Genomic DNA, 144,179 nt, shown 5'->3' on the forward strand with positions numbered 1-144,179 from the left:
GTTCATTAGCTAGTCGGTCAGGTCTCTCACTGCTGTCTGTCTGTCTGTCTGTCTGTCTGTTTCTCAAAGGTCTAGCAAGATGTTTCTTAAAAAATATATATATATATTTTTTAAATGTAGGGGGTAGATCAGCTTTAATATTGCTAATAGATTGTAGCTTCCATCAATGTAATTGTCTGCATCACAATGCCAAGAGTGTGCAAAGGTTGGCTACTTTGAACAATCTCAAATATAAAATACATGTTGATTTGTTTAACACTTTTTTGGTTACTACATGATTCCATGTGTTATTTCATAGTTTTGATGTCTTCACTATTATTCTACCATGTGGCTCAGTTGGTAGAGCATGGTGTTTGCAACACCAGGGTTGTGGGTTAGATTCCCATGGTGGACCAGTATGAAAATGTATGCATTCACTACTGTAAGTCGCTCTCGAAAGAGCGTCTGCTAAATGACTAAAATGTAAATTCTACAATATAGAAAATAGTAAAAAAAGAAAGAAAGAAAAGCCATGGAATGAGTAGGTGTGTCTAGACTTTGACTGGTACTGTACATACATATACATATAAATAGATATATATACATATATTTAAAAAATATATTTTTTCCTTTATTACTTTCTAACCCTACCACCCCTCCTCTAATTGGAATAAACTAGTGAACAACAACGCTTAGGCCTCTACTTCCAGCTTAAACATACTATATACATTATATGGACAGTCTATTTAGTTTTATTTTAACTCTTGTCCTTCCTCTAACCTCAACCTCTCCCATATATTTCTGATGTCCATCCGGTTTCATTTCTATTTGCCATATCTTTCAAACTGTCTTCTTCCACAAAGAATCTTAACCCATTTACCTTTTTTACAGACACAGTATGTTTTACATTAGTTATCTTTTATTACCATTTTATATTAGTCCCAACCTTCCGCTCCATTCAACCCTCCCATCTATCTCTTAACACCATCCATATGGGATTTCTATTTACCATATATTTTTCAACTGTGTGATGTTTCACAAACATTCTGAACCTTTCTATTCTCATTGTTTCTACAGATTGTAAATTGAAAATAATCATTTTTGCTGAAGCATTATTATATTATTGATCAATTGACTATGACTTTTCAGATCACCCAGTAGTGCTATCTGCAGAGTTAGCTCCAGGTAAATGTTGCAATTCTTCAGCCATTCCTGGACCTGTGACCAAGAACATATGGACAGTACCAAAACAAATAATCTAATGATTCTGTCTCTTCGCAGCAAAATCTGCAGAGCTGGGAAGGTTGTATCCTCCATACAAATAACATTCTATTGGTTGCAAGAATTTTGTATAATCATTTACATTGACAAATTCAAAGTTTTGAATCCGGTGTCGTTTTGCATATTAGTTCATAAACCATGTGCCATGGAATCGGTACGTCTAAAATCTCTTCCCAACTATTTTGCAACTATCTATATGGCACGGCTGTCCATTTTTTGGACCTTAAATGAAACTAGTGTACTTTTTAATTATTACAATTTTCTTTATCCAATTACGGTCTTTAATGCAGGGCCAACAGACAAGTTCCTTACTTTTTCCCCCTTCCACTTTCCTCTTCCATTTTTGCGGTAATGCTGCAATTAGTTGGTTGTAATTTTGGGTAAATTTCCATATGTTTTTGTTAGCTGCATGTGTGACATAACTCCACCAGTCCTATTTATGATATAATTTATGAAGAGTATACCTTTTTTTATTTAATGTTTAATAATGTTTTTTATCATAGTATATTTGAGTTTAACCACAATATTTGTTGTATTATTTGTTCTGAAATTTCTGGTGGATTAAATTGAAATTGCAACCAACTTTCTATGGCTTGTTTTAAAAATAGCGATATTTGGGAGATGATTTCCTTCTCAAATAACTGAAAGTGAGACGTTGTAATTCTTGAACATAGGGTCAGACATTCTTACTAATTTGCTTGAGAACCAGTTTGGATTTAAGTATAACTTTTGTATGACTGAAGCCTTTAGTGAGAGGTCAAGTGCTTTAATATTTAATCATTTCAGCCCTATAAATAGGACCATTTGATTTGAATATATTTTCTCAAATAATAAAAAAAAAACTGTTCTCTAGGTGTAGGCAAGACCATAAGCAAATAGGTAAACTGGGATATGACTAAAGAGTTAATCAGGGTGATTTTTCCACAAATAGATAGGTATTTACCTTTCCATGGTAGCAAGATCTTATCTATTTTTGCTAACTTTCTATTAAAATGTATAGGAGTGAGATCATTTATTTAATTTGGGATATGTAAACCGAGTATATCCACGTCACCATCAGACCATTTTATTGGTAAACTACATGGTAATGTAAAAGTTGTATTTTTTGTGATCCAATACGTAATATGGTACATTTATCATAATTTGGTTGTAATCCAGAGAGGTTAGAAAATGTATCTAGATCCTCTATGAGGCTGTGGAGGGATCCAAGTTGTGGATTTAAAAGAAAACATGAATCTTCAGCGAACAATGGCACATTTGTTTTTAGCCCTAGATTTGTAATCCCTTGATATTATTGTTCGATCTGATTTTAATAGCTCACATTTCGATGGCCAAAAGAAATAGATATGCCAATAATGGACAACCTTGTTTTACTCCTCTTGACAGTTTAAAACTTTCTGAGAAGGAGCCATTATTTACTATTTTACACCTAGGGTTATTATACATGATTTTAACCTATTTTATAAGAGATTCTCCAAAATTGAAATGTTCGGGGCATTTATATATAAACTCCAGTCGTACTTTATCAAAAGACTTTTCAAAGTCAGCTATGAATAGCAGGCCTGGTTTCCCAGATTTTTCATAGTGTTCTATTGTTTCCAGTACTTGCCTTATATTATCTCAAATTTACTGTCCATGTAAAAAACCTGTCTGATTAGAATTAATCATGTCTGACAATTGATGGTGTTCTTCTCATTTGTTCTCTTTTCAGCTTTTTAGGTGAGTTATTATTATATGGATTGAAATATTTTAATTTAATCTTACAGTGAATTAACAGCACAAAAACATGTTAATTGCACATTAATCATTTGTAAATATCAGTTACAACTGCACAGTTTTACAGTTACAGAAGTTATTTGACCAAATATTTTTGCAGGAAACAGTTTTGGGGATTCAATAAACCCTGCTACTACAGAAGAGCTTGTTCAGGAGGGAAGGAATGTCCATCTCTCCTTCTAATATGATGGCACTATCTACACTCTACAGTGGTACTGCCAATATCCCGGATCCAAACCAGAATTCCTCTTGTACATCACATCCTCATCTGACAGTTTCCATTGATAAAGTGGACAAACTTGTGGAAGGACTGCCCGTTCCATGATCTCACCATCACGGTTGACAACTCCCTTGTGTCCTCCTCCCAGAGTGCTAAGAACCTTGGCGTGACCCTGGACAACACCCTGTCGTTCTCCACTAACATCAAGGCGGTGACCCGATCCTGTAGGTTCATGCTCTACAACATTCGCAGAGTACGACCCTGCCTCACACAGGAAGCGGTGCAGGTCCTAGTCCAGGCACTTGTCATCTCCCGTCTGGATTACTGCAACTCGCTGTTGGCTGGGCTCCCTGCCTGTGCCATTAAACCCCTACAACTCATCCAGAACGCCGCAGCCCATCTGGTGTTCAACCTTCCCAAGTTCTCTCACGTCACCCCGCTCCTCCGCTCTCTCCACTGGCTTCCAGTTGAAGCTCGCATCCGCTACAAGTCCATGGTGCTTGCCTACGGAGCTGTGAGGGGAACGGCACCTCCGTACCTTCAGGCTCTGATCAGGCCCTACACCCAAACAAGGGCACTGCGTTCATCCACCTCTGGCCTGCTCGCCTCCCTACCTCTGAGGAAGCACAGTTCCCGCTCAGCCCAGTCAAAACTGTTCGCTGCTCTGGCACCCCAATGGTGGAACAAGCTCCCTCACGACGCCAGGACAGCGGAGTCAATCACCACCTTCCGGAGACACCTGAAACCCCACCTCTTTAAGGAATACCTGGGATAGGATAAAGTAATCCTTCTAACCCCCCCCCCAAAAGATTTAGATGCACTATTGTAAAGTGGTTGTTCCACTGGATATCATAAGGTGAATGCACCGATTTGTAAGTCGCTCTGGATAAGAGCGTCTGCTAAATGACTTAAATGTAAATGTAAATGTAAATGGATCTGAAGATCTCTTCTTCTGATGTGACAGACTGCTGTTTACTACTGTGCCATGAAGACCACAGTGACAGGAAACTTTGACACTGTACGAAAACTGTCAAGAACCATGGGAGGAAACAGACATATTGTATGACATACATAACATACCTACTGTATGTTAAGGGGAGGGACTTATGGTAGAAGATGAGTTGAACAGCAATTGAACAGCAGCATAGAAAATGTAAAACAGGAGGTTGCTTAGATCTTTCTTTCAGTTTGTTTCTCTTCATCTAAGATGCAGTTGCTGTATTCAGCATTGTTCCTGACCATAGTTATGGGTTTGTTATACAATACAATACAGTACATTTCCATACAATGTATTGCCATACTTGCCCATTTTAATTCAATTCAATTTCAATACATTTTCATGAACAATTAAGTGTCTGTGTATTAAAAACCATTCTCTATGCAGGTGTCAGTTGTGAAGACCTCACTCCAATCAAGAAAGAAGAGTACTGTTTAGAGGGAACCCCTGTTACCCTGTCTTACAAATACTCCAGAACAGCTAGTGCTGGAGACGAATTCTATTGGTATCGACAGGACACAGAACAAAGGCCAGAGTTCCTCCTGTACATCTTGGGTTCAGGGTTTATAAAGAAAGCAGATCCTCTGAATGCTCGATTATCCTCAAAACTGAATGAAGGGAAAAACCGTTTGGATCTGGAGATCTCCTCTGCTGACATGACAGACTCTGCTCTGTACTACTGCGCTGTGAGGCCCACAGTGACAGGAAACCTACACACACTGTACAAAAACCTCAGCAGGGACCACATTAGCAGTTTTTGTTTGAACTTATGTCTAACCCTTACTTTGTAGACATCAAAACATTAAAGAATGATGTTAATGTCTCCTGTAAATAAAGTTCATGACTCCAATGTTTCACTTGTCCTTAATTTGATTTGAGCATTGACAGATTCTGTCAATTTGATGCATATTCCTATTCTGATACAGTCAGGCCTCTTAATCACATCATCTACATACAATATACATACATTATGTGACATCATTACTCTCAACATGTACAGTCATGTTGCTGATCTGTATCAAGGGTGCAAATATTTATGGACATGACTGCTCAGTGGTTTAGTCCTCTGCTGGTAAATCCATGTACTCTTTAGAAGAGCATAACTGAAATCAACTGACTGGGGTATCTCAATCCCAGCGTGCAATAGCCTTAGGATGAGGTTAAGTGACTGGTAATGGACCAGACAAACATAAAAGGCTCTTACACTGTTTTGGTCTGGTCAAGTCCATAACTATTGGCACCCTTGATAAAGATAAGCAAAAAATACTGTATAAAACAAAAAAGACAAATACAGAGCTACACTGAGTATACAAAACATTAAGAACAGCTCTTTCAATGACATAGACTGACCAGGTGAATCCAGGTGAAAGCTATGATCCCTTATTGACTTCACTTGTTAAATCCACTTCAATCATTCAAGGTAGAAGAAGGGGAGGAGACAGGTTAAAGAAGGATTTTTAAACCTTGAGACAATTGAGACATGGATTGTGTATGTGCGCCATTCAGAGGGTGAATAGGCAAGACAAAATATTTAAGTCCCTTTGAACGGGGTAAGGTATTAGCTGCCAGGCGCACCGGTTTGTGTCAAGAACGGCAATGCTGCTGGGTTTTTCACGCTCAACAGTTTCCTGTGCGTTTCAAGAATGGTCAGACACCCAAAGGTGGCACTTAACCTTAATTGTGAGCAAGGCACTTAACCTTAATTGCTCCTGTAAGTCGTTCTAAAAGATTTTATGAGATTGGAGAACACATGGGGGGATCTTACACCATTCCTCCATACAGAACCTTTCCAGATACTTGATATCCTTCATCTGCTATTATGGGATGCCCTCTTCAATTCAAACTACAGGTGACTGAGATGGCCATTAAAAAATGTTGATTTTGTGGCCACATCTGTTCCCTCTGAGAGGGTCTTCTCGAAAACGGGACAAATAATTACTGAGAGAAGAAACCTCATCAGCCCCTCGAAAGTGAGGCAGCTTGCATTTCTGAATGCAAATCTCTCATAAAAGTAAAATACGGTCAGCATTGCTGTGTGCTGCTGGTTATAACATGGCAATAAAGAAGAGAGAGAAAATAGGGACCAGTTTAATGTTTTAAGTGGGATGCTGCAGTTTTGCACATTGTTATTTATTTTTCTTTGATATGGTGCAATATTCTATTATTATGTTGTTCAGATTGTATTCGTTTTGAATTGTTACATTTAAATGCACTTTGTTTATGTACATTAAAAAAGTTATACTTTAAATGCACATGTGTAATAGCATCCTTCTTTTTTACATTTATTTCAATTTGTGGGATGCTGCAGTTTGGCAAATTGTTATATATTTTTTGGTTGATATGGTGCAATATTCTATTATGCTGTTCAGATTGTATTCATTTTGAATGGTTAGATTTATATGCACTTTGTTTATATAGATTAAAAAGTTTGACTTTAAATGCAAATGTTTAATAGCATTCTTTTTCATAACAAACCAATGCATTTTTAAATACAGCCAGAACGCTCTTAAGTAAAATACACAAGGATCCTAGTACATGGACAATCCCATATGAGGCTCCCACTGGTCGACCAATCGCTTTGTATTGCGGCAGCGAGTCATGTGGCAGAGTATATTGACTCCTTTCTAAATCCTTTTATATCAATTATGTCAAACACACCTATGAGCTTGTAAAAAAAACATTGAGATTTAGAGTTGCCCCCTGGAGCAATGCTTTTCTCTATTGATGTATACTGAACAAAAATATAAATGCAACTTGAAACAATGCCTAATATTTTACTGAGGAAATTAGTCAATTGAAATAAATCCATTAGGTCCTAATCAATGAATTTCACATGACTGGGAATCACAGAAACCTTAAAAAAAATGGGCCTCACAATGGGCCTCAGGATCTCATCACAGTATTTGTGTGCATTCAAAACGCCATAGATAAAATTTAATTGTGTTTGTTGTCTGTAGCGTATGCCTGACCATACCATAACTCCACTGCCACCATGGGGCACTCTGTTCCCAATGTTGACATAAGCAAACCGCTCACCCACACAACGCCATATATGTGGTCTGTTGTTGTGAGGCCGGTTGGACATACTGCCAAATTCTCTAAAACGATGTTGGAGGAGGCTCATGGTAGAGAAATTAAAATCAAATTATTTGGCAACAGCTCTGGTGGACCAGCTCTGGTGGATTCCTAGAGTCAGCATGCCAAATGCACACGTCAAAACTGCACATTTTAGAGTGGCCTTTTCTTGTCCCCAGCACTAGGTGCACCTGTGTAATGATCATGCTGTTTAATCCGCTTCTTGATATGCCACATCTGTCAGGTAGATGTATTATCTTGGCAAAGGAGAAATGCTCACTAACAGGGGTGTAAACAAATTTGTACACACAAAAAAGCTTTTTGTGTGTATGGAACATTTCTGTGATCTTTTTTTTCAGCTCATGAAAAATGGGACCAAAACTTTAAACTTTGCGTTTATATTTTTGTTCAGTGTAGATTCGTTATATATAAACATTGACACTCAGTTAGGCCTGAAAGCAGTCACAGAAATCTTTCAAAAATACCCAGACCCAAATTTGCCAGATGAGGCTATCCTCTCTCTCCTTGAGCCGGGGTTGATTTTGAGTTTGATTCAAAACGTTATATGCAGGTTTCGGGTACTGCGGTGCGTAAAAAGTTTGCTCCCGCATATGCCAATATACATGGCTGATTGGGAGCATACTGTCCTTTCCAAGTGCAGGAAGCTACCCTCCCTATACATCCGATACATAGATGATATCTTTGGGATTTGGTGCCAGCCAGAGTTGGATTTTGAGAGTTTTATAGACACTGAATGGGAATCCCCCATCACAGTTAAATATAACCTACAACCCCAAAACACAAAGTCTGTGGACACTTAGGTATTTCTGATGCCAGGGAACAATGGGAGAAATATTTTGGGGACGAAGGTATATTTTAAGCCTACTGACACACACCTTGATACGTAAGACTAGTTATTACCCTAAACACACATACAGGGGTCTTATAAAGTCTCCACAGATAAGATTCAACAGAATACGTACAAGAGCAGAGGATGTTGAAGTAGCAACACAGATACTCTTCAAAGCACTCAGACCAAGAGGTTACACCAAGAGATTTCTCCGCTCAGTAAAGGCGGCGGTGCGCAGAGACCTCCATCATGGGAAACTTCCTACCCAGGCCGATACTGTTGAGTGTCGTATCGTTTGTCACTACCTTCTCCACACCTTCGATGCAGCTTAATTATATAGTGAAGGCACACTTCTAGGAGACACATAACATTTTTTTTACTGTTGCATATTTTAAACTTATCTCAGAGTTAGGAAAGAATACAATCTTAAAGATGACTTAGTGAATACCTCTCTGGATGGTGGGAAACGGCAGATCAATTCCCACTTCAGGTCTATCAAGTACATTATAAATAAACAAACAGGATTGGGGCGCCAGTCTGCCAAATCTTTCAGCTGGAGTCATCCAATCTGGTTTATGTGATACAATGTCAAAAGTGTAACAAACTGTACATCAGGGAAACTAAAAACAAACTTCTCAAAAGGTTACAGCAACACATCTATTACACAGGGAGATCTGACAAGATGACAGAATTATATGTGCACTTCTGTACACATGGAAAAGCGTGCCTATCAACTGCAGGCCTCGAGTCTGGGGTGGGGTGGTCCAAGGCCTAGAGATTGGCCTCAGAAGGGCAGTGGATAAAAAGCTTGGGAACTCTTGCTTCCACTGGCCTTAATGAGATTGAATGAAGTCCCTCTTTGGACTTTATTCCAACCGGAACCCTTAACTTTTAACGTTTATCACCCAGTACAGTATCCTTGGAAGGTGTCACGTCCTGACCAGTTAAGGGGTTATTTGTTCTTATAGTTTGATCAGGACGTGGCGGGGGTATTTGTTTTATGTGGTTCAGGGTGTGTTTGTGTATGTGTTCATGTAGAGGGGGTATTTGGTTTATATGGTTTGGGGTGGTTGTTTATGTAGAGGGGTATTTGATTTATTAGTCCAGGGTTTTGGTTATTGTTCTATGTTCATTCTAGTCGCTTGTATTACTATGTTTAGTTAATTGGTGTTGGGGCCTTCAGTTGGAGGCAGCTGTCTATCGTTGCCTCTGATTGAAGGTCCTATAAATAGGTATGTGTTTTGTCATGGGATTTTGTGGGAGATTGTTGCTGTGTATAGCTTTGTGCCTTACCGACCTGTTCTTTGTCGTCGTGTTTTTTGTATACGTTTTTGTTTTCCTTCTTTATCCTTTAATAAAAGAAGATGAGTATACATTTTCCCGCTGCATCTTGGTCTAAACCCTACGACCCCCGTAACAGAAGGAGAGGACCCTAACCCTAACAGACCCACTACCGAAGCTTTTTTCTTTCTTTCTTTCTTTATTTATAAATACTTCGCTTGGATCTTTAATGTGTGTTCTGTTTATTTGTATGATACTTTAAGATGTCGGAAGGTGGTTTCTTTTGAAATATAAGGGAGGCCTCTATTGCACTTACTCTCCTCCCCTTAATGCACTTGATTTGCCTATTTTACCACTTATCCTTTTCATCTACCTTTAGTTTGTACTCGCTTTATTTGGATGATACTTTAATTTATTTGTACGTTTTTTCAAATATAAGGGAGGTGTTGTTAGTATTTACTACCCTTTCCTTAATGCACTTGATTCATTCATATTAGCAGTTATGACTTTTGAATTACAATACTTATTTACTATCATTTATTATATATTAATTTAAGGGTCTAGATATTTTGAGGTTTTGATTCTGTGGTGGTCTCTTCTCCCAAAAAAAAGGTCTTATATTGGGCTTATTTCCACAACTCCTGAACAAGTACAATATGAGCATTATTCATTTGGATACACTTGTGGCCATATGTTGCCATCTAGTGGCCTTTTATAAACACCACAGAGCACTCTTTATTGATTCTGGTAGGAGTTTGGAGCTTTCTGTGGGAGCCCCGCACAGCTTGTAGAAGTGTCCTCTTTTAACTAGAGGTTTATAAAATGAGTTGGTCAAGTCACTATGTGCTGTGCACCCTGTCCCCCTAGTGGGTAACATACGGCAGTACCCTTACCTAACCCTAACTAAAGGCCACTCAAGTTTTGCAGGAGTGTGCAATTGGCATGCTGACTGCAGACACTAGAGCTGTTGCCAGATAATTGAATGTTCATTTCTGTACCATAAGCTGCCTCAAATGTCGTTTTCTCTAATTTGTCAGTACGTCCAGTTGATTGGCTGGGCCTGGCTCCCCATTATGTAGGCCTGGTTCCCAACTGGGTGGGTCTATGCCCTCCCATACCCACCCATGGCTGCCCAGTCATGTGAAATCCATAGATTAGGGCCTAATGGATTTATTTCAATTGACAAATTTCCTTACATGAACTGTAACAGTAAAATCGTTTAAATTGTTGCATGTTGCATTTATAAATTTTGTTCAGTAATAGATAAGTATAGGTCAGAAAATGAGGAGTTACTGCTTCCTACAAGAGCACAAAAGGTGTAGGCTACGTTTCAAGCTGTTTTTGAAAAGCGAGTCAGGTAAAAAGCTTATGTCTTGATTAAAGGGGCAGTGTTGTATTTTGAGACAGGCTTGAATATGCAAATAAGACAATAGGCAGAGGGGAAGCCTATATTGTCTGATTATCTGTATGGTAAGAATAATTGTTATTTTGTAAAGTGGTTTCTTAAATTTTACAACACAATGCCATGTACAGTCACCTATTTGACCCATGGTGTTACAGACCAAGTAAAAAATTATTAATGTCAAGCCCCACATATTGGCTACTATAGGCTACGTCATAGAAATCCAAAGCTATTTCCATGTGAAAATGTTCCATTGGTTTTGTTGGCAGGTCTACATTATGCTCAAATAGCCACAATAACCTATTGGCTACTGTATTAAACTGTAAGGGTACTGTAAGTGTGTTCACTGTGAACGTGAACCGGAGGTTGCACAAAATTCAAACAACGTTCAAGTTTCTGTTCACAAGACCTAAAATTTGCCTCGTTCCCCCAGAAATTAGAGGGAACATTGCCCAGGGTGTCATTTGGGTTCTTGCATTGGAATTAGAATTCTGTTTATATCATGCTATACCACAATAAACATAAAGGTTTAAAATATTATTTTGACCAAGAAGTGACAGGTTCAATGGCACGAAATCTCGCTGGGCTCTATCAGCACCATGGACAGCGCCCTACACACTAAGCAAGATTTTGATACAAACCAACCAGTTAGATTGTTTCAATCTTACCTTTTCATAAGAGTTGCAGCTTCCTTGATGCTCTGTGTAACTTTCTGAGTCATTGGCATGCTTCTTGTGTGCCGACTGAACACATTTGTCAATGTGGGAAATGAGTTCTCGCATGTAACTGTGGACGCCCCAAAATTCAGTCCATGTTTCAGTGCAGTAAACATTTCAGTCTGCAAAAACTGGCGAGCGACACTAAACTCAGCTTTCACAAAATCCGCATTGCTTAAATCCAGCAGTGGTTTCAACTTTTTCACATGTATAAAGTCATGGCTCTCTGGGTCAAGGGCACATAGGGCCTCCACCAGTTGGCTGTTGCGTTCGCTGAATCGTTCTGACATTTCACCAATGGCAGCATCCAACGTGCTGAAGAATAGTATTTTACACTCAGTCGCTTCTCCTCCGTCCTGCTGGTCCACTGTACTGTCCACCAGGCACTGCACTGTGCTCAAATGGCTTCCATATTCGCTGACACACCTCAGCTTCTTGACGCACTCCGACGCACCACTTTGAGGACCACTTTGACTCCAGTGTAAAGACCCATTGCTTTTGCCTGGAGTACATTTTTTTAGGTTTGAGGAGACTGGGGATTCTGTGCACCATGGGGGCTATAAACTTAAAGCCGGGGTCCGTCACAGCCTTCAGCAGCCCTGTAGCCTCGAGTGTTACTTCTGTTTTGTAGGAACGCGTGAGGTTTTTCCCACTAGTTTCTGGAAACCCAAAGTAGTCATACATAACCACCACCCAGTGACTTTCCATAGCCCCCCTACACACAACGCGGTGCACCCTGTCCATTGTGTGGACACAGCGCAGCGGATATAGTTTTGTTTTGCGCCAACCTGTCACTCAATGATTTGAACTTTTTTGCTATTTTATATATGGACATAAAACTAAAACTGAGGGGGCTAAAATTTGAACTGAGGGAGCTAAGTCACCTTGGTCCCCTTGTGGAGCCGGGCCCATCAGGAGCTGTGGAAATAAAGGTCAACATAAGGCCTTTTTGTTGTGAGAGACCACCACTGAATTGAAACCTCTAAATATCTAGACCCTTAAAGAAATATAATAATAATAATACATAAATAAGCTATAAGTTCTAATATGAACAAATCAAGTGAATTAAGGAAAGGGTAGTACATGCTAACAAAACCTCCCTTATATTTGAAAAGAAACCACCTTAAAGTATCATACAAATAAAAGGAACAACACACTAAAGATCAAAGCAAAGCATTTATAAATAAATAAATATTAAGAAAGAAAAGCTTTGGTAATGGGTCAGTTAGGGGTAGTCTCCTCCCAAGGATACTGTACTGGGTGATAAATGTTAACCTATTTAAATAGGTTAACCTATTTAATCCCAGTTGGAGTAAAGTCCAAAGAGGGACTTCATTCTATCTCATTAAGGCCGGTGGGAGCAAGAGTTCCAAACCTTTTTATCAACCACCTTTCTGAGGCCAATGTACCACCCCACCCCAGACTCAAGGCCTGCAATTGATAGCCACTCTTGTCCATGTGTACGGAAGTGGTATTTTGTATTTTATTAGGATCGCCATTAGCTGTTGCAAAAGCAGCCGCTACTCTTCCTGGGGTCCACACAAAACATGAAACATTACATAATACAGAACATTAATAGACAAGAACATCTCAAGGACAGAACTATATCAATTAAAAATAAATGTTAAAAAAGGCACACGTAGCCTACATATCAATACATACACATAAACTTTCTAGGTGAAATAGGGGAGAGTCGTTGTGTCGTGAGGTGTTGTTTATCAGTTTTTTTTAAACCAGGTTTGCTGTTAATTTGAGCAATATCAAATGGAACGGAGTTCCATGCAATATTGGCTCTATATAATACTGTACACTTTCTTGAATTTGTTCTGGATTTGGGGACTGTGAAAAGACCCCTGGTGGCATGTCTGGTAGAAAAAGTGTGGGATTTTCAGCACATGTTTCTTTTGTTCAACAGCCACAACATTCAATACCAGATTCAGCTGAGGTCGAGAACTTAGGGAATGATTTGTACCAAATACAATGCTCTTAGTTTTAGAGATGTTCAGGACAAGTTTGTTACTGGCCACCCATTCCAAAAAAGACTGCAACACTTTGTTAAGGGTTTCAGTGACATCATTAGCTGTGGTTGCTGATGCGTACAGTTGAAGTCGGAAGTTTACATACACTTAGGTTGGAGTCATTAAAACTCGTTTTTCAACGACTCCACAAATTCCTTGTTAATAACAAACTATAGTTTTGGCAAGTCGGTTAGGACATCTACTTTGTGCATGACACAAGTCATTTTTCCAACAATTGTTTACAGACAGATTATTTCACTGTATCACAATTCCAGTGGGTCAGACATTTACATGCACTAAGTTGACTGTGCCTTTAAACAGCTTGGTAAATTCCAGAAAATGAAGTCATGGCTTTAGAAGCTTCTGATAGGCTAATAGACATAATTTGAGTCAATTGGGGGTGTACCTGAGGATGTATTTCAAGGCCTACCTTCAAACTCAGTGCCTCTTTGCTTGACATCATGGCAAAATCTAAAGAAATCAGCCAAGACCTCAGAATATAATTTGTAGACCTCCATAAGTCTGGTTCATCCTTGGGAGCAATTTCCAAACGCCTGAAGGTACCACGTTCATCTGTATAAACAATAGTATGCAAGTATAAAAACCATGGGACCACGCAGCCGTCATACCGCTCAGGAAGGAGATGCGTTCTGTCTCCTAGAGATGAATGTACTTTGGTTCGAAAAGTGCAAATCAATCCCAGAACAGCAGCAAATGACCTTGTGAAGATGCTGGAGGAAACAGGTACAAAAGTATCTATAGTCACAGTAAAACGAGTCCTGTATCGACATAACCTGAAAGGCCACTCAGCAAGGAAGAAGCCACTGCTCCAAAACCGCCATAAAAAAAGCCAGACTACGGTTTGCAACTGCACATGGGGACAAATATCATACTTTTTGGAGAAATGTCCTCTGGTCTGATGAAACAAAAATCAAACTGTTTGACCATAATGACCATCGTTAAGTTTGGAGGAAAAAGGGGGAGGCCTGCAATCCGAAGAACACCATCCCAACCGTGAAACACGGGGGTGGCAGCATCATGTTGCGGGGGTGCTTTGCTGCAGGAGGGACTGGTGCACTTCACAAAATAGATGGAATCATGAGGGAGGAAAATTATGTGGATATATTGAAGCAACATCTCAAGATATCAGTCAGGAAGTTAAAGCTTGGTTGCAAATGGGTCTTCCAAATGGACAATGACCCCATACATACTTCCAAAGTTGTGGCAAAATGGCTTAAGGACATCAAAGTCAACGTATTGGAGTGGCCATCACAAAGCCCTGACCTCAATCCTATAGAAAATTTGTGGGCAGAACTGAAAAAGCGTGTGTGAGCAAGGAGGCCTACAAACCTGACTCAGTTACACCAGCTCTGTCAGGAGGAACGGGCCAAAATTCACCCAAGTTAATGTGGGAAGCTTGTGGAAGGCTACCCGAAATGTTTGACCCAAGTTAAACAATTTAACGGCAATGCTACCAAATACTAATTCAGTGTATGTAAACTTCTGACCCACTGGGAATGTGATGAAAGAAATAAAAGCTGAAATAAATCATTCTCTCTACTATTATTCTGACATTTCACATTCTTAAAATGAAGTGGTGATCCTAACTAACCTAAGAGAGGGGTTTTTTACTAGGATTATGTATTAGCTAAGGTGTATGTAAACTATTTGAAATTGTGTTTTTTACATTGGATAAAATTAGAGACTCAAAGCTAGAAAATGATATATCATACACTACAGATGAGGAACAATGGGAACGTAAATAAGGTTTGAATGTTGATAAACAAGTAACCTCACCTATGAGAAAATGGCCCTTGAATATTTTTGGTAAACCTACTGTAGAGCTCTTCTTTGTCTACACCAATTCAGCATTGTTTACACCCTCTTAAGCATAGAGTGAACACTCTAGTGGTTAGAGTGTTCACACTGTTCACAGTGTTCACACTCTAACCACTAGACTACCTCCCGCCCCAATGAGAGAACACCCCACTCTGACCATTTTACTCGCCCTAGCAGAGCTGGTTAGGCTTTTTCATGTTATCCAGAGTGTTGGTGACTGTAACTGTGCTGCTGGAAACAATTGATTTACGCTTTGTTGCCGATTGCGGGCCAAAATTCCATATTTTGCTGCGACAATGATTACAAGGGAAAAAGTGTGTATGCAGTCAAAGTGCGGTGATTGGTTAAAATTGCAAGCTCTCTTTTCATAGTGCAGTGACTGGACAATTATATGCGGTAATATTTGGATGATTTGACTATTTTATGTGGTAATATCATGGTGATTGGTCAAATTTGTCCTTACATAATATGCAGAAAATTGTTGATTTTGCACAAAAACAATGTATCGCAGAATCCCAAAATCCCAAAATCCTGGAGGGAGTATAGTATAACAAGGATAGAAGAAGATTAGGCATAACTAGGATCAGTTACGCATCCCAAATTCTAACCCTAACCATCAGCTATGGAAACACAGAGCTGACCTCGGATCAGTGGTTAGAGGCAACGTACTCTGTTAGAACAGGAATATATTTCATTTGAAATGGGAGGTAGCACTGCACTGCATAGAGAGAAGAACCAGGTCTGTTATATAGATTAAATTATATCTACAAGGTTGTACAATGTTACCCTTTAGTGTTGCCTAACTACAGTAAGCAGACCTCAGTTGACAATGTTATGAAATGTTCAAGAGTGGGACTCAGGCTGCTATCATAATGTAACCATCATGAGAGCTCAGAAATCAGAAATCAAAAGTACCCTCAGGAAAAGCTATACAGACACTCCTGACATGAAAAACAATATTTCATTTCAAAATTGGTTCAAATTAGTTTAGGGTTAAGGTTAGGGTTAAGGGTTTGGTTAAGGTTAGGGTTAGATTTTAGGTTAGGGTTAGGTTAAGGTTAGGGTTAAGGGTAGGGTTAAGGGTAGGGTTAAAGTTAGGTTTAAGGTTAGGGTTAAGAGTTTGGTTAGGGTTAAGGTTAGGACCAAGACTTGGTCTATTTACCTCTGTCTAAATGCAAAAATAAACTACCAGTCCACCTGTCTTCTCAAAAATGTCCAGCAGATGGAGACAGATGCTAATATGTGGCCATTGCCTTTCTCAAATACTTCTCATTCAGACCTGTGGGATCAATAGTACTTAATTTTTTCATCCCAAAACACTCCTTAGTCTGTCTCTGTGTTAATGACCTCCCTTGGTTGGATTCCAACCCTGCTATTCTTAGCTGTGCTACTGTATGAGATCTATAATGTGTGTATAGTGTGGTTGTGCTAGACTTTCCATATATGATATAGGTGTTGTTTGAGTCTGGCTTCCAAGGAGTTCCTGTTTTCCACATTGTAGGTATTAATTACAATATACAATGTTGGTAGTCTTCAGTTGAAAAACCTCCCATACTGTAACCCCTGAACCTGACACTTTGTTCTGAGTACACTTTACTTGTTTAAAATGTGATCCACTCTGTACCAGCTTATCCTTGAATCCAGAGTGTACCAGCATCTTTCAAATGTTTGTTTCGCCGATATGCTGATATTACTCTGAATTGTTGGAGAACTTCATCATCCTTTGTCTGCTGGAAGTGACCATTCACTACAGAGTTAAACTTCAGAGAAGACTGAGAGTATGTGGTGACAAATGGGATAACATTTACATAATTACTGGTCACCTCATGCACAGGTTCAGTTCCAAACATAGTGTCCATCTCATGCTCTGACGAGGGATAAAGTTTGTATGCTGTAAAAGTGTGGTGATTGGTTAAAATTGCAAGCTCTCTTTTTGTAGTGCGGTGATCGGACAGATATATGCGGTAATATTGGGATGATTTGACTATTTTATGCGGTAATTGCAATAAATACTTTGCTTGGATCGTTAGTGTGTGTTGTTCCTTTTATTTGTATGATACTTTAAGATGTGGGAAGGTGGTTTCTTTTTAAATATAAGGGGAGGCCTCCATAGCACTTACTCCCCTCCCCTTAATGCACTTGGTTTGCCTATACTGGCACTCATCATTTTCTTCTACCTTTACTTTGTACTTGTTTTATTTTTAAGTTCTTTGAATGTGTTTTCAAAAATAAGGGAGGTTTTCTTAGTATTTACTACCCTTATTCATTAGTATTTACTACTACTACTTGATGTGTTCATATTAGCACTTATAACTTATTTATGTATTATTATTTACTATATTTCTTTAAGGATCTAGATATTTTGAGGTTTTGATTCTGTGGTGGTCTCTTCTCCCACAGAAAGCTCCAAACTCTGCCAGAATGAAAAAAATGTGCTCTGTAGTGTTTATAAAAGGCCACTAGGTGGCATCCTATGGCCACAGGTGGGTCCAAATGCATTAAGCTCATATTGTACAGACCTGGCCCCAGCATAAAGTGACAACGGGGGCAGTTGAAATCACTGTGGGGCCACAAAAAACAGGGTTCTTGCATTGGAGTTATATTGAATTTTGTTTATATAATCATGCTATTCCACAATAAAAAATAAAGTTCAAATCATTGAGTGCTTTTGAAATCTGTAGCCTATCTCTGCTGCGCTGTATCAGCAATTGGGCAGCGACTGAATAAGCTTCAAGATGGGTATGGCAATTCACCTATTACATTCAGCTATGTGAATGCAGCCGTACATACATCTTATCAAAATAATGCAAACGAAATGTTGAAATTAGTAGCCTAATTATGCATGCATGCAAATAAAAATACTGAATAGCAGTTTGGCTTAGAATACCGACATAACTGCGAATGCGAACAAATGGAACAGAGCAACAAAACAGCGGTACCAAGTAGTAGGACAATAAAAAAAAATCAGATTGAGAAAGGCATGACACAATCTATATTTAGGCTAGTTACATTAACAGTAAACAAATGCAGTAAACAAAAGGTGAATGGAGATCCAAATAACCAAAACATAGCCTACAGCCTACTACAGTGAGATGCATTCATGCACAGCTGTCTTGCCAAATAAATAGACCTATACAGGCCCGCTTAAAAAATTGAAAATCATGCCGCTCGCTCATGAGTTCAACAACACGTTGTGATATGGTACAATACCCATCTGTGAATCAAATTCGACCCAAGTAATAAATTAAGCAATGTCAGCCTACAAAAACACGTTTCCAATGCAAGCAGTTCCATTTACAGCAATGTAAACCAATAGGTTACCAAGGAAACCATAATAGAATGTAGCCTATCTATTTCTATGATGAAACATACCGATATGTAGCCATACCCAGGGGAGTCATTTGGGTTCTTGCATCGGAATTATATTATAACTATTATAACTATGCATATATCACGCTACACCACAATAAACATAAAAGTGACAGGTTCAATGGCAAGAAATCTCGCTGCGCTCCAACAGCACCATGGACAGCACCCTACACACTAAAGCAAGATTTTGCTAAAAACCAACCAGCTAAATTGTTTCAATCGTACCTTTTCAACAGAGTTGCAGCTTCCTTGATGCTCTGTCGAACTTCCTGAGTAATCGATAACGCCATTCTCCCCAAAATCATCTTGTAGGATCCCCCTCAAATACCTGTTGGATTAGTTGAGCTTTCCCTCTGGTGTAGCATGCTTCTTCTGTGCTGACTGAACATGTTTGTCAAAGTGGAAAATTAGTTCTCTCATGTCTTACTTCTGTGTTGTTTTTTCCCACTTTATATGGAAACCCAAAGGAGTCAGACATAACCGCACAGTGGCTTTCCACAGCCCCCCTACACACATCACGGCACTGCCTGTCTAAGTTTAACCAATCCTTTTTGGAGGATGTGAATTGTATTAATAACACCAAACATTTTATAATTAAATTATTTAACCACAATACAGACACAGCTGATCAGCAGGGTAGCCTAGTGGTTAGAGTGTTGGACTTGCCAGGAAAAATATATATGGTGGAAATTACAAGATGATGTTATAATACTTTTATTGCATCAAATGGTTGTTTTACGCAACAGAATAAGGGGTTGTTAGAACGCTCATCTGTGTGTGTTCTACTGAGGATGGGCCTCTGGGAGATAACACTGACAGGAGATTTACCATGTCTTTTGGGTGATAAAAGCATGAGTTAATGTTTTTATTTATTTATTTATTTATTTTCACCTTCATTTAACCAGGTAGGCAAGTTGAGAACAAGTTCTCATTTACAATTGCAACCTGGCCAAGATAAAGCAAAGCAGTTCGACAACATACAACAACAGAGTTACACATGGAGTAAAACAAATATACAGTCAATAATACAGTAGAACAATAAGTCTATGTACAATGTGAGCAAAGTCCATGGTGGCAAAGTAAATACAATATAGCAAGTAAAACACTGGAATGGTAGATTTGTAGAAGAAGAAAGTGCAAAGTAGAAATAGAGATAATGGGGTGCAAAGGAGCAAAATAAAATAAATAAATACAGTAGGGGAAGAGGTAGTTGTTTGGGCTAAATTATAGATGGGCTATGTACAGGTGCAGTGATCTGTGAGCTGCTATGACAGCTGGTGCTTAAAACTAGTGAGGGAGATAAGTGTTTCCAGTTTCAGAGATTTTTGTAGTTCGTTCCAGTCATTGGCAGCAGAGAACTGGAAAAAGAGGCGGTTTCTGTTCTATATGGTACCAGGAAGAGATGACCCCAGGGCCAGACCCTGGTCTCTACACAAAGATAACTGTTTTTACAGCAGATACTGTCTGCAGTGAATTATAAGTATCTTTCATACAAATCTTAAGCTGTTGGGGCTAGGGGGCAGTATTTACACGGCCGGATAAAAAACGTACCCGATTTAATCTGGTTACTAATCCTACTCAGTAACTAGAATATGCATATACTTATTATATATGGATAGAAAACACCCTAAAGTTTCTAAAACTGTTTGAATGGTGTCTGTGAGTATAACAGAACTCATTTGGCAGGCAAAAACCTGAGAGATTCCTTTACAGGAAGTGGCCTGTTTGACCATTTATTTGCTTTCTTTGACATCTCTTCCAAAAACTCAGGATCTCTGCTGTTACGTGACACTTCCCACGTCTCCAATGGGCTCTCAGAGCCCGGGAAAAACAGGAATGACGTAATTCAAAGCCCTGGCTGAAACACACGAGAGCTTTTGCTAAGTGGTCTATCAGAGGAAAAAGGCTTAGGCGCGTGACCTGCCCCGCCCCCGCCTTTCGGTTTTTCCCTCAGTTTACAGACACGCAGATTCCCGGTCGGAATATTATCGCTTTTCTACGAGATAAATTGCATAAAAATTGATTTTAAACAGCGGTTGACATGCTTCGAAGTACGGTAATGGAATATTTCGAATTTTTTTGTCACGTTATGTGCCATGCGCACGACCGTGATTTACCATTCTGATAGTGTCTAGAACGCACGAACAAAACGTTGCTGATGGAACATAACGATGGATTATTTGGGACCAAACCTACATTTGTTATTGAAGTAGAAGTCCTGGGAGTGCATTCTGACAAAGAACAGGAAAGGTAAGACCATTTTTCTTATAGGAAATATGATTTTGGTGAAGGCTAAACTGGGTGGGTGTCTAAATAGCTAGCCGTGATGGCTGGGCTATGTACTTAGAATATTGCAAAATGTGCTTCATCCGAAAAGCTATTTTAAAATCGGACATATCGAGTGCATAGAGGAGTTCTGTATCTATAATTCTTAAAATAATTGTTATGCTTTTTGTGAACGTTTATCGTGAGTAATTTAGTAAATTGTTAGTAAATTCCCCGGAAGTTTGCGGGGGGTATGCTTTTTCTGAACGTCACATGCTAATGTAAAAAGCTGTTTTTTGATATAAATATGAACTTGATTGAACAGACATGCATGTATTGTATAACATAATGTCCTAGGTGTGTCATCTGATGAAGATCATCAAAGGTTAGTGCTGCATTTAGCTGTGATTTGGGTTTTTGTGACATTATATGCTAGCTTGAAAAATGGGTGTCTGATTATTTCTGGCTGGGTACTCTGCTGACATAATCTAATGTTTTGCTTTCGTTGTAAAGCCTTTTTGAAATCGGACAGTGTGGTTAGATTAACGAGAGTCTTGTCTTTAAATAGCTGTAAAATAGTCATATGTTTGAGAAATTGAAGTAATAGCATTTCAAACGTTTTGAAAATCGCGCCACAGGATTCAACTGGCTGTTACGTAGGTGGAACAATTTGGTGCCACCTAGCCCATAGAGGTTAACCTTGTGACCCATTCTATACATCTGTTGTTCATCATGTAGGTTGAAAGGGGTGTATCTTGGCTATAAAAGACCTTTGTACTTTTGTCTCAGGGCTCTTAAGGAATCATCTGAGGGTGATTTGTTGACCAGCCATCATTATCGTAGAGCACTCAATCGATTCACTTTATATGTGTGCGTTGTATTGACCTGCTCCCTTATTAATAAGTGAATAAAGATTTAATTTAAGTATAACTCTGACTTGTGTGATAAGTTTGTCTCTCCTCATTTGATAGAATAGAATAGAGTATATACATGTGAAATGAGTAAAGCAGTATGTAAACATTTAAGTGAAGAGTTCCATTATTTAAGTGGCCAGTGATTCCAAGTCTATTTATATAGGGGAGCAACCTCTAAGGTGCAGGGTTGCGTCACCGGGTGGAAGCCGGCTAGTGATGGCTATTTAACAGTCTGATTGCCTTGAGATAGAAGCTGTTTTTCAGTCTCTCGGTCCCAGCTTTGACACACCTGTACTGACCTCACCTTCTGGATGATAGCGGGGTGAACAGGTCGTGGCTCGGGTGGTTGATGTCCTTGGTGTCCTGGAGGGCAGGCAGTGTGCCCCCGGTGATGCGTTGGGCAGACCTTACCACCCTCTGGAGAGCCCTGAGGTTGCGGGCGGTGCAGTTGCCGTACCAGGCAGTGATACAGCTTGACAGGATGCTCTTAATTGTGCATCTGTAAAAGTTTGTGAGTGTTTTAGGGGCCACCACCTGGGGACAGCCGGTTACCTCCACCACCTGGGGACAGCCGGTCAGGAAGTCCATGACCCAGTTGCACAGGGCGGAGTTCAGACCCAGGGCCCCGAGTTTAATGATGAGCTTGTAGGGTACTATGGTGTTGAAGGCTGAGCGGTAGTCAATGAACAGCATTCTTACATAGGTATTCCTCTTGTCCAGATGGGATAGGGCAGTGTTCAGTGCGATGGCGATTGCATCGTCTGTGGATCTATTGGAGCGGTAAGCAAATTGATGTGGGTCTAGGGTGTCAGGTAAGGTAGAGGTGATATGATCCTTAACTAGCCTCTCAATGCACATCGTGATGACAGAAGTGAGTGCTACGGGGCGATAGTCATTTGCTTTCTTGTGTACAGAAACAATGGCGGACATCTTGAAGCAAGTGGGGCAGCAGACTGGGATAGGTAGAGATTAAACATGCTCTGAGGACTCGGCAAGGGATATCGTCTGGGCTGGCAGCCTTGCAAGTGTTAACACGCTTAAATGTCTTATAAAAGTCGGCCACGGAGAAGGAGAGCCCACAGTCTTTGGTAACGTGCGGCGTCGGTGTCCGCGATGTGGCTGGTTTTCCCTTTGTAGTCCATGATTGTCTGTAGACCCTGGCACATATGTCTTGTGTTTGAGCCGTTGAATTGCGACCCCACTTTGTCTCTGTACTGTTTGATTGACCTACTGAGGAAGAACTAAACTGTTTGCATTCGGCGATATTCCTAGTCACCTTGCCATGGTAATATGCGGTGGTTCTGGCTTTCAGTTTTGCGCGAATGTTGCCATCTATCCACGGTTTTTGGTTTGGGTAGGTTTTAATAGTCACAGTGGGTACAACATCTCCTGTACACTTCCTGGCGGACTCAGTCACTGTATTCGTGTATTCGTCGATGTTATTCTCAGAGGCTACCCGGAACATATCCCAGTCCGCGTGATCAAAACAATCTCAAAGCATGGATTCCGATTGGTCAGACAAGCGTTGAATAGACCTTAGCACGGGTACTTGCTGATTGAGTTTCTGCCTATAGGAAGGGAGGAGCAAAATTGAGTCGTCATCAGATTTGCTGAAGGGAGGGCAGGGGAGGGCCTTGTTGGCATTTCGAGAAGTTGAGTAGCAGTTGTCCAATGTTTTTTCAGCGCGAGTACTACAGTCAGTGTGTTGGTGGAACTTCGGTAGCATTTTCCTCAAATTTGATTTGTTGAAATCCCCAGCTACAATAAATGCGGCTTCAGGATATGTGGTTTCCAGTTTGCATTAAGTCCAGTGTACTTCTTTGAGGGCTATTGTGGTATCGGCTTGAGGGGGAATATACACGGCTGTGACTATAACTGAAGAGAATTCTCTTGGGAGGTAATACCGTCGGCATTTGATTGTGAGTTATTCTAGGTCGGGTGAACAAAAGGACTTGAGTTTCTGTATGTTATCACAATCACATCATGAGTAGTTAATCATGAAATATATATACACCCCACCTTTTTTCTTCCCGGAGAGTTCTTTATTCCTGTCTGCGTGATATACTGATGTACTATCCCGAGAGAGCCATATTTCCGTGAAACAGAGTATGTTACAATCCATAATGTCTCTCTGGAAGGAGATCCTCGCCCTGAGCTCGTCTACTTTATTATCCAGACACTGAACCTTAGCGAGTAATATACTCGGATGTGGTGGATGGTATGCAGGCCTCCTGAGTTGGACTAGAAGTCCACTCTGAATACCTCTTCTCCGCCGGCGGTGTTTTGGAGCAGCCTCTGGAATAAGTTCAATTGCCTGTAAGAAATAACACACAAAAAGTAAATACTGCTTAGGAGCTAGAAGCAGAGCTGCCATATCTGTCGATGCCATCTTACTGAAAGTATTCATTATTATGATAAAGCAAATAAACTTGGCCTTATATTTATTGTAGACTTTGAAAAGGCATTTGATTAGATCAGATTGTCACGCTGGTGTAAAGGATTTGGAGACAGGCGCAGGAATACATCATCTGGGTTTTAAATACACCCAAAACAAACATGTACACAAAACACTGGGATGTACCCAAACAAAAGAGCGAGGGTAAACCTCGTAGAACAACACGGGACGAGACCCGTAATACACAATGCACAAAACACGCAGCACAGGCTGAGACAACACATAGGTACTCACACGACCAACGAACATGGGAACAATAATCAACAGCCCAATGGGGAAACAAAGGGCACATTTATACAAACACAATCAGTGAGGAATTGGAACCAGGTGTGCGTAATGACACAGTTCAGTGCCACCTAGAAGGCCGGTGACGTCAACCTCCGGAACTGGTGAACAGAATGAGCAGCAGTACCGGGGGGATCCGTGACACAGATGGGACTTCTTAATTGCATGTCTGAAATACTTTAACTTTGGCAAGTCCCTCATAAAATGGGTAAAGGTCTTATACCAGAACATAAATAATGGATACTATCAAGAGCAGTGAGACAGGGTTGCTCACTCTCGTGAGTACCTATTTTTAATTGGAAATGAAATACTGGCTACAAAGGTGAGAAATAACATAGAGATCAAAGGATTACACATGTATGGTTTCATGACCAAGATTTATACCTATTGTCACGCCCTGATCTGTTTCACCTATCCTTGTGCTTGTCTCCACCCTCTCCAAGTGTCGCCCATCTTCCCCATTATCCCCTGGGTACTTTTACCTGTGTTCTCTGCGGAGGGTGCCTGGAACCCGGAAGCACTGTTCGACACGTTCCTGCACAGATTAGCGGAGGAAGTAAAGGACGAGCTTGCAGGAACTACCGACGGATCTCGACTCACTCATCGCTTTAACCATCCGGATTGATGGTCGGCTACGAGAACGTAGGAGGGAGAAAAGGTCTGATTGCAGTCCCAATCGCTCACTCAAGGATCCCACGTTGAATTTGATGAACTCCAGAAGTCCCCGGCGTCTTCGTCCCCGAGAGGATCCGAGCTTACCCGAGTTCCTCCAAAAGCCTCCGAAGACTGTCGATTTGCCTCTTCCCGAGTCAATGCAGCTCGGCAGGGCTAGGCTGTCTCCAGGCGAACGCGTACGCAGACTTAACACCCAGAGTTGTCTGTATTGCGGTACTGCCAGTCATTATGTGTCTACCTGTCCCTTCAAGAGACCTAGCTCATTGGTAGGAATGAGTACTCTGGTGGGTCTTAAGGATAATTTTGCTTCTCCCTCTACTCGCCCCCCTCTCCATGCCACCCTGCTGTGGGGTGACCAGTCCAAGTCATCGACTCGGGGGCTGATATGAGTCTTATGGACGTTACTCTGGCGTCCGAGCTGGGCATCCCCACTCAACCCCTCTCCATTCCCACGGATGTTAGAGCGCTGGACGGGCGCTCTATAGGCCGGGTCACCCACCATACCACCCCCGACGAGTGTCGGGGAACCACAGCGAGATGATCCAATTTCTGCTAATTGAGTCTCCGCAGGTTCCCATGGTATTTGGATTCTCTTGGCTCAAGTGAAACAATCCCTCGATTGACTGGGCTACTGGGGCCATCGTGGGCTGGTGCCTGTTCTGCCACGCTCATTGCCTGAAATCAGCTCTGCCTGCCCCGGGACGTCTTCCTGGGGGCTTGGTAATTGCCCTGAACCTCTCCGCCATTCCTGCGGAGTACCAGGACCTCCGGGAGGGGTTCATTAAGGCCTGGGCTACTTCGCTTCTGCAACACTGACCGGTACACAAAGATGTTAAGCCGGATGCGCTGGCATGCCACTATAGCCCCGTGGCTACACCCCCGGAAGGCGAGACCTTTCCCTCCTGCTCCAAAATCATTAGCCCCTCTGCTGTTCATCCTCTGTTGCCCCGTACCCTCCGTATACTTCCTACTTCTCATGTGTCTACATGTAAACCCATGTCTCACAGCCCTTCGTCTCCTGTGTTGGGATAGGTTCCTTGTTCCTTGTAAATCATTGGCTTGTTGGTGAAATCAGCAATCAGACTATATCTTCTTTAAGTAAATCAATCAAACTTTTATTCATGCAATTGCAGACAGAAGTTGACAATGGAAACACAGCACATATGTTTCAGAGTAAGTTCTGCAAAATAAAAAAGGTCAAAGTTGCTTTAATATACTTGCAGTCAACCCCTAGTGATGTAACTGCCTACGTCAACACCTTCTACTCATGAGACCAAGCCCATGCATATACAGTTACAAACTTGCAGGAGAAAACAATAGTCCAGTGTTTTCTAAGGGCTCAGCAGTAATTTTCCATTCCCGTGTGGCTCACAGTGGTGTGTCTGACTTGTCTCTTATCTATTTACTCCCCTGCAGGGGTCTGTGTCTGTGTATCTCTTTTAGCATTGAGGCGCTTTCTCACAGACACCCTGTTTTGACTGCAATGTATAAGAAGCAGAGACTAGAAAAGAACTGTGGAACAGTATTAAACCTTATAATGCATATATTGCTAATATGTGGTCCAGAACCCTATAAATGTAGTGGGGGAGGGTCTTATTGCCCTTCCCCTTCTATTAATACAACATAAGCATAATCAATTATTATAATACATCAATCATTTGGTGGAGACCCTATAATGACCCCACCTGTTTCCAGGGTGGGTTATGGCCCGGAGCAGAGGTGCTGGGTCTCCGCTAGGGACATCCTGGACCCAGGCCTCATCTCTGAAATTCAATGCCAACACCCCGCTCAACCAGGTATGCGTCCAGGTAGGATGCCAAGTGGCGTCTCTAGGGGGGAGGGTACTGTCACGCCCTGATCTGTTTCACCTGTCCTTGTGCTTGTCTCCACCCCCTCCAGGTGTCGCCCATCTTCCCCATTATCCCCTGGGTACGTATACCTGTGTTCTTTGTTTGTCTGTTGCGAGTTTGTCTTGTTTGTCAAGTCAACTAGCGTTTTGTTTCTCAGCTGAAAGGGCAGTGTGGAGCTCAATAGAGAGTGTCATCTGTGGAATTGTTGGGGTGGTATGCGAATTGGAGTGGGTCCAGGGTTTCTGGGATGATGGTGTTAATGTGAGCCATGACTGGCCTTTCAAATCATTTTATGACTACAAATGTGAGTGCAACGGGGCAGTAGTCATTTAGGCGGGTAACCTTGGCGTTCTTGGGCACAAGGGACTATGGTGGTCCGCTTGAAACATGTAGGTATTACTTACTGGGTCAGGGAGAGGTTGAAAATGTCAGTGAATAACTTACCAGCTGGTCAGCACATGCTCTGAGTACATGTCCTGGTAATCTGTCTGGCCCTGCGGCCTTGTGAATGTTAACCTGTTTGCTGAAGTTCTTACTCACATCGGCTATGGAGAGCATGATCACACAGTCGCCTGGAATGGCTGGTGGACTCATGCATGGTTCAGTGTTGCTTGCCTCGAAGTGAGCATAGAAGGCATCTTAGCTCATCTGGTAGGCTCGCATCACTTTGCAGCTCGCAGCTGGGTTTCAGTTTGTAATCCGTGATAGTTTGCAAGCCCTTCCATATCCAACGAGCTTCAGATCCGGTGTAGTAGGATTTGATCTTAGTCCTGTATTGATGCTATGCCTGTTTGATGTTTAGTCAGAGGGTGTAGCGATATTTCTTATAAGAGTCCAGGTTAGTGTCCCGCTCCTTGAAAGCGGAAACTCTGGCCTTTAGCTCAGAGAGGATGTTGCCTGTAATTCATGGCTTCTGGTTGGGATATGTACGTACGGTCACTGTGGGGATGACATCGTCGATGCACTTATTAATGGAGCTGGTGACTGATATGGTATACTCCTCAATGCCATCGGATGAATCCCAAAACATATTCCAGTATGTGCTAGCGAAACAGTCCTATAGCTTAGCTTTTGCTTCATCGCTTTGTGCACGGAGGCATTGTCATACTGAAACAGGAAAGGACATTCCCCAAACTGTTGCCACAAAGTTGGAAGCACAGAATTATCTAGAATGTAAATGTATGCTGTAGCGTTAAGATTTCCCTTCACTGGAACTTAGGGGCCTAGCGGGCAGGAAGCGTTCTCCTGACATCCGCCAAACCCAGATTTGTCCATCGGAGTGCCAGATGGTGAAGCATGATTCATCCCTCCAGAGAACGCGTTTCCACTGCTCTAGAATCCAATGGCTGCAAGCTTTACACCACTCCTGCCGACGCTTGGCATTGTGCATGGTGATCTTAGGCTTGTGTGCGACTGCTCTACCATGGAAACCCATTTCATAAAGCTCCTGAAGAACAGTTATTGTACTGACGTTGCTTCCAGAGACAGGTTTGGAACTCAGTAGTGAGTGTTGCAACCGAGGAGTGAGTGTTCAGCACTCGGCGGTCCTGTTCCTGTGAGTTTGTGTGGCCTACCACTTCGCGGCTGAGCCATTGTTGCTATAGAAGGAGGAGTGGAGGGAGATAGAATGTTTATTTCGCCTCTAGATGAAACATGGCTTAAGCCTGATGAAGTTACTGCGTTAAATAAGCCCTCTCCTCCTGGTTGCACTAGTGACCATATCCACCACGCATCCCACAAAGGTGGAGGTGTTGCTAAGATTTATGACAGCAAATGCTTAAAATAAAAATGACTGTGTTTTCGTGTTTTGAGGTTCTAGTCATGAAATATATGCAGCCTACTCAATCCCTCTTTTTAGCTGCGGTTTACAGGCCTCCTGGGCCATATACAGCATTCCTCACTGAGTTCCCAGAATTCCTATCGGACCTCATAGTCATGGCCGATAATATTCACATTTTTGGTGACTTCAATATTCACATGGAGAAGTCCACAGAACCACTCCAAAAGGCTTTTCGAACCCATCATCGACTCAGTGGGTTTTGTCCAATATGTGTCCTACGCATTGACACAATCATACCCTGGATCTAGATTTGTCCCATGGAATAAATATTGTCGATCTAAATGTTTTTCCTCATAATCCTTGACTTCGGATCACCATCTTATTACATTTGCAATTGCAACAAATCATTTGTTTAGACCCCAACCAAGGATTATCAAAAGCTGCGCTAGAAATTCTCGGACAACCCGAAGATTCCAAGAAGCCCTTCCAGACTCTTTCCACCTACCCAAGGACCTCAGAGTACAAAAACCAGTTAACCACCTAACCGAGGATCTAAACTTAACCTTGCGTAACACCCAAGATGCAGTTGCACCGCAAAAAAAGAAAAGAAAAAGAAACTAGATCCCTCGTATACAGCTTCCAGAAAATGTTAACGGAAATGGCGCGCCACCAAATTGGAAGCCTTCCAATTAGCTTGGAAAAACAGTACCATGCCCTCACTTGAAAAGCCCTCACTGCTGCCTATCAGCCTATTTTTCTAACCTGATTGAGAATAAAAATAATCCAACATACATTTTTGATACTGTCGCAAAGCTAACTAAAAAGCAGCATTCCCCAAGTGAGGATGGCCTTCACTTCAGCAGTGATGAATTCATAAACTTCTTTGACGAAAAGATCTTGGTCAGTAGAAAATGAATTACGGTCTTCTCCTTGAATATCCGTATTTCTCCAAAACTCACTTGTCCTGAGTTTGCCTTCCTGAATAATGTATATGAAACGATCAGTCTGATTCTACATTTTAGTCATTTAGCAGACGCTCTTATCCAGAGCGACTTACAGTAGTGAATGCATACATTTCATACATTTTTTTCTCCGTACTGGTCCCCCGTGGTAATCGAACACACAACCCTGGCATTGCAAACACCATGCTCTACCAACTGAGCCACACGGGACCATTTTATACCCCATCATAGTACTAAGACCATACTCGTAAGGGTGGTCAATTACCTCTTAGGGGCGTCAGACTCTGCATCACTCCTCGTGCTCCTAGACCTTAGTGCTGCTTTGGTCGTGATGCTGATCCAGTTTTCTTTTGGTCTACGAAAAAAAAATCCAGTATCGCCACCCCCAACTACTTACTGCGGCTATGGAACTCTGACCTGTTCACTGGACATGCTACCACGTCGTGCTGCTGATCCAGTTTCTGCTATTCTGAATGCGGCTATGGAATCCTGACCTTTTCATGGGATGTGCTACCTTGTCCCAGACCTGCTGTTTCAATCCCCTCTCTCCCTCTTTCTCCCTCTCTATATCTCTCTCTCGCTCTCTCTCTCTCTCTACCACACCTGCTGTCTCAACCCCTGAATGCTCGGGTATTAAAGGCAACTGACATTTAGTCATGAGGTGCTGATCTATTGCGCCCTCAATGACCACTGTGATTATGATTTGACCCTGCTGTTCATCTATGAATGTTTGAACATCTTGAAGAACGATCTGGCCTTAATAAAGGCCATGTATTCTTATAATAATAATCATACAATAGTTCCATCTAGTGTTCAACATTCTGCCCAACAAGGTGAAACCGAGAAATTGCTTGGGCAAGTTTTCAAGGGCAAGTTCCTAGTTAGAGTCAATAGGTGTCAGTAGAGACTCATCAATTTGCTCCTATTCCTTTAAATTATGCATGCAGAATGTCAACACTACAGGTGTCTATGTTGTATAATTTCCCCACCAAACAGAATATACATTCATTATGTTTTAACCCTTTCTTGCCACAATTGCATATTTTGTTTGTACTTCATGCATTAACAATTTGAATTTATTTGATATGAACAGACTGTGGCTTTCCTAAGTGCATGCAGGCAGAGTCAACTGTATTTATGACAAAATTGTGTACAACAATATACTGTATTGTTGTACAGTATATTGTAGCTCAGTTGGTAGAGCATGGTGTTTGCAATGCCAGGGTTGTGGGTTTGATTCCCACGGGGGGCCAGCACAGAAAAAAAAATGTATGAAATGAAATGTATGCATTCACTACTGTAAGTTGCTCTGGATAAGAGTGTCTGCTAAAATGACTAAAATGTAAAAAAATCTAAAATGTAAAATGTAGGCCAGGGCTAACCCAAGCTTCATGTCCACACCCCGGCTCAACCCTAGCCATAACCTTAGCTTTATGTTCCCACCCCGGCTCAACCCTAACTCAAACCCAAACTCCAAGCCCTAAGCCTAGCTTCACGTCCACATCCCAGATCAACCTAGCCATAACCCTTTGTGATTTCCATTCTGCTTTCAATATTACCGGACCCTGATATCAATCTTAAACACAGGCAAGAATATTCTACACATGTAAAGGCAAGATCTAACTTACTGTTTTAAAAAGTCTTATCGTATGTTCATCTTCCTGTGTCTTTGTCTACATTTTTCTATGGTGTCTTCATATCTCAATGTTTATAACATGATTTATGATATATTGACAATAAAATACATCAAAGCAAGCATGCATTTGTATAATTGAGAGTGTGATCTCTTTTCTCAAAACGTACAAAACATTAGGAACACCTGCTCTTTCCATGACATAGACTGACCAGGTGAATCCAGGTGAAAGCTATGATCCCTTATTAATGTCACCTGATAGATCCACTTCAATCAGTGTAGATGAAGAGGAGAAGACAGATTAATGAAGGATTTTTAAGGCTTGAGACAATTGAGACATGGATTGTGTATGTATGCCATTCTGTAACGCCCTGGCCATAGAGAGGGGTTTTTTGTTCTTTATTTGGTTAGGCCAGGGTGTTACATTGGGTGGGCGTTCTATGTTCGTTTTCTAGGTTTTTTGTATTTCTTTGTTTTGGGCCGTGTGTGGCTCCCAATCAGGCACAGCTGAAGTTCGTTGTTGCTGATTGGGAGTCACACATAAGGAGCATGTTTTTCCTTTGGGTTTTGTGGGTAATTGTTTCTGTTGAGTGTTTTGCACCTGACAGGACTGTTTGGCTGTCAGTTTTCTCGTTTTGTTTTGTGTAGTGTTCTTTATTAAATTAAAATCATGATGAACACTAACTCCGCTGCGCCTTGGTCTACTCTCTCTCCCAACAGCCGTTACACATTCAGAGGATGAATGGGCAAGACAAAATATTTAAGTGCCTTTGAACAGGGTATGGTAGTAGGTGCCAGGCGTACTGGTTTGAGTGTGTCAAGAACTGCAACGCTGCTGGGTTTTTCATGTTCAACAGTTTCCCGTGTGTATCAAGAATGGTCCCCCACCCAAAGGACATCCAGCCAACTTGACACAACTGTGGGAAGCATTGGAGACCTTGTTGAGTCCATGGCCCGATGAACTGAGGCTGTTCTGAAGGCAGAATGGGGGGGAGGGTGCAACTCAATATTAGAAAGGTGTTCCTATGTTTTGTACACTCAGTGTATATATGTTCAGGATCAACATAAAAGTGAGATGTTGCATACAAACATCTAACCTACTGTTTTGAAAAGTATTTTTGTGTCTTTGTCTACGTTTTTCTGTGGTATCTTCATGTTTCAATGTTAATAATATGACTTATGACATATTGACAATGAAATACATCAAAGCAAGCATGTGTTTGTATAATTGAGGGTGTGATCTCTTTTCTCATGAAGATACCTCCTTGACCACGTTTGCAGACCCCTCATGCACACTCTTCTCGATGCGTTGCAAAGCATGCTTGCCCTCGTTTTCTGTCAACGCCCACACACACATCCTGTCACAGGCACTGCTTGAGGTGAAACAACCACATACGCCTCTGACGCAGTCAGCCAGCATCAGCCCATTTCACACAGCTCTATACTGAGACCACATCCCGTGGAAATAATAATGCAAAATCCAACCCCAATGTTATTCCACCCCACCTACCCACTTTGGGCTGTAAATCAGCACAGAGACTAAACAACTTAGTGGTTTCAGAAAATGAAATCTGCCTTCACAATTTTACCTGTGTTTAAAGTTATAACGATGATGATTGTTCACCAGGCTTGACTGAAGGCTTTTGGCTCACCAATACGTTTTATCAATACAATTGTAATTTGAAAGAGTGATACAGTTATATTATAGTATTGTTGGTGCAAAACAAAGTTGATGCGTTCTTGTGTGTAGGTCAATTAAGGTTAGGGCTAGTGTTAGGTTTAAGAGGGTTTCTGTTTATTCTGGTATCAAACCATGGGTTGCACGGGTCAATAGCAACTTTCTGTCCTGTTTCTATTTTGTACATAATACCGGTCTGGAGAGGGTGAGAGAACATGAAAGGCAGAGAGCTCAGAGGGGTCACCCATGACAGTTCAACAACAGGAGGAAGACAATTGTTGATAAAGTTTAATTTTAAAACAAATGTTATATAATACAATCATAAAAAAGACAAAAATAGAATGAGCAAATAAATACATAATGTTTTATTGAGCTTCTTTAGGTTAGGATAAGGGTTAAGGTTAAGGTTAAGGCTAGGGCTAGGGTTAGGATAAGGTTAGGGCTAGGGTTAGGAATGGTTTAAGGTTAGGGCTAGGGTTAAGTTTAGGGCTAGGGTTAGGATAAGGGTTAAGGTTAGGGCTAGGGCTAGAGTACGGTTTAAGGTTAGGATTAGGATAAGGGTTACGGTTAGGGCTAGGGTTAAGGTTAAGGTTAGGACTAGGGTTAGGGTAAGGTTTAAGGTTAGGGCTAGCGTTAGGGTGACGGTTAAGTTTAGAGTTAGGATAAGGGTTAGCGTAAGGGTTAGGGCTTGGGTTAGTAGATAATTAGTTGAAATGTTACTGTAGAACATCTACAGATGGACTATTCTGATAAGGTGTTAACGTTATTGGTGCTTTATTTGGCAATGTGTACTCTATACAATATAATTGTGCTAATACCTTAACCCATTCCCTAACCCTTTTAATATTTTATTTTTCCTTTTGTTTGATACAGTGAATCTATTGCAAATCATTTTGAGATGTTTTAATAATATAGTCACATTTTAATCCAGTTATTGGGAAGAAACAAGATACAACTAACAAACCAACAACCTAAGACAATAACCTAAGAAGACAATCCAGAAATCAAGAAGACAAAGGACAACACAAAAAGGACAAAATGAGTCTATAAACTAAAAAAAAAACACTTCCACAGTACAACAGTCAAGTTGGTTTTAACATCCACCTGTGCTAATACCCCTTTCTACAGCTTTTATCCTACACAGAAGGCTGTAAACATAATCCAGCAACTCTTATTTGTATGTGATTACACAATAGCTGGATGGATTAAATATGCTTATTAATAGATTCACTGTTTTAGACACCCTTCCCAGGAGGGGGAGACAAACACACACAAAAGAAAAACACACAACACAGCACTTTCTACCCGACACACAACCAAGACCTACCTCAAACTGATACAAGCCATACACCACAAACAAATCATTGAACATGCGCTCAAAACTCAGACGTTTCCAGTGGGGATGATGAAACGGGTCACTCAATTTACAGACTTCAAACTTCATCCCCCAACACAGACACTAAGCAGTAAGTAACTGACAACACAAAAAACTGGATGTCAGCCAATATGCACATCTTGCGTGAACATTACTACATAATATTAAACGTTCTATTCCCTACAGGCTTCCCATTCAACAGTAGCGCCTTTCAGACAGCAGCACATTGGTCCCGACACAGGTACAGACACAAATTACGTGATAGTGCAGTCACTGTTAGAGGACTCACCATCCACCAGTGCTCTAGTTCCAGTTCTATCCACCAAGCACCACTCCTCTACACCTATGCCAGCCCCCGAGACTGCACCTAACCAAGCTTTAGTGCAGGCCAGACCATCCCCTCCAGTTTCGGGGTCCCCTGAATTATGCTAATATCACATTTTAGGGAAGACCCAGATGCAGACAGTGTCAAAGTAACAAAAGTGTATTACTAGAACAGGGGGCAGGCAAAATGACAGGTCAAGGGCAGGCAGAGGTCAGTAATCCAGTGTGGTGTGACAAGGTACAGAACGTCTGGCAGGCTCAGGGTCCCTAGGCAGAATGGCCAAAACCGGGAAAACTAGAAAACAGGAACTAGAAACAGACAGGAGCAAGGGGGAAAACGCTGGTAGGCTTGACGAACAAAACAAACTGGCAACAGACAAACAGAGAACACAGGTATAAATACACTGGGGATAATGGGGAAGATGGGTGACAGGGGGGTGGAGACAAGCACAAAGACAGGTGTAACAGATCCCCCCCCCCCCTCTAGGGGTGCCACCTGGCATCCTACCTGGGCGCATACCTGGTTGACCGGGGTGCCAGCGTTGGAAATCAGTGATGAGACCTGGGTCCAGGATGTCCCTAGCGGGGACCCAGCACCTCTTCTCCGAGCCATAACCCTCCCAGTCAACCAGGTACTGGAATCCCCTGCCCCGAGGTCAAACCTTCATGAGACGTCTCAACATGTACACAGGTTGGCTGTCGATGAGACAGAGGAGAGGGGTGGGCCTGGAAACAGGAGACAAAGGGCTGTAAGACATGGGTTTGATTCTGGACACATGAAAAGTGGGATGTATACGGAGGGTACGGGCCAACAGAAGACAAACAGCAGAGGGGCTAATGACCTTGAAGATGGGGAAAGGGCCGATAAACTGGGCAGAAACTTTGCGGACTCCACCCGGAGGGGCAGATCCCGGGTGGACAGCCATACCTTCTGCCAGAGATCGATACCTGGAGGTGGTCTTGAGAAGGGCCAACCGGGCTCTCTTCCAGGTACGACGACAGCAGCGGACAAACATCTGCTCAGGGAAACTTGGGCTGATAACCCAAGGAACACCTACGGGGGCTGATAACCCAAGGGCGAGAGACCTGTGGCAGAGCAAGGAAGGGTGTTGCGGGCGTATTCAACCCACACTAGTAGCTGGCTCCAGTTGGTGGGGTTGGCGGAGACCGGGCAGCGAAGAGTCGTGAGACCATGTCCAGTGGGAGTTCATGGATCCGGAAGATGTGCTGCACCATGAGCTGGGCCGTTTCTTTGGCAGGGGGTAGCTTGGGGAGAGGAATGAAGTCGGCTGCTTTGGAAAACCGGTCCACTACAGCCAGGATGGCGGTGTTACCATTAGACAGGGGAGAGACCCGTGACAAAGTCTAGGAATATGTGAGACCAGGGACAGTGAGGAACAGGCAGAGATTGAAGGAGACCAGCCGGAGCTTGCCGAGGAGTCTTGTTCTGCACACAGATTGTGCATGCGATGAGGAACGCGGAGACGTCAGGAACCATGGTAGGCCACCAAATCATTGTCGCACAAAGGCCAGGGTCAGACGGGAGCCCGGGTGGCAAGCCTGGAGGAATGGACCCACTCCAGGACTGAGGAGCGGACTGCGTCAGGAACAAACATCCAGTTATCTGGGCCCCCCCGGCGTTTGGCTGGTAACGCTGCGCTTCACGAACCTGTTTCCCTATTCCCCAGCTGAGTGTCGTCGCCAGGCACGAGGTGGGAAGGATGGTCTCGGGTTCTTGTGGTCGGTCCACACAATGATCGGATGTTCCGCCCCCTCGAACCAGTGCCTCCACTCCTCCAACGCCATCTTCACTACGAGAAGCTCATGATTTCCCACATCGTAGTTCCTCTCCATGGCGTTGAGGCGATGGGAGAAGAAGGCGCAGGGATGTTACTTGAGTTCCAGGGCAGAACGCTGGGACAGGACAGCCCCCACTCCGACATCTGAAGCATCGGCCTCCACCACGAACTGGCGGGTTGGGTCAGGATGAACCAAGATGAGAGCTGTGGTGAAACGGTGTAAGATATCCCGGAATGCCCGGTCAGCAGCTGGGGACCACGTGAACGGAACCTTGGGAGAGGTAAGTGCAGACAGGGGGCAAACCAGGGTGCTGTAACCCCGGATAAAGTGGTGATAAATGTTGGCGAAACCCAGGAAATGTTGCAGATGCACCCTGGACGTAGGCTGGGGCCAATCCACCACCACTCTCACCTTCCCGGCATCCATCTGTACACTCCCTGCAGCGATGATGTAACCTAGGAAGGGGGATGGTGGAGCGATGGAATTTGCACTTCTCTGCTTTTTCAAATCACTGGTTCTCCAGGAGACATTGGATGTGGAGCATGTGTTCTTGGGCGGAGCGGGAGAAGACAAGGATGTCGTTGAGGTAGAGGAAGATGAACCAGTTCAACATGTCATGGAGAACATCATTGACCAGAGCCGGGAACACAGCGGGGGGTGTTGGTAAGGCCAAATGGCATTACCAGATACTCATAGTGACCATGGCCATGTTGAAGGCAGTCTTCCACTCATCCCCCTCCCGTATCCACACCAGGTGGTAGGCATTCCGTAGTTCCAGCTTGGAGAACACGGTGGCCCCCTGGAGCGGCTTGAAGGCCGAGGAGATGAGTGGTAGTGGATAGCGGTGCTTCACCATGATGTCGATGAGGCCCCAGTAGTCGTTGCATGGGCATAGGGTTTTTGTCCTTCTCCACAAGAAGAACCCTGTGCTGGCAGGGGAGGCAGAAGGACGGATGAACCCTGCAGCTAGGGAGTCCTCAATGTAGGTTTCCATAGCCTTGGTCTCCAGACCCGACAGAGTACAGTCGTCCCCGGGGCGGAGTGGTGCCTGGGAGAAGGTCAATCCCGCAGTCATAGGGTCGGTGCGGCAGAAGTGAAGTGGTACGGGCCTTACTTGACACCTCCCAGACGTCCTGATACTCCGCGGGAATTGCAGAGAGATCTGGGGCAACTTCTGAGCCCCCAGGTAGGCTGCGCTGACTTCAGGCAATGAGCGTGGCAGAATGGCCAGTTCGTACTGTCACGTTTTAGGGAAGACCCAGATGCAGACAGTGTCGAAGTAACAAAAGTGTATTACTAGAACAGGGGGCAGGCAAAGCGACAGGTCAAGGGCATGCAGAGGTCAGTAATCCAGATCAGAGTCCAAAAAGCTACAGAACGGCAGGCAGTCTCAGGGTCAGGGCAAGCAGAGGTTAATAATCTAGTGTGGTGTGACAAGGGACAGAACGGCAGGCATGCTCAGGGTCAGGGCAGGCAGAATGGTCAAAACCGGGAAAACTAGAAAACAAGAACTAGAAACAGACAGGAGCAAGGGGAAAACCGCTGGTAGGCTTAATGAACAAAACAAACTGGCAACAGACAAACAGAGAACACAGGTATAAATACACTGGGGATAATGGGGAAGATGGGTGACACCTGGAGGGGGGTGGAGACAAGCACAAAGACAGGTGAAACAGATCAGGGTGTGACAGCTAAAGATAATGCTGGAAGCAAAGTTGCAAAATTCAAGAAATGCTAGCATTTTACAGAGGGCTATGATTTATGAATAAGGAATTCTTAATAGTCAAGAGACAGGTAAACATTTTCCCATATAAGTTACATTCACAGAATGTTACATCATAATGCAGTAGCTAGATAATCAATTAAAACAATATAGCAGGGTTCCCCAGCTGGCGGCCTGCAAGCCAAATTCGGCCCGCATGTGGTTTTACTTTGCCCCCCAAGTTTTCAGATTTTTTCATTTATTTTATCCTTTTTAAAAGTTGGACATAAAAGAAAAAGAAAAAAAAGGAAATCAGCTACAAGTGATATTAATTGATGAAATCTGTTCCCAAGTATTCCCACGCATAATAGAGAGACATGATTCTATACTAATGTAAGCAAGGATTGAAATTATTATGTTTTATTCAAACATTATATCTGTTTGGGATTCTTGCGGTCAATTTGCAGTCTACAAATTATTAGTAAGTCTGTTCCAGGCCCTCGACCATCCGCTCAAGAAAAAATTGGCCTGCGGCTGAATCTAGTTGATGATCCCTGCAATACAGGATGACACAGTAAAACAAAACAAAGAAAAGGAAAATCAAGTGGTTTTATTTCAATGGAAAACAGGTGGTGTGGATGTGGGTTGTGGGTTTATTTATGGCGCTCACAGGCTTAACAGAGGCAGCTGCCAGCCATGTGTTTAACTTTCCATTCATACAGCCTTATTGGTATTCCCTGGAAAGCCTGACACATACAGTGCCTTCAAAAGTATTCATACACCTTGACTTATTCCACATTGTGTTGTGTTACAGCCTTATGGCTCTCTAAGAGCTTTGCACACCAGGATTGTACAATATTAGCCCATTATTATTTTTTAAATTCTTCAAGCTCTGTCAAATTGGTTGTTGATCATTGCTAGACAACTATTTTCAAGTCTTGCCATAGATTTTCAAGCAGATTTAAGTGACAACTGTAACACGGCCACTCAGGAACATTCACTGACTTTTTGTGTTGTAGGTTATTGTCCTGCTGAAATGTAAATGAATCTCCCAGTGTCTGGTAGAAAGCAGACTGAATCAGGTTTTCCTCTAGGATTTTGCCTGTGCTTAGCTCCATTCCGTTTCTTTCTAATCCTGAAAAACTCCCCAGTCCTTAATGATTACAAGCATACACATAACACGATTGTCACGTCCTGACCAGTATAAGGGTTATTTGTTATTGTAGTTTGGTCAGGACGTGGCAGAGGGTATTTTGTTTATGTGGTTCGGGGTGTGTGTATTATGTAGAGGGTAGTTGATTTATGTATTCCGGGGTTTTTTGGTCACTGCTCTATGTTAGTCTATTTCTATGTTCTTTCTAGTTAGTCTGTTTCTATGTTTAGTTAATTGGGGTGTGGACTCTCAATTGAAGGCAGGTGTTGTCTAGTTGCCTTTGATTGAGAGTCCTATATATTAGGGTGTGTTTGTAATTTGTGGGAGGTTGTTTCTTGTTTAGCTGTCTATGCATGACAAGACTGTCTTTTCGTCATTCATCATTGTTGTTATTTTTGTATACGTGTTTGTACTGTTTTCCTTCTTTCGCCTATTAAAAGAAGATGAGTATATAACCCGCTGCGTTTTGGTCCTTTCCAGACGACAACCGTGACAACGATGCAGCCACAACTATGCTTGAAAATATGGAGAGTTGTACTCAGTAATATGTTGTATTGGATTTGCCCCAAACATAACACTTTATATTCAGGACAAGGTGAGTTGCTTTTCCATTTTTTTTGCAGTATTACTTTAGTACCTGGTTGCAAACAGCATGCATGTATTCTGTACAGGCTTTCTTCTTTTCACTCTGTTGGTATTGTTGAGTAACTACAATGTTCTTGATCCATCCTCAGTTTTCTCCTATCACAGCAATTAAACACAGTGACTGTTTTTAAAGTCACCATTGGCCTCATGGTAAAATCCCTGAGCGGTTTCCTTCCTCTCCGGCAACTGGATTAGGAAGGACGCCTGTACCTTTGTAGTGACTCGGGTTATTGATACACCATCCAAAGTGTCATTAATGACTTCACCATGCTCAAAGGGATATTCAATGTCTGCTTTAATTTTTCATCTACCAATAGGTGCCCTTCTTTACAAGGCATTGGAAAACCTCCCTGGTTTTTGTGGTTGAATCTGCTCAACTGAGGGACCTTACAGATCAGCGATGAGGTAGTCATTCAAAAATCATGTTAACCACTCTTATTGCACACAGAGTGAGTCCATGCAACTTATTATGTGACTTGTTAAGGAAATTCCTACTCCTGAACTTATTCAGGCTTGTCACAACAAAGGTGTTTAATGCTTATTGACTCAAGACATTTCAGCTTTTAATTTGTTATTAATTAGATTTGTATTTTATTTCATTTTTTTAACGTCATTCCACTTTGACATTATGAGGTATTGTTGGTAGGCCAGTGACAAAACAACAAAACGTAATCCATTTTAAATTCAGGCTGTAACACAACAAAATGGGGAAAACGTTGAGGGGTATGAATACTTTCTGAAGGCTCTGTATCATGATTAAATCAACTTAGGGGTTAGTTGTTAGTGTTGTGCAGTCTACAAACTCAACATTGAAAAAAATGTATTTATAAAAATATCTAACATTTTCTTTTAACTCTACACTGAGTGTACAAGAACATTAAGAACACCTTCCTAATATTGAGTTGCACCCCCTTTTGCCCTTAGAACAGCCTCAATTCATCGGGGCATGGACTCTACAAGGTGTCGAAAGTGTTCGACAGGGATGCTGGTCCATGTTGATTCCAATGCTTTCCACAGTTTGGTCAAGTTGTCCTTTGGGTGGTGGGCCATTCTTGATACACACAGGAAACTGTTGCACGTGAAAAACCCAGCAGCGTTTCAGTTCTTGCCTGGCACCTACTACCATACCCAATTCAAAGTCACATAAATATTTTGTCTTGCCCATTCACCCTCATACACAATCCATGTCTCACTTGTCTCAAGGCTTAAAAATCATTCTTTAACCTGGCTTCTCCCCTTCATCTACACTGATTGAAATGGATTTAGCAGGTGGCATGAATAAGGGATCATAGCTTTCACCTGGATTCACCTGGTCAGGCTAAGTCATGGAAAGAGCAGGTGTTCCTAATGTTTGGAACGCTCAGTGTATAGTTGTTTTATAGCCTATATGTTTATAATATAACATGAATCAAGTGTAAATAACTAGTGAAGATTCTGTGAATAAATTGGCATTCATAAAATGTAAAGCATTACAAATTATAAGCATTATTAAGCTTATTTATAAAGGCTTAGTAATGAAAGTTAGATTAGTACATAAGGTGCGCCTAAAATTCAGACATTTGTTGCCTGATTGTTGGGAACAATGAGGTATACTCATTGTGAAGGAATGAAGACATGAAAGAAATGAAAACGGATAGAGCAGCTATATGAACCAAAAAAAGTAGCACATTTTAATATACCTTGAGGATTTGAGGTAAAACAAATGACTCCATATAAAGAATTTATTGGATATATATTTTATGAAGACTTTTATTTTGAAAACATATTTAAAAAAATATATAGTAATATGAGAGTTTGTAAAACATATTTTAGATTTTAATCATTAACATATGCTCTTATCCAGAGCGCCTTCAAGGAAGTCTTAAGATGGCTAGGTGAGACACCACATATCACAGTCAAATATACAGGATATGAAAATTCCATTCCAGCTCAACAATGGATATATAGCACTTGGCAAAACATCACATTTTCATGCACATCTAAAATCTATAAATAAAATATCTGAGAACATATTTTTCACACACGTAAAGGTACCCATAAGCAATCATTTCTGATGAAAACAGAAATCTGAAACATTTGGAGATATAGCATTTTGGAAATAAACTGTTCAAATTATTATACATTTTCTTCATGATTTGAAAAATACAGTGATAAACATGTTTACAAATCCTTCAACAGATATATCTTCAGCAAATCAATGTTGTATTCTGAAATTGTACCAATGTCTGTCTGTTAACTCCTCTACATGAATATGCCTGTCTGGCAGGACAGTGATGTATTTAGAGAATAGTCAAATTCATAGTTATTCTGGAAAGGACAACTGTTGTCTTTGAAGGGCTGATGTACACCTGAAAATGTATAAATAAAGCAAATATATTCCTGAAATCTGCCTCCATAGTTTAGCAGTGTTTAACGTTAGAACGGTTATGATGTTCACCAGGTTATGAATGCTCTTGGCTCATTAAGGTGTTTTCATCAATACAATTTGCATTTGCAAAGAATGATACAGTTGCATATTTATAATAGCTTTGGTGGTGTAAAGCAAAGTTGATGGGTCCGTATTTGTAGATTAACATGTTAGCACAGCAAGTACTGGCTAATTACAATGTTACAGACTACACATATAAAGCCAAATAAAGCACCAATACAGGCAACTGTTTAAATAATCATAATAATAAATAGTCATAACTTTTATAGTTCTACAGTCCCTTTTTGAGGCTTGCACAATTGCAAAGACAATTTCACAATGGAGACTATAGTGTAACCTAATGGAAGAGGGGTGGTTAAAGCCCAATGAGTTTAAATTTGTTTGCAAGTCTAATACATGTTTGAATGAATTACACATACTACAAACAGCTATCATACAATAGTTGCAAGTAGCCTATGTGCAACAAAACTACTATAGGAGTGCTAAATGGATGACAAGAGTGATTTTAGACAGAGACTGCTACATTTTGGTCCAGGTCACAAGATATGAAAACTAATTACATTTCACACATTGTCATGTTGTAATATTTCATAATTTGTGTGAGGATTTAGTGTTCCATAAAATGAAATGTGCACAGCATACAATAGTGTGTAATTGACAATTAGTTATTTGTGCAAAAAATAGACAATAGAATGATAATTCACCTTTGTCATTCTCATAACTTCCTCAACATTTAAATAAGGCAAGCAAGTGTAAGTAGCTAGGTATTTCCTAAATATTTACCCACAAAGAGCCATTTCTGCAGCTCCTGGCTGATCTTCAGGTGAGGTACTACTTATCCTACATGTGCTGCCCACTACCCCTTCTGAAGGATGGGTTGATCAAGCCCAAGTGTGGCAGGTGGCTCGTCCACTGCTTCTCACTTTTCAGCCACAACCACTGAGATGTTCTCTCTGCCTCCTGATCAGTTATATGACAGATCTTCTTTGTCTGTCCTCCTCCAATAGATTGTCCTCCACAGTTATGAAGTCCAGTGACAAGGTTTTTCTATGTATAATAATGATACAATAGTTCCATCTAGTGTTCAACATTCTGCCTCAAGGTTTCTAGCAAAACCTTGACATTGCTAGTATTTTCAAGGGTAAGTTCCTAGTGAGAGTCAATAGGTGTCAGTAGAGACTCATCAATTTGCTCCCATTCCTTTATATGACGCATGCGCCATGCCAGCATTTTACAGGTGTCTGTGTAGTATAATTTCACCACCAAACAGAATATACATTCATTATGTTTTAACCCTTTTAGGTCACAATTGCATATTTTGTTTCTGCTTCTTGTAATAACAATTTGCATTTATTTTATATGAACAGACTGTGGTTTTCCAAAGTGCATGCAGGCAGAGTCAACTGTATTTATTACTAAATTGTGTACAACAATATATAATATAGGCCAGGGCTAACCCAAGCTTCATGTCCACACCCCGGCTCAACCCTAACCCTAGCCATAACCCTAACCCAATGTCCACACCCCGGATCAACACTAAACCTAACCCTCAACCTAACCCTATTCCTAACCTTAACCCTAACCCTATCTTCGTGTCCACACCCCGGATCAACACTAAACCTAACCCTCAACCTAACCCTAATCCTAACCTTAACCCTAACCCTATCTTCGTGTCCACACCCCGGATCAACACTAACCGGAACCATAACCCTTTGTGATTTCCATTCTGCTTCCATTATTGCTGGACACTGAAATCAAGCAAGAATGTTGTGCATATAATATATGTACAGGAGATGTATGCAACATCTAACTTAGTGTTTTGAAAGGTCTTATCATATGTTCATCTTTTTGTGTCTTTGTCTACGTTTTTCTGTGGTGTCTTCATGTCTCAATGTTAATAACATGACTTATTATATATTGACAATGAAATACATCAAAGCAAGCATGTGTTTGTATAATTGAGGGTGTGATCTCTTTTCTCATGCTGACACTTCCTTGACCACTGTTGCAGACCTTATGCACACACTCTTCTCGATGCGTTGCAAAGCATGCTTGCCCTCGTTTTCTGTCAACGCCCACACACACACATCCTGTCACAGGCACTGCTTGAGGTGAAACAACCACATACGCCTCTGACGCAGTCAGCCAGCATCAGCCCATTTCACACAGCTCTATACTGAGACCACATCCCGTGGAAATAATAATGCAAAATCCAACCCCAATGTTATTCCACCCCACCTACCCACTTTGAGCTGTAAATCAGCACAGAGACTAAACAACTTAGTGGTTTCAGAAAATGAAATCTGCCTCCATAGTTTAGCAGTGTTTAACGTTAGAACAGTTATGATTGTTCACCAGGTTATGAATGCTCTTGGCTCATTAAGGTGTTTTCATCAACACAATTTGAATTTGCAAAGAACGATACAGTTGCATAATAGCTTTGTTGGTGCAAAACTAAGTTGATGGGTCAGTGTGTGTAGGTTAATTCATAGGTTAGCACAGCATTTACAGTGTAATTGCAGTTCTACAGAGTACACATGGCCAAACAAAGCACCAATACAGGAAAGTGTTATAATAATAATGAATAGTAATAACTTTTATTGTTCTACAGTTCCTGTTGAGGCTTGCACAATTTCAACGACAAGTTCACAATAGAGACTATTTTGTAATCTTAACAGAAGAGGCGTGGTTTAAGAAGTCAAATCTGCAGGCAGACTATGAAATATATGTTTACAGTATAAATCAAGCTAGCCATAAGATTCAGAATGTAAAGTCCCAGTATTATGTGGCTGCTCTCAATGTAAATGTACATCACCCCAAAAAACTGTGGAAAGTTCTTCAAGATCTGGACTCATCAGGAAGATGTAAAACAAAATCCTGTTTTAATGGTCTAGATACAGACAATGGAATCTGCTTTGAACAACTGAAAACAGTTGGGCATTTTAATAAAAATATGTACAACCATTGCTGCCTCACTGGTTTCTTAACTAACTACTGTACAACATTTGTAAATTATCAGAGGAGAAGGTAACAAAATCATGTTCTCATTGTGTGCAAACAAGTCAACTGGCCTGGATCAGATCCCAGCCAGATTCTTGAAGGATAGTTCAGGTGTGACCTACAAAACCATTACCCACATTGTAAACCTATCTATAAACCAAGAAGAATGGTAGGTCTGAGGTAGGGAACGACAGGCCTGTCTCAATTCTGACCACAATATCCAATGTCTTTGAAAGGTTCTTTATGATCAGGTTAAGGAGTATCTCATTCAGCATAACCTACTGTATGAATACCAGTCAGGGTTCAGCGCAGCCAATTCTACAGACACATGCCTTACTCATCTCTTTTATCACATCAGATTGGAAAATGAGAAAGGACATTATACTTGCATGGTAATGCTTGACCTTCACAAAGCATTTGACACCGTAGACCATGCCTTACTGATGTTTAAACTGTGTATAGGACTAAACAAAACCGCTGTGAAGAGGTTTAGGTCGTACCTTACAAGGAGATCCCAGGTCTGGGATGTTGATGGGACCCTATTAGAGGCTAAGGAGATTACTTGGGCCTCTTTTGTTTCTTATTTATGTTAATGACATGCCAGCAGCAGTAAAACGCAAACTACTACTACATGCTGATGACTCTGTGTTGCTGGTGTCCGGGAAGGATACCAACCAGATTGAAGAGATACTTGGTAGGGAGTTGGAGTCAGTGAAGGAGTGGCTTACAGACAACAAGCTGTCATTACCTTTAGGCAAAACTGAATCCATACTGTTCGGCATTAAACAGAGACTGCAGAAGGTAGATAAGATAATGGTGACCTGTGATAGAAATTCAATTGTTTCCAAAGCGTCTGTCACATATCTAGGCATACATTAGATCTGTCACTCACGGGTGAGTCCATTGCTGCTGGAGTTATATCCAAGAGTGCCAGTAAACTCACATTTCTCTACCGCAGAACAAATCAGTTTTACATCAAAATACAAAAAACTGACAACAAAAATACAGTGTCATTTTGACTATGCCTGATCTGCGTGGTACAGGGGGCAACGACAAAATGAAAGAATAAGATGCAGGTTGTGGAAAACAACGTCATTAGGTATCTGCTAAATGTACCCTCCAGAACACACGTTGGAGGAAATGAATTCTTAGCAGTGGGTCTGTTGCCATACAGCTCAGGGTGGAACAGCTGAAGCGTAACCATATAAACTGGGTGGTTCAAGCCCTGAATGCTGACTGTCTGACAGATGTCGTATATCACAACAGTATACCATGGGTATGACAAAACATGTATTTTTACTGTTCTAATTACGTTGGTAACCAGTTTACAATAACATTAAGGCACCTCAGGGGTTTCTGATATAAGGCCAATATACCACGGCTAAGGGCTGTTCTTAGGCACGACGTAATAAGACCCCCTTGGGCCTTATTGCTTAAGTATAATAATCTTAGTGGTACTGCTCCTGACTACTTAGGCTCACAGATGGCTATGGTTCATACTCTTGTCCATAACACAAGAGCCAGCAAGCACAGCTGTAAGGTGCCAAGGGTAAATAGTGCGGCAAAGAACTTGTTCTTCTACACTAGTGTTCTGTTGTGGAGTAGGTGGCAGGTAGCTTAGCAGTTAAGAGCTTAGGGGCAGTAACCGAAAGGTCACTGGTTTGAATCCCTGAGCCGACTAGGTGAGAAATCTGTTAATGTGCCCTTGATCAAGGCACTTAAACCTAATTGCTCCTGTAAGTCGCTCTGGATAAGAGTGCCTGTTAAACGTAAATGAATAGCCTCCCACTGCCTATTAAATTGTCCCAGGACAGGTCAGAGCTCTTTGGAGAAAGTTGAGTATCACTTAGTGTCAATGACAGGCATTTATGCCTCTGGTACAAGAGAAAGGTACAGGCAGAGGTCTGGCCCTGAGGCCATCTAAGTATCATAGTTTTATTGATAAAGACATAGATTTATTGATGTGTAATGCTTTTAGAGTCCAGGAGGACAAATAATGAGATTAGGATAGGTTGACTGAATCTTTTCTTTTTTAGTTATTTAGTTATTCTATGGTGCATGATGCTTTTTTGTACTATAGGGATTACTGTTGTTTTCTTGTTTTTTTGTCTGTTTTGTGCGTAATCCATCGGGACCAAGTTGGAGAAAAGTGAGTTTTGTGTTATCCCTGTGTTGTACTCAGAGCATTATTCCCAAATCAATCAATCAATCAATCAATCAATCAAGTAGTAGTTACAGTGTGCAGTGGAACATTAAATAGATTATTAAATGGATTAAAGTAATGTCAGGAATTAAACATACTTTGAATCAAGAGCAAAAGCTTATGTCTTAAGATACGTAAAAGTAAACTATTGCCACTGGATACACATCCCAGTCGGTAAAGTGGAGGCCATGGGATGAGGGAATTCATCTGAACTGCTTCTACTCAAAACTATTCAATATGCTTTCATTTAGAAGATTTATGGCACATATATTGAACTACAGTAGGAATTATCCTGAAGATAATGCTGGAAGCAAAATTGTAAAACTCAGATAATTCATTGTGCAAGCATGTTACATAGGGCTTTAATTATGAAATCTTAATAGTCTATAGACGGTAAATATCCTCATATAAGTTAAATACACAGACTCAAATGTTACAGTGTACTAGCTGAGTAACCAATTAAAACAATACAGGATGACAATGTAAAACAAAACAAAGGAAATGTAAGTGGTTTTATTTGGATGGAAAACAGGTGGTGTGGATGTGGGTTGTGGATATATTTATGGAGCTCACAGGTTTAGCAGAGGCAGCTGCCAGCCATGTGTTTAACTTTCCATTCATACAGCCTTCTTGGTATACCCTGGAAAACATGACACATATAATGATTAAATCAACTTGGAGTTTAGTTCTTAGTGCTGTGCAGAAATTGGGTGTCTACAAACTTAACATTAAAACAACTTGACTGATGGAACTGTATAACGTAACTGTCCTTAATAAACGTTGAGTACAATGTATGACTACTATTATTCATAAAGTATGTACACTATATATGCTATTATGAAATGGGATTTCTTGAATTCATAAACATCTACTGTATAAACATGACAACATTTGAGCATTTTAAGCATGTATTTTTATTTATAAAGCATTTATACATTAGTATTTTAGTACAAAAGCATGTCTCAGACAGTTTAATTGCCCTCGGCACATATTTTGCTTTAGACTTATGACTGAGTGATGAATGATTGAGATTAATATATTTACTGTAGATCGCATGTACTTGATTCTAGGCAGCCACCCACACAAAGTTCCACAAACAGGTATAACAGTTTGAATTTAAAATGAAGGCTTTTTCCACTTTCTTCTTTGTGTGTGGGAGCAGATAGACTTGAGTAAGATCTGAAGACTTCAAGAGAAAAAATATTCCATTTAATTAATTTATTTCATGAATATTTTTTAAATTATTCGAATTCTTTGTTTCCACCAATCTGTGTCTGTGAGGACAGTGATTTAGTTGGCAGTCCAAAGATTTAACAAATTCTTATGAATAAAACTTAAAGTGCTTCAGACCTCTAGAATGTAATTACAATGCAACTGGCTACAGTATTTACAATCCACGAATATAGTTTTTTACTCTGGCAAAGCATGATGAGAAGTGGTCAAATGTCAAATCAGTAGTTCTTCTGGAAATAATTTATTGTGTTGTCTTTGAAGGACTGATGGGCATTTTCTGAAAATATATAAATAAAACTAACATATAAATGCATGATATACAAATACACATCTACAGAGGTAAGTGTCATGTTAAATATCTGTCTTGGAAAACAAGGCATTGTCTTGTTCACAATATACCTTGCAATGACAATATTCTGAACAGTCACAAACCATGTTCTGCCTTGCAGATTCAGTTGTAAAGGGAATCTATACAACTATGAACTCACTCTAACTTATCCACAGATAAAGTCATCAGCACGTTGAAAACGATGGTCTTGAGGTTCTCTGAACCACCTCCTGGCAAATAGAGAAAATAAATAGTTAAGTGTGTTGTATGGTTAGCTGCGACACTCATAATATTCATATTAGTAAACACAGTGCACATACTGAAATGTACTGTGATTTGGCATTGCGGTAGTGAAATGCACATCAGATTCTTACGTTCAATGCATTCACGTCCATTTCCCATAAGGGCTACTTGGCTGTTTTGTACTGTAGGGATAACTGTTGTTTTCTTGTGTTTTGTCTGTATTGTGTGCATTCCATCGGTGACCACGTTGGAGACAAGTGAAATTTGTCTTATCCCCTGGGTTGTACTCAGAGCATTATTGCCAAATCAATCAATCAATCAGTACTTACAGTGCGCTGTGGAATATTAAATAGATGCTTAAACGGATTAAAGAAATTGCAGAAATAAAATATATTTTGAATCAAGAGCAAAAGCTTTTGTCTAAAGATACGTAAAAGTAAACTATTGCCACTGGATACACATCCCAGTCGGTAAAGTGGAGGCCATGGGATGAGGGAATTCATCTGAACTGCTTCTACTCAAGTCTATTCAATATGCTTTCATTTAGAAGATTTATGGCACATATATTGAACTACAGTAGGAATTATCCTGAAGATAATGCTGGAAGCAAAATTGTAAAACTCAGATAATTCATTGTGCAAGCATGTTACATAAGGTTTTAATTATGAAATCTTAATAGTCTATAGACGGTAAATATCCTCATATAAGTTAAATACACAGACTCAAATGTTACAGTGTACTAGCTGAGTAACCAATTAAAACAATACAGGATGACAATGTAAAACAAAACAAAGGAAATGTAAGTGGTTTTATTTGGATGGAAAACAGGTGGTGTGGATGTGGGTTGTGGATATATTTATGGAGCTCACAGGTTTAGCAGAGGCAGCTGCCAGCCATGTGTTTAACTTTCCATTCATACAGCCTTCGTGGTATACCCTGGAAAACATGACACATATAATGATTAAATCATCTTGGGGTTTAGTTCTTAGTGCTGTGCAGAAATTGGGTGTCTACAAACTTAACATTAAAACAACTTGACTGATGGAACTGTATAACGTAACTGTCCTTAATAAACGTTGAGTACAATGTATTACTACTATTATTCATAAAGTATGTACACTATATATGCTATTATGAAATGGGATTTCTTGAATTCATAAACATCTACTGTATAAACATGACAACATTTGAGCATTATAAGCATGTATTTTTATTTATAAAGCATTTATACATTAGTATTTTAGTACAAAAGCATGTCTCAGACAGTTTAATTGCCCTCAGCACATATTTTGCTTTAGACTTATGACTGAGTGATGAATTATTGAGATTAATATATTTACTGTAGATCGCATGTACTTGATTCTAGGCAGCCACCCACACAAAGTTCCACAAACAGGTAAAATGAAGGCTTTTTCCACTTTCTTCTTTGTGTGTGGGAGCAGATAGACTTGAGTAAGATTTGAAGACTTCAAGAGAAAAAATATTCCATTTAATTAATTTATTTCATGAATATTTTTTAAATTATTCGAATTCTTTGTTTCCACCAATCTGTGTCTGTGAGGACAGTGATTTAGTTGGCAGTCCAAAGATTTAACAAATTCTTATGAATAAAACTTAAAGTGCTTCAGACCTCTAGAATGTAATTACAATGCAACTGGCTACAGTATTTACAATCCACGAATATATAGTTTTTTACTCTGGCAAAGCATGATGAGAAGTGGTCAATTGTCAAATCAGTAGTTCTTCTGGAAATAATTTATTGTGTTGTCTTTGAAGGACTGATGGGCATTTTCTGAAAATATATAAATAAAACTAACATATAAAATGCATGATATACAAATACACATCTACAGAGGTAAGTGTCATGTTAAATATCTGTCTTGGAAAACAAGGCATTGTCTTGTTCACAATATACCTTGCAATGACAATATTCTGAACAGTCACAAACCATGTTCTGCCTTGCAGATTCAGTTGTAAAGGGAATCTATACAACTATGAATTCACTCTAACTTATCCACAGATAAAGTCATCAGCACGTTGAAAACGATGGTCTTGAGGTTCTCTGAACCTCCTCCTGGCAAATAGAGAAAATAAATAGTTAAGTGTGTTGTATGGTTAGCTGCGACACTCATAATATTCATATTAGTAAACACAGTGCACATACTGAAATGTACTGTGATTTGGCATTGCGGTAGTGAAATGCACATCAGATTCTTACGTTCAATGCATTCACGTCCATTTCCCATAAGGGCTACTTGGCTGTTTTGTACTGTAGGGATTACTGTTGTTTTCTTGTGTTTTGTCTGTATTGTGTGCATTCCATCGGGGACCACGTTGGAGACAAGTGAAATTTGTCTTATCCCCTGGGTTGTACTCAGAGCATTATTGCCAAATCAATCAATCAATCAGTACTTACAGTGCGCTGTGGAATGTTAAATAGATGCTTAAACGGATTAAAGAAATTGCAGAAATAAAATATATTTTGAATCAAGAGCAAAAGCTTATGTCTTAAGACACGTAAAAGTAAACTATTGCCACTGGATACACATCCCAGTCGGTAAAGTGGAGGCCATGGGATGAGGGAATTCATCTGAACTGCTTCTACTCAAAACTATTCAATATGCTTTCATTTAGAAGATTTATGGCACATATATTGAACTACAGTAGGAATTATCCTGAAGATAATGCTGGAAGCAAAATTGTAAAACTCAGATAATTCATTGTGCAAGCATGTTACATAAGGCTTTAATTATGAAATCTTAATAGTCTATAGACGGTAAATATCCTCATATAAGTTAAATACACAGACTCAAATGTTACAGTGTACTAGCTGAGTAACCAATTAAAACAATACAGGATGACAATGTAAAACAAAACAAAGGAAATGTAAGTGGTTTTATTTGGATGGAAAACAGGTGGTGTGGATGTGGGTTGTGGATATATTTATGGAGCTCACAGGTTTAGCAGAGGCAGCTGCCAGCCATGTGTTTAACTTTCCATTCATACAGCCTTCTTGGTATACCCTGGAAAACCTGACACATATAATGATTAAATCAACTTGGGGTTTAGTTCTTAGTGCTGTGCAGAAATTGGGTGTCTACAAACTTAACATTAAAACAACTTGACTAATGGAACTGTATAACGTAACTGTCCTTAATAAACGTTGAGTACAATGTATTACTACTATTATTCATAAAGTATGTACACTATATATGCTATTATGAAATGGGATTTCTTGAATTCATAAACATCTACTGTATAAACATGACAACATTTGAGCATTATAAGCATGTATTTTTATTTATAAAGCATTTATACATTAGTATTTTAGTACAAAAGCATGTCTCAGACAGTTTAATTGCCCTCAGCACATATTTTGCTTTAGACTTATGACTGAGTGATGAATGATTGAGATTAATATATTTACTGTAGATCGCATGTTCTTGATTCTAGGCAGCCACCCACACAAAGTTCCACAAACAGGTAAAATGAAGGCTTTTTCCACTTTCTTCTTTGTGTGTGGGAGCAGATAGACTTGAGTAAGATTTGAAGACTTCAAGAGAAAAAATATTCCATTTAATTAATTTATTTCATGAATATTTTTTAAATTATTCGAATTCTTTGTTTCCACCAATCTGTGTCTGTGAGGACAGTGATTTAGTTGGCAGTCCAAAGATTTAACAAATTCTTATGAATAAAACTTAAAGTGCTTCAGACCTCTAGAATGTAATTACAATGCAACTGGCTACAGTATTTACAATCCACAAATATAGTTTTTTACTCTGGCAAAGCATGATGAGAAGTGGTCAAATGTCAAATCAGTAGTTCTTCTGGAAATAATTTATTGTGTTGTCTTTGAAGGACTGATGGGCATTTTCTGAAAATATATAAATAAAACTAACATATAAATGCATGATATACAAATACACATCTACAGAGGTAAGTGTCATGTTAAATATCTGTCTTGGAAAACAAGGCATTGTCTTGTTCACAATATACCTTGCAATGACAATATTCTGAACAGTCACAAACCATGTTCTGCCTTGCAGATTCAGTTGTAAAGGGAATCTATACAACTATGAACTCACTCTAACTTATCCACAGATAAAGTCATCAGCACGTTGAAAATTATGGTCTTGAGGTTCTCTGAACCACCTCCTGGCAAATAGAGAAAATAAATAGTTACGTGTGTTGTATGGTTAGCTGCGACACTCATAATATTCATATTAGTAAACACAGTGCACATACTGAAATGTACTGTGATTTGGTCCCGTGTGGCTCAGTTGGTAGAGCATGGTGTTTGCAACGCCAGGGTTGTGGGTTCGATTCCCACGGGGGACCAATACGGGGGAAAAAATGTATGCATTCACTACTGTAAGTCGCTCTGGGTAAGAGTGTCTGCTAAATCACTAAAATGTAATGTAAATTTGGCATTGCGGTAGTGATACGCACATCAGATTCTTACCTTTAATGCATTCGCGTCCATTTCCCATAAGGGCTACTTGGCTGTTTTGTACTGTAGGGATTACTGTTGTTTTCTTGTGTTTTGTCTGTATTGTGTGTATTCCATCGGGGACCACGTTGGAGACAAGTGAAATTTGTCTTATCCCCTGGGTTGTACTCAGAGGATTATTGCCAAATCAATCAATCAATCAGTACTTACAGTGCGCTGTGGAATATTAAATAGATGCTTAAACGGATTAAAGAAATTGCAGAAATAAAATATATTTTGAATCAAGAGCAAAAGCTTATGTCTAAAGATACGTAAAAGTAAACTTGGCTGTTTTGTACTGTAGGGATTACTGTTGTTTTCTTGTGTTTTGTCTTTATTGTGTGTAATCCATTGGGGACCTCCTCGGAGACAAGGGAAATTTGTCTTATCCCCTGGGTTGTACTCAGTGCATTATTCCCAAATTAATCAATCAATCAGTACTTACAGTGTGCTGTGGAATATTAAATAGATGATTAAATCGATTAAAGAAATGGCAGAAAACATATAAACTTTGAATCAAAAGAATGAGAAAAAGCTTGTCTTAAGATACAATTAAAAAAAACTTTTGCTACTTGATACACAGCCCAGTCGGTAAACTGGAGGCCATAGGATGAGGGAAATCATCTGACTTGCTTCTACTAGAAACTATTCAATATACATTAATTTAGCAGACTATCGGCACATATAGCGCCTTGCAAAAGTATTCAGGAATTATTCAAATGTTATTGCGTTACTGTCACGCCTGCTTCCGCTCCCCCTCCCTGGCGCTGTTCCGTTTCATGTCCGTCAGCTAATAAACCTTCACTCCCTGTACCTGCTTCTCATCTCCTGCGTCGCTCCCTTACAGAATGCGGACACCACTACAAGAGGCATCGGGGAGTTCTTTTTGTTTTGTGGGTGACGTCGAACCCGGGGGCCGCAGCCGATGGAACAGGGGTGCCTAAGCCAGCTCATCGGGCTTCCACGACCTAGCTAGCTCGAGAGGTGTCCTTTCCCCGGTTGGCTCGGCAGGTTCCCATCCCACGTCATGCTTCAGCCGGCCCATGGGGTTTCTACGCCGCAGCGGGATCTTCAGGCTCCCACGCGTCAGCAGGTTCGCCAGGCTCCCACGCCTTTGCTGGTTTGTCGGTCTTCTACGCCCAAACTGGCTTGTCCAGCACCCATGCCTCGGCCGGCCCGTCAGGCTCGCCCAGTTGGGACGCCGGGTGGCGCCCCTGGGGGGGTACTGTCATGCCTGCTCCCGCTCCCGCTCCCCCTCCCTGGCGCTCGAGGGCATCATCATACACACCTGTTACCAATATTATGTGCAGCTGTGCTCATTGGACTCACCTGGACTCCTTCACTTTGTTGATTACCCCCTGTATATCTGTCTGTTCCTTGGTTGTGTTCCCTCTGTCCGCATTATTCTGTATTGTGTTTCTTATGTGTTCCTGTCCAGACGCTGTTCCTGTTCCTGTCCAGACGCTGTTCCTGTTCCGTTTCATGTCCGTCAGCTAATAAACCTTCACTCCTTGTACCTACTTCTCGTCTCCTGCGTTGCTCCCTTACAGTTACAAATTGGGATTAAAATGGATTTGATTGAAAAAAAAGTCAATAATCTACACAAAATACAATGTAATGTCAAAGTCAAAGAAAATGTGTATTTTTTTTAAGATAGATAAAAAATGAATAACCAAAATATGTAAGTAACTGTAAGTATCCAGCCCCGTTGTTTAGGCAAGCCTAAATTAGTTCAGGATAAACATATATAATGGCTTATTAATAAAGTTACCTTAGTATTTTAGTATATGCAGTGGAATATCAGACAGTTTAATTGCCCTCAGCACAAATTTGCTTTAGACTTATGACTGAGTGATGAATGATTGAGATTAATATATTTACTGTAGATCACATGTACTTGATTCTAGGCAGCCACCCACACAAAGTTCCACAAACAGGTATAACAGTTTGAATTTAAAACGAAGGCTTTTTCCACTTTCTTCTTTGTGTGTGGGACAAACAAAACACATAAAACTGTAAGTTACATGGACTCACTTTGTGTGAAATAATAGGGGTTGACATGATTGTTGAATGACTAACCCTTCCTCTGTACTCCATACACACAACATCTGTAAGGTCCCTTAGTCAATTACTGAATTTCAAGCACAGATTCAACTACACAAACCAGGGAGCTTTTTGAAAGCCTCCTGAAGAAGGGCAGTGATTGGTAGATGGGTAACAATAACAAATCGGACATTGAATATATCTTTAAGCATGGTCAAGATAATAATTATGCTGTGGATTACGTATTAAACCACATCAAAGATACAGTCGTCATGCTGAACTGAACTGCAGGACAGGAAAGAAACTGCTCAGGACTGTTACCATGAGGCTAATGGTGATTTCAAACGGCTACAGAGTTCAATGGCTGTGATGGTAGAAAACAACGTTGTAGTGACTCCAAAATAATGACTTAAGTGTCAGAGTGAAAGAAGAATACAATATACAGAATATAAATATTCTAAAGTAATACTGCAACAAAAAATACAAAAAATACAGCAAAGGAATAACATTTTGGGCCTAAATGCAAAGCCGTATGTTTGGGGCAAATCCAACACATGAATAACAGCCTCCTCATTTCCAAGCATGGTGGTAGCTGAATCATGGTAGGGGTATGCTTGACAGGGCAAATCCTAGAGGAAAATCTGCTTCAGTCTGCTTTAGACCAGAGACTGGGAAAGGAATTCACCTTTCAGCAGGACAATAAGGTGAATTCACCTAACACCAGGCCAAATCTACAATGGAGTTGCGTACCAAGAAGACAGTGAACGTTTCTGAGTGCCCAAGTTACAGTATTGTCTTAAATATGTTTAAAAATCTATGGAAAGACTTGAAAATAGCTGTTTTCCCATGATCCCCAACATCTTGACAGAGCATGACATTTTTTTAAAGAACAATGGGCAAATATTGCACAGTCTAGGAGTGCAAAACTCTTAAAGACTCAAAACTGTAATCGATGCCAAAGGTGTTTCTAACATGTATTGACTCAGGGAGCTGAATACTTATGCAAAGACTATACTAGAATGTGTCTTGTACATTGACATTACAGAGTATTTTGTGTATATTGTTGGCAAAAAAATTACAATACAATCAATTTTAATCACACATTTGTAACACAATAAAACGGGAAGAAATCTAAGGGCTGAATACTTATGCAAGGCAATGTATAGTGAACTACAGTATGAATAATGCTGAAGATAATTCTGGAAGCAAAATTGCAAAACACTGGTAATTCTGTATGCAAGTATGTTACAGAGGGCTTTGATTTATGAATTATGAAATCACAAAGGGTGTTCTTTAATGGAAGCCTCTCCAACATAATCCAGGTAGAGTCAGGCATTCCCCAGGGCAGCAATCTAGGCACCTTTATTTTTTTTTTATCTTTACTAATGGCCTGCCACTGGCTCTGAGTAAAGCTTGTGTCTATATATGCTTATGACTCAACACTATACATGTCAGCTAACACAGCAAGTGGTAGCTATCAACTGCAACATTTAACAAAGAGCTGCAGTCAGTTTCAGAATGGGTGGCAAGAAATAAGTTTGTCCTAAATATTTCAAAAACTAAAAGCATTATATTTGGGACACATCATTCACTAAACCTTAACTAAATCTTGCAGTATATAATGTGGAAATGTAACAAGTTGAGGAGACTAAACTGCTTGGTGTAACCCTCGATTGTAAACTGTCATGGTCAAAATATATTGATGCAACGGTAGCTAAAATCGGGAGAGGTCTGTCCATAATAAAGTGCTGCTCTGCTTTCCGAACACTGCTATCAACAAGGCAGGAACAAGGCAGGTCCGACAGGCCGTAGTTTTGTCGCACCTGGACTACTGTCCAGTCGTGTGGTCAGGTGCCACAAAGAGGAACTTAGGAAAATTATAATTGGCCCAGAACAGGGCAGCACGGCTGGCCCTTAAATGTACACAGAGAGCTAACATGAATAATATGCATATCAATCTCCCCTCTACTTTGAGCCAGGAGAGATTGACATGCATATTAGTACAACATGTATTTGTGAGAAGTATTGTCATGTTGAACCAACCGAGCTGTCTGTTTAAACTACTAGTACACAGCTCAGGCACCCATGCATACCCAACAAAACATTCCACCAGAGGTCTCTTCACAGTCTCCAAGTCCAGAACATACTATGGGAGGTGCACAGTACTGTACTATATAAAGCCATGACTACATGGAATTATAGACCACATCAAGTAACTCATGCAAGCAGTAAAATCTGATTAAAAAACAGATACAAATACACCTTATGGAACATTGGGACTGTGAAGAGAGACACACACAGGCACACACATACACAAAAACATGATAACATACGCACTATGAAGACACGTAATGCAAGACAATGCTAGACCTCATGTGGCTGGAGTGTGTCAGCAGTTCCTGCAAGAGGAAGGCATTGATGCTATGGACTGACCTGAATCCAATTGAGCACATCTGGGACATCATGTCTCGCTCCATCCACCAACGCCACGTTGCACCACAGACTGTCCAGGAGTTGGCGGATGCTTTAGTCCAGGTCTGGGAGGAGATCCCTCAGGAGACCATCCGCCACCTCATCAGGAGCATGCCCAGGCGTTGTAGGGAGGTCATACAGGCACGTGGAGGCCACACACACTACTGAGCCTCATTTTGACTTGTTTTAAGGACATTACATCAAAGTTGGATCAGCCTGTAGTGTGGTTTTCCACTTTAATTTTGAGTGTGACTCCAAATCCAGACCTCCATGGGTTGATAAATTGGATTTCCATTGATTATTTTTGTGTGATTTTGTTGTCAGCACATTCAAATATGTAAAGAAAAAAGTATTTAATAAGATTATTTCATTCATTCAGATCTAGGATGTGTTATTTTAGTGTTCCCTTTATTTTTTTGAGCAGTGTATATACAAATACAAACAGGCTAGAGAGTAGTACATGTCCTCATATTAGTTACATACACAGACTCAAATGTTGCAGTGTACTATCTGGTTAATCAACAAAAACTATCTCTATTGCACTCCACACTGCCCTTTCCCACCTGGACAAAAGGAACACCTACAGTTGAAGTCAGAAGTTTACATACACTTATGTTGGAGTCATTAAAACTCGCTTTTTCAACCACTCCACAAATTTCTTGTTAACAAACTATAGTTTTGGCAAGTCAGTTAGGACATGTACTTTGTGCATGACACAATTCATTTTTCCACCACTTATTTACAGACATATTGCTTGACATCATGGCAAAATCAAAAGAAATCAGCCAAGACCTCAGAAAAAACATTGTGGACCTCCACAAGTCTGGTTCATCCTTGGGAGCAATTTCAAAATGCCTGAAGGTACCACGTTCATCTGTACAAACAATAGTGTGCAAGTATAAACACCATGGGACCACACAGCCGTCATACCGCTCAGGAGGGAGACGCATTCTGTCTTCTAGAGATGAACGTACTTTGGTGCGAAAAGTGCAAATCAATCCCAGAACAACAGCAAAGGACCTTGTGAAGATGCTGGAGGAAACAGGTAGAAAAGTATCTATATCCACAGTAAAACGAGTCCGATATCGACATAACCTGAAAGGCTTCTCAACAAGGAAGAAGCCACTGCTCCAAAACCACCATAAAAAAGCCAGACTACGGTTTGCAACTGCACATGGGGACAATGATCGTACTTTTGGGGGAAATGTCCTCTGGTCTGATGAAACAAAGATAGAACTGTTTGGCCATAATGACCATCGTTATGTTTGGAGGAAAAAGGGGGAGGCTTGCAAGTCGAAGAACACCATCCCAACCATGAAGCACGGGGGTGGCGGCATCATGTTGTACGGGTGCTTTGCTGCAGGAGGGACTGGTGCACTTCACAAAATAGATGGCAGCATGAGAAAGGAAAATTATGTGGATATATTGAGGCAACATCTCAAGACATCAGTCAGGAAGTTAAAGCTTGGTCACAAATGGGTCTTCCAAATGGACAATGGCCCCAAGCAGACTTCCAAAGTTGTGGCAAAATGGCTTAAGGACAACAAAGTCAAGGTATTGGAGTGGCCATCACAAAGCCCTGACCTCAAACCTATAGAAAATTTGTGGGCAGAACTGAAAAAGCGTGTGTGAGCAAGGAGGCCTACAAACCTGACTCAGTTACACCAGCTCTGTCAGGAGGATTGGGCCAAAATGTACCCAACTTACTGCGGGTAGCTTGTGGAAGGCTACCCGAAATGTTTGACCCAAGTTAAACAATTTAAAGGAAATGCTACCAAATACTAATTGAGTGTATGTAAACTTCTGACCCAATGGGAATGTGATGAAAGAAACAAAAGCTGAAATAAATCATTCTCTCTACTATTAGTCAGACATTACACATTCTTAAAAGAAAGTGATGATCCTAACTGACCTAAGACAGGGAATTTTTACTTGGATTAAATGTCAGGAATTGTGAAAAACTGAGTTTAAATGTATTTGGCTAAGGTGTATGTAAACTTGCGACTTCAACTGTATGTGAGAATGCTATTCATTGACTACAGCTCAGCGTTCAACACCATAGTGCCCTCAAAGCTCATCAATAAGCTAAGGACCCTGGGACTAAACACCTCCCTCTGCAACTGGATCCTTGACTTCCTGACGGACCACCCCCAGGTGGTAAGGGTAGGTAACAACACATCCGCCACGCTGATCCTCAACACAGGGGCCACTCAGGGGTGTGTGCTCAGTCCCCTCCTGTACTCCCTGTTCACTCATGACTGCACGGCCAGGCACGACTCCAACACGATCATTAAGTTTGCCGTTGACACAACAGTGGTAGGCCTGATCACCGACAACTACTAGACAGCCTATAGAGGGGAGGTCAGAGACCTGGCCATGTGGTGCCAGGACAACAACCTCTCCCTCAACGTGAGATGATTATGGACTACAGGAAAAGGAGGACCGAGCACGCCTCCATTCTCATCGACGGGGCTGCAGTGGAGCAGGTTGAGAGCTTCAAGTTGTCCACATCACCAACATGGTCCAAGCACACCAAGACAGTCGTAAAGAGGGCACGACAAAACCTATTCCCCATCAGGATACTGAAAATATTTGGCATGGGTCCTCAGATCCTCAAAAGGTTCTACAGCTGTACTATCGAGAGCATCCTGACTGGTTGCATCACTGCCTGGTATTGCAACTGCTCGGCCTCCGACCGCAAGGCACTACAGAGGGTAGTGCGAATGACCCAGTACATCACTGGGGCCAAGCTTCCTGCCATCCAGGACCTCTATACCAGGCGATATAGAGGAAGGCCCTAAAATTTGTCAAAGACTCCAACCACCCTAGTCATAGACTGTTCTCTCTGCTACCGCACGGCAAGTGGTACTGGAGTGCCAGGTCTAGGTCCAAGAGGCTCTTAAACAGCTTCTACCCCCAAGCCATAAGACTCCTGAACATCTAATCAAATGGCCACCCAGACTATTTGCATTGACCCCCCTTTTTTACACCGCTGCTACTCTTTGTTGTTATCATCTATGCATAGTCACTTTAATAACTCTACCTACATGTACATATTACCTCAACTAACCGGTGCCCCCGCACATTGACTCTGTACCGGTACCCCCCTGTATATAGTCTTGCTATTTTTATTTTACTGCTGTTCTTTAATAACTTGTTACTTTTATTTCTTATTCTTATCCGTATTTTTTATTTAACTGCATTGTTAGTTAGGGGCTAGTAAGTAAGCATTTCACTGTAAGGTCTACAACTGTTGCATTCAGCGCATGTGACTAATAAAATGAAATGTGCTTTGACAATGTAAAACAAAACAAAGGAAATGCTCGTGTTTTATTTAAATGAAAATCAGGTGGTGGGGATTTGGGTTGTGGATATATTTATGAAGCTTACAGGTTTAGCAGAGGCAGCTGCCAGCAATGTGTTTAACTTTCCATTCATACCGCCTTTGTTGGTATACCCTGGAAACCCTGCACGTACTGTATAATGATCAAATCAACTCGGGTTTAGTTCTTCGTCTACAAATTCAACAATAAAACCACTTGATTCATAAAAATCTCAAAATGTTATTATGAAACTATAATTGTAATATAACTTGTTTATTATATACAAATTTGTCGCTATCAATACGTAGTGTACGTGCTGTTAATAAATGGGTATTCTTGCATTTATAAACATCTAGACTAGAGTAACAAGTTATATCCAGTAAAAGCTTATTTATAAAGCATTTATATTAGATTAGTACATTAGGTGTGTCTCTAAAACATTCAGACATGTGTTGCCTGATTAATAGGAATTATGAGGTATACTCATCATGAAGGAATGAAGGCATGAAGGAAATGACTTGGAGGATTTTTGTGAAAACTAATACAGTACCTATAAGAACTAAAAATGTAATCAACTTTGAATATACATTACAAACTTTAGACAAAACAAATAACTCCATAAAATGTATTTATTGAATTAATATTTTCATCAAAACAAAACACTTTACAGACTGTTTTTTATATCGATAAGGAACAATTTGTTATATATTTCTGTTACATGTAGCTATATATTTTTACTCTAAAGAATAATACAAATTGAGGTTCATGATATTTCAAGCAAAGAGAGAGCAGAATCAAAAACATTTTAACATTTTAGTCACAAGAGTTGGAGAAAAAAATATATATATACAGATAAGCAAATTATAATACATCTTATTTATGACTTGAAGAACATGTTTACAAATCCTTTAACAGACATATTTTCTGCAAATCAATGTTGGATTCTTAATTTGAACCAAAGTCTGTCTGGGAGGATAGTGATCTATTTGGCATTCCAGACAATCAAGAGATTCCAATGATTACAGTTAGAATGTAATTACAGTTAGAATGTAATTACAATTCAATTCAAAGGTTCTTCTGGGAAGGATTTCTTGTGTTGTCTTTGAGGGACTGATAGACATCTTCTGAAAATATGTAAATAAAATAAAATTAGTGCATGATATACACATACACATGTTCAGAGGTAAGTGTCATGTTAAATATCAGTCTTGGAAAACAAGGCATTGTCTTGTTCACAATATACCTTTCCATGAAAATATTCAGTCACAAAACCATGTTCTGCCTTGCAGATTCAGTTGTAAAGAGACACTCACTCTAACTCATCCACAGTCGAAGAGTCATCAGCACGTTGAAAACGATGGTCTTCAGGAACAGAATTCTCAGGCCCAGAATGGTCAGGGATAGGAAGTTGATCTTTGCATCTAGACATGGAAATACCATAGTGATCAATATCTTGTAAGTAACAAGTGCCAAATAGGGTGATATTTTTTGGAGACGTTTGATCATATCACAAATGAAGAGAGTAAATGCTCTGATATGTACCTGTGTCAAAATACCAGTTTGCTTCACATTTCTCTGAACCACTTTCTGGCAAATAGAGAAAATAAATAGTTAAGTATATCATACAGTATAGTTAGTGGCAACATTTATAATCGTCATATTAATCTACACAAGTGATGTTCACAATGAGTGCACATACATACGGTAATATGCTGTGATTTGGTATCATCTGAAACTTACCTTCAGTGCAATTTTCTCCGAGGGCAACCTGGCTGTAGTAGCTGTCCCCATTCACTCTGGTGGCCTCTGTATTGTTGTATTCTTCCAAGTTCGAATTAGCCTTGTATGAGCTGAAATCTGTAGCCAGGCAAGCTGTGGTATTGCTTGAGTTCAACGTGTAGTAGGATGGGTCATGTTTCTCTCCTGTAAAACATAAAAATAAACATTTATTAAGGGCCTCCATTTCTAATACCTTGGTTGGATTCAAAATAGTGGCATCATGACAATGCAAAGCATGTCGAATAAAGAATGATGTTACATCGGTTAACTATGTCTGAGCATTTAAAACATGAACTGATATAACAATTTTTCTAAAAATACAACATGGACACTGATATTGGCAAATTGGTGGTAGTTGGCTAGTCAACCAAGTTCTGATTCTACAACTCAAAACCATTATCTCTCAATTGCAAGAATGTTTAGAATAACTACATTAGCTTTATGCTGTGAACATGCTGATTCCGCATTTAATGGAAGTACCTGTAGTTCCACTCCAAAATGAGACCGTTATCAAGCTAGCTGTCACACTGGCTGTTCTAATGTACGCTACATTATCATTTTCATTCGTTTTTTTAAGAAAAAGTGTAATCCCTTACCCAAAGATTGTCACAGACATGGACCTACTCACAAAAACCTGTTTTCGTTTCTGTAACAGATTTCTTACGGGAAAATAACCAAAACATGTTGGAGAATTATATACCCCGAACATCAATTATATCAAACATATACTGTACACCCTTAACAAGGTCAGTGTCAGGTTTATGTCTTTAACTCCTGGCCTAGTTTTCAGGTTTCTTTATGAAGTGGCATTCAAGGTAGCTATCTCCAGTTTTTACACTTTATCTGTTCCTATATGACCACTAGGGGCTGCATCTTAACTTATAGATGCACGCACAAAAGTTAGGATATTGAATTAATGGGAAATTTCACTGAAAATTCGAGTCATGCCCCATGATTTCAAATTCGGATTCAGACAGACATTACAAACCTTTGGTGATCTAAGCAGAAATACTTTGTTTGTAATAATACTGAATCATTTAAATCACGTAAGATTTTACATAGGATGTTTCAAATATAGTACTTACTGGCCTCAATAGTGATCTTTACCGCAGTTCCAAAAACAAGTTTATTGATTCCTGTTCCACTCACTCACAGTGCATTAGCTGTGAGCAATACCATTTATCGTTAGCTAGCTACATCAAATTAAATCTGTAGCATAATTTAAATAAAGATGAATATATACATTCAATTTTGGATCAATTCTAAATTATATGTAAATATGTTCAATTCACTGAATGTACATATGAAGTAGTTTAGTATTTCAAGTAATGGCTATTTTTTGTGGAAAGATTGCAATTGACAATATTTATTTTTCATTTTAGCCAGTGTGCAATATGTTTATAATGTTTCTCTGAAGTACTGTACTGTGATCTACTGTTACACCATTTTCAGATGATGTTGAGATTTTGACATTTTCTTAGAAATACTTTTTACTCAAAACTAATAGCTTACAAATTGGATAAGATCTGACATTTTAAACTTACTTGTCATAATGAAAAGTTTGGTTCCTGAACCAAATGTGATCTTCTGATACTCATTCACACAATAACTTATTCTCATACAAAAATAAAACAGAGTATGGAAGGTGAAACCAATTTGTTAAAATGGTGTGTTTTGTAATTATATGTATTGTAATTTTTATAATAACGATGAGGTGTAAATGTCTACCAATAATCATTATAGGTACTACAGCCCTACTTCACAGATATAGTAGCAAGTTAAATGTAAAATGTTACCAAGTTACCAATACATTATTTTTAAGATATATTTTCTATAATATTTATTGCTGCTACTTCTACAGCTACAGCTGCTACTACTATCGTAGACACGTTATAAACTTACTTGAATGCACAATTATTTGGATGCCATTTCCAAATGATATTTTGAATCCACTTGTCACACAGACATTGGCCTCATTACAAAAACAAACTAGATTGTATGTACAGTTTCCTCTTAGAATTTAGAATTTGCAAAGTTCAGAGATTTAGCATTTCAAGACTGAGGTTCTCACATTACTGATTTAGTATCGGTCAAAATAAGTTTAGATCTGCTCAGACTTAATGTTTAGTTTCACACATCCTTAATTGGCTATGAATAACATGATCAAATTCATTTGAGTCGGATGCATGTTGGTTAATGATAAGAGGCCTAAATTAATAGCTGAATTGTTAATGGAGTTATAGAAATGTGTTCCTTTCAATGTTGTATAGTCTCTGATAAAATATCAAATATGAATTGTTTAAACAATGTAGTACAAATGTAAATAGTATTACATAATACTATGTAGATATTGAACTTACTCGACAGAACACCACATTTTGTTCCACGTCCAAAAATGATTTTGTTGAAGTTGTTATTCACACAATGATATGTCCGATTGCAGAAACAACCCAACAATATTTTGTTTACCCCACAACAAGGAATTGCCTTTATTGAAATAGCAAATCTTGAAATACCGAATAATAGTAAAGTATTACTAGCAAATGGACTTACTTGAATCAATTATTAATTTTGTTCCGCTCCCAAAGGTTACTTTGTCAAATCCAGAATTCACACAACACTTTTCCCCATTACATAAACCCCCCTCTAACATGTGAATGAAATGGCTTCTCCCATGAAAGAACTCCTGGGCTCTGACATTCACATAAATTCAGATGAAGTTGTTGACTAATTGATTCATTAATCGTTCAAGGTTTGAATATTTCTGTTCACAATCAAAGACTTAAAGGCTTTGTTCTCGCCCACAATTACATTTTTGAACTCATGAACTGTACGCAATAGTTCTTAACTTCAAATAATGTCATTATACTCTAATAGTCTCATTTGGTCATTTTAACAAGTTTTGATCTTTATTTTATTTTCTATATTACTTTTAATTTAACCTATAATGAATCAATTAAATGCAGAGCATTTCAAATAAAGAATTATGTTACATCAATAAAGGTCCAACGCAGCCGTTTTTATCTCGAAATCAAATAACTTCTGGGTAACAATTAAGATGTTAAAGTGGTCAAAAAGAAACAAAAATTGTTTCTTAGCTAAGAGCAGTTCCTCAAGGAAGAATCTAGCTAGGACTATCTGGGAGTGTTCTGAGTCAGGAGGGGAAAACTGAAAACTGTCTGTTATTGGTGGAGAGGTTTGGAACTCTCTTTCTTATTGGTCTTTTAACTAATTTATCACCTGGTGTTGTCACCAGTCAGGCCAAAACTCCATCCCACCAAAACAGGCTGGAATTTCAGGCGGTCTTTTCAAACTGCTCTTACACTAAAATGGCATTATCATAATTTCACAATTTCACAGTATTATTCCAACCTCAGTGTGGAAAGATATATAAAACCTAGAAAAATCTAGATTTTGACTGCACATGCCCTTTACCTATCTATAAGTGCTTTCAAACATTAACTGATATAATCTTTTTTTTATATAAATACAACATGGACAGCCTGATATTGGCAAAATGGTGGTAGCTGGCTAGTCAACCAAGTTCCTACTCTACAACTCAAAACCATTATTTGTAGTTTGCAAGAATGTGTAGGTCCAGACAAATAGCTAGAAGAACAACGTTAGCTTTATGCTGTGAACATGCTGATGTGGCATTTCATTGAACCACCTGTAGTTCCACTCCATAATGTGACAGTTATCAAGCTAGCTGTCACATTTGGCAATTCCAATGTACGCTATAATGATGAAAGTTTGTCATTTGTTTGTTTGAAGAAAAAGTGTTATAGTACTAGTCACACAGACATAGACCTTCCCACGAAAAACTGTTTTTGTTTCTGTAACAAATTTCTTATGGAAAAATAACAAAATTATTTTGGTGAATTATATACCCCGAACAACAATTTACACACACCTCATACATCATTAACAAGTTCAGTGTCAGGTGTATTGCTTTAACACCTGACTTCTTTGGCAGGTTTCTTTATGAAGACATTCGTGTAGCAATCTCCAGTTTTTACATTTCACCATCTATTCCTATATGACCATTAGGGACTGCATCATTAACTTATAGATACAAGCACATGCATAGGATATTGTGTTAATCATGCATTGGTTTAATGGGAGATTTGAATGAACATTCAAGTCATGCACCATGATCTCATTATACAATTCGGCCTTCAGTGAACTACAACTTGTTCCTCTGATATTGGAAATACAAAACTTTGGAATTCTAAGCAAGGAGTACTTTGATTGCCATTTGTAATACTACTGGTCCAGTAAAATCCCCTAAAATTAAGGCTTCACATAGGATGTTTCAAATATAGTACAAACTGGCATCAATAGTATCTTTATTCCTGCTCCAAAAATAAAGTTTATTGATTCCTGTTCCACTAACACAGTGCATTAACTGTGAGCAATAAGCGTTTCTTTAGCTAACTACATCAAATGAAAACTGTAGTAGAAAAATAATAGAGATTTTCACAGATTTTACATATAAAATAGTTCTGTATTTAAAAATAATAATATTTTTAAGTGGTGCGATTGAGATCGAGACTATCTATTTGCAAGATTAAATCTTTTGACAATGACACTGTCATAACAAAACATCTAAAGTTATATTATTTAAAATGTAATACTTATTTTAATTAACACTTACGTGACAGGACAACAACTTTTGTTCCAGATCCAAATATGGTTTTGAAGTTGTTGTTATTCACACAATGATAGGTCAGGTTATAAAAACCTGACCCCAAAAAGCCCGGCAAAGAATTTATTAGATATCTAATGTTAAGATCTACTTATTAGATATGCTCTAGAGAAGAACATTCCATAATTAAAAGTATATTAATATATCATTATGTCATAATTAGAATTAGCAATTTTAAAGAGATTTCACATTTCATTATCAGCAACATGATAACATTGATTTGGGTCTGATATGCATTGGTGAATGGTAGGTGGCCAACATGAATAGTTGAATTGCAATAGATTCAGTTATAGAAATATGTTGGTAACAATGATGTGTGTAGTGTACTGATATCTAGTGATATAGTATCAAATATGAATCTGTTAAAACAATACAGCACAAACGTATCTAGTATTACTAACTACTATGTAGATATACTTGAAAGGACAACAAGTTTTGTTTCCGGACAGCAAGTTTTGTTCTATTATCAATTTTGTGACACTGACAAAGGTTATTATGCCATATCCAACATTATGCCCCCTTGCAAAACCTTCCTTAACAACATCAATGGGATAACTTTCCCCATGAAAACACTCCAGGGCTCTCACATTCTCAAAATGTACGAGGTAGTTCACAAATGTACGAGGTGGTTGTACGAGGTAGTTCACAAAATTGTTAAGCAATATTTAACACTTTGAAGTAGTATTGAAGATTTGTGTTCATACTAAAGGATGTAAAGGCTTGGTCCTAACATAAAATTAAAGTTTTAAACCTGTCAAGTGTAACTAACAGTTCTTATTTTGTAAAAATATTCCATATTATATGTTTTAAGTCATAATTTCAACATGTATTTTATTAAAATTTGGAAATCTCTATTTTCACTATCATTTTAACCTAATGTATCAATTAAGAGTCAAAGCGCTAACGTGAAAATCCTAATCCACAATCTATTGAACCTTTGAACAAAGTAATTTTTTTAATTTTTCATCAACTTACTTGCTTGTATAATTAGTTGGGTTCCAACTCCAAATATGATCTTATATCCAGTATTCACACAGCCAATGGCCTCATTACAAGAACCCAACCTGTTAACATGATTTGACTGACCATTTGATTATAGGCCTACAATAAGATTTATTTTCAATATCAATTTTGGCAAGATTGTCAAAACTCTCACCGCTTCACTTATTTCTGATAAAGGTAATTACCTTTTAACCTGGCTGAAAAATAAATTGTGTGTCCTGCCGAAAGTAGATTTTGTTCCATCCATCATTCATCCATAATTTGAAAATGTGAATACCAAATGCATCGTAACAAGTAAACCCAATAAAGGTTTGTTGCTGCTGTCAAATCAATATATATTAAATACTCACTTATTTCAATTATCAATTTAGTTCCTGCTCCAAATATGACTTTCCGGTTGTTAGTAATCACACATTGTATTAGTACTCAACAATAACGTACTCCACAACCTATTCCAGGTTAAAATTGTGTAATAGCTTATAGAACATCCGTAAATGCATCTACAGAATAATGTCCATATAAATGGTTACTAAATGTATTATAAAAATGTGTTTGGACAGTAGGGTAAATATATTTGATCACTATCCTGTTTTGTTTGTCAATTTGTTTAGAAATATTTAATTCAAGAAATAATTTCTTAACAGACATCATCCACTGTTTTACATTAGAAAACAAGGAATTAAGTGTTGATTGTTTTGATTTTAAAGACTGCCAGTTTTTTAGAGTGTTTACGAGGACATCTACAGTAACCATATCTAAATACTGTTGAATGTTTGTGTAACAAACAAGCCTTTTTGAATGCATTGTTTCATGTACTTGGAATATAATTGTAATACTTACTGGAATAAATTGTCATCTTTGTGCCAAGTCCAATTCTAAGTTTGTTGGCTCCATAAGTCATTCTTTGTTGCATCTCTTCGCAATTACTGCCGCAAGTTAGTGTATTTTCTAATTTAAACAAAATGTATTAGTGATTTACAACTTATAGTACAAAATAATAGTAGTTTGGTTGGATTATTTTCAATTATTGATTTATTTTTGAGTGGATGCAAATGCTATCAACATGTGTTATACTAGTGAGATAGAATAATTTGTTATTTTTGACAAGACAAGGTAAATATAACCATCTCCCCCAATTTAGTGTAATCAGTTTAAAATGCAGGACTTTCCACAGAATCAAAATCTTTGACTTGGACATTGATTTGGAAACAATGGTTGTATTTGATTCCAATTTTGAGTGAAATTTAGTTCCTTACTAGATTGTATTGACAGAGTGGTTCCCCTTCCAAAGATCAGTCTTCGTGTCCCATCATTCACACAGTAACATATGACATAACAGAAACACTGATTCACTATAGGGGTTGGGAACACTCAACAATGTCTAACTTTAAAAAACGTTTGTCATGTGGGCTACTGCTTTTAATCAAGCTAATTTGGATCATTGATATTTTCCCTTCAAACACAATGAGTCCACTTAACATTGCCCTGAAGTATTACGTCATCTGTGATTAACAGAATCTACCAAGGTCAGGAATTACTCACTGGTTTCAATGATCAATTCAATTCCTGCTCCAAAAATGACCTTCCCCAGTCCAGAGTCAGTCACACAATGATTGGGCCTTAACCAAAAATGTACTGTTTGCAGCCTGTATACTGTAATAAAGCTTCAATTGTTTCAGTAAAGTTAGGTATATAAAAATCAAGTCTCTGGGTTAAACCAATTAGATATTGAATCACTTCAGTCTATGTCCAATATTTGTTTAGAAGGTTGACAATTAAAATATTGTTGATTGATTGAGCAACAGTACAATTATTTTTCAAAACTTGACGAGATCAACCTAGTAAATCAACAAATCTGAACCCCACATTGTTTCTTACTTGTCTGTACAGATAGTGATGTTCCACTCCCAAAGATGAGCTTTCCCACTCCACCATTCACACACTAAAAACTGTCTCAACAAAAACGATCACAGAGAGACCAGAGTCACCATGGAGTGACCACTCTTAATGGTGTAATTGATACTGACAACCATTCTTAAAACGCAATACATTTATGATGATCTACACCACTATCTTGTTTATGCACTTACTTGAATTGACCGTCAACTTTATTCCACGCCCAAACACAACTCTGTTGACTCCGACAGTCACACAGTGTTTGATATCTAAGCAAATACATGATTAGGATTTTAGACTGTCAGGATTGGCGAATTTAGTATATATATATACATTAAACTTGTCAGAATAGAAAAAATAGTATCAACTGGTTTCTCAGATATAATTTTAACATCGACCCTTTGCAATTGCCTATTTAATGCAAGGCATACAATGTTGCTTTAGTTGTCTTCTGCAACCCTACTGTATGGTCTTTCAAACCAAAGCCACATCAACTAATTAAATACATTTCCACGTGATTTCCTACTTGTTTCTACAAACAGCGATGTTCCACTGCCAAATATTTTTCTCCTCCTAGAGGAGGCTGAGCAAACAGCTGGGGCAAAACTGACTTATTTTTATGTATATTTCAACTTAAAAATATGAATTATAGTTTTTCCAACTCAACTTTATTCTCTGAGTTGCCATGACTTAAACACATATAACTTCTGTATAACTTCTATTTTGAACCAATTAAGTTTTTACAGTGCAGATTACTATATACTACATAGTCTGTGGTGTTATGGCTATTTGATGCAGCAATGTTTGCAAATAACATACATTGGCAGCTATCTTAAAATAATTGCCTAAAGTATGTGCATGTGTAGTTTGTGCATTTTTATGTGTAGTTTGAGCATTTACTTGAGTTGACATTCAACTTTGTTCCATTTCCCCAACATTATCACCTCAGAGTAAGGTTTTACATAGGATGTTTGAAATGTAGTACTGGCCTCAATAGGGATCTTTACTCCAGTTCCAAAAAGATGTTTATTGATTCCTGTTCCAGTCACACAGTGCATTAACTGTGAGCAATACGCGTTTCTTTATCTAGCTTCATCAAAGAAAACTGGAGTAAAATGTAATAAAGAGATTTTCAACGATTTAACATATAAAATCGTTTTGTATCTAAAAAAGTATAATATTTTGAAGTGGTGCGATTGCAAAACGACGATATTTATTTAAATGTTTAAATCTATTGACAACGACACTGTAGTCTGATGAAATGTCATATAAAACTGAACATGAAGGTTTATTACTTAAAATGTTATACTTATTTGAATATACACTTACTTGACAGCACAACAAGTTTTGTACCAAATCCAAATATGATTTTGATATTGTTGGTATTCACACAATGATATGTCAAGGTGCAAAAACTGCAACTTGATATTTTAAAGATCTACTTATAAGATATGCTCTACAGAAGAAAATTAGCGAATTACACTAATATTAATATAATAATTGCATTATAGTATTTGCAAAGTTCAGAGAGATTTAGCATTAGTATTTGTCAAAATAACTTTAGATCTATTCTGTCAGACTTCATGTATACTTTTCATGTATACTTTGTGACTTCAAGGTATAACTATCAGGAACATGATAATATTGATTTGGGTCTGATGCATATTGGTTAATGGTTGGAGGTCCACATGAATAGTTCAATTGCTCATTGATATATACATTTGTTGCTTACAATGCTGTACAGTGTGTAGTCTACTGATATAATATCAAATATGAATGGGTTTAGACAGTACAAATATACAGTAGCTAGTATTACTTATTGCTATGTTGATATTGCACTTACTCGACAAGACGACAACTTTTGTTCCAGATCCGAATGTTATTTTGTTTAAGTTGTTATTCACACAATGATATCTCTGGTTGCAAAAACAACCCAACAATGATAGCTGTTTAATGGAAATTCCAAACTGAAAATGTATGATTTAACGATCTAGTAGTTTAGAGATGTGAACTAGAAATAATCACCTCATTCGATCAATAGTTATGATTAATTATCTAATCGTTTTTTCAACTGGATTTGGTAACACTTCTGTAGTAACAATGTAATTGCACTAGTAACAGCATATCACATCATTAACATGTTGTTAAATAGTCATTTAGTGATTACTTTATAATTGCATAGTAAGAGTAACACAGGTATCCCACAATAAGGGACTGCCTTTATTGAAATATCTTGAAATATAAAAAAATAGTATTTCTAGTCAATTAAATTAACTTACTTGAATCTATTATCAATTTTGTGCCGCTCCCAAATGTTATTTTGCCATATCCAGAATTCACACAACACTTTGCCCCATTGCATAAACCTTCCTTAACAACACCAATGGGATAATGTTTCCCATAAAAACACATTCTCAAGCATGTGGAAATGCTGTATGAGGTGGTTCACTAACTTAGTAAGCAATGTTTTACACTTAAAAGTAGTATTGAATATTTGTGTTCATACTCAGACAAAAAGGCTAATTCCATTGTATGTTTTACTTTGTCTTTTAAACATGTTTTTTTTCTTATAATTTGGAGATCTCTATTTTCCCTATCCTTTTAACCTAATGCATTAATTAAGAGAAACAGTTAATGTGAACATCCTAAATCACAATTTATTGAACCTTATAAAATGTTTGAAACAAGTAATTTTGCATACTTTTCATCAACTTACTTGCTTGTATAATTAGTTTGGTTCCGACTCCAAATATGATCTTATTTCCAGTATACACACAGCCAATGGCCTCATGACAAAAACACTACCTGTTGACATGATTTGACTGACCATCTGATCATAGGCCTAAAGTAAGATTTATTTTCCATATATATTTTATCAAGATTGTCAATACTCTCAGTGCTTCATTTATTTCTGATAAATGTCATACAATTTTAACCTGGCTGAACAAGTTCCCAGCCCAAAGTAGACTTTGTTCCATATATCATTCACATAATTTGAAAATGTGAAAACCAAATGCATCATAACAAATAAACCAACAAATTGTTTGTTGCTGCTGTCAAATTATACTTATTTGAAAAATACTCACTTGATTCAATTATCAATTTAGTTCCTGCTCCAAATATGACTTTCCAGTTATTAACATTCACACATTGAATTAGTATTCAACAATAACTTACTCCACAGTTTACTCCAGGTTATAATTGTATGATAGTTTATCGAACATCAATAAATGCATCTATAGAATAATTTCCAGATAAATGGTTACTAAAAGTATTATACTAAATTTGCTAGGACAGTGGGTAAACATATCAGATCACTATCTTATTTTGTTTGTCAATTACAACCTGGCTGAATAATAACTTTTATGCCCGCACCAAAGTAGATTTTGTTCTGTCCATTGTTCACATAATTTGAAAGTTTTACATGTCAGCTGCATCACAACAAATGAACCAACAAAAGGTTTGTTGCTGCTGACAAATTCATATTATTAGAAAAAATACTCACTTGTTTCAATTATCAATTTTGTTCCTGCTCCAAATATTACTTTACGGTTGTTACCATTCACACATTGTATTAGTACTCAACAATAACCTACTCCACAATCTATTCCAGGTTATAATTGTGTGATAGTTCAGATCACTATTCTATTTTGTTTGACTATTTTTTTTAACATATTTAATGAAAAGTTTTATTTCTTAACAGATATCATTCTTTGTATCGCTTTAGAGAGCAACGAATTGAGTGTTGATTGTTTTGATTCTTACTTTTCCCTGTTCATATATCTCCTTTAGAAGATTTTGAGATTGCATGCTTTCTAGAGTGTCTATGAAGACATTTACATCAACCATGTGTAAATACTATTATCCTAAATGTTTACATAACAAACATGGCTTTTAAGAATCAACAGTCTCTTTGCGAAAGAGGTGAAAGATAGTCTTACTAGATTCTACATTTAGTTGTGTTCCACCTCCAAAGATCAGCTTCCATGTTCCATCATTCACACAGTAAGTATGGCCAAACATTCCATTTTTGTATATCTTTTTGATGTTCAGTTGATTCTATTTGGAATACTTACTGGAATAAACCGTAATCTTTGTGCCAAGTCCAAATATAAATTTGTCGGCTTCATAAGTCACACAATGTTGCATCTCTTAGCAATTACTGGTTCAAGTTATTATGTCATTTAAACAAAATGTATCACAAAGGATTGACTTACTAATTATAGTAGTTTGGTTGGAATATTGTCCAATTAAGAGTACATTGATTCATCTTTGGGTGTCTAGACTTTAAACATATAAAACATACATATTAGTAGTGGGATACTATAATTGGTGATATTTTTGACAAGACAAAGCATATCAAATATATTATGTGTATAATCAGCTAGAAGCACTCCCTTGTCTTAATGACCAGTTTAGTTCCAGATCCAAATAGGACTTTCTGGATTCCAAAAGCAGTCATCCAATACATCAAGCCTGATCAATAACCATCTTCCCCAATTTAGTAATCAGTTAAAAACACATGGCTTGTCACAGAATCAACATTTTTGATTTGGACATGGATTTGGGAAGCACGGTTGTATTCGATTCCTATTGTCAAATTCCACTAAATATAGATGTACATGGACTTCGAGCCAGTGTTTCTTCTAAATAAACATTTCCATAAATGTGAAATACATGACATTTGTCTCCTTACTAGATTGTATTGACAGTGTTGTTCCAGATCCAAAGTTCAACCCTCGAGTTCCATCATTCACACAGTAACATGTGGCATAACAGAAACACTACTTCACAATGTTTGGGGTTGGTACACTCATCAATGTTTTAATTGTAAGATAATGCAGTCATTTTTTTATGGATTTTTTAAACAAACTAATTTGATGACTTTGCTCACTCTTGATTAAAGTACAATTGGTGTCTCAGCAATTGTTGGCACCAGACATGTATTATGACAGTCAACAGAATGTTGACTTCCACAATCTACACTTGCGTCACGGTCAATGCGATCAAGCTAGTAAATCAATTAATCCTAATACCTAAGCCTAGATTTGATGTCTTACTTGTCTCTACAAATAGTCATGTTCCACTCCCAAAGATGAGCTTTCCCACTCCAACATTCCCACTCTAAAAATAGTTCAACAAAAATAATCACAGAGACCAGAGTCACCATGGAGCGACTACTCTTAATGGAGTTATTGATAATTGATAGCTTATTTTTTTGTGCAAATACTGACAGTCATTCATAAAATGCAATACGTTTATGATAATCCACGTCACTATCTTGTTTATGCACTTACTTGGATTGACCGTCAACTTTGTTCCACGCCCAAAAACAACTCTGACCCCAACAGACACACAGTGTTTGTTATCTAAGCAAATACATGAGTAGGAATTTGGATTGCCACGATGTGAGAATTAAGTCTATATTTCAAATTGACACTCAACTTGTAATTGCCTATTTAATGCTTCAGTTGTCTTACGCAATCCTACTGTAAGTCTTTCAAATCAAAGCCACATCAACTAAATTACATTTCAACATGGTTTCTACAAACAGCGATGTTCCACTGCCAAAGATGAACTTTCCTCCTCCAACATACACACACTAAAAACAGGCTGAGCAAAAACTATCACTGTAAATGTTTTAGCTAGTTGAACTTGACTTAATGTTAAGTTGGATGAACTTGTATATTATAATGTCACTTGTAATTTATGACATAGTTTTGTCAACTTAACTTGGTTCTCCGAATTGACAACTTGAACATTTAGACAGCCAGGTAACGTCTGTTTTTACGTTGAAGCAATGCAGTTTTTATAGTGCAGATTACCAGATGCTACATATGAGTAGTTAGTGGGGTTATGGACATATGAGATACAGTATTACTTTATGTTTTTGGCACATATTATACATTGGCAGCTAAAATATGTGACAATGTGTAGTTTGTGCATTTGTATGTGAATTGTCAGTCAACTTTGTTCCATTTCTCCAACACTACATTAATATTGAAATAATTGAACTAACTTGAGTCAACAATTCATTTTGTGCCTGATCCAAAGAGGATTTTTCGGCCATCAGTAGTCACACAACTAGAACCCACATTACATAAGCCTTTTGACAAAAGACTAGTTCATCTTGTTTTATATACTGTTGTTCCGTTCATTCCAATATTCATATATGTTTTCATAATGTTATGTTGCAGAACCATGATTAATCCAATATTTTAAATTGCATTTGCACTTACGTGAGTCAATAGTCAACTTTATTCCTTGACCGAATATGACTTTGTTCGCACCTATCACACAGTGCTAGATCCCTTGGCAGTTACTCATAGAGAACTACTTATATATAAATATATCAGTTTCCATACATTGACTTGGTCTACGTTAGTGCACAACACTATAGTGCACAACAATTGAATTACCTGGATCATTCAATAGCCATGTATTTATCTTAACTTAACATCTTGTGATCTGTTGAATCTAGTACAATATTTAGACACTGATTATTGGCACAAGGAACTTTTTTTTACTTACTGGATTTAATTATTAATCTTGTGCCTGTCCCAAAGACAATCTTGTAACCACCTCCAGTAGTCACACAGTATGAATTCACATTACACAAACTGCACAGGCTCTATGTTGACAAGTTAGAGTCAATTTGACCAATTCAGGAGATGTAAGTTACAATCCAATCATTTAGAAGGGACATTAGTTTTCAATAATGATTTTTCAACTCTTGATCTGGAATTTCATTTTAGTACCTCAATTGCCCGAAATGAAATGGGCCCCACATCTGATTCTGGCTACTCATAGTTTAAATAAAAACTGATAGCACAGTATCAATTGGCTCAAAAAAATAACAGGTGTAACAGCTGAAGTACCATGCAACAACATGTTACTAAACTGTAATTGAAGTCTGCATGTGTAAATACTATGTGAACAGGCCACCTTTAAAAATAAATATATATATATATAGATATATTTTAATGAACTTACTTGAGTAAACTATTAATTTTGTGCCTGTCCCAAAGATGATTTTGTTGAATCCATCAGCAGTCACACAACATGAACCCACATTACATAAACCTTTTAGCAAAATACTAGTTCATGTTCTAAGGCTAAGAGCATTTCACTGAAACTCTTTAGACAGTTTAGATAATTGTTTTATGAACTTACTCAAATCAGCGGTAAATTTTGTGCCTGTCCCAAATAGGATTTTGTTGAATCACTGTGAAACAGACTAAATGGTAACTGTGTGGATCAGTTTGACATGATTTTATACACATTGGGTCACTTTGAAATGGCTCTTTAAGATATGGATTTCACATCAATTGTATATTCATCCATATTGCCTCATATTTGTCCTATTTGCCTCCTTTTTGCCTTGAACAATAACTATGAATGACCTTTTTCTGACACAGATATTTTCTGTCAGCTTCAACAACATGTAATTTTAAGTATAAATCTAGAACTACAAGTAACTGTCATCTCATCTAAGTCATGTTAAACATTCAATCAATAGGCTATGTTGATGCGATACCATAGAGTAGGCTACTTAACGGTACTTCACCTCAGTTCAGACTAACCTCCTAAATGGATTTGAATTGAAAATGAACTTACTTGAGTTCACTATTAATTGTGTGCCTGTCCCAAAGATGATTTTGAATCCATTCGTATTCACACAACAAGAACCCACATTACATAAACCTCTTAGCAAAATAACGTTCTCATCTGATATTGAATTCTTCACTGAAACAATACCTTGTATATAGTCAGTTACAACTATGTGGATCACTCAACAGAAAGTTTTATTTTGGTACCATTTTTAAAGACTGATTTTACACTTTTGGATCACTTTTCAAATCTGAATGTCTTTTGCATTTCAATTAATTACCTAATGACGTGATTTGTCCAAACGATCTTTAACACAATATTGAAAATGAACTTACTTGAGTTAACTATTACTTTTGTGCCTGTTCCAAAGATGATTTTGTTGGCTCCAAGAGTCACACATCAAGAACCCACATAGCATAAACCTAGAATGTCTTCTAATAAGTGGACGATTCACTGAAATAATACCTTGAAAATAGTCCAAAGTATGATTATTTTGTCTATCTGAATTGCAGATCTGTAATCTACTTGCAATGATGTAAAATATCTATTAAACCATATTCTGCAGCATTTCATCAGGATAATGACACATTATTTACATATTTATTCCTTCCATTATTTAATTTTTTTGTGTGTATTGTTGTGAATTGTTAGATATTAAGTCACTGTTGGAGCTAGGAACACAAGCATTTCACTACACCCACAATAACATCTGCTAAATATGTGTATGCGACCAATAACATTTGATTTGATTTGGAGTAATGTTCACAGAAAAATAATCAATGCCACTTCCAGAGGTCCTCTTTGGAGAACATTTAGGAAGCTGTAAGACATTGCATTTAGAACTCCTTGGGCTTAATAATACCAGTTTACAACACATATATGTACTGTAAGTAGTTAGACTGAGACTTAACCGGTAATTTAGCCTACATGTTGGGGATTGTTCCCAATAAATGGACGTATGTGAAAGATAAATTAGCCCCATTCCCATTTTAAATTGAAGGATTGGTATAAGTATGAGCTACAATATTAATATCTGTTTTAAATCTTACTTGATTCCACAAAAACTCTTGTTCCACTTCCAAAGATCAGCTTTTGTGTTGCAGCATTCACACACTAACTAAAGGCTTAACAAAAACAGCAGACCCCCAACAGCAGAGCTTCTAACTCATCATAATCAATATTCACATACAGTGAATACACGGTTGTATCGTTTGTTGTTGTATTCTTGTTATTGTATTCTTAAATGACTCAACTATGATTAATCTTACCTTTTAGAATGTGTTTTTACTTACTTGAGTTAATGATCAGCTTTATTCCTTGACTATATTAAACCAATTAGATATTGAATCAATCTTTAGTCTGCATCCAATATTTGTTTAGAAGATTATTTTAATTGTCAATGTTGATATTTTGAAATACTAAGTACTATAAAAGTATTACTAGTAAAATAAACTAACTTACTTGAATCAATTATAAATGTTGTGCCGCTCCCAAAGGTTATTTTGTCATTTCCAGAATTCACACAATACTTTTCTCCAGTACATAAACTCTTTTGTAGAATGTGAATGGAACAGCTTTTCCCATTAAAGCACTCCTGTGCTCTGCCATTCTCAAAAATGCATATATTTGGATGAGGTTCTTCACTAATTGATTCATTAATCGGTCAAGGACTGAATATTTCAGTTCACACTCAAAGGCTTCAAGGCTTTGTTCTCGCCTACAATTAAAGTTTCAAAGTTATTAATCGTACACAATAGCTCATATACTTGATAATAGTTTCATTTGGTCATTTTAACAAGTTTTGATCTTTATGTTATTTTATTTTTTCACTATTCTTTTAACTTATCATGAATCAATTAAAAGTAAAAAATGCTCATGTGAAAACCCTTTTCGACAAATTAAATTAGTGAAGGTACTAGCATCAATTCATTTTTCCTTCAACTTACTTGCTTGTACAATTAGTTGGGTTCCAACTCCAAATATGATCTTATATCCAGCATTCACACAGACAATGGCCTCATTACAAAAACCTCATCTGTTATCATGACTTGATTGAACATTTGATCATTAAGGTGAATTTTCAATATCTGTTTTGTCAAGTTAACATGCTCATTGCATTACTAATTTTTGATAAAAGTAATACAATTGTCTATTACAATCAGCCCATCCCAAAGTAGATTTTGACCCATCTATCATTCACACATTGAAAAAGTTGTAATACTTGTTTTTTTATAAGTAATAAACAAACAAAAGGTTTGTTGCTGCTGTCAAATGAATGTTTAATTTAAAAAAGACTCACTTCTTTCAATGATCAATTTAGTTCCTGCTCCAAATATGACTTTCCAGTTATTATCATTCACACATTGAATTAGTACTCAACAAGAACCTACTCCAGGTTGTAATTGTTTGATGGTTCAAAGAGCATCCATAAATGCATCTGCAGCATCATTTCCATATAAAAATGGTTACTAAATGTATTATTATAAGTGTTTAGACAGTGGGTAAATATATCAGATCAGAGGCCTATTTAGTTTGAACATTTCTTGAAACTTTTAATGAAAACACTGAATTGCTTTAGAAAGCAAGGAATTGAGTCTACGAGGACATTTACATCAACCATATCTAAATACTGTTGAATGATTGTGTATCAAACAAGCATTTTAAAGTATTGACTTTCTCTTGTTGGAAGAAGTGAAAGATAGTTTTTGCATTCCTTTTTTGTACATATCATCTTTGTGCCAAGTCCAAATATATGTGTTTGTCTCCACAAGTCACAGTGTTGCATCTCTTAGCAATGACTGGTAGAAGTTATAAAGGAGATAATATAACTGATCTACAGTTTATAACACAAAATCATGGCAGTTTGCTTGGATTACATTGATTATTTGGATGTCTGCACTGTAAATATACAGTATAAACACATTATAGTAGTGGGATAGTATAATTTGTGTTATTTTTTACAATAGAAAGTGTATACAGTATTTCCTGTGTATAATCAGCTAGAAGCATTCACTTGTCTCAATGAATAGTTTAGTTCCAGATCCAAATAGGACTTTCTGGGTTGCACACTATACAACAAGCCTGACAAATAACAATTTTCACCAATTTAGTAATCAGATTAAAATGAAGAGTTTTTCACAGAATCTAGAAACTATGGTTCTATTTGATTCCTATTAGGCTACCTGGGGAAGCCTGGGGCGGCAGGTAGCCTAGTGGTTAGAGCGTTGGACTAGTAACCAAAAGGTTGCAAGGTCGAATCCCTGAGCTGACAAGGTAAAAATCTGTCGTTCTGCTCCTGAACAAGGCAGTTAACCCACTGTTCCCCGGTAGGCTGTCATTGTAAATAAGAATCTAAACTTCTAAACTGATTTGCCTAGTTAAATAAAGGTTAAAAAAAATGTAAGTATCAGATTCAACAATATGCTTCTTCTAAGTAAAGATTTCAGAAATTTGAAATAGTGAGTTAAATTAAGTTCCTTACTAGATTGTATTGACAGTGTGGTTCCCCTTCCAAAGATGAGTTTTCCCGTTCCCGTCCCATCATTCACACAGTAGCATATAGCATAACAGAAACACTGTTTCACTAAAGGGCTTGGGACCACTCATAAATATTTAACTTAAAAATGTTTGTGAAGTTCGATACTGTTTTTAAATCAAACTAATGTGGGTTATTGATATTTTCCCTTCCAACACATTGAGTTCCATTATCATTGCCATAAATCATCACCCTAAAGTATTGTGAATCAACCAAGGTCAGGAATTACTCACTGGTTTCAATGACCAATTCAATTCCTGTTCCAAAAATGACCTTCCTTATTCCAGAGTCAGTCACACATTGCTTGGGCCTTAACCAAAAATGTAATGTTTGCAGCCTGTACACTGTAATAATGTTAGGTATATCAAAATGAAATCTCTGAATCAAACCAATTGCATATTGAATCACTCTTCAGCCTATGTCCAATGTGTAAAATAATCTACTCATTGGTATCACATCAACATAGCCTATTGATTGAAAGTTCAACATGACTTAGATGAGATGAAAGTTACTTATAGTTCTTGCTTTGTATATAAAATGACATGTTGTTGAAGCTGACTAAGATCTGGGCTGTTGCTGTGTCAGAAAAGGTCCTTCATAATTATTTATCAAGGCAAAAAGGAGGCAAATATGACAAAAAAAAACTTGATTGATTTAACATTTTTTGTGTCTTACTTGTCTCTATAGATAGGGATGTTCCACTCCCAAAGATGAGCTTTCCCACTCCATCATTCACACACTAAAAACTGTCTCAACAAAAACAATCACAGAGAGACCAGAGTTACCAAATAGCAACTACTCTTAATTGTGTTATTGCTATTTCATAATGTATTTTTTGTGTGAATACTGAAAGCCATTCTTAAAACGCAATACACCACTATCTTGTTTATGCACTTGCATGAATTGACCATCAACATTGTCCCATGCCCAAACAACTCTGTTGACTCCAACAGTCACACAATGTTTGATATTTACCAGTAAGCAAATACATCATTAGGAATATGGATTGTCAGGATTGGTGAATTAAGAATATATTTCAAATGACACTGAACTTGTCGGAATAGAACAACTACTATCAAACTAGTATTTTTCATCAGACATAATTTTAACGTCCACTCTTTGCAATTGCGTTTTTAATGCTAAGAACAAATTGCTGATTTAGTTGTCTTCTGCAACCCTACTGTAGGTATTTTCAATCAAAGCCTAAATAAAGACATTTCAACATGGTTTCTTACTTGTTTCTACAAACAGTGATGTTCCACTGCCAAAGATGAACTTTCCTCCTCCAGCATACACACACTAACAACAGGCTGAGCAAAAACTATCACTGTCAGGTTTTATATATTTAAAACTTGAAAGTATAAATTGCTTCGTTTTTTCAACTCAAATTGATTCCGAGTTACCATAACTTAGAAATGTAAGTGAACAGGGTAGCTTCTGTTTCTATATTAAACCTATGCAGTTTTTCTCATGTAGATTACTAGCTACTACATAGTCTGTGGTCTTATGGATAATTGATGCAGTAATGTTTGCAAATACTATCAATTGGTAGCTATCCTAAAAGGATTGACAATGTATGTGTAGCTTGTGCATTTGTATGTGCAGTTTGTGCATTTACTTGAGTTGACATTCAACTTGGTTCCATTTCCTCAACATTACGTATGTTTTTTTATTAAATGAACTTACTTGAGTCGACTATTAATGTTGTGCCTGATCCAAAGATCATTTTTAGGCCCTCAGAAATCACACGACTAGAACTCACATTAGATAAACCTTCTGGCAATAGACTTGTTCATCCTCTAATAATGCTAAACTGTAATGGAAAAACACACTGAAACTTGTACACAGGAATTGTTTTCGACAATATTAGAGCAATATCAAAAATTAACTTACTTGAGTCAACTATCAGTTGTGTGCCTCTCCCAAAGATGATTTTAACATTGCTACCAGTAGTCACACAACATGAACCCACAGTACATTAACTATAAAGCAAAGTAACTTTGATCTATGGATCCTTGAACTCAACATTTGATTTGGAATCACATTATTTCCCAGTAAGTACTTCTTGTTGTGAGCCTTTATGTTACCATATCAATAAGATGAAAAAATGACTTGGTGTGTTGGACCGAAGGGACATGGCAATGTCACAAACTACTATTTTTCTGCATGTTTGGGGCGCTAAAGACAAATTATTGATGTAATACTTACTGGTTTCAATAATTAGTTTGGTCCCTGTTCCAAAGATTACTATCCTACTTGTTTGAGTCACACAACGCATCTGCCTTGAACAATATCTATGAAGGACCTTTTCTTACACAGTAACAAGACAGATCTTAGTGAGCTGCAACAATATACAACTAAACAAAGCTGGAACTACAGTGCTTCTGTTACATTCAAATAATATTTGGGTGATTATTTTGTCTTTATTTTAAGTTGAGGAACTGGTTATACGTAAATACTGTTGTTCCAATTCCAGTATGATCAACATTAGTAGGCCTGTTGATGTTTTTATAATGTTATGTTGCACACTTACGTGAGTCAATAGTCACCTTTATTCCTTGACTGAATATAAGTTTGTTCGCACTTGTCACACAATGTTAGATCACTTATTAATTACTCATGAAGAACTAGCTGGTATTTTGGTTGACTAATTCCATCAGGTTGTATATATTCACTTGTTTTACATTAGTGCAGAACACTATGGACTCAACATTTTTTTAATTAACCTTGATCATTCAGAACCTATGTATTTATCTTAAATCTGTTGAATCTAGTACAACATTTAGACGGTGATTACTGGCACAATGCACACAAAAAAAAGGAACTTACTGGATTCAATTATTAATCTCGTGCCTTTCCCAAAGATTATCTTGGTACCACTTCCAGCAGTCACACAGTATGAATTCACATTACATAAACTGTGCAGGGTCTATGTTGACATGTTAGGGTCAACTTGGTCAATTTAGGAGATGAAAGTAAATTACAATTCAATAAATGAAAAAAGAAATTTGTTTCAAATATGACTTTCTTTTTTTACCGGAATTGATTATAATGAAATGTAATCGGACCCCAACTCTGATTTTGATTAATCATTGTTGGAATAAAAATGTATATCTCAGAGTTAATTGGCACAAAAAAAACAGGTATTACAGTTTAGTACTGTAATGCCAACCTTCTGTATCACAAAATCCTGTATCACAGCCACTCTTTCTAAAGATCTATTTTAACTGCACTGTATAAAAAAATCTGAATATGTATATACTGTATGAATAGTGTGTACGTAGTGCGTTTGTTGTCTCTTGTTGTCTTTCCTATATATAAGTCTTATTTTAATTTTATTTTGAAATGAATGTAATATATTATGTCGTTCGTCTATTACTGTTCTGTACTTTGTCATGTATTGGTATTCTTTATGTGGATCCCAGGAAGAGCAGCTGCTGCATGTTCAGTAGATAATGGGGATCCTAATCAACTAAACTAAACCATATTCCTACACTTAGTGTCTGCCTGTGTAAATACTATAGAAATAAGCCACCTTAAGGTTTTAGTCACAAATATGAATCATTCAATGAACTAACTTCAATCAACTATTCGGCTAATTTTTTTCAATTATTATTTTTTCATGTTTGATCTGGAATTTTATATGAGAACCTGAATTGACTGAAATGAAATGGAATTGTCCCCAACTCTGATTATGGCTACTCGTGGAATAAAAAACAAATAGCACATTAGCAATTAGCAAAAAAATGTAACAGGTATAAAAGCTGTTGTACTTTGTAACACTATGTCAATACACTGTACTTAGTGTCTGCCTGTGTAAATATATATATATAAATAGGCCACATTAATGTTTTAGTCACTCATTTGATTAATTAAATAAACTTACTTGAGTCAACTTTTAATTTTGTGCCTGTCCCAAAGACGATTTTGTTGAATCCATTAGTAGTCACACAACATTAACCCACATTACATAAACATTTTTGCAAAAGACTAGTTCTCAATCTAAGGCCAAAAGCATTTCACTGAAAAATACACAAACTTTTGAATTTTTAAAACATTATTGAAAAATGAACTTACTCGAAGCAACAGTAAGTTTGATCCCTTTCCCAAAGACGATTTTGTTAAGTCCACCACTAGTCACACAACATTACCTCACATTACATAAACTTCTTAGCAAAAGACAAATTCTTCTAATTAGAGAACAATTAATGTTGCTGTGAAACCTACTGTAAATAGCGAGGATCAGTTTATCATGAGAACGATGGACTTGGATTTGTTAGATTTTATATACATTTGGGTTGCTTTGAAAATGGTTTTTTTAAGATATGGATCTGACATCAATTGAATATCCATCCTTTTTGCCTCATATTTGCCTCCTTTTTGACTTGAACAAAAGCTATGAAGGACCTTTCCTGACACAGCAACAGCCCAGATCTTAGTCAGCAACAACATGTCATTTTATATACACAGCTGGAACTACAAGTAACTTTCTTTCCATCTGAGTAATGTTGAATGTGGATTACATCAATCTCTTATCAAAAATGTATCTATGTTCTCATCTGCTAGGGAATGGATTTCTTCACTAAAATAATACCTTGAAAATACTAAATTAAAACTGTGTGGATCATTCAACAGAAAAACAGCCGATTTTTAAAAGACTAATTTTACGCTTTTAAATGTCTGTTTAAAACATTTCATTTCAATTTGAACTACCTCATGTGAGTTGTCCAAAAGTTTTTTAACACAATACTGAAAATTAACTTACTTGTGTTAACTATTACTTTTGTGCCTGTCCCAAAGATGATTTTGTCGGTTCCAGTAGTCACACATCAAGAACCCACATAGCATAAACCTAGAATGTCTTCTGATAAGTGGACGATTCACTGAAATAATACCTTGAAAATAGTCCAAAGCATGATTATTTTGTCTTTATCTGAATTGTGGATCTGTAATCTACATCTAGTGATGTAAATCGACCATATTCTACAGCATTTTATCAAGATAATGATGAATGGATTAATGTTCACAGGATAATAATCAATACCACGTCTAGAGGTCCTCTTTGGAGAACATTTGGGAAGCTTATTCAGATCATTCTTTCAAGGGAAAATGTAAGATTTTGCATTTAGAATACTTTGGGGGTAATAATACCAGTTCACAACACATACAGGTCAGAGGTCAGACTGAGACATCATTTTAAGGTGAAGGATTGGTCAAATATGAGCAACAGTATTAATATCTGTTTTAAATCTTACTTGATTCCACAAAAACTCTTGTTCCACTTCCAAAGATCAGCTTTCGTGCAGCAGTATTCGCACACTAACTAAAGGCTTAACAAAAACAGCAGACCCCAAAAGCAGAGCTTCTAACTCATCATAATCAATATTCACATACAGTGTTATATAGTTTGTTATTGTATTATTCTATGTTATTGTATTCTTAACTAAATGATCCAACTAGGATTCATCCTTTAACATGTTTTTTCACTTACTTGAGTCAATGATCAGCTTTGTTCCTTGACCAAGTATGAATTTATTCCCATATGACACAAAGTGCTAGATACCAAAGCAATTAATCATGGAGAAAACACACACTTTTGATTGACTGACTATCTGACTCTTATTAAAACACAACATATTGAAACACATCTTGACATAATATATATTTTTTGTCTCGGGCACAATTTACTATCATAAAAATTATATTGAATCTATATGTACCAGTTGGGAATGGATTTTGCTTACCTGTTGATACAGTTAACATTGTTCCTTTTCCAAACACTAACTTTTGTCCCACAGTCACACACTGTTGTATTGCCATACAGAAACAGCCTACAGTAGCTAACTATGGTGAACATGGTGGACTTATTGATTGTTGCAATAGCTACCTCTGTCTTGCATTATGTACAAAAATGCATTTCTCCCTCTTTTGCATAATATATGAATTGCAATCACCTAATATTTCACTAAAATGTTATATCCACTGATTATTAAATGCATTTTGATACTGGTAATTGAGTGAAGGGTGGAAATGTATGAACTTACTGGATTCAATAAGTAATCTGGTGCCTGTCCCAAAGATAAGCTTGCCAGAACCACCTCCAGTAGTCACACAACATGAATCCACACAACATAAACTGTACACTGTCTATGCTGAAAAGCTGCTCATAGTTTGTATTCAACAAATTGAGGTTGAATGAAGAATACAACAACTAATATAGATGTAATGATATTCACTAATACCTATGTTCTGAGCCTATTACAGCCTGTTTTAGGTACATTCATAAAAAATATCTAATCACTACATAATCAAGAACGCAATACATAATGCAATATTGACATGTTTTCTCATGGTAAAACTAGAGACGTTTCTCTTTGATTGTATTATATGAAGTAACAAAGCCTGATTGACTTATTTTACTGGCTGAAGTACACATACTGTAGAATTAGCTCAACTGCACCCCAAAATTGAAATGCATCTGAAAATGCTTTGGTTTACAGCACCCTCTTCTAACAAAATTAACAATTTGACACTCTGTATATCAATTTGTTGAATGTAATGAAGTATTTTTTTGTACATTTTCATCAACTTACTTGCTTGTATAATTAGTTGGGTTCCAACTCCAAATATGATCTTATATCCAGTATTCACACAGCCAATGGCCTCATTACAAGAACCCAACCTGTTAACATGATTTGACTGACCATTTGATTATAGGCCTAGAGTAAGATTTATTTTCAATAAACATTTTGTCAAGATTGTTAATACTTTCAATGCTTGACTAATTTATTATAAAGATAATACAATTTTAACCCGGCTGAACAATAACTTTTGAGCCCAGCCCAAAGTAGATTTTGTTCCGTCCATTATTCACATAATTTGTACGTTTGAATACCCACTGCATCATACCAAATAAACCAAATAAAGGTTTGCTGCTTCTGTCAAATTAATTAAAATACATATATTTTTTAAATACTCACTTGTTTCAATTATCAATTTACTTCCTTCTCCAAATATGACTTTCTGGTTGTTACCATTCACACATTGAATTATTACTCAACAAGAACCTACTCCAGGTTGTAGTTGTGTGATAGCTTGTAGAACATCCATAAATGCCTACAGAATAATGTCCATATAAATGGTTACTAAATGTATTACTATAAATATGTTTGGACCGTGGGTAAATGTTGTCACTATACTATTTACTTTGTCAATTTCTTTACAAACACTCAACGCAAGAAAATATTTCTTAACAGACATCGTATTACATTAGAAAACAAGGAATTGTGTGCTGATTGTTTTAATGAATGTATCTCAATTAATAGTTTAGTTCCAGATCCAAATGGGACTTTCTGGATTCCCGATGCAGTCACACAATGATATTGTGTGACCAATAACAATTTCCACCAATTTTGTGTAATCAGTTTAAAATGAAGGGCTTTTCACATAATCAAAGTCTTTGATTTGATCATTGATTTGGAAACCATAGCTGTATTTGATTCCTATTATAAGAAAAATATTACTTCTGTTAAGTAAAGATAATTCAGACATTTGAAATGGTGAGTGAAATTAAGTTCCTTACTAGATTGTATTGACAGTGTTGTTCCCCTTCCAAAGATCAGTCTTTGAGTCCCATCATTCACACAGTAATAAATGACATAAAATAAACACTTTTTCACTATAGTGGATTGGGATCACTCATCAATGTTTAACTTGAACATTTTTATGAAGTAGGATACTGTTTTTAAGTCAAACTAATTTGTGTTGTTGATATTTTTTCTTCAAACACATTGAGTTCAATTATCATTGCCATAAATTATCACCCTAAAGTATTGTGAATAAACCAAGGTCAGGAATTACTCACTGGTTTCAATGATCAATTCAATTCCTGTTCCAAAAATGACCTTCCTTATTCCAGAGTCAGTCACACAATGCTTGGGCCTTAACCAAAAACGTACTGTTTGCAGCCTGTATACTGTAATAATGCTTCAGTTGTTTAAATAAATTTTAGGTATATAAAAATGTTACTCGATTAAACCAATTAGATATTGAATCACTCTTCAGTGTTTGTCCAATATTTGTTTAGGAGATTGACAATTAAAATAATGTTGACTGATTGATCTACATTATATTTATTTTTCAAGAGTTGATGAAATAAATACATTTCCTAAAACACACATAAGGCAAATTGAATATGTTTTGTTTCTTACTTGTCTCTATAGATAGGGATGTTCCACTCCCAAAGATGAGCTTTCCCACTCCAACATTCACACACTAAAAACTGTCTCAACAAAAACGATCACAGAGAGACCATGTTCGCCACTCTTAATTGTGCTATTATTTTGCAAATACTGTCAGACATTCATAAAACGCACTACATTTATGACGATTAACACCATTATCTTGTTCATGCACTTGCTTAAATTGACATTAAACTGTGTTCCATTCTACCAACATTACTTCAATACTTGAATTAAATGGACTTACTTCAGTCAACAATTAATTTTGTACCTGATCCAAACATTATTTTTAGGCCATCAGTCACAACTAGAACTCACATTAAACCTTTTGGCAAAAGACTTGTTCATCCTCTGATAATGGGGAAATTTAGCTGGAAAAACACATTGGAACTTGTACACTGGAATTGTTTTCCCAAATATTAAAACAATATTAAAATGGACTTACTTGAGTCAACTATTAATTGTGTGCCTGTCCCAAAGATAATTTTTCTGTTGCCACCAGCAGTCACACAACATGAACCAACAGCACATAAACTATAAAGCAAAAGTACCTTGATTTATGGATCCTTCAACTCAACATTTGATTTGTACATTATTTCCCAGTAATATTTAGAAATATTATAAATTGGCAGCGATCCTAAAATAATTGACAATGTATGTGCAGTAATGTGAATTTACTTGAGTTGACACTCAACTTTGACCCCTTCCCCTTTACATTACATGAATATTGAATTAAATGAACTTACTTGAGTCGACTATTAATTTTGTGCCTGATCCAAAGAGGATGTTTCGGCCATCAGTCGTCACACAACTAGAACCCACTTTACATAAACCTTTTGACAAAAGACTACTCTAGTTCATATTTTAAGAATGGTGAAAATACTTCACTGAAAAATATACTGAACTGAAATATACTGAATATACAGATTTTTTTTACCTCAACATTAAATTGATATAAAAAACGGACTTACTTGAGTCAACTTTCAGTTGTGTGCCTTTCCCAAAGATAATTTTATAATTGCCACCAGCAGTCACACAACATGAACCCACAGTACATTAACTACAAAGCAAAGTAACTTTGATCTTTGGATCCTTGAACTCAACATTTGATTTGGAATCACATTATTTCCTAGTAAGTACTTCTTGTTGTGAGCCTTTATGTTACCATATCAATAAGATGAAAAAATGACTTGGTGTGTTGGACCGAAGGGACATGGCAATGTCACAAACTACTATTTTTCTGCATGTTTGGGGCGCTAAAGACAAATTATTGATGTAATACTTACTGATTTCAATAATTAGTTTGGTCCCTGTTCCAAAGATTACTTTCCTACTTGTTTGAGTCACACAATGCATCTGCCTTGAACAATATCTATGAAGGACCTTTTCTTACACAGTAACAAGACAGATCTTAGTGAGCTGCAACAATATACAACTAAACAAAGCTGGAACTACAGTGCTTCTGTTACATTCAAATAATATTTGGGTGATTATTTTGTCTTTATTTTAATTTGAGGAACTGGTTATACGTAAATACTGTTGTTCCAATTCCAGTATGATCAACATTAGTAGGCCTGTTGATGTTTTTATAATGTTATGTTGCACACTTACGTGAGTCAATAGTCACCTTTATTCCTTGACTGAATATACGTTTTTTTCGCACTTGTCACACAATGTTAGATCACTTATTAATTACTCATGGAGAACTAGCTGGTATTTTGGTTGACTAATTCCATCAGGTTGTACATATTCACTTGTTTTACATTAGTGCAGAACACTATGCACTCATAAAAAAAAATCGAATTAACCTCGATCGTTGAATACCCATGTATTTATCCTAACTTAAATCTGTTCAATCTAGTACATTTACACGGTGATTATTGGCACAACGCACAGAAATTAATTAACTTACTGGATTTGAGTATTAATCTTGTGCCTGTCCCAAAGATAATCTTGTTACCACCTCCAACAGTCACACAGTATGAATTCACATTACATAAACTAAACTGTTTTCCCTCAATTGATCATAATGGAATGTATTCAGCCACAACTCTGATTTTGATTCATACTTGTTGGAATAAAAACAAACATCTCAGAGTTATAATTGGCACAGAAAACAGGTATTACAGTAAAGTACTGTAACACCAAATCGTGTATCACAGTGCCTCATCTTTCTAAAGATCTATTTTAACTGTACTGTATATAACAATATGAATATGTATATATGAATAGTGTGTAAATAGTGTTTTTGTTGTCTCTTGGTGTCTTTCCTATATAGAAATCCTATTGTATTTGTATTTTGAATTGAATATAATATCTTATGTTGTTCTTGTTTATTACTCTTCTGGTCTTTGTCATGTCTATTTGGATTTGTTAGATTTTGTACACATTTGGGACACTTTAAAAATTGCTCTTTTAAGATATGGATCTGATATCAATTGAATATCCATCCTTTTTGCCTCATATTTGCCTTCTTTTTGACTTGAACAAAAACTATGAAGGACCTTTTCTGACACAGCAACAGCCCAGATCTTAGTCAGCAACAACATGTCATTTTATATACACAGCTTGAACTACAAGTAACTTTCTTTCCATCTGAGTAATGTTGAATGTGGATTACATCAATCTCTTATCAAAAACAATGTTCTCATCTGCTAGGGAATGGATTTCTTCACTGAAATAATACCTTGAATATACTACATTAAAACTGTGTGGATCATTCAACAGAAAAACAGTCGATTTATAAAGACTCATATTGCACTTTTTCAAATCACTTTTTAAACATAAATGTCTGTTTAAAACATTTCATTACAATTCAAACTACCTCATGATGTGGGTTGTCCTAAAGTTCTTTAACACAATATTGAAAATGAACTTACTTGAGTTAACTATTACTTTTGTGCCTGTTCCAAAGATGATTTTGTTGGCTGCACCAGTCACACATCAAGAACCCACATAGCATAAACCTAGAATGTCTTCTAATAAGTGGACGATTCACTGAAATAATACCTTGAAAATAGTCCAAAGCATGATTATTTTGTCTTTATCTGAATTGTGGATCTGTTATCTACTTGCAATGACGTAACATATCTATTAAACCATATTCTTCAGCATTCTATCAAGATAATGATGAATGGATTAATGTTCACAGGATAATAACCAATACCACGTCTAGAGGTCCTCTTTGGAGAACATTTGGGAAGCTTATTTATATAAATATTTCAAGGGAAAATGTAAGATTTTGCATTTAGAATACTTTGGGGGTAATAATACCAGTTCACAACACATACAGGTCAGAGGTCAGACTGAGACATGATTTTAAATTGAAGGATTAGTCAAATATGAGCAAGAGCATTAATATCTGTTTTAAATCTTACTTGATTCCACAAAAACTCTTGTTCCACTTCCAAAGATCAGCTTTTGTCCGGCAGTATTCACACACTAACTAAAGGCTGAACAAAAACAGCAGACCCCAAAAGCAGAGTGTCTAACTCACCATAATATAGTTTGTTATCATATTCTTGTATGTTAGTGTATTCTTAATTAAATGATCCAACTATAATTAATATTTCAACATGTATTTTCACTTACTAGAGTCAATGATCAGCTTTATTCCTTGACCAAGTATGAATTTATTCCCATATGACACACAGTGTTAGATGCAATTACTCATAGAGAACTTTTAAAGACACACTTTTGATTGACTATCTGACTCTTATTAAAGAACAACATGTTTTTGTGGTCATTTATTTATTTATTTTGTGGGCACAAAATGTAATTGAATCTATTTAATGTGTACCAGTTGGGAAGGGATTTTGCTTACCTGTTGATACAGTTAACTTTAATAATTTTCCAAACACTAACTTTTGTCCCACAGTCACACACTGTTATATATCCATGTCCTACCGTAGCTAACTATGGTGAACATGGTGGACTTATTGATCATTGCAATAGCTACCTCTGTCTTGCATTATATACTAAAATGTATTTCTCACTGTTTAGCATAATATATTAATTGCAGTCACCTAATATTTCACTAAAATGTTAAATCCACTAAATATTAAATGCATTTTGATACTGATAATTGAGTGAAGGGTGGAAATGTATGAACTTACTGGATTCAATAAGTAATCTGGTGCCTGTCCCAAAGATAAGCTTGCCAGAACCAGCTCCAGTAGTCACACAACATGAATCCACACAACATAAACTGTACACTGTCTATGCTGAAAAGCTGCTCATAGTTTGTATTCAACAAATTGAGGTTGAATGAAGAATATAATAAGTAATATAGATGTAATGATATTCACTAATAGGTATGTTCTGAGCCTATTACAGCCTGTTTTAGGTAGATTTATAAAAAAATATATATAATCACTCCATAATGCAATACTGACATGTTTTCCATTGACAAAAAATAGATCTCTTTCTCTTTGATTGTATTATATGAAGTAACAAAGCTTGAATGACTTATTTTACTGGCTGAAATACAAATACTGTAGAATTAGCTCAACTGCACCCCAAAATTGAAATGCATTTGAAAATGCTTTGGTTTACAGCACCCTCTTCTAACAAAATTAACAATTTGACGCTCTGTCTATCAATTTGTTGAATGTAATAAAGTATATATTGTTTTAATTTTCATCAACTTACTTGCTTGTATAATTAGTTGGGTTCCAACTCCAAATATTATCTTATATCCAGTATTCACACAGCCAATGGCCTCATTACAAGAACCCAACCTGTTAACATGATTTGACTGACCATTTGATTATAGGCCTACACCAAGATTTATTTTCAAAATATATTTTGTCAAGATTGTTAATACTCTCAATGCTTGACTAATTTATGATAAAGATAATACAATTTTAACCTGGCTGAACAATAACTTTTGAGCCCAACCCAAAGTAGATTTTGTTCCGTCCATCAGTCACATAATTTGTACGTTTGAATACCCACTGCATCATACCAAATAAACCAAATAAAGGTTTGCTGCTTCTGTCAAATTAATTAAAATACATATATTTTTTAAATACTCACTTGTTTCAATTATCAATTTACTTCCTTCTCCAAATATGACTTTCTGGTTGTTAGCATTCACACATTGAATTATTACTCAACAAGAACCTACTCCAGGTTGTAGTTGTGTGATTGCTTGTAGAACATCCATAAATGCAGCTACAGAATAATGTCCATATAAATGGTTACTAAATGTATTACTATAAATATGTTTGGACCGTGGGTAAATGTTGTCACTATACTATTTACTTTGTCAATTTCTTTACAAACATTCAACGCAAGAAAATATTTCTTAACAGACATCATATTACATTAGAAAACAAGGAATTGTGTGCTGATTGTTTTAATGAACGTATCTCAATTAATAGTTTAGTTCCAGATCCAAATGGGACTTTCTGGATTCCCGATGCAGTAACACAATGATATTGTGTGACCAATAACAATTTCCACCAATTTAGTGTAATCAGTTTAAAATGAAGGACTTTTCACATAATCAAAGTCTATGATTTGATAATTGATTTGGAAACATGGTTGTATTTGATTCCTATCATAAGAAAAATATTACTTCTGTTAAGTAAAGATAATTCAGACATTTGAAATGGTGAGTGAAATTAAGTTCCTTACTAGATTGTATTGACAGTGTTGTTCCCCTTCCAAAGATTAGTCTTTGAGTCCCATCATTCACACAGTAATAAATGACATAACAGAAACACTTTTTCACTATAGTGGATTGGGATCACTCATCAATGTTTAACTTGAACATTTTTGTGAAGTAGGATACTGTTTTTAAGTCAAACTAATTTGGGTTGTTGATATTTTTCCTTCAAACACATTGAGTTCACTTTACATTGCCATAAATCATCACCCTAAAGTATTGTGAATCAACCAAGGTCAGGAATTACTCACTGGTTTCAATGATCAATTCAATTCCTGCTCCAAAAATGACCTTCCCCAGTCCAGAGTCAGTCACACATTGCTTGGGCCTTAACCAAAAACGATTTGTATGCAGCATGCATACTATAATAATGCTTCACTTGTGTCAAGAAATGTAGGTATATAAAAATGTTACTCGATTAAACCAATTAGATATTGAATCATTCTTCAGTCTTTGTCCAATATTTGTTTAGGAGATTGACAATTAAAATAATGTTGACTGATTGATCTACATTATATTTATTTTTCAAGAGTTGATGAAATAAATACATTTCCTAAACCACATATAAGGCAAATTTAATATGTTTTGTTTCTTACTTGTCTCTATAGATAGTGATGTTCCACTCCCAAAGATGAGCTTTCCTGCTCCAACATTCACACACTAAAAACTGTCTCAACAAAAACGATCACAGAGAGACCATGTTCGCCACTCTTAATTGTGTTATTTTCTTTCAAATACTGTCAGACATTCATAAAACGCACTACATTTATGACGATTAACACCACTATCTTGTTCATGCACTTGCTTAAATTGACATTAAACTGTGTTCCATTCTACCAACATTACTTCAATACTTGAATTAAATGGACTTGAGTCAACAATTAATTTACTACCTGATCCAAACATTATTTTTAGGCCATCAGTCACACAACTTCAACTCACATTACATGAACCTTTTGGAAAAGACTAGTTCATCCTCTAATAATGGTGAAATTTAGCTGGAAAACACACTGAAACTATATAAAACAATATTGAAAATGAACTTACTTGAGTCAACTATTAATTGTGTGCCTGTCCCAAAGATCATTTTACTGTTGCCACCAGTAGTCACACAACATGAACCAACAGCACATAAACTATAAAGCAAAAGTACCTTGATTTATGGATCCTTCAACTCAACATTTGATTTGTACATTATTTCCCAGTAATATTTAGAAATATTATAAATTGGCAGCGATCCTAAAATAATTGACAATGTATGTGCAGTAATGTGAATTTACTTGAGTTGACACTCAACTTTGACCCCTTCCCCTTTACATTACATGAATATTGAATTAAATGAACTTACTTGAGTCGACTATTAATTTTGTGCCTGATCCAAAGAGGATGTTTCGGCCATCAGTAGTCACACAACTAGAACCCACATTACATAAACCTTTTGACAAAAGACTACTGTAGTTCATATTTTAAGAATGGTGAAAATACTACACTGAAAAATATACAGATTTTGTACACAGTTTAGATTATTTTTTACCTCAACATTAAATTGATATAAAAAATGAACTTACTTGAGTCAACTATCAGTTGTGTGCCTTTCCCAAAGATAATTTTATAATTGCCACCAGTAGTCACACAACATGAACCCACAGTACATTAACTGCAAAGCAAAGTAACTTTGATCTTTGGATCCTTGAACTCAACATTTGATTTGGAATCACATTATTTCCCAGTAAGTACTTCTTGTTGTGAGCCTTTATGTTACCATATCAATAAGATGAAAAAATGACTTGGTGTGTTGGACCGAAGGGACATGGCAATGTCACAAACAAAAAATGTTCTGCATGTTTGGGGCGCTAAAGACAAATTATTGATGTAATACTTACTGATTTCAATAATTAGTTTGGTCCCTGTTCCAAAGATTACTTTCCTACTTGTTTGAGTCACACAATGCATCTGCCTTGAACAATATCTATGAAGGACCTTTTCTTACACAGTAACAAGACAGATCTTAGTGAGCTGCAACAATATACAACTAAACAAAGCTGGAACTACAGTGCTTCTGTTACATTCAAGTAATATTTGGGTGATTATTTTGTCTTTATTTTAAGTTGAGGAACTGGTTATACGTAAATACTGTTGTTCCAATTCCAGTATGATCAACATTAGTAGGCCTGTTGATGTTTTTATGATGTTATGTTGCACACTTACATGAGTCAATAGTCACCTTTATTCCTTGACTGAATATAAGTTTGTTCGCACTTGTCACACAATGTTAGATCACTTATTAATTACTCATGAAGAACTAGCTGGTATTTTGGTTGACTAATTCTATCAGGTTGCATATATTCACTTGTTTTACATTAGTGCAGAACACTATGGACTCATTAAAAAAACATCTAATTAACCTCGATCGTTGAATACCCATGTATTTATCCTAACTTAAATCTGTTCAATCTAGTACATTTAGATGGTGATTATTGGCACAACGCACAGAAAATAATGAACTTACTGGATTTGAGTATTAATCTTGTGCCTGTCCCAAAGATAATCTTGTTACCACCTCCAACAGTCACACAGTATGAATTCACATTACATAAACTAAACTGTTTTCCCTCAATTGATTATAATGGAATGTATTCAGCCACAACTCTGATTTTGATTCATACTTGTTGGAATAACAACAAACATCTCAGAGTTATAATTGGCACAGAAAACAGGTATTACAGTAAAGTACTGTAACACCAAATTGTGTATCACAGTGCCTCATCTTTCTAAAGATCTATTTTAACTGTACTGTATATAAGAATATGTATATATGAATAGTGTGTAAATAGTGTTTTTGTTGTCTCTTGGTGTCTTTCCTATATATAACTCCTATTTTATTTGTATTTTGAATTGAATATAATATCTTATGTTGTTCTTGTTTATTACTCTTCTGGTCTTTGTCGTGTATATTTGGATTTGTTAGATTTTGTACACATTTGGGACACTTTGAAAATTGCTCTTTTAAGATATGGATCTAATATAAATTGTTTATCCATCCTTATTGCCTCATATTTGCCTCCTTTTTGACAAACAAAAACTATGAAGGACCTTTTTCTGACACAGCAACAGCCCAGATCTTAGTCAGCAACAACATGTCATTTTATATACACAGCTGGAACTACAAGTAACTTTTTTTCCATCTGAGTAATGTTGAATGTGGATTACATCAATCTCTTAACAAAAACAATGTTCTCATCTGCTAGGGAATGGATTTCTTCACTGAAATTATACCTTGAATATAGTAAATTAAAACTGTGTGGATCATTCAACAGAAAAACAGTCGATTTATAAAGACTCATTTTGCACTTTTTCAAATCACTTTTTAAACATAAATGTCTGTTTAAAACATTTCATTACAATTCAAACTACCTCATGATGTGGGTTGTCCTAAAGTTCTTTAACACAATATTGAAAATGAACTTACTTGAGTTAACTATTACTTTTGTGCCTGTTCCAAAGATGATTTTGTTGGCTGCACCAGTCACACATCAAGAACCCACATAGCATAAACCTAGAATGTCTTCTAATAAGTGGACGATTCACTGAAATAATACCTTGAAAATAGACCAAAGTATGATTATTTTGTCTTTATCTGAATTGTGGATCTGTGATCTACTTGCAATGACGTAACATATCTATTAAACCATATTCTACAGCATTTTATCAAGATAATGATGAATGGATTAATGTTCACAGGATAATAATCAATACCACGTCTAGAGGTCCTCTTTGGAGAACATTTGGGAAGCTTATTCAGATCATTCTTTCAAGGGAAAATGTAAGATTTTGTAATTAGAATACTTTAGGAGTAATAATACCAGTTTACAACACATACAGGTCAGAGGTCAGACTGAGACATCATTTTAAGGTGAAGGATTAGTCAAATATGAGCAACAGTATTAATATCTGTTTTAAATCTTACTTGATTCCACAAAAACTGTTGTTCCACTTCCAAAGATCAGCGTACGTGTTCCAGTATTCACACACTAACTAAAGGCTTAACAAAAACAGCAGACCCCCAACAGCAGAGCTTCTAACTCATCATAATCAATATTCACATACAGTGAATACACGGTTATATAGTTTGTTGTTGTATTCTTCTATGTGATTGTATTCTTAATTAAATGATCCAACTATAATTAATATTTCAACATGTATTTTCACTTACTTGAGTCAATGATCAGCTTTGTTCCTTGACCAAGTATGAATTTATTCCCGTATTACACACAGTGTTAGATACCATAGCAATTGCTCATGGAGAACTTTAAAACACACACTTTGACTGACTATCTGACTCTTATTAAAGCAACATATTGAAACACATTGACAAAATATATGTTTTTGTGGTCGTTAATTGGTTTTTAAAAATATCCCAGGCACAATTTACTATCATAAAAATTATATTGAATCTATATGTACCAGTTGGGAATGGATTTTGCTTACCTGTTGATACAGTTAACATTGTTCCTTTTCCAAACACTAACTTTTGTCCCACAGTCACACACTGTTGTATTGCCATACAGAAACAGCCTACAGTAGCTAACTATGGTGAACATGGTGGACTTATTGATCATTGCAATAGCTACCTCTGTCTTGCATTATATACTAAAATGTATTTCTCACTCTTTAGCATAATATATTAACTGCAATAACCTAATATTTCACTAAAATGTTCAATCCACCAAATATTAAATGCATTTTGATACTGGTAATTGAGTGAAGGGGGAAAATGTATGAACTTACTGGATTCAATAAGTAATCTGGTGCCTGTCCCAAAGATAAGCTTGCCAAAACCACCTCCAGTAGTCACACAACATGAATCCACACAACATAAACTGTACACTGTCTATGCTGAAAAGATGCTCATAGTTTGTATTCAACAAATTGAGGTTGAATGAAGAATATAATAACTAATATAGATGTAATGATATTCACTACCAGCTATGTTCTGAGCCTATTACAGCCTGGTTTATGTAAATTCAAAACAAAAATAGATTACTTAATCAAGAATGCCATTTTGACATGTTTTCTCATGGTAAAAATATAGACCTTTTTCTTTGATTGTATTATATGAAGTAACAAAGCTTGTTTGACTTATTTTACTGGCTGAAGTACACAGAATTAGCTCAACTGCACCCCCAAAATTGTAACATCTGAAAATGATGGGGTTTACACCAGAGCTCAGTAGTTACAGCACCACTTTCTAACAAAATTAACAATTTGATGCTCTGTAAATCAATTTATTGAATGTAATAAAATTAATTGATTGTTTGATACATTTTCATGAACTTACTTGATTGTATAATTAGTTGGGTTCCAACTCCAAATATGATCTTATTTCCAGTATTCACACAGCCAATGGCCTCATGACAAAAACACTACCTGTTGACATGATTTCACTGACCATCTGATCATAGGCCTACAGTAAGATTTATTTTCCATATATATTTTATCAAGATTGTCAATACTCTCACTGCTACACTAATTTCTGATAAAGATAATATCATTTCAACCTGGCTGAACAATAACTTCAGTAACCTGCCCAAAGTAGATTTTGTTCCATCCATCATTCACATCATTTGAAATGTTCAATACCCACTGCATCATTACAAATGAACCCAATAAAGGTTTGTTTCTGCTGTCAAATGAATGTGTGTATATATATATATATATATATATATATATATATATATATATATATATAAATACTCACTTGTTTCAATTACCAATTTAGTTCCTGCTCCAAATACGACTTTCTGGTTGTTAGTAATCACACATTGAATTAGACCTCAACAATAACCTACTTCACAATCTACTTCAGATTAGAATTGTGTGATGGTTTCTAAAACATCCATAAATGCATCTACAGAATCATTTCCATATCAGTTGTTACTAAATGTTTTTTTATGAATATGTTCGGACAGTGGGTAAATATATCCCTATACTATTTTGCTTGTCTATTTGTTTAGAAGCATTTCATGCATGAAAAAAATGTCTTAACAGACATCGTACATCATATTACATTAGAAAGCAAGGAATGTTGAGAGTTGATTGTTTTGAATTTGAGGATTGCATGCTTTCTAGTGTATATGAGGACATTTACATTTGCATTTGTGTAACAAACAAGACTTGTAACGAATTGATATTCTCTTGATGGAAGTGGTAAAAGATTATCTTACTAGATTCTATAAATAGTTGTGTTCCACTTCCAAAGATCAGATTCCATGTTCCATCATTCACACATGGCCGATCAAAAAACGTTGAGGTTTTTTTGCAATCCTTTTTTGAAAATGTTATGTACTTGGAATATATTTGGAATACTTATTGGGGAAAAAAACATCTTTGTGCCAAGTCCAAATATAACTTTGCTGTCTCCATAAGTCACACATTGTTGCAAATCTTAGCAATTACTGGTACAAGTTACTGTCTAGTTTAAACAAAATTGTATTACAAAGGAGACAACATAATCATGGTAGTTTGGTTGGATTACATTGATTATTTGGGTGTCTGCACTGTAAATATACAGTATAAACACATATTATAGTAGTGGGATAGTATAATTTGTGTTATTTTTTACAATAGAAAGTATATACAGTATCTCCCGTGTATAATCAGCTAGAAGCACTCACTTGTCTCAATGAATAGTTTAGTTCCAGATCCAAATAGGACTTTCTGGATCCCAGATGCAGTCACACAATACATCAAGCCTGATCAATAACCATCTTCACCAATTTAGTGTAATCAGTTTAAAATGCAAGGCTTGTCAGAGACAAGGACTTAGAATGTATGGTAGTATTTGATTGTTATTGTAAGAAATATCAGATTCAACATTTTATTTCTGTAAAGTAAAAGTATTTTCAGAAATGTGAAATGGTGAGTGAAATGTAGTTCCTTAGTAGATTGTATTGACAGTGTCGTTCCACTGCCAAAGATCAGTCTTTGTGTCCCAACATTCATACGACATAACAGAAACACTGGGATTGGGACCACTCAAATATTTTACTTTAAAATGTTTGCGAAGTAGGATACTGTTTTTAAATCAGACTGATTTAGGTTGTTGATAATTTCCCTTCAAACACATTGAGTTCCTTTAACATTGCCATAAATCATCAGCGTGATGTGTTGTGTCATCTGTGATTAACAGAATCTACCAAGGTCAGGAATTACTCACTGGTTTCAATGATCAATTCAATTCCTGTTCCAAAAATGACCTTCTTCAGTCCAGAGTCAGTCACACAATGATTGGGCCTTAACCAAAAAGTAATTGTATGCAGCATGCATACTGTAATAAAGATTATCTTGCTTAAATAATGTTAGGTATATATAAATTAAGTCTCCGGATTAATCCAATTAGATATTTAATCACTCTTCCATCTACATCCAATATTTGTTTAGAAGATTGACAATTAAAATATTGTTTATTGATTGATCTACAGAATATTTATTTTTCAAGAGATCAACCTAGTTAACTAATTCTCAACCTTACCTAAAGCACTGTTAAATATGATTTGTTTCATAAAACACACTAGATTTATGACACTTAATCCCACTATCTTGTTTATACACTTACTTAAATTGACATTCAACATTGTTACATTACCCCAACATGACATAAATATTCAATTAAATGAACTTACTTGAGTCAACAATTATTTTTGTACCTGATCCAAACATTATTTTTAGGCCATCAGTCACAACTACAACTCACATTACATGAACCTTTTGGCAAAATACTAGTTCATCCTCTAATAATGGTGAAACTTAGCTGTAAAAACACACTGAAAATATATAAAACAATATTAAAAATGAACTTACTTGAGTCAACTATTAATTGTGTGCCTGCCCCAAAGATAATTTTACTGTTGCCACCACCAGCAGTCACACAACATGAACCCACAGCACATAAACTATAAAGCAAAAGTACCTTGATTTACGGATCCTTCAACTCAACATTTGATTTGTACATTATTTCCCAGTAATATTTAGAAATATTATAAATTAACAGCGATCCTAAAATAATTGACAATGTATGTGCAGTAATGTGAATTTACTTGAGTTGACACTCAACTTTGACCCCTTCCCCTTACATTACATGAATATTGAATTAAATGAACTTACTTGAGTCGACTATTAATTTTGTGCCTGATCCAAAGAGGATTTTTCGGCCATCAGTAGTCACACAACTAGAACCCACATTACATAAACCTTTTGACAAAAGAATACTGTAGTTCATATTTTAAGAATGGTGAAAATACTACACTGAAAAATATACTGAACTTGTACACAGTTTAGAATCTTTTTCCTCAACATTGCATGTTTATAAAAAGTGAACTTACTTGAGTCAACTATTAATTTTGTGCCTGTCCCAAAGATGATTTTATCGAGGCCACCAGTAGTCACACAACACGAACCTACATTACATAAACTACTATGCAGCAAAATTACTTTGATCTATGGATTCTTTAAGTCAGATCTTTTTAAAAATTTTATTCCAGTAAGTACTTCTTGTTGTGAGCCTCTGTTACCATATCAGTAAGATGAGACAATGACTTGCTTTGTTGGACTGAAGAGACATGGCAATGTCCCTAACTACAATTTTTCTGCATGTTTGGGGCGCTATTGATGTAATACTTACTGGTTTCAATAACTAGTTTGGTCCCTGTTCCGAAGATTACTTTTCTGCTTGTTTAAGTCACACAATGCATCTGCCTTGAACAATATCTATGAAGGACCTTTTCTTACACAGTAACAAGACAGATTTTAGTGAGCTGCAACAATAGATACGTTGAGAATCTGTAAACATTTCTTTCCCTCCCAAAATGATTTTGCCTGATTATTTTGTCTTTGTCTGAAGTTGAGAATCTGGTTATCCCTAACACTGTTGTTCTACTTCCAAATACCACTAATAAATACTAACATAATATTGTTTTTATAATGTGAAGGGTTACACACTTGTTAAATTGCAGAACCATGATTAATCCATTATTTTAATTTACATTTGCACTCACGTGACTCAATGGTCAGCTTTGTTCCTTGACCGAATATGACTTTGCTCCCACTTGTCACACAGTGCTTGACACCTTAACAATTTCTCATGTACATAAATGGTCTTTACATTTTGGTTGACTAAATCTATCAGTTTGCATGCTTTTTTTACAACACTAAAAACTCATTAAACAAATTCAATAGCCATAACTTGTTCAAACCTTCTGTTAAATCTAGTATAACATTTAGACTGTGATTACTGGCACAATGAACAAAAAAAAGTATTAACTTACTGGATTGAATTATTAATCTTGTGCCTGTCCCAAAAATAATCTTGTCACCAACTCCAGTAGTCACACAGCATGATTCCACATGACATAAACTGTACAGGGTCTATGCTTACAAGAATTAGGTCAATTCAGTCAATTCAGGAAATGACCATTTAATAATTTAAAAAGGGACGTTTATTTTCAATTATAATTTTTTAACTCTTGATCTGAAATGTAGTTTTACTACCTGAATTGACTATAATGAAGTGTAACCGGCCCCCAACTCTGACTTGAACTACTCGTAGTTGGAATAAAAACATCATAGCACATGATCAATTAGCACAAAAAACAAACAGGTATAACACCTGTAGTACAATGTAAATAGACCACCTTTTAAGCTTTTTGTCACTAATGTGATTCATTTAATGAACTTACTTGAGTCAATTATTAATTTTGTGCCTGTCCCAAAGATGACTTTGTTGACTCCAGCAGTAGTCACACAACATGAACCCACATTACATAAACCTTTAACAAAAGACTAGTTCGTCTTATAAAGGCTAAGAGCATTTAACTGGAAAATACACTGAAACAGTTTAGCTTTTTTGCCCCCCCAAATAATTTTGAAATACAAACTTACTCGTATCAACTATTAGTTTTGTGCCTGTTCCAAAGATGATTTGGTTGAATCCACCACTAGTCCCACAACATGAACTCACAATACATAAAACTTTTATCACAAGACTAATTCATCTTCTAAGTAGTGGGAAATGAGTTCACTGTGAATCAGACTGAAAACATTAGGCCAAATACTGTGTGGATCAGTTTAACATAGGAACGATGGACTTGGATTTTTTTGATTTCATACACATTTGGATCACTTTGAAAATTGCTCTTTTAAAATATGGATATGATATCAATTATTCATCTTTATTGCCAACATTGTTTGTCTGTTTCTGTGTAATCACATTATTTACCATAAACTGCCTCATTATATGAGAAACTTTGCAACAACATCAATACGATTAAACAATGATCTGGCTTGTTGGACCAAAGGGATAAGACGATGTCACTAACTATTCTCTTTCTACATGTTTTGTGATCAAAAGCTATTCTCAATGTAATACTTACTGGTTTAATAATCAGTTTGGTCATTGATCCACATTTTCGGACACAGCAACAGCACAGATCTTAGTCAGCTTCACCAATACGTCATTTTAAAAACAAAGCTAGAACTACAAGTAACTTTTTTCCATCTACAGTATATGAGTAATATTGGACATTCAATCAATATGCTATGTGGATGCGATACCATAGAGTAGGCTATTTTATGGTATATCAACTCAGCTCAGACTAATCTGTTACATGGATTTTAATTGTTTTCCCCAATATTCAAACAATATTTAAACAATATTAAAAATGAACTTACTTGAGTCAACTGTTAATTGTGTGCCTGTCCCAAAGATAATTTTACCGGTGCCAACACCAGTAGTCACACAACATGAACCCACAGCACATAAACTATAAAGCAAAAGTACTTTGATTTATGGATCCTTAAACTTAACATTTGATTTGTAATCACAGTATTTCCCAGTAACTACTTCATAATATGAGCCTTAATGTTACTAATCACTCATACGATGTTGTTTTCAGGTTAAACGATGACTTGATTAATTGGACTACTTATTTTCTGCATGTTTGGGGCACTAGACAAATTATGTACTACTTACTGGTTTCAATAATTAGTATGGTCCCTGTTCCAAAAATGACTTTACTGCTTGACAGAGTCACACAACGCATCTGCCTTGAACAATATCTATGAAGGACCTTTTCTTACACAGTAACAAGACAGATCTTAGTGAGCTGCAACAATATACAACTAAACAAAGCTGGAACAACAGTGCTTCTGTTACATTCAAATAATATTTGCGTGATTATTTTGTCTTTGTCTGAAGTTGAGAATCTGGTTATCCCTAACACTGTTGTTCTACTTCCAAATATCACTAATAAATATTCATATAATATAGTTTTAATGATGTGAAAGGTTGCAGAACCATGATTAATCCAATATTTTAAATTGCATTTGCACTTACGTGAGTCAATGGTCAGCTTTGTTCCTTGACCGAATATGACTTTGTTCGCACTTGTCACACAGTGTTATATCCCTTAGCAATTACTCATGGACACAACTTGGGACACAAATGGTCTTTAGATTTTGGTTGATTAAATCTCTGTTTGCATACATGGACTTGTTTTACAACATTATGGATTTTTTTTTAAATTAACCTCGATCATTCAAAAGGCAGGTATTTATCCTAACTTGTGTTAAATCTGTTGAATCTAGTATAACTTTTAGACAGTGATTATTGGCACAATAAAATAATTTACTTACTGGATTCAATTATTAATCTTGTGCCTGTCCCAAAGACAATCTTGTCACCACCTCCAGTAGTCACACAGTATGTATCCACATGACATAAACTGTACATGGTCTTTGCTTACAAGAATGAGGTAAATTCAGTCAATTAAGGAAATGAAAGTAAATTACAATTCAAGAAATTAAAAGGGATATTTATTTTCAATTATGATTTTTAAATGATTGATCTGACATTTTATTTTACGACCTGAATTGACTGGAATGAAGTGTAACCGGCCCCCAACTCTGACTTTGACTACTGATAGTTGGAATAAAAACAAATAGCACATTATCAATTAGCACAAAAAACGATCAGGTATAAAAGCTGTAGTACTATGTAACATGTTACTGCACTGTATTTGGTGTCTGCATGTGTAAATCTATGTAAATAGGCCACTAAGGTTTTAGTCACTAATGTGATTAATTTAATGAACTTACTTGAGTCAAATATGAATTTTGTGCCTGTCCCAAAGATGACTTTGCTGACAGTAGTCACACAACATGAACCCACATTACATAAACTTTTTAGCAAAATACTAGTCCATCTTCTAAGGCTAAGAGCGTTTCACTTAAAAAATACACTGAAACTCTTTAAACAGTTCAGATTTTTTTCCCCCCCAAAATGATTTTGCCTGATTATTTTGTCGTCTTTATCTGAAGTTGAGAATCTGGTTATCCGTAACACTGTTGTTCTACTTCCAAATACCACTAATAAATACTAACATAATATTGTTTTTATAATGTGAAAGTTTGCACACTTGTTAAATTGCACAACCATGATTAATCCAGTCTTTTAAATTGCATTTGCACTTACGTGAGTTAATAGTCAGCTTTATTCCTTGACCAAATATGACTTTGTTCGTGCTTGTCACACAGTGTTATATTCCTTAGCAATTACTCATGGACACAACTTCGGACACAAATGGTCTTTACATTTTGGTTGAATAATTCTATCAGTTTGCATACATTAACTTGTTATACATTAGTTCACAAAACTATGGACTGATAAAAAAATATAACTTACTTGAGTTCACTATTAATTGTGTGCCTGTCCCAAAGATGATTTTGAATCCACCCGTATTCACACAACAAGAACCCACATTACATAAACCTCTTAGCAAAATATTGTTCTCATCTGCTAGGGAATTGATTTGTTCACTGAAACAATACCTTGTTTATAGTCAATTAAAACTGTGTGAATCACTCAATAGAAAAACAACAGACTGATTTGACACTTTTTGGATAACTTTTAAGGTCTAAATGTCTGTTTTGCATTTCAATTAATTACCTAATGACGTGATTTGTCCAAACGATCTTTAACACAATATTGAAATGAACTTACTTGAGTTAACTATTACTTTTGTGCCTGTTCCAAAGATGATTTTGTTGGCTCCTTGAGTCACACATCAAGAACCCACATAGCATAAACCTAGAATGTCTTTAATAAGTGGACATTCACTGAAATAATACCTTGAAAATAGTAAAAACATGATTATTTTGTGTTTATCAGAATTGTGGATCTGTGATCTTATTTCAATGACGTAACATATCTATTAAACCATATTCTGCAGCATTTTATCAAGATAATGATCAATGGATTAATGTTCACAGAATAATAATCAATACCACGTCTAGAGGTCCTCTTTGGAGAACATTTGGGAAGCTTATTTATATAACTATTTCAAGAGAAAATGTAAGATATTGCATTTAGAATACTTTGGGAGTAATACTATCATTTTACAACACATATACGTGGTCAGACAAACCATTTTAAGGTGAAGGATTGGTATAAGTATGAGCTACAGTTTTAATATCTGTTTTAAATCTTACTTGATTCCACAAAAACTGTTGTTCCACTTCCAAAGATCAGCTTTTGGGTTCCAGTATTCACACACTAACTAAAGGCTTAACAAAAACAGCAGACCCCCAACAGCAGAGCTTCTAACTCATCATAATCAATATTCACATACAGTGAATACACTGTTATATAGTTTGTTTTTGTATTTTGCTTATGTTATTGTATTCTTAAATGACCCAACTATGATTCATGTCATATTATTAATGAATTTTCACTTACTTGAGTGAATGATCAGCTTTGTTCCTTGACCAAGTATGCATTTATTCCCGTATTACACAGTGTTAATAACCATAGCAATTTGTCATGGAGTGATTTTTAAACACACCGTTTTTATTGACTGACTATCTGACTCTAATTGAAGCACAACATATTGAAGCATATTTTGACATAATGTATGTTTTTGGGGTAGTTATTTTGTTTTGAAAAATATCTCAGGCACATACAGTTAACTTTAATCCTTTTCCAAACACTAACTTTTGTCCCACAGTCACACACTTATATATCCATGTCCTACCGTAGCTAACTATGGTGAACATGGTGGACTTATTGATCATTGCAATAGCTACCTGTCTTTCAGTATATTCAAATCTATTTCACCCTCTTTTACATAGGCCTGTATAAAGTAATATTTCACTACAATTTTCAAATATTAAATGCATTTTATTACTGATTACTGAGTGAAGGGGGAAATGTATGAACTTACTGGATTCAATAAGTAATCTGGTGCCTGTCCCAAAGATAAGCTTGCCAGAACCAGCTCCAGAAGTCACACAACATGAATCCACACAACATAAACTGTACACTGTCTATGCTGAAAAGATGCTCATAGTTTGTATTCAACAAATTGAGGTTGAATGAAGAATATAACAACTAATATAGATTTCATTATATTCACTAATAGCTATGTTTTAAGTCTATTTTAGTCTGTTTTAGGTCAATTCCTTACAATTGATTACATAATCACTACATCATCAAGAATGCCATATTGACATGTTTTCTCATGACAAATGTAGATCTCTCTTTCTTAGATAATATTATATAAGGTAAAAACGTTTGTTTGACTAATTTCACTGGTTCAAGCACATCATAAATAGCTCAACTGCACCCCTAAAATCTGAATTGCTGGAGTTGACACCAGACCTCAGGAGTTACAGCACCCCCCTTGAACAAAATAAACAATTCAATTGATGCTCTGTATATCAATTAATCAAATGATTGGAATGAATACAGGCATAACCCCTTACCAAGAAGACTTTTTGATACAGTTATATACTCATTTTAGGGAGATATTTGTTTCTAGTTTAAAATCCAATGGACATTTAAAGAAATCAAAACAATAACTTAATCAATGAATGAATAGAGGTTCTTACTTGTCTCAATTATTAGCTTTGTTCCTGTACCAAATGTAAGCTTCCCTCCAGAGTTAGACACACAGTGGTACATTGCAATACATTTACAACATGCTTTACTCGATGGTCTTCTTTTCATTTTTCTAAACGTCCTTATTTCTCATGAACAACTTATTAGGAAGTTGTAAAAATGCGCAGTATTTTGTTTTATTTACCAGATTCAACTAACATTTGGGTTCCATTTCCAAAGATAAGCCTGTTACCATCACACAGTATTTTGTTTTACTTACCAGATTCAACTAACAATTGGGTTCCATATCCAAACATAATCCTGTTACTATTCCCCCTTGTCACACAGTGTTTTGTTACCAGCTAAAAACCAGATGCCAAATTCGAACATGACAAAATAATGGAATAGTGTTTTAAAATAGTGTGATGTTTTTTATATTAACTCCCTCTACTTCATGTACAGTATATTTACAGTGAATTACAGATTTTACTTACGTGTCTCTACAATCACTTTAGTTCCACTTCCAAAAATAAGCTTGTATCCCCCCTGGGCAGACACACTGAGCTACACACCTTACCAAATACTCTAAAATGTGCGTGTGATAGAGGGTAGACCAACTACCAATATGTAATCATTCTAACAAGGTAAATTACAGGAAATGGTAAATAATCAATTAACCTTTTATAGATGTGAAGATTTTAAGCTCGTACCACACCAATAGTGTAATGCATTTTGTCACATTACTCTGTATCAATCAGCATACTTGATCATGTAAGGCTACAGTCATCATGATGTTACCACACACATACTTATTTCATAATGCCATAATTAAACCTTCATTTCTGTCCTTATTTCTACGTAGAACTTCACACAAACCTCTGAGCAACACTATATCGAAGCTTATTATTTCACATGCTTATAGACATGCAAAACCATGAAAATACTGTACTTACTGCTTAATACTAGTAGCCTTGTGCCTCTCCCAAAAATGATCTTTGTACCGGCATCATTCACACAGCCTAACACACCAGTATATAAACTCCCAATGCATTGGTCATCTCATCTCAGCATAAAACACTTCAAATTACAACCTGTTCAAACTGATTCAGTATAAAATCAGTACAAAAAAAATATAAAAATAAGTTTAAATGATTATGATGGATACATCACCTACCAGTATTTATGAACAGTTTGGTTCCACTACCAAATACAAGTTTTCCTGCTGACCCAGTATTCACACACCATTAAACTGCAGTACAATTACTGCAGTTTGTTGTGCACTTATATAATACTGTAAGTCTTCAGACGAGACAATGCATTTTTAACTCACTCTCAGATATATCTTGAAATCACTCAACAAACCAACTTTAGGTTGTCATTTGAATAGATGTTCTGCCCTTTATCCACACAAAGCCAACACTGTAGTTAGTTTAGGCTACTGTTACCTGAGTTGTGTATCGCAATATGTATTTAATTACAGTAGTTGTTAAGGAAAAGTCCCAGTGATGTTATACTTGAAATAATCTCACCTTTCTCTACAAACAGTTGAGTCCCACGTGCAAAAGTAATTTTGTCACTTGTTCTTGTCACACAGTGTATTCTTGCTCACTAAAAACCTGATTTGCCCAGAGTTCCTGACTAGACATTTTAAGTCACTATTTTAAGTAACTTCTCACTATTAAGTTCTGGTTACCCAATGGAAACAACATCCAAAAAAGTAAAATGTAGCAACATAGAACATTTTGTTAACTTTTTAAGAGAACATTAAGTGAGTTTTTGGGGTTAAATCCAAATAATTCCATATATTTTACTGTTGGGAATACATTTCATTCAGTATTTAAGCGAGAAATATATTAAACTTACGTGTCTCTACAATAATTTTTGTTCCACTCCCAAAAATAAGCTTTACTCCCCCCTGGTCATTCACACTGAGATACAGACCATGACGATTACTCTGCACTAAAAATGTACCATTTCCAAATCATCTTTTCATAGATAACAAAATGCTAAATATGGACTGAAATTAAAACTTTAAATGTTTAAATATTAAGTGATATTATAATGCTTTTTGCTACATTCTACTGAATGAATTGGAATTATTTTATCAGCTAAGCCTAATGAAGTTACCACACACATACTTATTTCATAATGCCATGATGAAACCTTAATATCTGTCCTTATATCTATGTAGAACTTCACACAAACCTCTGAGCAACACCATATCAAAGCCTCTTTTCCTTTCTTACATGCTTATAGACATTCAAAACAATGAAAATACTGAACAAGGACTGCATGATAGTTTTCAAAAAGGCAGTTTGACCTTCTTTCTAAAGCAAACTGTACTTACTGCTTAATACTAGTAGCCTTGTGCCTCTCCCAAAAATGATCTTTGTACCGACATCATTCACACAGCCTAACACACCAGTATATAAACTCCAAATGCATTGGTTATCTCATCTCAGCAGAAAACAGTTGGAAATTACAATCTGAATCTGTCCAAACTGATTCGGTATTAAATCAATGCTAAAAATAAACAAATAAGTTTAAATTATGATGATGGATACATCACCTACCAGTATTTATGAACAGTTTGGTTCCACTACCAAACACAAGTTTTCCTGTAGTCCCAGTATTCACACAGCATTAAACTGCAGTACAATTACTGCAGTTTGTTGTGCACTTATATAACACTGTAAGTCTTCAGACGAGACAATGCATTTTTAACTCACTCTCAGATATATCTTGAAATCACTCAACAAACCAACTTTAGGTTGTCATTTGAATAGATGTTCTGCCCTTTATCCACACAAAGCCAACACTGTAGTTAGTTTAGGCTACTGTTACCTGAGTTGTGTATCTCAATATGTATTTAATAACAGTAGTTGTTAAGGAAAAGTCCCAGTGATGTTATACTTGAAATAATCTCACCTTTCTCTACAAACAGTTGAGTCCCACGTGCAAAAGTAATTTTGTCACTTGTTCTTGTCACACAGTGTATTCTTGCTCACTAAAAATCTGATTTGCCCAGAGTTCCTGAGTAGACATTTTAAGTCACTATTTTAAGTAACTTTTGACTATTAGGTTTTAGTTACCTAATGGAAAAACATCAAAATAAAAAAAACATTGTATGAACACAGAATGTTTTGTAAACTTTTTAAAAATATATTAACTCTGAGTTTTTGGGGTTAAATCCAAATAATACCATATTTTCTGCTGTTGAAAATGCATTTCATTCAGTATTTAAGCAATAAATATATTAAACTTACGTGTCTCCACAATCATTTTTGTTCCACTCCCAAAAATAAGCTTTCCTCCCACCTGGGCATTCACACTGAGATACAGACCATGACGATTACTCTGCACTAAAAAATGTCCACTTCCAAATCAGCTTTTCATACATAACAAAATGCTAAATATGAATTGAAATAAAAAATGAAGATGTTTAAATATGAACTCATATGATTATGCATTTTGTTACATTCCTCTGTATCAATTGGCATACTTTTATCATCTAAGCCTACGATCATCATGAAGCTACAGCACATACTTATTTCATAATGCCACGATGAAACCTTACTATTTGCCCTTATTTCTATGCAGAACTTCACACAAACCTCTGAGCAACACCATATGAAAGCCTCTTTTCCTTTCTTACATGCCTATAGCCATGCAAAACCATGAAAATACTGAATAAGGACTGCATTATATTATTCAAAAAGGCAGTTTGACCTTTTTAAAGCAAACTGGGTTTACCGCTTAGTGCCAGTAGCCTTGTGCTTCTCTCAAAAACAATAGCATCATTCACAAGCCTGACACAATGAATAGTTCACCTCATCTCAGCAGAAAACAGTTGGAAATTACAATCTGAATCTGCCCAAACTGATTCGGTATTAAATCAATGCTAAAAAGATACAAATAATTAAAATTACGATGATGGATACATCACCTACCAGTATTTATGAACAGTTTGGTTCCACCACCAAATATAAATTTTCCGTTTGTTCCAGTAGTCACACAGTGTTAAACTGCAGTACAATTACAGAAGGTTGTTGTGCACCTATACAATATTGTAAGACTTCATGAGACAATGCATTTTTAACTCACTCTCAGATATATCTTGAAATCACTCAACAAACCAACTTTAGGTTGTTATTTGAATATTGAATATAGATGTTTAAAAGCCAACACTGTAGTTAGCTTAGGCTACTGGTTACCTGATATATGTATCTCACTATTTATTTATCTACAGTATTTGTTTAAAATAAGTGTCCCAGTGATGTAAAACAATCTCACCTTACTCTACAAACAGTTGAGTTCCACGTGCAAAATACATTTTTTCACTTGTCGTCACACAGCGTATTTTTTTCTCACTAAAAACCTGATTTGCCTTGACTTTGACTACATATTTTTAGTCACTATTTGAATTCACTTTTCACTATTAAGTTCATCTTAACCAACGGGAAAATATATTTAAAACAAATATATATGAAAAACATATGAACACACAGTTTTGTTGACTTTTTAGGATTATATTTAGCTAATTTTTTTAAATTTGAAAATCAAATCATTTGTTTGTTAGGAATGCATTTGATAGCATTTAAGCAACAAAAATATTAAACTTACGTGTCCCCACAATCATTTTGATTCCATTCCCAAAATATATCTTTCCTGCCCCCTGAGCATTCACACTGAGATACAGACCATGACAATTACTCTCTACTGACAACGGACCATTTCCAAAATCAGCTTAGAAAACAAAAATCTAATTGAAAAGAAAAATCTAAATATGTTATGAAATTTAAACTGAAGATGTTTAAGTAGTAAGTATTAAGCATTGAGCAGAAGAGCGGATTTTAACGCATAAACAGTTTATTCCCAGTAACGTTGTAAAATGAATTTCAGAGAGAGCTATATTCTCCACTGTTGCATAGCTGAGAAATTACACAATATTGAAAACAATAAGTAATACTTACGGGATTGCACAATGACATTCACTCCAGATCCAAAAATCAGCTTATTGTTAGAGCCAGCCAACCACAGTGCTACACTCCTGTACACAAATCCTCTTCTTCACTACAGGGTCAACAAAACAGTTTTAGGGTCAAGTCAAAGACATTATTCAAGATATACCAAGCAATCTCAGTCAGTATTTTAGTCACATACAAGAATTTGAAAAACAAAAACTTCAAAACTTCAGATAATCAGAGCAATATGAATGTGGTTCATAACATACTGTACAATACTTCACAATGCATAATTTATAGTAATATATCTTGCAATGTGCACATGCAAGTATCAGATAATTTAAATATCCACCTAGTGATTTTCATATATTCCACCTGCAAGAACTCTACATAACTACATAAATCTTTTGATGCACTTACATGACTGCAGCTCTTCTGTTCCTTTGAGAAATGAAGTCCTTGGCTGAGGAAAAGCTCTCACACTGCAAATTCTCAAAACAAACACAGTTAGTGTCACCAATGCACCATTACTTGATTGTTTTACATTGTCTTAGATACATACATAGCCACTGCACCTCTAAACTGTGTTTCAAATTAATGTGTAATATTTACTATATGATCTTTGGATAACTGTAATTAAATAAAGTACCTTTAAGTCTTTGTGTGCTCTTTACTGAATACCGGCATGTTCTTCCATTCAGGACTCATTTATACTTCTCTTTATCATACATCTTTGTCTTGCAGGAAATGATCAGGATATCAGATATATAATGTACATACCTTTGACCTACTGGCCTACATTGCTCCACTGAAGAGACAACAAATTCAAAGCCTCACCTGTGGCCTACATTAGGTAGACCTTGGTCTTGTGTGCCAGTCTCAGTGTTGAAAGAGATCAGGGAGACCTAGGAAAGGTTTAGACTTTCAACACCATAGTTTTTAGGACCAGTTGTTGGCTACTCGACCATGTGTGTGGAGAAAAGATCAGGTTGAGTCCCAAATGGAACCCTGTTCCCTATATAGTGAAGTACTTTTGACCTGGGCTCATAGGGCCTCTAGATGTGTACTACATGTGCATCTCCACCAAAATGTACCAATAACATGAAAAATATGATGTATTTATTCATTTAATAAAACACTTGAACACCAAAAAGCTGCAAATTCACAAGCAAAATGTATTACGGTGGTTCAATTGATCATATAGAAGATACACAACTGAAAACACAATACTGCATGACATTTTTCCCTCACATCATCTCTCTATGCCTCCTTCTCAAAATGCATCAGAGGAGAAGGAACCAGAAGGAGACAAGATACAATAAGATACACGCAGTGAAGCAATACCCAGGGCCCAGTTTTTCAAAAGTTTTCTGGATTTGGCCTATCGGATAGGATTACGTGCATGGAAATAGAATGAATAGAATGGACAAATCGTTGACTTGAATGGGGATTCCCGTTCCTGTCAGTCTATTTCTATGCATTTAATCCTATCCAATAGGCGAAATCCAGACAGATAACTTTTGAAAAACTGAGCCCAGGTGATTTAGTGGTCACAATGTCAACGGAGGAAAATACATTTACAACCAGCAGAGGGCAACATCATCTCATATTTTAAAATGTGCACTTCTCTACTAAATCTGAAGGCCTAATGATTAGTCCGAAGCAAATGTTTCTGGTGAACCGGAGTCTGACAACTACTTTCCAACCATTTTAGTCATTTTTTAGACATCCACCTTTTCACGTTCATAATGGTTTAGATTAGAATAAAAAAAGCTGTGTCTGTTTATTTCAATACATTTACAGCTCCCATTTACGATTATAAAATGTTTGACTGATATCAGACACACATGTAGTTGCAAATGACTTTCATAATACAATTCATCAACCATTATAAGGTGTGTGTTTCTCACTATCATGTGTGTTTCTCGCTATTGTCACTTCTTGAGCACGCATGCAAATAAAGTAACTGATGGAGCCATTTCTTGGAAGTCAAGGTGTCTGATAGATCTTTATCTGTTCATTTGGTTTGACTGTTCATATGGTTTCAATGTACTGGTGAAAATGTGGTTTAAATTCTCTATTGACAGGTTTTGTGCATTTAGAAACAACTGCAAGGTATCCACGTACATAACTTGATCAATGTACAATGACATTATTGTTTGAAATCATTTTTGGAGTCTTTATACACTTGATGACAACTTGCAGTTAAATATATAATACAAGTAAATAGAAATAATATAACATAATATAAAATGATATAGAACATAAAATGTAATCTAATGTTCAATAGCAAACAATCGCATGCATTACATGTGTATTTAGTATCTAGTATTTCCAAAATGTAAGCAGAGGTATTGCAGCATTCAACCCTGAAGAAGTCAGATACTAATATTGTTGAAGCTCTTGATAAAACCACAAGGCAGGTTTGACAAACTGGATGCAAAGCAGAACTGAAAAATAGGAGCCCAAGTGAAAATATGTCTGTAAATAGAATAATTGTGAATTATTCTGTAATGCAATCAAGCAAATTATTATATATGACATTTTTTCTTTACAGCTATCATTTAAATCAATTTATTCAAGTGAGAGTTCATCTCACTTACCTAGAACACCAGGGCCTTGACAGTAAACAGCACATTAAATGCCACGGCTTTGGCAAACAGCACTCTCAAACCATACACAACCAAGGATGTGAAGTTCATCTTGGTGTAATCTGTAAAAAAATACATGTTGTCATTTCAGTGTTTTGCACACTTAGACTTGCTGAAATTTAAACACGTGTTCATTATGCAGTAAATGTACGGCAGTACAATTGACTTTACGCCATGTTTTTACGAAGTGTAGCAAAGTATCACCAACCGGTATAGTTGGTGGTAGTAGCATTGTTGAGGGGTTCGTCTTTGCAATTGACAGAAACAGTTGTAGCCGTGGTGTTATCTGAAAGCCAATAAGTGATTATTAAAAGTTATTTCTCATCATATCATTTAATTCCATCTTTACCATTCTCGATGAATGATTGAGATGTTCATTGATAAATATACTTATTTAATTCATTGTTCAAAGCCACAGTAATAATGTGAGGTATTATTGTATATAAATTATTACAGTTAGACACATCTGTAGAATCATCTTTATCATCAACGCGCGGCTCGACGTTGCCATCCATCTCACAACGCTTGATATTCTCTTTGGAGAATCCGGCAAAGAAGTAGGTACGTGTGGAAGATAAAGCTGCCTTGGTTGTGCTGAGTTGGACAGTATCATTATTCCCCAGGATCAGATTCATGTTTTCCATCCTAGGAAAGAAGCCTGTAGCCAGGCACACCTTGGGCTGGTCATCATCCCCACTCGTGTGTAGTGGGGTGAGGATGGATAGTGTTGGGCGGGCAGCAATTCCATCTGGAAAATACAATAGGTTTAGGTTGATTTAAACATCTTGGTAAATATGCAGAAACACAAATAAAATGTTACGTCATACAATATATATAAAAAACAGGTACAAATATATGATCTAAATCAGGGAATGGGCAACTCATCATTATGGGGCCGCAGTTGCTCGCGGGTCAGCGTACCCACATCCCCACCCACCCACATTGCAAGCAAAACAATTTTTGTGACAGCAAAGACACATTCTCCAAGTTTTAGAGTACAGTTTGTGCAATTCTACACATTTTGCCATGCGGTGTAGAGAAAATGTTGCAGTTTTAAAGCAAGTTGTTGCAATTTAACACATTTTGCTTCAGATTCAGCAATTTTATAACAAATGTCATGTTATTCTACTCATTTTGCTATCGGGTGCAAGCGGAAAATAATATGTTTTACAGCAGATTTACTGCAAAACTACACATTTTTACACATTTGCCATAGGGTGTAGAGAAATGTTTGCCGTTTTTAATATGATTGAAATCTATGTGAGAATGAGTAACAAAATCAATGAGGGTCCCCCGGTCAGTGATTCAACCATGATAAAAAGTTTAGATAGCTGGCCACGAAACTAATTTGGCAATCTAAAAAATGTTAGCGGACATGGGCTAATTGACTGACTATCAGTGACTGACATAAGAGAAAAACTGCTGATGCACAGCCAAAGTTAGAAATTGCACTTTGCGTATTCTACTAATGTAACTTAGTAGAATACTAAGGGGGGGGGGATTGATCCTGGAGCCTTCAAAAGGGGGGCCGCCAGTTGCCCATCCCTGATCTAAATAGTCCAATGATAGTCTAACTAATATTTATTTTAATATCCAGATAATAAAATAATTCTGTATAATCTGATGGACAGTTTACTTTAAGTATTTCAGTAACTTAAATGATCAGACAAAGAAAATGAGAACTGGCCCCACATCACAAATCAACTTGTAACTTACAACATTATGTATTTTCTGTAAGATAAAACCACTTGGTGTGGTAGATTTAGGTGGTTCATATACTGAAATACTGAACGATTATCATTATTATTACCATTATCTATCCAGCGCAGGCTCATTGAGATAAATCTATTTTACATGAGACCTGGTACGAGACAGCAATAGCACAGCAATGTTATAAATCATTTGAAATGTTCAAAAACATATATTGTGATAACAGAGCTTGGTCCAAAACTAAAGCTTTTGTTGCACATTCACAGCCTGTTTGCAAATCTCATCTAAAAAATAAGGCTTTCTCCCAAAACATTTGTAACATAGGCTACTTGTATCAAATTAACACACTTTCACCCCCTAGATATTTTAGATTTTCACAAATTTCCTAATTAACATGTTCATTATTGCAAATTGAGAATTTACTTACTGGGTTTAACAATGAGATTGATGGCTTTTCCAAATATCAGTGGCACTGTGGAACATGTCAGTACAAAAACCTCTTACATTTGGTTTGTATAATTACAGCGTTATGTCACTTCCAAATACAGTTTGGGACTAATTGCAGAGTCAAGATGGCAACCTAGGACATGTTTAAGTTTAAACAAATATTTTCACACTTTCATAATCAAAGTTGTAAAACTAAGGCTAAGACCAACTTGAACAAATAACTAGATATATTGCCATGTTAGCAAAGATAATGAACTAACTACTTACCAAAACTGTAGTGCAATTTGTTTGTCCAGTAGTGTCAGGTGTCTTGTTCACTTTTAAGGTTCTGAACATAGAAATTATGTTGAGGGTTTTTGTACAACGCAACATGAATATTCAGTCACTGTGGTATCCCAGCCCACACTGTGAGAAAACGTAGCACAAAAACCAATACGCATTGATATCATCAACCTTTGGATAGGTGTCATAGAATGACAATGTTTCTTGATAGACAGGTAGAATTTCCTTAGCATTCTGAAAAGTTTAAAAAGTCAATGATAAAAAAACTGTTAAAACGTTTTTCTACGTTTTTTTTCTGTTTGTGAATCAGGCCCATTAGGGAAAAAGCCATTCAAGCACTGTCTGAACCCCCTTTAAAGCAGCAATCAGCAGTTGAAACAATAAAGCAACTCCCCGCCACTGTTTCGGTAGAAAGCTGAGGGATGGTGCTAGAGAAATGTAACCACTCTCAAATTCATAGACAGAGCAATGGATGCAAGGACTGACCATCCATGACATTTACATTTTAACCATGTTTTGAGGCTATATAGTTGTAGAAAAAGCTCATGGAGTTGGTGGAATAATCCTTTAATTCATTGCCACTTACTCAGCTGGGCCAGGGGAGCTTTAATTAGGTCAGGTGGAAATGTCCGACAGATCTCCACTCCATAAAGGGAAGAAATCACCATCACCTGATCTCGCTGCTTTCTCTTCCTTCACTCCGTCTAATCCAGAAGTTCTGTGCGTCCATGAATCCACCACAGACTACTCAGTAAATATACCACTTTATGGTTAAAGGAATTCCTGCCTCAGTCTCATCCATTCCTCTGTCACCTGACCACCTGTTCACCCTCACTGTCTGTCATCCTACCTGTCCAGCTACCCACACAGATTCCACTAATCTTTCATTGGTCCTTTGAGCCGGATGATGACGGAACCAAAGACAGGTGAAAAGGAAATGAAGGGGGAGAAGGAGGAATTGTCTCCACTGGAAGGAGGGAGAAAGGAAGAGAGAGCAGCGGAGGGAAAGGTCTTGGAACAAAGAAAAGATCCAGGAGCTAAGCCTAAAGTAACAAAGGCTTCATCCTCAACCACCAGTAGCACCAGGAGAACCAGGCAAGCACCTGGTTATCTTAAGGATTATGTGGCTGAGTTTCCCACATCCAAGGGCAAGCCCAACAGAGCTCAGTGGTGATGGATCAGCTGTCTGTTTCAGCCATCAACCATCCCCTCTGGGCCAATGACCAGAAACTGCTTTGGGGCAGGAAAGTGTTCTACAGGAAGAACCTATGGAGGAGGTAACTCCCACCGCACAGGTCGACCAGCTTCCTGAGACAGGCTCCGCTCACCCCTTAACTGAAGGGAAATTGTCAAGGCACTCTAGACGGAGTGAGAGTTCGACCAGTAGATACCCCTTTGGAAGTAGCCATGGCAGCCGCCATTCACTAGCCCTCAGCGAATCACAGACCGCTGTCCTACAAGAGAGGATGAAACTATTAGCGTTGGAGGAAATTGAGCATCAGATTGAGGAGGAACGACAGGCTGACGAACGATGTCACCTATTGGATGTGCAGGCCCGTAGAGCTCTACAGGAAAGAAAATTCATTGCCAAGGACCTGGCACAGCAGCGACGGCACCGTCAGGCAAGAAGGGAATTGGAGGAGGCACGGTTGGTCTCATCCTTCCTGGAGAGGAACGAACAGGGAGCTGACCTGACCACCCCTCCAGATGGACCTGACCTGGCTGCCTTTCTTTCCCAATCTGCCCCTCTTGTACAGCATGGCACACAGTCCCCGGAGGCTCAGAGGTCAACAGCCAACACAGAGCACGGGGACAGGCTACTCCGCCAACGCCCTCTATGCCAGTGACAGAAATTAGCACTCCTCCATCTAGATAAAGCATCACTCCTTCGCCTTTCCGCCAATTACCAAACATGGCAAATGGTTCCTCTCGTCCAGGGCCTGGACCAGGCCAGTCCTCAGACAGCAGGTGGGAGGGCTCTCACCCAATTCCGGCTGCCACCCATGGAGGATCTGGGACAGTAGGGGACAGGCCCAATGAGGCCACAGTGGGCTCATCAGAAGTCCCGGGTTTATCCTTCACGCAACCAGAAGAGGGAGCCAACATTAGGAAACTGCTGGTAGCCTCAGCCTATGGAATTCCCAGACCCAAACTACCATACTTTGAGAGCAGAAAGGAGAGTGAATTTGTCCTTTTAGAAATGGCATTGGAGAGCCTACTGGGTATTCACAGTCATCTGACAGAACGCTACAAGTACCAAGTACTAATGGATCACTTGCGGTTTCCCAGTGCATACAAGCTGGCCCAATCCTTTATGCACTCCGCAACACCATACACTGCCGCTCTCCAGGCCCTGAAAGCGAGATATGGTGAGCCATGCCAGCTTGTCCAGAATGAACTAAACAACATCCTGAACACGTCTCCAATTAAAATGGGAGACCATGCTGCCTTCCAAGAGTTCTCCCTGGCTGTCCAATCCCTGACCTCGATGCTCCAATCCGTTGAAGGAGAAGACGGGAACGAGCTGAAATGTGGCTCCCACGTGGACAGGCTTCTTAGCAAGCTTCCAGCGTCCCTCAGAGACAGTTTCATTGAACATTGTTTGAACAAAGGCATCCTGAAAGAGGGCTCGAGAAGCACCTATGCTCTCAGAGACCTGGTCGCATGGTTGCAGGTGAAAGTGAGGGCGAAGAGCATCGCTCACCAGGCCACAATCCCAGCCATAGCCTACGGGGGAAGGAAGGAGTTTGAGCGCCAGGAGGGACAGAAAAGGCAAATAGTGAAGCCGGGGAGGAACCCGGGAAGAAGACCCCTTTCAAGAGCAAGAACATCAAATTCCAGCCTTACTGCCCATATTGCAATAGTAAGGGGCACTTCCTTGGCTCATGCCCCAGGGTAAAAAGGCTCACTCAACCTATATTGAAGGCCTGGATCACTTCAGGCGAGCGATGCTACAAGTGTGCCCGTAGCCATAAGGCGGAGACCTGCACATTGAGGAAACCCTGCAATTGCCGTACGGAAATCCATCTCACAGTGTTGCAAGATGTAATTCCCCAAGCACAGAAAGAGCAGAGTACGCTCATGGTAGGAGCTGCAAAGGAGCTCTACCTCGACCAGTAGAACCGGTCTCCAAGGGTCATGTTGAAGGTGGTCAAGGTCACTCTGCAAAGTGGAGGGAGAAGCATTGATACATTCGCCGTTCTAGATGATGGGTCTGAACGAACAATCATTCTCCCGGCGGCCACCCGTCAGTTTAACCTGGAGGGGACCCCCGAGACCCTTAATCTCAGAACGGTGCGACATGATGTTATCCAAATGAAAGGCTCTGCTGTGACCTTCAGCATTTCACCTTCAGGAAACAGGGACGTGTCCTATACCATCACCAATGCCTTCACGGCAGATGGCCTGAATCTTGCAGAGCACTCCTGCCCGGTAAGTGTTCTACAGAAACAATATCCTCATCTCCGAGGATTGCCTCTTCCTAGCCTGGCCAGAGTAGCGCCACTTATCCTGATTGGGTCAGACCACCCACATCTCATCACCCCGACTGAGCCTATACGAGCTGGACCAGAAGGCGGGCCCGTTGCTGTCCATACATCCTTAGGTTGGGCTGTGCAAGGTCCAGCCCATTTACGTCTCTCCACCCAAGCTGTACAGTCACAGCAAGTCCTCTTCACCAGAAGAAATCCAGCTCCATCCCCCTGTCCAGCCACTGACCTCCTTCGGAATGTTGAGATGCTCTGGAAGATGGACACCTTCTCCAACCGGAAGCTACAGGAGGTCACCCGCTCTAAACAAGACTCCTATGCATTAGACCTCCTGGAGAAGCGCACCACCACCACTGAAATGGATGGCGTTCAGAGGTACGCGACCCCACTGCTACGGGTGCCCAACATTCCTCCTCTGGCAACCACTACACGGGCTGTACTCCCACTATTGCGTGGAACGGAGCGACGCCTGGTGAAGAATCCTGAGCTTGCTGAAGTTCATAACCGAGAGATTCATAACCTTGTAAAGGCAGGCTATGTCACCAAAGTGACAGCTCAAGAAGAGGGAAACGCACTCAGTGAATCCTGGTATCTCCCTCACCATGTTATCCAGCAACAAGGTGGGAAGTACAGACTTGTCTTCAACTGTTCATTCCAAGCTGCTGGTCAAAGCCTGAATGACTGTCTACTCCCCGGACCAACTTTAGGCCCTTCCTTGCTCGGTGTCCTTCTCCGGTTCCAGCAGCACTCTACAGCCATCAGTGGAGACATTAAAGCCATGTTTCATCAGATTCATCTGCTGCCTTCCGACACCACACTGCTCCGGTTCATATGGCGAGATATGGAACGAGACGCAGAGCCCATAATCTATGAATGGCAAGTACTCCCATTTGGCACCACCAGCAGTCCTTGCTGTGCCATATACGCTCTGCAGAGACACGCACGGGAGCACCCAGACAGTGACCCAGAAGTATGGGATTCAGTGGAAAATGCCTTCTATGTGGATAACTACTTACAGAGCGTCCCATCCACGGCTGAAGCGAAAGCACTCCTTGACAAAGTACGGAATCTCCTGTCCAAAGGGGGATTTGAGGTCCGACAGTGGGCGAGTAACAGAGCGGAGGTTATCCAGCACCTCCCGCCACAAGCCAGGTCTAGTAGCAGTGAACTATGGCTATCGCAGTCTGACGCTAACCCACAAGAGCCCACTCTAGGACTGAGATGGAGCTGCATACCGGATACCCTGGGGTACAAGCACCGCTCAGCCCTGAGTACCAAAACCCCCACTCTGCGCACCATCTATCGGACACTGGCTAGTCAATACGATCCCCTTGGGTATATTCTGCCATACACAACCCGGGCCAAAGTCTTAGTACAGGACCTGTGGCAGACCAAGAGGGACTGGGATGAACTGATCCACCCGGCTGAGCTAGTGGAACGATGGATCTGTTGGGAAACAGAGTTATCGCTCTCTGAAGTCCAAATGCCAAGATGTTATGTACCACCCTGTGCTGACCAACTGGGATCATACCTGGAACTGCATGTGTTCTGTGATGCTTCGGAGCGAGCTTATGGGGCAGTTTCCTATCTAAGAGTGGAGGATAAGGCAGGCCACACCCATGTCTCCTTCGTCATGGCCAGGTCCAGGGTCGCACCCAAGAAGCAGTTGTCAATGCCGAGGCTGGAACTCAGTGCTGCCCTTTCCGGAGCCCAGTTGGCATCGACCTTGCGAGCCGAGCTCACCTTGCCAATCCAAAGGGTCATCTACTGGAGTGATTCAACCACTGTATTGACCTGGCTCAAGTTGGAGTCCTGCAGGTATAAGGTGTTCATCGGAACTCGCATTGCGGAAATCCAAGACCTAACAGAAGTCCAAGACTGGAGGTATGTTGGCAGCGTAAACAATCCTGCTGATGACGTTACTCGTGGTAAAACACTTAAGGAACTGGCTCAACCCCATCGCTGGAGTTTGGGGCCACCATTCTTGTCCCAACCAGAGAACGAGTGGCCGACAGCCCCCAGGCGTGCAGCCCCTCCGCAACCAACTGAAGCTCATGAAGTCCATCCAATGCTACAGCATCTCTACGGAACCAATAACAGCTCTCCCTGACCTGATACAATCCCAAACCTTGCCGGATCTGATCACCGCCACAAACCAGCCCTCAGATGGGGTGGCTTCCATACCCACCTCCCTCGCGGCAGAGACACTACTTCTCCAGCATGCACAAGCAGTTAGCTTCCCTGAGGAGCTAAAAGCTCTGAAAGCCGGTAGGGAGGTGGCTAAGGACAGCCGTCTTCTCTCTCTTGCCCCAGAATATGATCAAATCCTTGGAGTGATCAGAGTCGGAGGGAGGCTGCGCCAAGCAGAAGTTTTGGATCCCGATGCTATCCACCCAATTATCCTTGACTCCAGACACCCTAGTACCTGGCTCCTCATCAAGAGTTATGATGAGAGGCTTCTCCACCCAGGGCCAGAGAGAGTCTATGGGGAGATGAGGCGGAAGTACTGGATACTTGGAGGACGAGGAGCCATTTGTAAGCACCAATACGCCTGCGTGGAATGTCAGAGATGGCGGGCCAGAGCCACGTGCCCAAAATGGCAGATTTACCCCCTGCTAGCTTGCGCCTCCTCAAACCACTCTTCTGGTCAACAGGAGTCGATTGCTTTGGCCCCTTGACGATCAAGCCAGGTCGTCGAGTGGAAAAGCGCTGGGGCATTCTATTCAAGTGTTTGACCACTAGATGTGTCCACCTGGACCTACTGGAGAGTTTGGATACTGAAGCCTTCCTCATGGCCCTACGGCGGTTTATCTCCCGACGGGGGAAACCCTACAAGATCCTGGCTGACAGAGGCACAAACTTCAAGGCAGGAGAAGCCAGGTTAGAGGAACCCAGCCTCCTGGATCAGCTGATGGACCAACAAATCTCATTCAAATTTAACCCTCTAGGAGCTCCTCATTTTGGAGGAACATGGGAGCGAGAGATCAAATCTGTAAAGACGGCCTTACGAGTCATACTGGGGGACCAAACTGTCACGGAAACTGTCTTGCGGACTGTCCTGATAGAGGTGGAAGGGATACTGAACTCCAAACCCTTGGGATATCTCTCTGCAGACATCACTGACCCCGATCCGGTTACACCGAATATGCTCTTGATGTGACGCCGAGGTGCGTCACTTCCTCAAGCCATGTATGCTGATACCAACCTCGTTGGCAGGCGCCGGTGGCGACACAGCCAGATCTTGGTTGATCATTTCTGGGCCCGATTCATTCGGGATTACCTACCAAGTCTACAGCACAGAGGGAAATGGCGGAGATAAATGGCCAGCCTGGAAACTGGCAAAGTCGTAATGATGGTGGACCCTCAGCTGCCTCGAGCCTCCTGGCCGGTGGGCCGTATCACTAAGATCATGCCTGGGACTGCTGGTCGCGTTAGATCGGTGGAGATCCAGGTAAAGAACTGGACATATATCCGGCCAGTTGCCCGACTAATTCCTCTCCCTGAGATGACAGAGGACGGGGAGAAATGAGCCTTTTTTGAGGAGTGTGGAAATTAACCAATTTCCGGGGTGGCTGTAGAAAAAGACCATTGAATTGGTGAAAAAATCCTTTAATTCATTGCCACTTACTCAGCTGGGCCAGGGGCACTTTAATTAGGTCAGGTGGAAATGTCCGACAGATCTCCACTCCATAAAGGGAGGAAATCACCATCGCCTGATCTCGCTCCTTTCTCTTCCTTCACTCTGTCTAATCCAGAAGTTCTGTGTGTCCATGAACCCACCACAGACTACTCAGTAAATATACCACTTTATGGTTAAAGGAATTCCTGCCTCAGTCTCATCCATTCCGCTGTCCCCTGACCCGTGACGACCTGTTCACCCTCACTGTCAGTCATCCTACCTGTCCAGCTAACCACACAGATTCCACTAATCTTTCAAGTGTTTGTTTATATTACATTTGTTTACAAACATTGGAGTAAAACGAGCTTATAATTTGGGTTCTGTTGGTGTATGACAATTGCTCATGAGGCATTTATAAGTTATATTCTTCCCCACGGGGGGCCAGCACAGAAAAAAAAATGTATGAAATTGTATGAAATGTATGCATACTGTAAGTCGCTCTGGATAAGAGCGTCTGCTAAATGACTAAAATGTAATGTAAATGTAAGAATCAATGGGCAGCCAGCCTACTTATCAATAAAAGTCCCAAAATGTATGCAGCAAATGCAAGTAAGTGTCATCTAACAAAGTTTAACTATACTTCCTTAGGTACATTTACTGTAGGTGTAAATGATCAAAGGATCCAGCCCTAACCTTTTGGGTAAAACATTTTTAGTGGCCTCACTCTTGATGGTGGAGACCACATTTTTTAGTTTTAAAGCAAGTTTTCTGCAATTATACATATTATTCCATGGGGCAGAGAGAGAGAGAAGATTGTGCATTTTATAAGAAATATAGAGCAAATTTCCTGCAATTATACACATGTTAATAGGATGAACGGTCGGTAAAATTGAAGTTTAGATGGCTGGCTAAACTAACCTACCAATCCATTTTTTTTTTACATACACTAGGCTAATTGAGTGACTGTTTCTACCTAGGTTTCCATCCAATTCACGACAGATTTTCATGAGAATATTATAAAACCTGCATAGAAATATGCACATTTCCCCACTAGAGGTGTGTTTCCATCTGGCTGACTTTGTTGCAAATAAAAGGCTGTGCGTGATGACGTAATGCACATAGAAAAACATTTTTGTGTTTGTTTTCATGTACAAGAAAAAAACGAGTTTAATGTGCTTACATTGCATTTTCCACTCTACCGATAGTTTTGTCACACAAACTGTTGCAATAAAAGGCAAACTTGCTGGTTTGCGCATGCGCTCTATACAACAGTTCGCTTATCAAGTGGACACTGGACAGCAGTGTTGTGTTTGAGACCACCTAAAGCGAGACAGAGTCAAGACCATGATTGTAATTAAGTCAGATCGCCACCATAATAAAATAAAATGTAGATATGGATTCTTTAGGCATTAAAAATGGTTTCAAAAAAATGCATGCTGAGAAATAGAGAGCCACTCTACAAATTGTCACTAAGCAACCGCCGGTCTCCCCTTAGCGAGTGCATGACAAAAAATGTTTTGCCCAGAATCCCATACTAGTGGAGTAAGAAAATTCCCACAAGGGTGACAAGGTTTGAGGATATCTTTCAACAAATAAAGTACAGTAATGTTATGAGTAAAGTATGAACCATACTTTATAAATGTGTCATGAAAGAAGCGTGTATTTGTTGACTGAACAGGGGTTAATAAGTATGAGTTTTCTCCTCCGCTGGTCTCAGGAAGAAATTACTAGTCTTCATGCTTCAATCATCATTGTCCGAGACAAAGTCAAGACCCAATCAAAATGTATTCGACACATAGAAAAGACCCAGACACTCAATACATGGTCTCGAGACCGGACTTGAGAGTACTACAACACTGCTGGACAGTTTAGGTTAAATGATGAAATTCAGAAGAGAAAGATACATTTTATTTGTTAATTGGCAGCTAAGCACCAATCATCATGTCACTAGCATACAAATAAAGTCCCTCTGTATTTATTGGAAAGGAGCATCAAGCTAATAACGGTGCACTTTCATCACCCTGTAGCCTAAACTGTGCATCTTTTCATAGCATCGCTTGTTTTGAGCGCAATTCATCACATAATACATTTTACCGACACTAAGAGATCCCACCATGTCGAACGAACAAATGGTCGCGGGCCCCTTAGAGGCCGCGGGGCCGTAAGTGGTGGCTTATCTCACATAGTGGCTAAGGCCAGCCCGGACGATCAGTTGTATTCGTTTTAGTTTTTGTTCAGGTACATACCAAGTTTGAATCAATGTGGTATCCCAATCCACACACTGAAATACCCCTCAGCAAAAACTCTTCAATCATTTTGAGATATTAACAGGTGACTCGCGCATGTGGAAAGCTAGGGTTTCCTGTGTGTGTATGTGGTGGGGAGGGAGGGTGACAAGTCTGTGTGAAAATGTAAAGTTCTTGCTCAGTTCTTCTTGATAGCAATAAGACTACATAAGTCAAAATTATCCATTGTATGGATAGTTACTTTGTTACTTTCTATACAAATTCTAAACCAGTACAGCATGAATGGAGACCATACACAAATGTATTGTACATGCTTTTGTCCTGAATAGCGAGAGGTGGGAAAAGTAAACTTGGTGCACAAAATACCATAATACTTTGAGAAACCATACATACAGTATGTGATAGTCGGGTCATTCCATATGACTATAATCACTTTCTGACTGAACACCTTTCATACATGTTTGCCCATGGTGGAAGTGGTCAGAAAGTGAGTTTTTGGACCTGAATGCCAAAACATTCAGAAGCTAGAGGTGCTCAACTTGACCCATTTGAAAGTTTACAAACAGGGTTATCAAACTGTTAAATGATTTATTGAAAAAAAATGCTACTTTTTGTTTTAATGTCAATTATCTAAAAACACGTGAACTCAGATTTTTCAAATTTTCACAAATGTTGTAGCTTAGACCCTATTTTACATCTGAAATGCTTATGTTGGGCCCACCATCGGTTGAGACAAGGAATACTCTAATACAGGGTGGGTGTCATCTCAATCATAGATATAGAATTCATAGAACGTATTCAAATAATTCAGACCCATGCAATTTAGCTGGTACACCATAGACATTCAAATTACATTTAACCTCCAATTACTACCAGAAAGCTGGCAGAAAGCTGTCGAATGTCAACTTGAATGGGAATGTATATTCTATTATCAATATTTCTATGATTTCAATATGTTTTCTATGGAGGATTGACAGAATAATTTATAACAATGGATATTCCCAATCAAGTCAATATTCTCTGATGTGTGGACCTCCAACCATCTTTGTGGTACAATTTTAAAGTTTTAATTTCAACTTCATTCACATTTTAGTACATTTACAATGCATTCAGAAAGCATTCAGACCCCTTGACTTTTTGCACATTTTGTCACGTTACAGCCTTATTCTAAAATTGATTAAATATTTTTTCCCCCCAATCTACACACAATACCCCATAATGAAAAAGCGAAAACAGGTTTAGAAGTTTAAGCGAATTTATTAAAAATAAAAAACAGAAATGCCTTATTTACATAAGTAGTCAGACCCTTTGCTATGAGACTCGAAATTGAGCTCAGGTACATCCTCTTTCCACTGACCATCCTTGAGATGTTTCTACAACTTGATTGGAGTCCACCTGTGGTCAATTCAATTGATTGGACATGATTTGGAAAGGCACACACACACACCTGTCTATATTAGGTCCCACAGTTGACAGTGCATGTCAGAGCAAACATTGGAGTAAAACGAGCTTATAATTTGGGTTCTGTTGGTGTATGACAATTGCTCATGAGGCATTTATAAGTTATATTCTTCAAGAATCAATGGGCAGCCAGCCTACTTATCAATAAAAGTCCCAAAATGTATGCAGCAAATGCAAGTAAGTGTCATCTAACAAAGTTTAACTATACTTCCTTAGGTACATTTACTGTAGGTGTAAATGATCAAAGGATCCAGGCCTAACCTTTTGGGTAAAACATTTTAGTGGCCTCCCTCTTGATGGTGGAGACCACATTTTTTAGTTTTAAAGCAAGTTTTCTGCAATTATACATATTTTGCCATGGGGCGGAGAGAAGATTGTGCATTTTATAAGAAATATACAGCAAATTTCCTGCAATTATACACATGTTAATAGGATGAACGGTCGGTAAAATTGAAGTTTAGATGGCTGGCTAAACTAACCTACCAATCAAATTTTTTTTTACATACACTAGGCTAATTGAGTGACTGTTTCTACCTAGGTTTCCATCCAATTCACGACAGATTTTCATGAGAATATTATAAAACCTGCATAGAAATATGCACATTTCCCCACTAGAGGTGTGTTTCCATCTGGCTGACTTTGTTGCAAATAAAAGGCTGTGCGTGATGACGTAATGCACATAGAAAAACATTTTTGTGTTTGTTTTCATGTACAAGAAAAAAACGAGTTTAATGTGCTTACATTGCATTTTCCACTCTACCGATAGTTTTGTCACACAAACTGTTGCAATAAAAGGCAAACTTGCTGGTTTGCGCATGCGCTCTATACAACAGTTCGCTTATCAAGTGGACACTGGACAGCAGTGTTGTGTTTAAGACCACCTAAAGCGAGACAGAGTCAAGACCATGATTGTAATTAAGTCAGATCGCCACCATAATAAAATAAAATGTAGATATGGATTCTTTAGGCATTAAAAATCGTTTCAAAAAAATGCATGCTGAGAAATAGAGAGTCACTCTACAAATTGTCACTAAGCAACTGCCGGTCTCCCCTTAGCGAGTGCATGACAAAAAATGTTTTGCCCAGAATCCCATACTAGTGGAGTAAGAAAATTCCCACAAGGGTGACAAGGTTTGAGGATATCTTTCAACAAATAAAGTACAGTAATGTTATGAGTAAAGTATGAACCATACTTTATAAATGTGTCATGAAAGAAGCGTGTATTTGTTGAATTAACAGGGGTTAATAAGTATGAGTTTTCTCCTCCGCTGGTCTCAGGAAGAAATTACTAGTCTTCATGCTTCAATCATCATTGTCCGAGACAAAGTCAAGACCCAATCAAAATGTATTCAACACATAGACAAGACCCAGACACTCAATACATGGTCTCGAGACCGGACTTGAGAGTACTACAACACTGCTGGACAGGTTAGGTTAGAGAGAATAAAGGAGACGGCATCGGTCAAAATCGTGATTTATGACCCTATGCGTCTGATTTATGACCCTATGTCCGGCTGGTTCGTACATGCCCAAATAAGGGCATCCGGTCTGGACATCCTGGCGGGAAGGTGTCACGTGGTTAGGGTCATATAGTTTTATCCTGTTCTGTCACGTGTTAGAGTGTGTGTTATATCTATATTGCATCTCTTTGAAGTTGTCATGATTATTGATGTGTAGGGCCCTCATTGAACTGTGGGGGGTTGTGTTTGAACATTTCAAAGAGGATGACCCCACACCCCCCTATTTTATTGCTCTTAGGGTTGTTGTCTATGAATTAGGAATGTCCGGGGGGTTATGTGTTGGAGGCAGACGTCTTATAAATACGCCCCAGACACACATGCGGCCCCAGGACACTAAACAAGATTTTAAAAATAAACATGGATTTTGGTAAAGCAGTGATGACCGTAACAACGGAAGCAGGACCTCAGTTGAAACATAGAGAAAAGACCCAGTATAAAGCAACAATATACGACGCGCCAAAAAAGCGGTTTATATGTGTGTGTAGAACCCAAATACCGCCCGCAACTGCACTGAAAGATCAAGTGATGATGTCTAATGGACAGCACTGGGGGTATCAGTTTGATTACCCGGCCCGTAGAGTGAAACTCTATACTGTAGCCGAAGGCGGAGAATATACAGACCAGACTTTAGGAGTGGACTATGGGGTTGAAGACTGGGCGGTTTTTCGCAAGGTTTTGTGTCCCGAACTGAGAGTTATCACCAAGGGGTATAGCTTGTTCACGGGCTACGAGACCCGTTGGGAAGGTACCCCAGACTCCTCAGGAAGAGTATTTCACAGGGTGAAAATACAGAGAAAGAATGGACTTCCATGTGGCTACGTGGAGTTCTATATCAGCACCGAGGAAACCCGCAACCAAAACATTCGTGATGGTGGCCTGACTGGGGATTTCAGGTTGCGCATGCTTATTCCTTTTAAAAGTTGGGATCTAATGGAATTGAACATGTTAGAGTTGTTGGATGTTCTTTTATACAGAGCCAACAGTGGCAGAGCATTGTTCGGCTAAGGAAGTGCATAATATATACGAATCCTGAGGATTATGATTCAAAGGAATCCCAAGAAGGCTCATCCTCAGAAGGGTCAGCCCCCGAAGAAAACTAAGTACGCGGCTGCGTTAACCACGCCCTGACCCCACCCAAAGGCCTGGTTCTACAATAAAAGGAGGACCCTTAAAGCCTCCACTTCTTCATTTCAGCATATACCATGTATCATTCTACACAACCCATAATACCTGGGCTAATGTAGAGCGTGTGCTAAAAATGGAGCAAATCATGAATCATGTACGACATACGGGCGAGAGTATGCAATGGACACAACTGGTCTCACGTCTTGTGGATGATTCAGAAGAACTAGAAACAAACTTGTCTAAGATTTTACTTTATTTGTTTGAAACACCGTTTAATTGTAACATGTATCACATTTGTTGTTTATATACTTATATATCTGATGTGTGTGTTTTAAAAATTCAGCGACAAAAGCCTGTAAATCTAAACCAAATATACAGGGTGTTGCATGCTGGGATCATTGAGAAAACGGGGACAAGTATCCTGCAACGAATCCTAAATTGTCTGTATATGTAATACATGATGTTTGCAAAAATAAAAATACAAAAAAATAAAATAATAATGAAACTGAAATGTTGTCGTTATTTGAAAGTGGCTCATTAACGTTATTGTACCTCAGAGAGGCAGGAAGGATGGCGGAGCAGATGTTGAAAAAGGTGTATTACACCCCCTCTAACCCTGGGTCTTATGGGGGTAAGGAGCGTTTACAGAGAGCTTTGGCCGAGGGAACAGGTAGCCGGTTAGGCGTTGCTCAAGTGGATGATTGGTTAGCCGCGCAGGATGCTTATACTCTGCATAAACCTGTACGAAAACAATTTCCAAGAAATAGAGTTTTTGCGACTCATGCCCTGTCCCAGTTTCAGGCGGATCTATGTGACATGCAGGCCCATGCAGATAAAAATGATGGAAATCGATACATGCTAACGGTTATAGATATTTTCTCTAAAATGGCCTTTGTAAGGGTCTTAAGAAATAAGAGTGGGGCAGAGGTGACCAGGGCCTTTGAATCTATCTTGAAGGAAGGCGGAGTCCCCAAGAAAGTGCAGACTGATGGCGGAAAATAATTTTTTAATAATACTTTTCAGAAACTCATGAAGAAGCATAATATAGTACATTTTGCTACAGGCTCGGATTTGAAAGCTTCAGTTGTCGAACGCTTTAACCGCACTCTGAAGGAGCGGATGTGGAGATATTTTACAGCTCACAACATGCATAGATATATCGATATAGTTCAAGATTTAGTAAAGAGTTACAACTACAGCTACCATAAGAGTATAAGGATGAAGCCCGCAGAGGTCTCTTCTGAAAACTCTTTTCAAGTCTTTAAAAATCTGTATGGTTTGTTCCCCCTTCGCCGTAAGAAAAAAATTGATTTTAAATTCATAGTGGGGGACATGGTACGTATATCAAAGTTGAGGGGTGTTTTCGACAAGAAATATGAGCAAGGTTATAGTGACGAAGTGTTCACCGTTACCGAATGTCTACCTCGCATACCCCCTGTCTACAAATTAAAAGATTATGACGGGGAGCTTATAGAGGGATCGTTTTACGAGAAGGAGCTACAGAAGGTACAGGTGGTTAAAGACAAAGTCTTTCACGTGGAGGAAATTCTAGATCATAAGAGAGAAAGGGGCAAAAAATGGGTCTTGGTCCGTTGGAAAAACTGGCCCCAAAAGTTTAACAGTTGGGTTTTAGAGCAAGATGTGGTGGAGGCAACGGGGGTTAACGTAAACCCTCAGGCATGATAAATACATCGTCATTCGAGTGTACACGGGAGTGCATCATGGAACATAGCGGCTTCTACCTGACCCTCCCCAGTAATGCGTCTGCACACATATATAGTAAGATCAAAATGTTCTAATTATACAACCAACTTTCCAAAGCCTATAGAGTTATCCGAGGCCTGGGAAGTAGGTCTCAGCGAGATTACATACCCCCACAGCTGGTATAATATCAAAGAGAAGGACCGGGATTTTTATTGCAAAAGGATATCGGAACCTGCGAAACTTATAAAGATTAAAAAAGGGTTCTATAGAACCGTCGACAGGATCGTCTCAGAGTTGAATGAACTCCTAACCCAGAACAATACGGAAATACTCTTGAGCTACAACCCTATTCATAAACGTGTACAACTATCAGGGACTGCGGATAGGGGTATAAAGACCACCGGTAATTTAGCCTACATGTTGGGGCTGGTTCCCAATAAATGAACGTATGTGAAAGATAAAATAACCCCATTCCCTGCGGATATACATGCAGGGTTTTACAACATATTTGTGTATAGCGACATCATATCATATCAGAGGGTAGGAGACAGTTGTGTGCCCCTCCTGAGAACAGTTCATATAGAGGGAAAGGATGGAGGGATAGTCACAGTCATCTACGACAAGCCACACTACGTACCTGTAAGCAAGAAATATATTGAGAACATTCTGGTTGAGCTTAAAACGGATCAGAACGAAAACATCGAATTTACTTATGGTAAAACGATTGTAAAACTCCACTTTAGGCCCTCCAAAGCCTCTCTACATATATAATATCTTATTAGTATTATAAATTATTATTTTATATAGTTTTTTTTATAAACACAATACAAAATAAATTAAAAATGGTTATGGAACAAAACCACCATCTCGACCCTAACCGCTACGTCTCATACTATGTTGATCAAGTGGGTAATGGGTTACCCGGCTATCATGGATCCCCGACCATGTACGGTTCGGGGATAGGCGGTATATTTCGTAACCTCTTTAGGATGGTTTTACCGTTTATGAAGAGAGGCCTCAGCATAGCCAAACCGCATTTAAAATCAGCGGCTAAAAATATAGTAAGTGAGGTTGTAGCCAATGCTATGACCCGAAGGGCGTCACCAGATGCCGAGCATCAAGAAGGCTCGGGGCTTATGATGTTGTCTCGAAGACCAAAAAAGAGACCTCCAGGTATAAGGCTCAGGTCTGCCCCTAAAAAGCAGAGGTTAACCGTTAAAAGAAACTTAGTAAGTCAAAGACGTGGTAAAGTGAGGAGGTCTGGACCTAAAACGACAAAAAGAATACTCGGAAGTATTTTCTAAAAGAACCAAGAAACATGGCTCTTTTACACCGCATGTCCTCTGAAGCTATAAAGACAGAGCTCGATCTTTTCACGGCCCCCTTAACCCAACATTCAATAGACAGGTCCTGTTATGTGGAGATAGCGCCACTCTCGGCCATTACCGACAACGGTCCTATAGAATTTTTCATACCAGGCCACGGTGACAACTATCTGGACCTCAACAACACCTTGGTGCATTTACGTCTAAAAGTGACCAAAAGAGATGGTACTAATATTGCAAACGATGCCAAAGTGAGTCTCATTAATTACCCCTTGGCCACCATCTTCTCCCAAGTGGATGTGACTTTGGGTGAACATCTAATCAGTCAAAGCAGTGCCACATACCCCTATAGGGCCATCATGGAGTGTTTACTCAACTACTCCGAAGACACTCTCAAGACACAATTCAGCGCCGGGCTGTTTAGCAAGGATACTGCAGGAGTCTCTATGGAATCGATAGACCCTTCCACCGGTGCAAACAAAGGACTGGAGGCACGCGCTCGCTACTGTGTCGAATCTCGAGAGTTTCATCTGCTAGGGCCTATACACTCTGACATTTTCTTTCAAGAACGTTTACTCTTAAATTCGGTTGATTTAAGACTCAAATTAACCAGGGCCAAGGATGAGTTTTGTCTGATGTCTGCCCAAGACGGTGACTTTAGTTTAAAAGTGTTGGGGGCAACGCTTTTTATTAAAAAAGTGTCTGTATCTCCGGCAGTTCGTCTGGGTCACACACAGGCTTTGATGAAAGGAAATGCCCTTTACCCTCTCCAAAGAATTACCATGAAAACCTTTAGCATACCTGTGGGCAGTAGAATCTGCAGTCAGGAAAACCTTTTTCTAGGCCCTTTACCCCGCTATGTGGTTATAGGTTTGGTTGATCACGCCTCTAATACGGGCAGCTTACATAAAAACCCATTTAATTTTCAACACTTCAATGCAGAGTATGTAGCTCTCTGTCAGGACGGACGTCAGGTCCCTGCTAAGGCTTTCCAACCGCAATTTAATAACAACATATCTGTGCGAGAATTTTACAATCTATTCCTGGCTACCGGGAGGCATCTAAAAGATCTCTCTTTACCTATTGACAGAAATGATTTTGCAGAGGGTTACACATTGTATGCTTTCAATTTATCCCCCGATGATGACACCTCAGGAAATCTGTCTGTGGTGTCCCAAGGCAACCTCAGGCTGGAAATGCGTTTCCGTACACCTTTAGCCTGTACAGTTAGCATGACTGTTTATGCGTGCTCTGATTCAATCTTGGAAGTGAATGCCCGAAGACAGGTCTTAGTGGATTATTATTAAGGACTGTTGAGCAAAGACATGAATACCCAAGAGTTGGAAGGGCTCATGACCCGCTTGATTGGAAAACAATTTTATGGAGTGTGGGCTTGTGATGAATTACCTATTGAGAAATGGCCTGAGCGGCCGGCCATGTTTATTGTCAATACCCATCCTAAACACATGCCAGGTGAACACTGGCTAGCTGTGACACTAGAAGATGAAGGAGGAAGAAAAATCTCAACTTTTTTTTATTCCTACGGCTTTCCCCCTGGTTTTTCACATTTTCCCAAATCTATTAAAGATTTTTTGACCAAAAACGGATCAAAGATCTACTACAGCATCAAACAAGTGCAAGATAACCTTTCCACTAAATGTGGTCAACACTGTGTATTCTACCTGTGCCAAAGAGCCCGTGGAGTTTCTTTTGAAGATGTGATGTCTCTTTATAATGATGATTTAAGAAGTAATGATAGCGTGGTAGATTGTTTTGTTAGAAAATATCAAAAGTGTTCAAATATGTGTCCTTTAAGACCGTGTAATCAAGGCGTATGCTCACGTCAAATGTTTCAAGAATGCCACAAATGTTAAATTGCTTAATTTTTCTAATAAACTTTATTGAATTTAATCATAGTCATTCAAAAGTCGTTCAAAATTCATTCAAAAGTCATTCAAAATTCATTCAAAAGTCTAACCACCCCGAGAGATCGGGATTAGGAAAAGGTCCGGAGGCGTTCATGGGGCTAAATGAGTCATCATCATCCCCTTCATAGGGGGGAGGGTTTGTTGGGACATCTTTAGGGGTGCTGTAGCTCGGTGAAGGGTTTTGTTTTAAAGCTTGAATCTGTTGGCGAAGCTTATGGTTAGGTACCCCCGAGAGGGGAATGTTGAGGATTGCCAGGGCCTTAAGAAACTGAGGCCACCCTGGTGGTCTTCGGTCATCAGCAACCTTGTGGGCTGCCGTGGTACTTTTAAGCAAGTCAAACATATGTGAACCCTTGACAACAGCGCCCTGAAGGATAAACTCTCCTTTGTCATTCCAAGTAGCGGTCCCCTTTGAGTCTTTTAGCTTGTTCATAATGTATCTAGCATTTTTCCTGTTACGTGCCGGAACATGTGTCAACATGTCATGCATAACATTATCTTCAACAGGCATATGATCTTCAGCCGGTAAGATCGCAGGTACAGGCATTACCGGGGGATGGCTCTCTCTAAGCGCGTCATCTTTTAAAGGTTCAGGTAGGGAAAGCGTTAAATGGTTGGTATCTCTCTCACCTTGATTTACCAAGGTCAAATACCTTTGCAAGAGGTTTGTGTATTTTTTAACCTTATCATAGGGGTTCAATTCTTTTCGGTTCAAAACATCCTTCATGGCCGTATCCAAATCATTTTCCGCTGTTTGTCTGATATTTTCAGGACCCTGCATTTGTTTTTTAAGTCTATCCAACTCTTGTTGAGGCACCAAGTACATTTTATTTGCCATCACACTCTGTGTTCAACCCCCACGCCTGGCAGCAATAAGGCTGGTGATGAAGGGCACAGCTATAGTTAGCAACGGCAGAAGAAAACCCCCAGACTGTTGTAGGCTATGTCTTTTCTTTCAAAGACTGGCTCTTTTATTGGCAAAGAGTTTGATCGCGGTTTTTTGTCTCTTTAATTTTTTTAATTGGGTCAGGGTGAGTGGAATGCGCCCTTTGAGAAGATTCAAAGCAATCTCACATAGGGATAATATGAGATCTGATCTGTTTTTACCTTGGTGAAACACATTTTGCACCAAGTAAAGCACAGACAGGTTTCTATGATGAGTATATTGGGTAAATGCTCGTGCAATTTCAGGATGTTCGCTACCTGCAAATAGCATATCGTCCAAAACCAGCAGATTGTTTTTATGTGGAGGTAAAAGTTCATCATCAGACAGGGATTCAGGTATTCCTTCAACAAACTTGATTTTTATTTTCTTCAACAATTCATCATACATAGGTTGATAACATGAATAACACCACACAATATTGTCAGGCTTCTGAGATAACACATGTTCAGAATTCTCTAAAATACTTTTTACAAAACAAGTTTTACCACTGTTGGAGGGGCCTGCGATTAAGGCTGAAAATGGTAGTTGCAACCGGGGGTCAAAACCTTCTACAGCAGCCATTATATCTTAAGCTTTAAGACACACTGGGGCTTGTAGCATAAGTCAGTAGCCAAAGGGCAGTGTGGTCCCGTTAGGTAAAAGCATTCTCTTGTCATAGACTACCCTGAATCTTTTAGTAAGTGGGGCATTCCTGAGATGGAAGCCCTTTTTATCCCTAACAATTTTTTTGTAGGAGCTCAAAATCTCCAAGTCACTATTCCGATCGTTTATGAACCCCTCGACCAAGCGTGTGATTGATTCCAAGTTTACACGCGGGGCATTTTCGTAGTTTTGAGTCACGCCTTTGGCTTTCAACACCACGTGATTGTCTTTAGTCCTAAAAGCATAGCTTTTGGGCCCACAGGAGGACCATTCTGTGATATGGTCGCCATCTTTGAGTTCACTCGTTAAACCACCCAGATAGTTGCTAAGCGGGGGGCTCCAGTCACCCTGTTTGCTTACATAGACCACAGAGTCTGTGTCGTGGTAAAGAACCCTCCTCTGAAGCTGCTCCATGAGGGCGTACAATTCAAGTCGGCCATAGGCCGTGGTAAATGCTGCAAGAAACACATTTACATTACCTGGGGGTAGAACCCACTTTGTGTTACGTCTCCATTGCACCAGGGCAATGTCTTGACTCAAGAATGAAAAGTGTGAAATTTCGTATTGGTCCGAAAAAACAAATTCCAAAAATTCTTTGGGGTCTTTAATGATCGTCGTTGTTAGCATATTGCATCTCTGCGAAAGCTTCCCCCAAAGCGAGTTTAAGTACAATTTCGACACATTTCGTTTGGTCTTGTTGACCTCTATTCTGTCAGGGTCAAGAAGAATGCCTTCTCTGTCATGATAGTCTCGAATGTACTTGTCTTTGCTCTCTTGATCTGTGACCGATGAAGGATAGCCTGAAGCCATCTGCTTGCATCTCAAGAAGGTCTTGATGTACTCTTTAAAAAGAGTGTCTGATTTCCTGGAAAAGTTCCACACTTCAAAGATTTTGGCCACACGATACCCCTTCTCTAGAGCCTTTGTGAATTCAGGTGTAACCCAGACAGCTGTAAGGGCTCTTTCCTGATCTAAGTGATCACAAGGCTTTTCCTGGTTGTTGTTTTCACTGCAGGTGCGACATAGGGGAAAGAAAAGTTTTCCTTGAGGTCCCTTGTAAGGCAGCACTGGTATAAACAAACCCCTAGGAGGGTAGACCGTTGCTTTGATCAGACCAAAATAGTTTTGGGGTAAGTCAAAGTCGCGGTGAATAATTTCAGGATGCCCCATAGGATAGCATGAGGAACTCATTACATGAGGATAAAGAGATGTAAAATCGACATAACCTATTGTCTCGTCTGGTTGCGCTACATACCGCAAGGTCAAAGCATTGGTACGGCCTCCATACAGGGCCTGTCGTGGCTCCAAGGGTTCTGGTGGGTCAAAGCTGGAAAGGAAAGCTCGAACATGAGGATCAGACTTTTTGAGTGCGGTCCACTCATGCTCCCACATAACATTCACTTTCAAACCATAAGTAGCCTGTAAAGATTCACATTTGTCTTGAAACTCTAGGTACATTTCACCAAAAGTCTTTTGGGTTAGGACACACAGGGCCTGTGGCTCAAAGCAAGATTTACACCCGTGGAAGAAACAACCGTTGTACTCAAACACGGCCTCAACACCGTCAATCTGTGTGTATCCATCTACATGATAAGGCCCAAACGCCTTCTCACCCCTATTCAAAGCATGTTGAATAAAAATGTCTTTATCCTGGGCCAAGTACTCCAACCACTGAATGGAGCCACTAGAGTATGACTTAAATTGGCGTCGGTAGTTTTCAGGCGAGGGGATAGCTATAGATGCTAGAGGTAGAAAGTGTGTACGATAGGTTTTCATGCATGCCGATGCAATAGTTGTACAACTCCAGGGGTCAATGCCTGCATCTTTGATGACCTCTGCTCTGAATCTGAGGCACCCCTCGCGAAGGATAACCACGTCGTTGTCACAGTATGACTCCATCTCTTTGTGGAAATCAAAAGTGCTGTGACATACTGTCTCGTACCATGTCATGAATCTCTCTCGCTCTTTGGGAGACATTTGATCACAACCGTACATTTCAGGTCTCGGATAAGATCCTATATAGTGTAAATTCTCCTCAGATGTAAAAAAATGGGGAAACCAACCTTTCACAGAGTTCTCAAAACCCAAGGCCTCGGGCATTTGAGACAATCTCATGGGTAAGAAGCTTAAACTGTCAATGTATCTCTGGTTGAAAGCGGGGTCTACAAAACACAAGATTTTACTACCTTGAGCTATGACACTGGGTGCAACGCCTTGCTGTATCAGAGGGTTCAAAAGAAGGTACGAATCATATGCTCTAGAATTGTGCGCTATAAACGTAAAGTTTCTGTACTGGGGTTTTCTGAAGTGTTTTAGAAAGAGGAGTGCACAATTGGGTCCCTCAGCTGACCACTTATCCCCCTTGAAAGTCATGGTAGATACAAAAATAGGCAAATGAACCCCTGATTGTTGATTAGTCTCAAAATCATAAAAAACGTATTTCTCTGAATGTTCATCTTCAGCCAAGGGCTGAATATAACACTCGTGGGGCACTTCTTGAACAACTTCAGAGTCTCTGCTTTTCAAAGGCCCTTTACAGATTGGGCAATGAATGATTCCACACACATGAGGTTTAGGGTTGTCTATTTTAAGGTTGTAATTGCATTGACATTTTGGACATTTCCTGTTAATATCACAACTGCTTACAGATTTACAGGCCTTGGGGTGCCATGTTTCAATTTTGTGT

The 144,179-nt window shown here is 38.1% G+C and overlaps 3 gene segments (V, D, J or C); 2 read left to right on the plus strand and 1 right to left on the minus strand.

Annotated features, from left to right (window-relative positions):
• LOC115156941 (T cell receptor alpha variable 14/delta variable 4-like) overlaps positions 1-38 on the plus strand; it is a 928-nt gene extending 890 nt beyond the window's left edge. The window contains exon 2 of the V gene segment in view: positions 1-38. This exon is cut by the window's left edge and continues 459 nt beyond it.
• Positions 39-4,209: 4,171 nt separating this feature from the next.
• Positions 4,210-5,103, plus strand: LOC115157776 (T cell receptor alpha variable 12-2-like). The segment is given in 2 exon segments: positions 4,210-4,506; positions 4,641-5,103. Coding segments are annotated over 2 exon segments (447 nt in total).
• Positions 5,104-62,675: 57,572 nt separating this feature from the next.
• Positions 62,676-115,043, minus strand: LOC115156976 (T-cell receptor alpha chain C region-like). The segment is given in 5 exon segments: positions 62,676-63,188; positions 63,378-63,485; positions 63,607-63,651; positions 63,805-63,987; positions 114,702-115,043. Coding segments are annotated over 4 exon segments (351 nt in total).
• Between the last annotated feature and the right edge of the window lie 29,136 nt (positions 115,044-144,179).

Source organism: Salmo trutta, chromosome 21 (genome assembly GCF_901001165.1).
Source record: "Salmo trutta chromosome 21, fSalTru1.1, whole genome shotgun sequence".
Taxonomy (NCBI): Eukaryota; Metazoa; Chordata; class Actinopteri; order Salmoniformes; family Salmonidae; genus Salmo; species Salmo trutta.